Below are 120,402 nucleotides of genomic sequence, written 5' to 3'. Positions count from 1 at the left end.
TAAAAAGAGTGGAAGTTACGAGACAAAGGGGGGGGAAGGAGGTGGGGAAATTTCTCCGCTCTTTATTTTCCTGACGGAGCTGTGTTCATTCTACTCAGCTGCCAGGAGGGTTTTCCTCTCTTGCCTCTGGTGTCATGGCAGCGGAAATTCACGGAGTAGAGTGACGAAAAGGTCAAAGGGGAGAGAGCAGTGCTCTGAACACTGAATTCCCTTCCTGTTTTCATTTATTTTATCTTCCACCTCGCGGGGAACAACAACAACAACAACAACATAAATTAATAATAATTTTATTATTTATACTCTGCTGAGCAACCTTGGGAGCTTACAACACATAAATTGTAAAACATTAGACATTAAAAATTTCCCCACACAGGGTTGCCTTCTGATGTCTTCTGTAAGTGAAATAGGGGAGTAATAATAATAATACAAATAAAATTTTATTTATATCCCGGCTTCTCCAGCCGAAGCCGGGCTCAGAGCGGCTAACAACAGTAAAATAATACAACATTCTAAAATCATTTCATTACAAAATCCGTTCAAATCAAATTAATGGCAACTATTGGGCTAGAGTTCTGTGAGGATTGCCAAAGGCTGTGCCCTGGCCAAAGGCCTAGTGGAATAGCTCTGTCTTGTAGGCCCTGCGGAAAGATGTCAAGTCCCACAGGGCCCTAATCTCTTGTGATCTCTGATTTTTATATGTATATAATAGTTGTTGTAACTGTGACTGTTAACCCTGGGAATGCCTTTCCCACCTCCTGTCTGGGTTTGGGGGGGGGGGCTTTCTCCCCTTCCTTATTTAATTCCCACAACAACCCTGAGATGTAGATTAGGCTGAGGGGATGACTGGCCCAAAGTCGCCAAGTGAGCTTCATGCCAAGCGGGGATTTGAGTCCTGGTTTCCCCAAGTCCCTGTCCAACACACTGAGCGCCACACTATGCTGACTCCCTGTCTATTTACTTGGGGAAAATATTCCAAAACAAGGCTAGATTTAAGATGCTACAGCCACAGGGTGTCACTGTTGTATTTTTTCAGTGTCTATCCACTTGGCATTTGGGAAGACAGGCAAACTAATGTCAGTGTACTGGAAGAAGCAAAGATCAGTGTCAAAGCAATGATTCTTCAACATCAACTTCGTTGGACTGGTCATGTTGTGTGGATGCCTGGTTATCATCTTCCACAGCAACTACTCTATTGCGAACTTAAAAATGGAAAGTGTAATGCTGGTGGTCAACAAAAGAGGTTTAAAGACTCTCTCAAGGCAAATCTAAAAAAATGTAGTATAAACACTGACAGCTGAGAAACACTGGCCTGCGAGCGCTTCAGTTGGAGAACAGCCTTTATCAAAGGTGTTGTGGACTTTGAAAACGCTCAAACTCAGGATGAAAGGGAGAAATGCGCTAAGAGGAAGGCGCGCTTGGCAAATCCTCACCGTGATCAACTCCCGCCCAGAAACCTATGTCCCCACTGTGGAAGGATATGTGGATCCAGAATTGGCCTCCACAGTCACTTACAGACTCGTTGTTATGTTCATGGAAGATGATCTTACTCAGCTACGAGTGATCGCCAAAGAATCCACTCAGAGCCAGTTCGTCTTGGGGGAATCTCTATGACTTCTTCTGGTGCCACTCCAATATAAGATTTGGAGCCACAGGGAACAACACCCTGTTGCATATGTCTTGCATATGTCTTGTCAGGAGGCAGTTGGAGGATGGATGGCGGCGAACAAATTAAGGTTGAATCCTGACAAGACAGAAGTACTTTTCTTGGGGGACAGGGTGTGGGTGGGTGTGGGGAACTCCCTGATCCTGAATGGGGTAACTGTGTCCCTGAAAGACCAGGTGTGCAGCCTGGGAGTCATTTTGGACTCACAGTTGTCCATGGAGGTGCAGGTCAATTCTGTGTCCAGGGTAGCTGTCTACCAGCTCCATCTGGTACGCAGGATGAGACCCTGCCTGCCCGCAGACTGTCTCGCAAGAGTGGTACATGCTTTGGTTATCTTCTGCTTGGATTACTGCAATGAGCTCTACGTGGGGCTACCTTTGAAGGTCACTTGGAAACTGCAACTAATCCAAAATGCGGCAGCTAGACTGGTGACTAGGACTGGCCACCGGGACCATATAACACCGGTCCTGAAAGATCTTCATTGGCTTCTAGTACAATCCCGAGCACAATTCAAAGTGTTGGTGCTGACCTTTAAAGCCTTAAATGGGCCTCGGCCCTGTATACCTGAAAAATCTGCAGGACTGAAAAAAAGGAATCTGAACAATCAGTTTGTTCAGAAGCACCCTCAGCCAAAGGCAAGCAGTACATGTAGGTTTTTGGGTTTTGTGGAATGAAAGCATGAAAATATGCTTAAATAGATATCGTCTCATTTCAAAGTTTTACTGAAATCCACATTGAAGAAGCTGAAATTCAGTGTTCTGTTGCAAGGTTTTATGGGATGCTATCTATTTGAAAAGATAAAGTGACGAGGAAATGGGACGGACAGGCTAAATATTAGAGTTTAGCAAAGGAAGAAAGGATTTGCTGAAGAGAGTTGGTGCACTTGAGAATTATCTCAGCTTATCTCATCCTCACTCACTGAGTCTGGGAATGGATTGTCTATGTCCAGCTCTGGCACATTCAGCAGATACTTGTTTTTATGGAAGGCTCCCACGTCTTTCTCTGCCATTCCTACTTCCCATATGGGAAAATCAGGAGCCGTCTTTAACCAGTAGTCTTCCATGGGACTTTTTCCAGTGAACCACCACTCCTAGGAGAAATAAGGAAACAGGAACTGCTCAGAATGTTACTTGAGAGAGTCTGTTTGGGATAGAGAGAGAGGAGCGGAGAGGAATCCATTCATCTTTTGCCTGGCACTATCTCTGCACCCTAGAATTGTGACACAGTTGTGAAAGAGCCACTTTCTGGCCAGCACACCACTCTGCTTGGTGGGAATTGACAAGGAACATAGCCGGTGCTATTTTTATAGGGAAAGAGGTGTCAGAACTCACCATGAACTCCTTCCTTGCTGGGACTGAGTTCTGGCTGAAAAAAAGGTTCCTAGCCATACCACATGGAAAAGAGCAGGCTGCGCAAGATATGAAGCCACTCTGATGTTTAATCGTGTGCAATTGAGGTTTTTCAAAGTTGTTGCCTTTTTATTAAGAAATACAAATCAGTCAAAATTCCGTGCCAGCCATGCCATTCAGGATTGTCCCATTTATATCTATATCTATATCCCCTATTTCATTTACTCCCAATCTGTTACATACCACCATGTTATTCTTGGGCATCACAAATAATAATAATAATAATAATAATAATAATAATAATAATAATAATAATAATTTTATTATTTATATCCCGCCCATCTGGCTGACTTTCCCGGCCACTTTGGGCGGCTTACAACATGTCTAAAAACATAATGAAAACATTCTTAAAAACGTCTCTAAACAGGCCTGCCTTCAGATGTCTTCTAAAAGTCAGATAGTTGTTTATTTCCTTGACATCTGAAGGAAGGGCATTCCACAGGGCGGGCGCCACTACCGAGAAGGCCCTCTGCCTGGTCCATTGTCCATTGTCCCTGGAGAAATATTTTTTACTGACTGGCGATCTCAAGACTTTACCTTGGTAATTTCCAGCCAGGATTGCTCCAAATGGTTTCCATACATCTCGCTGTCCTCGAATGCCTTCTCAAGGAAGCTTTGGCTGTTTTCGTCCTGCCCAAGCATGAGTTGGACGTAGGCCTTCATATGGTAAACCCTGGAATAGTAGACGGGGCTTGTGGAGCACTGCGTAATTGCTTGTTCCAAATTCTAATGGGAGCAATAGGAGAATCACGCCAGGCAGAGTCAGAAGGACGGCGAGGTTGAATAGGAGAAGAAAGTTGGGAAGCAAAGACAAAACACGACTTCTCCCTTTTTAGTTCGCACAAGACAGGGAGCCAAACTGCTGTCCAAACCGTGGCTTGCGATGAAGCCCTCACCTCACTAAAGACAAACTGTAGCCAAGGTTTGTTCTTGGATGCAGCTCAGGGTTAGCGAGGAGATAGCGTAACCGCAGGTCACAGCTCAGGCAATAAACCTCAGCTTTGCTCAGTATGGTGAGGAGCAAAAAGAGCCAAGGAGAAGCAACATAGCCCATCTCCGAATCAGCTGTTTGGTGGCCATTATTTTGTATTTAATGCCTTGCAAAAGTGTAGTCTCAAGAGGCTAAGGGAGACAATACATGCTGTGACTCCTATACTGTAAAGGTAAAGGGACCCCTGACCATTAGGTCCAGTCGTGACCGGCTCTGGGGTTGCGCCGCTCATCTCGCTTTATTGGCCGAGGGAGCCAGCGTTTGTCCGCAGACAGCTCATGTGTCCAGCATGACTGAGCCACTTCTTGCGAACCAGAGCAGCACACGGAAACGCTGTTTACCTTCCTGCTGGAGCGGTACCTATTTATCTATTTACACTTTGTGCTTTCAGACTGCTAGGTTGGCAGGAGCTGGGACCGAACAACGGGAGCTCACCCCATCGCAGGGATTCAAACCGCCGACCTTCTGATCGGCAAGTCCTAGGCTCTGTGGTTTAACCCACAGTGTCACCCGTGTCCCTTGGCGTACTGTAGGGGACTCTTAATTTCAGTACTTAAGACAGAGGAAATTTCCAGAGCCCACCTCCAAGCCCTTACCTTTGTGATCTTGTTGCGCATCTCACGAGCCTTCCCGGGCCTTTCCTCGATATATTTCCTCAGCAGCAGAGCCTCACACTCCACAAACTTGCAGAATCCATGGTTAGCATAAAGCGACGCGCTCGTTCTCCTCACCAACCTTCTCGCCTGTTCAAACAGCTCCATAAAGTCATCCCACTCTTGAAGTCTGCCACACCTGTAAGACGGAGCGATGTCGGTTACAGGTCAAGAGGAGAGTCCTCTTTCTAAAGCTGTAGACTCTAAGCTCCAATTTCCAGCACAAAAGGACAATACAGTGGTGCCTCGCAAGACGAAATTAATTCGTTCTGTGAGTTTTTTCGTCTTGCAAATTTTTTGTCTTGCGAAGCACGGTTTCCCATAGGAATGCATTGAAACAGTTTCCCATAGGAAAAAGGAAACAAACTTGCAAGACGTTTTCGTCTTGCGAAGCCCATAGGGAACTCTTTCGTCTTGCGAGTTTTTCGTCTTGCGAGGCATTCGTCTTGCGAGGTACCACTGTAGATCAAAAATACTGTCAGAGGCGAATTTAGGGCAACGCAACCAGATTCCCCACAAAGGGTTCAGAGGCCAAGTGGACGCCTTTCCGCCATATTCCCAAAGGTCAGTAAGCACTTGCTTTGGGAAGGGGGCTACAGCGCGAGGGTGCTGACGTGTCCTAGAATCCTCCCTTCTTCTTCCTAAAGTCCTGCATGTGCCTGCCCAGTTTAGGGAAGGAGCTGGGAGGGCTCTAAGACCTTCCTAGAGCTGCTGCTCCTCCTACCCAAAGCCCAGCGCCCTGCTTACTGTGCTTTAGGAAGGCAGTGGATAAGGGGCACGTCAGATTTTGGCCTTGCGGAGGGTGCCCTATTACCAAGGTCCACCCTTGATGCTGTGATATTTCTAAGGTTGCAAGCGCCTTGCATTATCTAACAACAACAACAACAACAACAACAACAACAACAACAACAACAACAACAATTTATTATATATACCCTGCCCATCTGGCTGGGTTTCCCCAGCCATTCTGGACGGCTTCCAATAAAACCCTAAAATACAACAACCTATTAAACATTAAAAGCTTCCCTAAACAGGGCTGCCTTCAGATGTCTTCTAAAAGTTTGGTAGTTATTTTTCTCTTTGACATCTGATGGGAGGGTGTTCCACAGGGCGGGCGCCACTACCAAGAAGGCCCTCTGCCTGGTTCCCTGTAACTTGGCTCTCACAGCGAGGGAACCGCCAGAAGGCCCTCGGTGCTTGAAATATACTCAGAGTCGCAAAGTGATTTCATGCTCTTTATTCAGCTCATAGTGGTGAGGAGGAATGAATAAAAGTCCCCTCACAGTATCTGCTTTATATACACTATTTACACAATGGGCTGCACATGATTGGCTAATTCCGGAATTCTACTGTAAGCCAATCAGGTTGTGGATTCACTTCTATCTGGAGCAGGATTGGGTGGTTCCTGCCAACCAATCATACTGCTGCATTGTTCTAGGACCAATCAGACTGCTGCATTCTGAATCCTATTGTTCTAGGACTAATCAGACTGCTGCAATTTGGATCCTATTGTTCTAGGACCAATCAGACTGCTTCAGTTTGGATCCTATTCAACTCAGTACATAACACCCCTCCCCTCTAAGTTCCAGTCCTGCCCGGGAGGTCGCATTCATAGTCCTCAAGGTATGCCGGCGGCCTACGTGTGCGTTGCGGCCTGGGGTGTTCCCTGGTCCGGGCTCCAGGTTCTGGCTCGTGTTCCAAGGATGCTGGCTGTGATGGGGTTGTTTGGTCTGGTGCAACCGGCTCGCTCAGTCGTGGTTCTGGTTTTGGTGTCCTTTCGGCCTCACGGGTCCTCTCTGTATTTACTGATTCTGCCTCTCCTGCTGGCCCCTCCTGCTCTATGGGCCTCACTGCCCCGCTGTTCCCTTGGGACTCCTCTGACCTGTCCTCCTCCTGGGTTTCTCCCGGGAATCGTCGCCGTATCTGGTCGCAGTGGCGGCGCCAGCATTGCCCCCCATCCGTTAGCACCTCGTATGACACTGGGCCAGTGACCCTGGTGACTGTGGCGGGTACCCATGCTGGGCCTGCCCCAAAATTCTTTGCGTACACTGGGTCCTGGGCCTCGAAGTTCCGGGGGTTCCTGCCTTCCCCCACCACTACCTCATCCTGAGCTCTATCGGGGTGAAGGCGGCCCAATCTGATTGCAAGGCGCCGACCCATTAGTAGTTCAGCGGGGCTCCGGCCAGTCGTTGAGCTGGGGGTGCTGTGCTGTGCTAGAAGGAATGTGGCAAGGCGGTACTCCCAGTCCCCTTGCGTCATGCGGCGAAGGGTGTCCTTGGTGGTCCGCACCATGCGTTCTGCTTGGCCATTGGTGGCAGGGTGGAACGGCGCCGAACGGATGTGGCGGATGGCGTTCTGTGCTGTGAAGGTTTGGAATTCTCCTGACGTAAATGCAGTCCCGTTGTCTGAGACGAGAGTGTCAGGGAGCCCGTGGGTTGCAAACAGCCTGCGTAATACCCGGATGGCTGCGGACGTGGAAGTGGACGGTACCAGTGCGACTTCCAGCCATTTGGTGTAGGAGTCCACCACTATGAAGAATGTTTTCCCCTGAAAGGGGCCAGCGAAATCCACATGCAGGCGTGACCATGGTGCTCGGGCGGACTCCCAGGACTGGACTGGGGCCCTTGGGGGATCTGGGCGGGATTCTTGGCAGGCCTGGCAGTGTTTGACCCAGGCCTCTATCTCTCCATCGATCCCCGGCCACCACACATAACTCCTGGCAAGGGCCTTCATTCTTACTACCCCTGGATGTGTCTCGTGTAGGGCTGTGAGGACCCTTTTGCGGAGGGGCTGGGGAACAACGACTCTGCTTCCCCATAACAGGCACCCCTTGTGGGCCGACAGTTCATGTTTGCGGGTTGTGTAGTCGGCGAATTCTGGCCCGGGGCTGCTGCTGGGCCATCCCCTCCACACCCAGTCCAGGACCCGGGAGATGACCCTATCTTTCTTGGAATGGTGTGCAACTTCTTATGCCTGAATGGGGCGGTCGGGAAGCAGCTCCAGGCTCATAACCTCTTGTGCAGGTGCTGGGTCAGGGCCTGTTTCCGGTAGTGGTAGCCTGCTGAGGGCGTCCGCATGGCCCATCGCCTTCCCAGGTCGGTGAATCAGTGCATACTGGTAGCTGGCAAGGAAAATTGACCACCTGAGGACGCGAGGAGACAGCACTTGGGGGGTCTGCTTTTCGGGGGCAAACAAGCCAAGCAACGGCTTGTGGTCAGTCACCACGGTGAAGGGCCGCCCGTACCAAGAAATCATGGAATTTTTTTACTCCCTTCACGATTGCCAGACCCTCCTTGTCAATTTGCGAGTAGTTCCGCTCGGTTGCGTTGAGTGTCTGGGAAAAGTACGCCACCGGTACCTCTCTTCCATCCAGGAGTTGGTGCCCCAGGACAGCGCCAATGCCATAGGGTGAGGCGTCGCATGCTAGCACCACCGGCAGCCTCTCGTCGAAGTGTGCCAAGACAGAGTTTGAGACAAGCAAGTCCTTGACTGCCTGGAATGCGGCCTCCTGGCGCTGGCCCCACACCCAAGGGGCCCGCTTGTCCAGGAGTCTGTGTAGGGGCTCTGCTACCGCCGCCTTGTGGGGAAGGAAGGAATGGTAAAAGTTCAATAGTCCCAAGAAGGCCTGAAGTTCAGTCTTGCTCTTGGGCGCTGGGGCATCACAAATGGCCCGTACCTTGTCCCCAGTCGGATGGACCCCTTCTGCGTCCACCATAAATCCCAGGAAGTCCACCTGAGGCACTCCTAGTAGACATTTTTCCCGCTTCACCTTGAGACCCGCCGTCTGGAAACGGTGCAGAACGGTGCGGAGGCGGTCCTCAAACTCCTCTGGTGTGGGCCCGGCAATCAACACATCATCGAAGAAGGGGGTGACACCAGGAATCCCTTTAAGTAGAGAGTCCATTAGATTCTGGAATATGCCTGGTGCCACGCTGACCCCGAATTGCAGCCGCTTTACCCTGAACGCTCCTCTGTGCGTCACAATCGTCTGTGCCTCTGCTGTGGCCTCATCTACTGGCAGCTGTTGATATGCTTGGGCCAAGTCCAGCTTGCCAAAAATTTTCGACCCAGCCAGGGTGGCAAGGACATGGCTGACCACTGGCACTGGGTATGCGTGGGCCGTGAGGGCCTTGTTTATGGTACATTTGTAGTCCGCGCAGATGCGGACCGAACCATTAGGCTTGACGGGTGTGACGATTGGAGTTTCCCAGGGGGCATTAGGCACCGGCTCCAGCACTCCTTGCTCCACGAGTCGGTCCAATTCCTCGTCTATACGGGGTTTCAAGGCGAACGGGACCCGGCGGGCCTTGAGCCTGACCGGTCGTACTGCGGGGTCAAGCTGTAGTGCAATGGGGGGGCCCGTATACTGTCCCAATTTCCCGTCGAAAACCCCTGGAAATTCCTTGCATATGGCGTCCACGTCCACTTGTAAGCTAGTGTGGTTCACCCCGGTGACAGCTAGCCCCAGTGGTCCAAACCGTGCCAACCCCAGTAAGCTAATGTAGGGGCCCTTGACCACAAGCAAGTCCAGTTGCCGCGTCCGCCCTCGGTATTGCACCCTGAAGGTCCCCACCCCCATTGTGGGGACCTTACGTTTCTGGAAGTCCCGGAGGGTGAATGGGGCCGGCCTGAGTTTGGGACCCCCAGTAGGACACAGTTTCCTTAAGGTCTTTGCCGAGATTATGGATAGAGTTGAACCCGTGTCAAGCTCCATGCGGCATGGGGCCCCCTCTATCTGTACCTCTACATAAATTTTCTCTACGTTGGGGTGGGGCAACTGGTATACCTGGAAGTCCGTGAGCTCCGTCGAGTTGCCTTGGTGCGTTGGGCCCCGGGACCTGGGGCTCTTGGATTGGTCATCTGATGCCTGGTGTCGGGTGGGCCGAGCCCGACACACCAGGGCGATGTGTCCCAATTTTCTGCACTGCCTGCACTCTGCGTTGCAGAAACGGCAGGTCCTCCTCTCGTGACTCTCCCCGCAGCTTGCGCAGTTTCCTCCTTCTCGTCGAGGCAGCTGTGGTCTGTGCGCTGCTTGAGTGCGCTGCTGTACTCGGTGCACCTCCTCCCTGTCGGATCCTGAGTCGTCGGTGAGGTCTTCGTGGTGGACCCTCGGTTGGGATGGCAGGCTCGGCCGTGCCTCTTGTGTTGACCTCTCGGCAGCTTCCGTTGCCAGGGCCTCCTCTAGAGCGACCTGGAACGTTAGGTCCTTCTTGGCGTAGAGGCGTCGTTGCAGCTTCTCATCCTTCAGGCCACCGACGAGGCGGTCACGAAGCATGTTCTCCAGCTCTGAGAAGTTGCAGAACCGGGCGGCTTGGCGGAGAGAGGTCACAAACCCAGTTATGGTTTCCCCAGGGGCTTGTCGCTTTGCGTAGAAGGCATTTCGACGAGCCACCACTGAGGGCTGCGGCGAAAAGTGCCCCTTCAGCTGTTCCATTATTGTTTTGTATGGAACAGTAGCGACGTCTTCAGGCGCAAGGAGAGCCCGGGCGATTTCAAACGTCTCCTCTCCGCAGACGCTGAAGAATATCGCCCTCTTCTTGGCGTCTTCTTCGTCGGTGACCCCTTTGGCTTCTAGGAGGAAGGTGAAACGGGAGACGTACGCTTCCCAGTCTCCAGATGCTGGGTTGAATGGCGAGAAGCTGCTGTCGGTTGCCATTCTGAGTTCCTTGTGTCCCGGAGCTGAAGCCTGGATACACGGTGCGAGGCAGCGGTGCGGCAGGTGGCGGTGCTGCGGTGCTGTGTGTGGCAGTCAGCTCAGCGGGATCCCATCCTCGTCGCCAGTGAAATATACTCAGAGTCGCAAAGTGATTTCATGCTCTTTATTCAGCTCATAGTGGTGAGGAGGAATGAATAAAAGTCCCCTCACAGTATCTGCTTTATATACACTATTTACACAATGGGCTGCACATGATTGGCTAATTCCGGAATTCTACTGTAAGCCAATCAGGTTGTGGATTCACTTCTATCTGGAGCAGGATTGGGTGGTTCCTGCCAACCAATCATACTGCTGCATTGTTCTAGGACCAATCAGACTGCTGCATTCTGAATCCTATTGTTCTAGGACTAATCAGACTGCTGCAATTTGGATCCTATTGTTCTAGGACCAATCAGACTGCTTCAGTTTGGATCCTATTCAACTCAGTACATAACAGTGCTGGACCTCAGTGTCTGGGTAGAATGATGGAGGTGGAGACGCTCCTTCAGGTATACTGGACCAAGGCCATTTAGGGTCAGCACCAACACTTTGAATTGTGCTCGGAAACATACTGGGAGCCAGTGTAGGTCTTTCAAGACCGGTGTTATATGATCTCGACGGCCGCTCCCAGTCACCAGTCTAGTTGCCGCATTCTGGATTAGTTGTAGTTTCTGGGTCACCTTCAAAGGTAGCCCCACATAGAGCGCATTGCAGTAGTTCAAGCGAGAGATAACTAGAGCATGCACCACTCTTGCCAGACAGTCTGCGGGCAGGTAGGGTCTCAGCCTGCATACCAGATGGAGCTGATAAACAGCTGCTCTGGACACAGAATTGACCTGTGCCTCCATGGACAGCTGTGAGTCCCGAATGACTCCCAGGCTGCGCACCTGGTCCTTCAGGGGCACAGTTACCCCTTTCAGGACCAGGGAGTCCTCTACACCCGCCCATCTCCTGTCCCCCAAAAACAGTACTTCTGTCTTGTCAAGATTCAACCTCAATCTGTTAGCCGCCATCCATCCTCTAACCGCCTCCAGACACTCACACCTTCACCACCTTCACTGGTTCCGATTTGAAAGAGAGGTAGAGCTGTTCGACAGTGGAATTTGCTGCCAAGGAGTGTGGTGTAGTCTCCTTCTTTGGAGGTCTTTAAGCAGAGGCTTGACAACCATATGTCAGGAGTGCTCTGATGGTGTTTCCTGCTTGGCAGGGGGTTGGACTCGATGGCCCTTGTGGTCTCTTCCAACTCTATGATTCTATGATTCTATGATTCTAGAGATGTGCAACCAAAAAGCGCAACCTCAAACACTGCCCCCTCCAAACAGAGTGGCAAATAAACATAGTACTGTATTGCCCCTAGAATAAATGGCTAAAACATGGAAATTAGTGTGTTGCTTAAATATTTTTTGGCCTTTATCGCCCACGACATTTTGTTTCTTTCTAAGAAACAAGGCAAGTATTGCAGGGACGCCATCTATGGGGCAGCCCCCCTCCCGCAATTCTTTCTCTCTCTCTAATTTTTATTAGATTTTCTGCTTTGCAATTTAAAAAACTCGTTTTACATCCTTAAAATATTGATGACTTCCCTTCTTCTCTTTCCATGGTATTTTGCATATCATAAATCAATGCATATTTTACATAAACTATACCATTCAGTATTTTGTTATTGCATCCATCAAAACTTATTTACACTGTTGAATTTTATCTTAATGCTGCCAACGTTTTCAAGTGTACACAGTTTCCTCCCATATATTCAATAAACCTTTTCCAATCTTCTCTAAACGTATGTTCTTCTTGTTCTCTTATTCTATATGTTAAGTCTGCAAGCTGCACATATTCCATCAATTTAAGCTGCCATTCTTCTTTGCTCATTTTCCATTTGGGGGCTAACAAAACATGGGCCACGGTAGTAGCATACATAAATAAGCTTTTCTGACACCTGGGAATTTCAGTCCGAATTATCCTCAACAAAAAGGACTCTAGGTTTTTTTTGAGGGGGGGCGTTGAAAAGTACTTTTAAACATTTTTTTTCAATTCATAGTGGATTATCTCCCAATACTCTTTTACCCTTTTACAAGTCCACCACATGCAGTCTTAGGATTGAGATGAATAACACCGAGTGCTAAACTTTACCAAATCGCCAGAGAAGAATACAGGCCAAGCATGATGCTGTTTTGAGACATAAGGATGCAGTTCATTTGCTGGTTCAAAACAAAGTCCAGGCAGAACTCAAAGGACTTAAATGAAAAACCTGCAAAAGGAAAGACACCTGTAAACAGGCAGCCTGCCTCTGATCTCACAGGGAATGAAATAAACGTATGCAGTGCTTTTTCTGGGGGTACGCATATCCCTAAACATTCTGTGAATTTAAGTTTGGCCTCATTGAGGGGCAGTATTTCAATATGAGTAGGAAAATGAGAGTACCCCCTAACAATTTTTTTATATAGAAAAAAAGCATTGAACGTATGGATTTCAATTCTGAAATGACATCCTCTGCATTTATGAAATTTCATCGTGAAATTCTGTTGGGACATTCCAAGTATTCCCCAATGCGGAGTCATGCACCCGCCTCAGGCAGCGGAAGTCCAAGAGGTGGCACTCTGTCTGCCGCACCGCTTTCGTAGTCTCGAGGGAGGTGTTGCCTCCAGAAAACACTTTTCCAACTTGAAAACATGCCCTTTGGTACAAACCTCATCCTTCTTTTCCTCCAACCAACTCCTTACCAGCCTTAACAGCTGTACATTTTGAGACCCATGCTTTCCAGTTACAGTGGTACCTCGGGTTACAGACGCTTCAGGTTACAAACGCTTCAGCTTAAAGACTCCGCTAACCCAGAAATAGTACCTTGGGTTAAGAATTTTGCTTCAGGGTGAGAACAGAAATTGTGCAGTGGCGGTGTGGGAGGCCCCACTAGCTAAAGTGGTACCTCAGGTTAAGAACAGTTTCAGGTTAAGAACGGATCTCCGGAACGAATTAAGTTCTTTAACCCGCGGTACCACTGTACTTGCTTCTTTTCTTTGGCATTCCTCTGTTTTCTTCTTCTCAAGATGCCTTGAGAATATTTTGCTACAAGGTGGGCTATTGATGCTTCAGATAGCGACTTGTTTCTCGGAAGTCACACGCAGTGCTATTTTTCTAGAAAAAGAGGTGCCGGAACTCACCACGAACACCTCCCTTGTTCTCTTGGAATGGCAATGGCGCTGTGGCGTTTGCCACCTAGGTGGGTCATAAGGAAAGGGTTAAATGAGTGTGAAGTGATTGGCCGGTGGGAACCCAAGGGGAGGAGTTAGAGTTGGAGTTGTGTGGAAGTCAGCTGGGAGTTGGAGAAGGAAGAGGGAGGATAAGTCTGTGGGTTGGTCTAGTTTTAATGTGAGAGAGTGAGAGGACCTGTTAGGTGGAGTCAGATAGATAGTTGGGATAATCAGTTTGAAGTTGTTAGGAACGTATAGGTCAGTAAAGAAACTAAGATTAAGAAACTGCCAAGAAAAATGAACTGAAACCATAAACTTGTTCATGCTTATAAAATAAATTGATGATTTGTTCATGTTAACAACTGTCTGGACTCGTGTGTACCCAAGAGAAACGGGTTGGTGGCAGCGAGGAGGCAATCACAGTGGTGGCACAGGGTCAATAGATCGTCAAACGTCCAGGGACCCTGTGCGCCCACCTGAGAGGTGTCGGAAATAAGTTCCAGCGAGTTCCAGCTGAAAAAAGCCAGCCACATAGTGATAAGTGCACAGTTCTTACCAGCATAAAGCATGAGATCGAGACAGCCGGTCACAAAGCAGGCCTGCCCAATGACATTATCATCTCGCATTGATAAGTCCTCCAGCCAGCTCAGCACATGCACAGAGTCCTGGTATCTAGAGAGAAGCACAAGGGTTGGGGGGAAAATCTCTCCAGGTAATTCTGGTAAGGTACTGCAGTTCTTCCTAAGGCTGGCTTGTTAGTTGCCAAAACTGTTAGAATTCCTGCTCCATGGTTGCAGTCGTGGGATTTTTGTATATCACATGATGGTACAGTGGTACCTCGGGTTACATACGCTTCAGGTTACAGACTCCACTAACCCAGAAATAGTACCTCGGGTTAAGAACGTTGCTTCAGGATGAGAACAGAAATCGTGTTCCTGCGGCGCGGCGGCAGCAGGAGGCCCCATTAGCTAAAGTGGTGCTTCAGGTTCAGAACAGTTTCAGGTTAAGAACGGACCTCCGGAACAAATTAAGTACTTAACCCGAGGTACCACTGTATATGTTTTGACTCCACAGTGGGAAGTGACAAAGACAGGATGTTTGTGTTACTGTGTTCCGTGAAGTGGGACTATTGTCCTTTGTTCTTTTTCTCTTTGCTGTCTGATGCTAGAGAGAGAGGGAGCCATGTTGCAGTGCTTTGTGTGTATTTAGATTTAAATAAAGTAGATTAGCCAAAATGCTGAGAGGCTGAGGTCTGTTACGCAAACTCTGTGGATCCCTAAGTGTACCGGTGTTGGTTGGCATCGGTCGCTGTGATGTTCGGGCTGAAGAAAACTTTTGAAGCTCCCGAACGATCGACCAGGAGGGAGGGAACATGCCAGTCGGACATGTGTCTCTGCCAGGGTCCTACTCAAGTGTAGGCTGACCTCTTGACAGCAACATGGTGGATGTGCATTTTTCTGACCATACTAGGCAGCCGCTAACTTATCATAGCTATGCACTTCATGTAGGTTTTCCAAACCGTTTGTTGCCCAAAGCGTTTTGTTTGTGAGAATGCAAAAGCTGTGTTGTCCTCCTTGCAATGCCATTCACAAGAAATAGCATGTGAGGGGCTTAAATGTGACTTGAACCCAGTGCCGGCTTTATGTATAAGCTAAACAAGCTATAGCTTAGGGCCCCATTCTCTTGGGGGCCCCAAAAAAATTTAAAGGGAAAAAACCCACTATATGTACATTTCCAAAATATAAGATAAAAAACAAACAAAATAAAACCTACATACAGCAACAGTGTTTTGCGTTGTGTAGGCTCCTATGATGTAAGTAATGGGGGCCCCCTGCTTGCCTGCTCCCTAAAATATCACTGGTTTGCTCATTTCTATATACAGTGGTACCTTGGTTCTCAAACTTAATCCTATTTGTTATGTGCAAATGGCTTTAGATACCTATTAGGTCCATAAATTACAGTGGTACCTCGTGTTACGGATGGGATCCGTTCCAGAGGCCCATCTGTAATGTGAAATGCCCACAACTCAAAGTGCTGCGTCTGCACAGGCACACAGTGTGATTTGGCGCTTCTGCACATGCGCAGAGCATGATTTAGTGCTTCTGCGCATGTGCGATCGGCGAAACCCAGAAGTAAACTGTTCCGCTACTTTCGGGTTGCTGTGGGACGTAACGCGAAAAGACGCAACATGAAGCGGAAGCGAGGTATGACTGTACCATATAGCATATATTCAACACAAAAAACAGTGACAATTTGTTGTCGACAAAGGACAGCTGGACATATAAAGGGCCCCATTACCTTCAGTAGCTTAGGGCCTCATCAAACCTACATCCGGCCCTGATAGAGACTCAAGGATGAAAGCACACTGAGTTGTATCTACACTACAAACTGGTGTCAACATGGAGCTTGAAAGATCTGTGCATAACATCCACCCGTAGTATTGTTGCTACAGGAAACATAGGTATCCCTCAACAGATAATGTCAGTGTATCCCACTGTAATTCATGTTTCTGCATAAAGTGTAGAGCTACTTTTTGTGGTTAAGAAAGTCAGGCAGCCTACTGGGCATTGCGAATGGGCTTGATTCCTTCTCATCTTAAGGGAGGAGGGTCGTTCTCTGCGACAGAAACTTTAAAACTGCCGTTTTAGTTTATGGGCAATCTATCTGGAAGATAAATTGTACTTTGAGGAGTTCGTGATCTTCCTGCCTCTGTTCCTTCAGTTCTTTGATGGCATGAAGAACAGCATTTAATGCCCTAATCGGTTGGAAGGAAGTAATAGTGCTGGGTACTGTTAAGTTGTGGGTGAACATATCAAACGACACAGCGATTCTTCAAACAGCTCTTGTTTATTCACAGGCCAGAACAGAACTGAACTGAAGGGTTCAGCCAGCCTGCTTATATAGAGCTCCACTAGAACGCAACAGTAACCATTTTCTGTAACTATCCAAACACTGAACGTCACTTTCAATCCCTTATTTGCATATGTGGACCTGAGTGAAAACTATCTACAGTATCCCCCTGCTGGCCCAGGGTGAGAACATCAGTACATAACAGGTACCTTCTTTGATGTTGGACATTGTTTTGAGAAAGTGGGGCATTGGGAGAGGGTAGCTAACGAATAATCTGCATGTAACCAGTAATGAATGATCTGTGCATAGCCAGTCGGGCAAGCCACACAAGCTAGCTAGCTATAAATCAGATGATTTTGGGCAGTCTTTAGAGAGAAGCTCATGAATGGCGGCCGTGTAAACTGAGGCTACCTGGGGGAGTCACTTCACCGCTTCTTGAGAGCTTCCAAGTGGCAGATTGAAGTGCTTGCTTGGTTTTCGAACAGCTTAGTTTTCGAACGTTTTGGCTCCCGGACGCCACAAACCTGGAAGTGAGTGCTCCAGTTTGCAAACCATTTTTAGAAGCTGAACATCCAACGGGGCTTCTGATTGGCTGCAGGAGCTTCAGATGCCACGCTTTGGTTTTCGAACATTTTGGAAGTCGAACGGACTTCCGGAACGGATTCCGTTCGACTTCCAAGGTACGACTGTATATTGCTTGCTGTTTAGAATAAAATCTTTAATCTTCTCACGCACTTGTGTTTTATATTACTTCTGAGTCTCATTTTAAAAGAACCACCTTCATTTGGCAAGACAACAATGGGAGATGCACGAGGCAAAGTACCTTGTCCTGAGAAAAAGAGCGTTGAAAAGGTCATTGAGAACAATGCAGTCGAGTTTGGGCTTCTTCAGTTGCACACACAGCTCGTGCGCCCGGTAACCTGAAAAGAAATCAATGCATAAAATTGCCTCTCTTTCAATCCCAAAAGTCATATTTGGGAGCCGGCCAGCTGACTTACCAAGCTGGACAGCTAAAGGCAAGTTCCCCAAGCAGAGCTTCATGTAGGCTAGTGACGTTGCCAGCTTAGCTATGATTAAGAGCTCTTCTCCAACAACTCGAAGGTGTGTGCTACGTTGGATAGCCATTAACTCATATTTCATCCATTCATGCTGGTAGCCCATCAGCTGACAGCAGAGTGAGAATTCCATGTAGGAGGAGATTATCTATGGCGATGCAAACAATAAGACAAGTGAACTTTGTCGACTATTGAGAGCTCTCGATCACAGAGCACTCAAAATGGATTTAAGGAAGCATCTTGAGAGATCAGAAGCCCTCTGAATTGATGCTGTTCTTCCCTTGATAACAATAACTATAACTGTAATTTTCAATAAGGCTATAATTTATGTTTGTCTGTTTTGTGTGTTCGTTTGTTTATAATATTGTGAAAACTAATAAAATTTTTGGGAAGATGCTATTCTTCCTTTGACCCTTTTCATTTTTTAAAATTTTTATTATTAAAATAATTCAACATTAATACATACATGTTACGAATATACAAACATACATTTCGTACAATCCTTAAGAACATCCATACATACCTACACTCAATCCCACAAATACTTCCTTTTCCCACCACCATCCCTCACCCCTCACCCCACCCTTGTGATAAACTTCCAGTCTACTCAATTGCAATTTCTTTCCACTTCTATTACTTTCTTTCACATACTTTTAAACCAGTTTTCTGCTTCTTTTTCTGTTACACATTGTTATCCATCTTATGTAGTATTTCAGTATTTATAATGGAACTTGTTTATTCTAATAGGAGTTCTGATTTTTCAATATAATTTTGCAAGTATCCTTTAAACACCTTCCAGTCCTTGTCTATCTTCTCTTTTGAGATCCTTCCAATTTCTCCCATTGTTTTGGATATATTGTTATACTCCAATAATTTGGCAAGCCACTCTGTTTTTGTTGGTAGAATAGAATAGAATAGAATCATAGAGTTGGAAGAGACCACAAGGGCCATCGAGTCCAACCCCCTGCCAAGCAGGAAACACCATCAGAGCACTCCTGACATATGGTTGTCAAGCCTCTGCTTAAAGACCTCCAAAGAAGGAGACTCTACCACACTCCTTGGCAGCAAATTCCACTGTCGAACAGCTCTTACTGTCAGGAAGTTCTTCCTAAAGTTTAGGTGGAATCTTCTTTCTTGTAGTTTGGATCCATTGCTCCTTGTCCGCTTCTCTGGAGCAGCAGAAAACAACCTTTCTCCCTCCTCTATGTGACATCCTTTTATATATTTGAACATGGCTATCATATCACCCCTTAACCTCCTCTTCTCCAGGCTAAACATGCCCAGCTCCCTTAGCCGTTCCTCATAAGGCATCGTTTCCAGGCCTTTGACCATTTTGGTTGCCCTCCTCTGGACACGTTCCAGTTTGTCAGTGTCCTTCTTGAACTGTGGTGCCCAGAACTGGACAGAGTACTCCAGGTGAGGTCTGACCAGAGCAGAATACAGTGGCACTATTACTTCCCTTGATCTAGATGCTATACTCCTATTGATGAGGCCCAGAATTGCATTGGCTTTTTTAGCTGCCGCATCACACTGTTGGCTCATGTCAAGTTTGTGGTATAATACCACTTTTCCAATTTTTCGCAATCAATAGCCTTGCAGCTACTGTTGCATATAAATATAATGTCTTGTCTTCTTCCTTTAGACTTCCTGGTACTAGGGGAATAGGACCCTTTTCATTCTGACTTCCACCCCAGTGAGAGGGCCAAGGGGGGAGTCAGTGACTCTGGTGGGTGGGTAACATTTCTCTGGAGATGACCCAAGTTTAGGGTCCTATGCACACTCAGCCCAGGAAGGACAAAGGGCCAGTGACAAACATGAACCTCAGGGAGCTCCTAAGGTGCACTAATGCAAACAAGGGAGCTGGCGTTTGTTCACAGCTTTCCAGGTCATATGGCCAGGAGGACTAAACCTTCTGACACAACAGGAGACCGTGACGGAAACCAGAGCACACAGAAACGCCATCTACCTTCCCACCACAGCGGTACCTATTTATCTACTTGCACTGGCGTGCTTTCGAACTGCTAGGTTGGCAGGAGCTGGGGCAGAGCAATGGGAGCTTACCCCATCGCGGGGATTCGAACCGCTGACCTTCTGATCGGCAAGCCCAAGAGGCTCAGTGGTTTAGCGCCAGCTGTGCCAGGACTGTTGGAGCAATGGATGGCAATGTCTACACCACAAAATCCAGTACCCTCGTCTGACGGTCTAGCACAGACCCCTCACCATCTTCCAACTCTGGCATAAAACCCCATAAATCTCTACCCCCTTCCCCTGCATCGGCCTCCTGCCCCCCAGCTAATCCTGCCACTCCTCAGAGCCCTGCTATTCCCTGACATTTAGAGGCGATAAGCCTACTTCTGAATGATGTGGTCGGTGTGACCATTTGCTTTGCTTTTGGAGAAATATAGAGCTAGGTGTGTCCTTTTTGGGGGTCTCTAATTGTCACTGTGGGTTAAACCACAGAGCCTAGGGCTTGTCGATCAGAAGGTCGGCGGTTCGAATCCCCACAACGGGGTGAGCTCCCGTTGCTCGGTCCCTGCTCCTGCCCACCTAGCAGTTCGAAAGCATGTCAGAGTGCAAGTAGTTAAACAGGTACCACTCCAGCGGGAAGGTAAACGGCATTTCCGTGCGCTGCTCTGGTTCGCCAGAAGCGGCTTAGTCATGCTGGCCACATGACCCGGAAGCTGAATGCCGGCTCCCTCGGCCAATAAAGCGAGATGAGCGCCGCAACCCCAGAGTCGGTCACGACTGGACCTAATGGTCAGGGGTCCATTTACCTTTACCTAATTGTCCAGGAAGCTTTCCCCTCTTTTAGACAGCTTAGATTTTACTATGCTGGTCCTTACTTCCATATCGACCAGGTTTGATCATTGCAATGCCATCTAAAGAGAGCTGCCAACGAATATGATTTGGAAGATGCAGTCGGTGCCAAGTGCTGCTGCACACCTCACGGGCAAATTTTCCCATGAAGGAGCAGCCGGCAAAAAGTCGGGAGCAAAAGCTTTCTGTACCTGGGACTCGTCTTGAGATTCTTCTGCACAGTTCACATTCATGAGAGCCGCTAAGCGGGAGAACTTTTTGCTGCTGCTGGCAAGATCCAGGCTGAAGAGCTGCCACAGCAGGGAAAGGCAGTGCCCTTGCTGGTACAGAAAAGCTAGTTTCTTCTCCCTGCTATAAAAGATACCATAGGAGTGCAGGGGGTCAGAAAGCCTCAGGCTACCCGCTCTCCTCACCAGTGGCGTAGCGTGGGTTGTCAGCACCCGGGGCAAGGCAAGTAATTTGCGCCCCCTAACCCGTGGATTTGCGCCCCCTAACCCGTGGATTTGCGCCCCCTAACCCTAACCCCCAGATGTTGCGCCCGGTGCGGCCGGCCCCCCTGCACCCCCCACGCTACGCCACTGCTCCTCACAACCCCTCTTCCTATCTTTGAGATAATCCAGGAAGTTCCAATTTACTGGTGCAATAAGTCCGTTTACCTGCTTTGGTCGCAGGGCGGCAGAGGCTCACCTGGGACCCCAACGAGAGAGGCATGGCCTCAGTGCCCCTTCTGGAAGGCCGTAAGGTTACCAGACGTCCCCGTTTCCTGGGGACAGTCCCCTGATTTACAAATCAGCCCCCATACAAAATCCATTGAAGTTGAAAAATGTCCCTGGATTCATTGGAAAAAATCTGGTAACCTTACTCCACCACCTATCAGGAGCCGGATCCTAGCCTGCACCCCACTTTGGCGAATGGGGATGCAGGCTCGGACATGGGCTGTGCCAGGGGGCAGAGCTGCAGAGCAGGAAGGCTTCCCTCAGGTCCGCCCCCTGGCCATTTAAATAGTCCTCACCCAGGGCCCTGCCGACTTTCCTTTGTTGGGTTCCCCTGTCCACCCGCCCTCGGTTTAAGCTGTTAGTCAAGGACTTTGCTGTGGCTACAGTGGTCACCGTTTTATGGGACCAGGTAGGAATTTGTCTGATCGCCGAAGAATTGATACTTTTGAATTGTGGTGCTGGAGGAGACTCTTGAGAGTCCCATGGACTGCAAGAAGATCAAACCTATCCATTCTGAAGGAAATCAGCCCTGAGTGCTCACTGGAAGGACAGATCCTGAAGCTGAGGCTCCAAGACTTTGGCCACCTCATGAGAAGAGAAGACTCCCTGGAAAAGACCCTGATGTTGGGAAAGACTGAGGGCACAAGGGGAAGGGGACAACAGAGGATGAGATGGTTGGACAGTGTTCTCGAAGCTACAGACATGAGTTTGACCAAACTGTGGGAGGCAGTGGAAGACAGGAGTGCTCTGGTCCATGGGGTCACGAAGAGTCGGACACGACTAAACAACAACAACAACAGGAATTTGTCCACCGGGCTAATTGGCTCTGACCCAGTGGTTTTGCCTACCTCATAGCAATCATCACAACTGATTGTGCATTGGGGCAATCCTTTGTTTTGGATGGAGGGGAGATTGTAGTCTCCGCCTGCCCCTCCAAATGCTGGGGTATCCCGTTAAAGAGATCCAGGGGGAGTGGACATGTCCACCTGCCCAGGCGGGGCCAGGGCCAAAGGCACTCCCCTAGACGTCGGTCCCTCTGGGGGTCACCCTATCTGATGTAAGTCTTAGGAACCCCCACCTGGATTGACCTATGCGTCATAGCTGATGGGACAGGTTGGAGTTACAAGGCTGCAAACTGACCTGTCTTGCACCAGGTGATGTGGGAGCACAAACATAGGTGCAGATGCAGAGAAAAATGTACAGTGGTACCTCTGGTTGCTGATGGGATCTATTCCGGAGCTCCCAGAGGGACCGATTCTGCACATGCATGCGGCATGGTAGAGCGCTTCTGCGCATGCGTGTGCGGTGAAACACTTCCAGGTTTGCTGCTTTTGCAACCCAAGGTTTATGTTACCCAGAAGAAGCGCCTCCACCCCCATCGTTCTGCCCAGACACTGAGGTCCAGCACCGAGGGCCTTCTGGCGGTTCCCTCACTGCAAGAAGCCAAGTTACAGGGAACCAGGCAGAGGGCCTTCTCGGTAGTGGCGCCCTCCCTGTGGAACACCCTCCCACGAGATGTCAAAGAGGACAACAACTACCAGACTTTTAGAAGACATCTGAAGGCAGCCCTGTTTAGGGAAGCTTTTAATGTTTGATATATTACAGTATTTTAATATATATTTTTGGAAGCCGCCCAGCGTGGCTGGGGAAGCCCAGCCAGATGGGCAGGGTATAAATAAATTATTATTATTATTATTATTATTATTATTATTATTATTATTATTATTATTATTATTACCCGAGGGTAGCATAATCCGAGGAGGTACTGTATTTCTCATCTTCTCGAAGAAGATGAGAAACTATTGTGCATCCTATGCATAGTGACTGGGATAAAATCCAATCCAAGCCTTACTCTAAGGTAGGTCCCAGCTAAGTATATTATAATAAAAGTTTATGGCCCAAGCAGCAGTTGAACAGAACAATATGCTGCCTAGAGGGGGACAGAGTTGGAACAATTCCGCAACTTGAGAAGCTTTCCTACTAGAGGCTTGACAGGCACCCAACTCTAATAATAATAATAATAATAAATTTTATTTATATCCCGCCCTCCCCAGCCGAAGCCGGGCTCAGGGCGGCTAACAACAATAAAGCAGTACAAAAGTACAGCACAAACAACACACCAAAAACATTCATTATAAAATTAATTAATTCAAGCCACTGGCAACCATTGGGCCAGAGCTCCGCGAAGATTGCCGAGGGAGGGAGTCAGGCTGTGCCCTGGCCAAAGGCCTGGTGGAACAGCTCTGTCTTGCAGGCCCTGCGGAAAGATGTCAAGTCCCGCAGGGCCCTAGTCTCCTGTGACAGAGTGTTCCACCAGATTGGAGCCACAGCCGAAAAAGCCCTGGCTCTAGTTGAGGTCAGCCTAACCTCTCTGTGGCCTGGGACCTTCAAGATGTTTTTATTTGAAGACTGTAAGTTTCTCTGTGGGGCATACCAGGAGAGGCGGTCCCGTAGGTACGAGGGTCCTAGGCCGTATAGGGCTTTAAAGGTTACAACCAGCACCTTAAACCTGATCCTGTACTCCACCGGGAGCCAGTGCAACTGGTATAGCACCGGGTGAATGAGGTCTCGCAGCGAAGACCCCGTAAGGAGTCTCGCTGCAGCATTCTGCACCCGCTGGAGTTTCTGGGTCAGTCTCAAGGGCAGCCCCACGTAGAGCGAGTTACAATAATCCAGTCTGGAGGTGACCGTCACGTGGATCACCGTGGCTAGGTGAGGGCGAGAGAGGTAAGGAGCCAACTGCTTAGCTTGGCGGAGATGGAAAAATGCCGCCTTCTAGGTTACTTGAGAACTTGGCAGTGGACCTGTTGATCCACAATACTCCTTTCAGTTCTATAACTCAGCAGCACATCCACTCCACCTTCTAAAAACAATTTGCCAGAATCACCATACCCACTGGACATTTGCCAAGGAACCTGCTTCTTCTGATGAGACAAGTGTTTGGAAGTTTCCACCATGGACTTGAAAAAGACTCCTATAATGGTCATTGGGAAGCTTCTCTTCAATAAACGCAAAGCCTTCTTCACCAGTTTTTTTGCCAAATTGATTTGACCCATGTTGTAAGAGACCTACAGAGACGTGTGGGAGACAACAATGCAATGGTTATTGGCGAGTTCTTTAGTATCACCTGATAACTTCGCTTCTCGCAGTGAGGAAACCACCAGAAGGCCCTCAGAGCTAGACCTCAGTGTCCGGGCTAAACAATGTGGATGGGGATGCTTCTTCCGGTATACTGGGCCGAGGCCATTTAGGGCTTTAAAGGTCAGCACCAACACTTTGAACTGTGCTCAGAAACGTACTGGGAGCCAATGTAGGTCTTTCAGGACCAGTGTTATATAGTCCTGGTGGTTGCTCCCAGTCATTTGTCTAGCTGCCACATTCTGGATTAGTTGTAGTTTCCGGATCACCTTCAAAGGTAGCCCCACGTAGAGCGCATTGCAATAGTCCAAGTGGGAGATAACCAGAGCATGCGCCACTTTGGCCAGGCAGTCCGCGGGCAGGTAGGGTCTCAGCCAGCGTACCAGATGGAACTGGTAGACAGCTGCCCTGGACAGCTGTGAGTCCAAAATGACTCCCAGGCTGCGCACCTGGTCTTTCCTGGGCATAGTTACCCTGTTCTGAACCAGGGAGTCCCCCACACCCACCTGCCCCCTATCTCCCCAAAACAGAACTTCTATCTTGTCAGTATTCAACCTCAATCTGATAGCTGCCATCCATCCTCCAGCCGCCTCCAGACACTCACACAGGACCTTGACCGCCTTCACTGGCCTCCCCCTGAATCCCAGACACCTTGTTTAACGCATGAACCTGCAAGAGAGCCTCTTGGGCACATCTTTTCATGGGGGTGGGTTGATATGGGGCAAGGAATATTGCATTTGTGCAGCAAGACTCCAATGGAGAAAATGTTTGCCCATGATCATCCATGTTGCCTACGCAGCGATTGGGAGTATGTGATTACAAGAGGGGTTGCTGCAAGAAGCAGAGTGAAGTTGCTCATAAAAGTGAACACCACTATTTAATGTTTGCAAAGAAAATCGTGGGGTGTGCACCAGCTCTGCTCACCACACAGCAGCAACGACTTCTGTAGGAACTATTGTAGCCAGTTTTCCCAGAGGGGGTAAGAAAAAGAAGGAGCTTACTCAAGGGGTGGGAGCTGAAGGTTATCCCAGTGTGGAATGCCCAAGAGATGGGTTCATAGAATCATAGAATCATAGAATCATAGAATCATAGAGCTGGAAGAGACCACAAGGGCCATCGAGTCCAACTCCCTGCCAAGCAGGAAACACCATCAGAGGGCTGGTTACCCTGAACCACACCACAAGGGACAGATCAGTTGGTGGAGCACAAGACTCTTAATTTCTGGGTCGTGGGTTTGAGCCCTGCATTGGACGAAATATACCTGCTTTGCAGAAAGTTGGACTAGATGATCCTCACGGCCCCAGAGCCATCTTTCCCATAGGGCTTAGTGGTTCATTGCGCCAGGGCGCCGGCCTCTCAGGGGCGCCCCAGCGAGTGGGGGAGCTGCGCGGCTTTGCTGGCGGCCTCCCCTTTCCCTGCACGCCTGCCAGCTGCGCCTCGCCAACTATACGGCTGGTGGGCACGCAGCTTGCCTCCCAAGCCTCCACGGGAGGAGAGCGATATCTGCAGAGGATTAGGATGGAAGCTGCACCCCGCCAACTATATGGCTGGTGGGCTGGTGTGCAGCTTCCTTCCCAAGCCTCCCTCCCTCCCTCACCCCACACCCCCAGTCTTCCCTCCGTGAAAGTAGCAAGATGAACATTTGGGGGCGCTGGGCAGATCTTTGCACCCCGGCACCACATATGCTAAAGACGGCCCTGCATGGCCCCCTGCAATTCTACAATTCTATGATTCTATTATCTGATTTTGCCTTTGCATGGTCTTTTTCCTGCCTCCATGTGAATTAGTGGCTCCATTAGTTCCTATGGGGGGGTGGAGAAACAGCTTGTGGAGGAGCAAAAAGGTTAAGACACCCTCACCGGTCATCTACAGGGCAGTGGCTTTCTGCCCATACTGTCCAGTATTAACCAATTTGATTTTTAAGAATTGAGAAGGTTGCTATTTTTAAAACCCTTCACGGCTTAATGAATAGTAATTTCAATTTTAACAAATAACTTGAGTGGAATTTGCATCTCGGCCTGCACAAGACTTCTGACAGAGCAACTGGGTAGGAAATGATGGATGGATTTAAAAATAGAAATGTAGGGAAAGGGGTCATACTTAAGAAGAAAGGGAAGCCCCATAGCTCTAGCCCTCAGGCCACCTCTATGGGCATGTGTGCACCAGGTGATAAGGTGCACATTGTTAGTTCTGATTGCAGACCAACCATTAAAAGCTAATAGAATAGAATTAAGGGTGTGTTTGTGTGTGTGTGTGTGTAAGATCTATTAAAGCCATAGAAATAAATGCAATTTAGAAAGCACAGCGTCAGCCCCCTCATTAAAAGCAGTCAGCTCCCAAAAGACTGTTGGAAGAAGGAGGTCTTCGCCGACTGATTATGCGACAACAAGGAAGGAACAAGTCGGGCATCTCTAGGGAGGGAGTTCAAGAGTCTGGGAGTAGCCACCGAGAGGGCCCCCGCCCCAGGGTGCTTGTGAGGGTGGCAGGACCAAGAGACAGGTCTCCCCTGAAGATCTCAGAGCACAGGGAGGATCCTATGAAGGAATACAGTCTTCAAGAAAGCCTGGACCCAATCCATGTAGGGCTTCGTACTTTGAAATCTCCACCCTCCCCGTATCAACCAAATCCAGCAGGTCCTCTTACCTCTCCCTTGAGGCTGTGCAATACTGACTCCTCAAACAAGCTAATGTTTCTTTGCTTGGGACTCACAGATTTCAGCATGAGCTCTGCTGTGTTCAGATACGTAAAAGCCTGAAAGAAGAACAACACAGAATAGAATATTTACTTCATTGGTCCCTGTTTACTCCCATCCCTTGCCCATATTCCGGTGCATCTGGGGTTGAGCTCAGCGTGCACACACTCCATTCATCAGAGGAATGCGGGGAAACGGGCGAGGGGACAAGATTTCCTCTTTGCCTTTCTGACAAGTCCGCTCACTCCTCTTAGTGCCACAGCATTGCGGGACGGCAGAGGCTTCACTGGAGCCCCAAAGAGGGAACTGGAACTTCAGGGCCCTTCCTGATAGGCGGTGGGAGCATAAGCCCCCGTCACCTATCAGAAACCAGATCCTAGCCTGCATCCTGCTTTGGCAAATGGGGCTGCAGGCTGAGATTTGGGCTGTGCCAGGGGGCAGAGCCAATGGAGCGAGTGGGCTTCCCTCGGGTCTGCCCCAGGCCCATTTAAGCAGCCTACACCCGGGGCACTACCTGTTTGTTCCTTCACCAGGTTCCCCACCCACCCTAGATTTAAGGTGATAGTCAATGATTTTGCTGTCGTTACAGTCATCACTACTTTATAGGGCCGGGTAGGAATTTGCCCACTGAGCTAATTGGCACTGTGACCCGGTGGTTTTTCCTACCTCATAGCAATTGTCACAACTGATTGGGCATTGGGGCAATCCTTTGTTTTGGATGGAGGGGTGGTTGTAGTCTCTGCCTGCCCCTCCAAACGCTGGGGTATCCCGTTACAGGGATCTGGGGGGAGTGGCCATGTCCACGTGCCCTGGGGGGGGCAGGGCCAAAGGCACTCCCCCAGACAGCAGTCCCTGCAGGGGTCACCCTATTGGATGTAAGTCTTAGGAACCCCTGCCTGGATTGACCACGGTGAGCGGGCCAGAAGTACTGTATTTTTCACTCCATAAGACGCACCTGACCATAAGACCCACCTAGTTTTTAGAGGAGGAAAACAAGAAAAAAAATATTCTGAACGAAACAGTGGATGTATGATTTTTGTGGTTCATGCTATGGCCACAGACATGATATGTGATTTGACGGTGAGTTTCTCTCCTCATTGCTTGCTTTAGTATTCCTGTTTTCCCCCTTTGCAAGTTCGCTGTCTTTACCTCCCCCCTCCCGGGCAACCTCCTTTATCGCCAGAGTCCTTTATCTCCCTCCCGATCGCTTGCTGCTCAGCGGCTTTGTTTCAACACCCCCTCCCCTCTTTCTGGAAAAAAAAAGCACAATCTGCTTTTTGCCCCTGGGCAATTTGGCTCCAGGGACCACACATTCGCTCCATAAGATGCACAGACATTTCCTCCTCCTTTTTAGGAGGAAAAAAGTGTGTCTTATGGAGTGAAAAATACGGTATTTAGATTGCCCCATGCCCATGCCAAACCTCTTTCATCTGCATCCAATAATGTTGTGGCCTGTTTTGACCCAAAACCAGTCTCATTGGACTCTTATTTATATGGGTTGGGGTATGGGGAGCCCAGTGCCTGGTCCTACAAAGCTTGAATAGCTGCCCAAGCCCAAGCCATTTTTGTCCATTGACAAAACTGACCCTCTCACCCACTCAGCCAACAGAAGAGAGGGAGCAAACTCACCGAGCAGGGGAAACTGCCCTGCAGTAGGGTAAAATAAAACGAGCAACGGTTCTGTTCCCCACGTGGAACTACAAATAAGAGTACAAACTTCTACCATACACAGTTTTGCCCTACCACTATCCTGCAGCTTGGACTTTCACAAAACTTGACACATGTAATGTTGTGCGTTTAGGGTAGCCTCTGACTGTGGAGAAGGAGAGAGGGATGAAGAACATGGGCAGCTGGAGTGGGGAAGATTGAGTAGGTCTTACTCACCATATAATTGTTGGAAAGGTGGACATAACCACATGCAGACTCCAACAAGTAATAAAGGGCCCGAGGGGTATCTTCCACAGCCACACAGTGTTGAGACAAAGGTATGATGATGTACTCCACAATCTTTTCACATTCACAGGAGCTCAGGTTCTTGATTCTTTTCTTGCCCTTCTCAGTAAGCATGATGATTTCATCCATCCTCTCTAAAAACTTCATTTCTATATCTTCCGCTCTGACCAAATGGGGACAGTGGGGGGGGGGGGGAATCTCAGCAACTTCTAACGTATGCTTGGCTCCTCAACCCAGCACAGAAAGACTTAAGGCTTGTCCACCCTTACCTTTGCTCCGCATTTCTGATACAGCGGTACCTCGGCTTAAGTACTTTATTCGTTCCGGAGGTCTGTTCTTAACCTGAAACTGTTCTTGACCTGAAGCACCACCACTTTAGCTAATGGGACCTCCTGCTGCTGCCGCTGGAGCACGATTTCTGTTCTCATCCTGAAGCAACGTTATTAACCCGAGGTACTATTTCTGGGTTAGTGGAGTTGGTAACCTGAAGCGTATGTAACCTGAGGTACCACTGTATTTAGAATATACTGGAGCCCATTACGTTTGTTTAAAAAAGGACTACCTAAAGCAGGCATGTCCAGAGTCTGTTTTGGGGGCCTAATCCGGCCCGCTGGTCGGTTTAATCTGGCCCCTTTGGCAGTTTATTTCCTGGGGTAAAATCCTTTAAAAAACCACCTCCATAACTTCAATCCTAAAACAAAAACCCCCACAACTTCAACCCTAAAAGAAGCTCAACAACCCCGATCTTAAAAAAAAGTTCGAAAACTTTGCGGTAAAATCTTAAAACAGCTCAACAACTTCAATCCTTAAAAAGAGGTCCACAACCTTGGCTGGCCCTTCGGTCGGCCCTCACAGCCCTTCACTTCATCAAATCTGGCCCTCTTTGAAAAAAGTTTGGACACCACTGATCTAAGGTATCTAACTGCTGGAGATGCAATAGGGATAATGCTTCTCTAAAATGTATGTCTTTTGATTGTCCTATATGGAAAGATTTTTGGCAGAAGGTAACTGAAACCATCAACGGAAGTGTACGGAACAACCTTACCTTTACAGAGCAAAATATCCTTTTGAATTATATGCACATGGAAGCTTACAAAAGGACAATGTGTGTGGACTCTCTGTGCCCTTACCACAGGCAAAAAGACTGATACTGGTGGGTTGGAAAAATAAAAGCGCAGCTCCCCTTCTACGATTGGATTGAAGACTTATGCAAACCCTCAACATATGAACAACTTGCATATAAAGGCAGACTTGCCAAGGACAAATTCAATATTTGGAATCTACTTGTCATGGACACGACAGAAAATCGTGAAGAGTAGCCGGAGCTAGAAAGCAGGCAGGCAGAGGAAGGACAGGAGACTGACAGATTTCTCAGGCAGCAAGAGACAGGGGGTGAATGCCTCCCCTTTCTGAAGCTGTTAGGAATGTTGCTTATCAGCAGAGCGAAAGCGGGCTGGATGAGAGCCAGCTCTCTGAACCTGTCAGTCCCAAAACTAGGTGAATGGAAAGGGTCAAAGACAGAAGGAAAACCAATAAACGTAAGGGGAGAAAGTTCAGGATATTCTGCAGTAGCCGGAAGTATTCTTCAGAAGACTCAACTTGATTGTGATTTATGGACGCTCTGAGAGAGAGAGCGGCCAGAGGCTAATTGCTTGTATGCAATAAATCTTCTGTAAATTACCGCTTGCATGTTGTTTTCTCAAGCCGGCAGCTGGCCAGCTCCTGACACCACTCTTACAAATACTGTAATAGGTTGAAATCTGGTGCAGTACAATAACAACTTTGTAAAGTATACAGTTTTTTTGGGGGGGCGGTTTCCCCTGCCCCTTTTATTTTCCCTTCTACACAGGTGCTCTTCACCCCCTCTTTTATTTATGTCTCATGATGTTTAGTTGTACTTTTTGAACTTTTTGAAAATTAAATAAATAAATAAACCTTTGCTCCTCATTTCTAGGCACAAGTCCAAGTTTTTCAGGTCCAGGTCCGAGAATCCTTTTTATTTTTATTTTTTTGCCCCAATGCTTTCCCCATGAAAATCAGCTCTTTACGACTGAATTGGAGCAAATAGCAATCGGTGGAAAATCCGAGTTGCTGTTTCCTCCAGTTAAAAGAATCTCGTGAAAATTCATCAGCCTTCATGCGCAAATTTCTCCTAATCAACATTCTTATTTGCGCTTTTGCCTAATATATATACATTTCTGTATGATATTTGCACTAATATAGCCAGCTCCTTCAACTGTTCCTCATAAGGCTTAGTTTCCAGACCCGTGATCATCTTAACAGCCCTCCTCTGTAGACATCCCAGCCTGTCAACATCCTTCTTAAACTGTGATGCCCAGAATTGGACACAGGACTCCCAAGTGTGGTCAGACCAAGGCAGAAGAGCACTATTACTTCCCTTGACCTGGGCACTAGACTTCTGTTGATGCAGCCTAGAATAGCATTAGCTTTTTTGCGGCTGCATCACACTGTTGACTCATTTTAAGCTTGTGGTCCACCAAGACCCCTAGATCCTTTTCGCATGTACTACTAGTAAGCCAGATGTCCCCCATCCTATATTTGTGCATCTGGTTCTTCCTGTCTTAAGTTCAGAGTCTGACATTTGTCCCTACTGAAATTCGTTGTGGCTCAGTTCTCTAGTCCAAGGGTAGGCAATCTAAGGCCCGAGGGCCAGATCCGGCCCAATTGCCTTCTCAATCCGGCCCGCAGACGGTCCGGAAATCAGTGTGTTTTTACATGGGTCGAATGTGTCCTTTTATTTAAAATGCATCTCTGGGTTATTTGTGGGGCCTGCCTGGTGTTTTTACATGAGTACAATGTGTTCTTTTATTTAAAATGCATCTCTGGGTTATTTGTGGGGCATATGAATCCGTTCATATTCCCCCACCCCCCCGAAATATAGTCCGGCCCACCACCACTGTCTGAGGGACAGTGGCTGAAAAAGGTTGCTGACCCCTGCTCTAGTCTGTTAAAGTCCTTTTGAATCCCGATTCTGTCTTCTGTGCCATTAGCTACCCCTCCCAGTTGGGCGTCATCTGCAAATTCGATGACCGTCCCCACAATTCCTTCATCCAAGTCATTTATAAAGGCGTTGAAAAAACAACGGGCCCAGGACAAAACCCTGTGACACCCCAATCCAGACAACTGCTTTGGAGCAGAGCAGGAAGTTAATTAACTGTCACAGATAGAGAGAAAAAGAGGGAGTGCCTGAAAAATGGGGCTTCAGGGAAACCATGAAGAAACGGGGTGAGGTGGGGGGGGGGAGATGAGGAGATGAAAAAGTGAAAAAGTACAGAACTAGCAGGGAAGCTAAAGCATTCTAGGGAAGGGAGAGAGGGAAGGAAAGGGGGCAGTGGGGTTCAAAAGAAACCTGTGGAGAGGGAAGTATATTTTGGGGTTATGAAGAATAAAGATGATTAATAGAGAATGGCTTTAAAAGAAAACTTGGGATTGAAAAATCAACAAAATATTTTACTATATTGTGACTGAACCATCTTTTGAGTCAAAATATAAAACTGGTAAAGGGACCCCTGACCATTAGGTCCAGACGTGGCTGACTCTGGGGTTGCGGTGCTCATCTCGCTTTATTGGCCGAGGGATCCAGCTTCTGAGTCATGTGGCCAGCATGACTAAGCCGCTTCTGGAGAAACCAGAGTAGCACATGGAAATGCCATTTACCTACCCACTAGAGCAGTACCTATTTATCTACTTGCACTTTGATGTGCTTTCGAACTGTTAGGTTGGCAGGAGCAAGGACCGAGCAATGGGAGCTCACCCTGTCGCAGGGATTCGAACCGCCGACCTTCTGATCGGCAAGCCCTAGGCTCTGTGGTTTAGACCACAGCGCCACCTGCGTCCCTATAAAACTGGACCTCAGAGCAATTTCAGTTGAAAAGAGCTGAGTCCCCAATTCTAACCTCTAAGGAAGCTCACTGTGCCATATTTATCATGACATAATCATATCATGAGTTTCCCCATTTCTGCTGCACGTAATTACAACTTGGGGGAAAAACAGGGAGTAGCAGTGTCACATCAAGTGATGAGTTGCACCAACTTATGGAGAGCAGACTGCCCTGTGTCTCCCAGATCTTTAGTTCTGCCCTAAGCTACAGCCCTACACTGGTGGCACTGTGGGTTAAACCACAGAGCCTAGGTCTTGCCGATCAGAAGGTTGGCGGTTCGAATCCCCACAATGGAGTGAGCTCCCGTTGCTCGGTCCCAGCTCCTGCCCACCTAGCAGTTCGAAAGCACGTCAAAGTGCAAGTAGATAAATAGGTACCACTCCGGCGGGAAGGTAAACGGCGTTTCCGTGCGCTGCTCTGGTTCGCCAGAAGCAGCTTAGTCATACTGACCACATGGCCCGGAAGCTGTACGCCGGCTCCCTCGGCCAATAAAGCGAGATGAGCGCCACAACCCCAGAGTCGGTCACGACTGGACCTAACGGTCAGGGATACCTTTACACCTTAAGGTACTTTGCACTCTTTGGAGAAAGGGTGGTGAAATGCAGTCAAGAAAAATGAACACGGAATCTGCCATGATATCGGATATGGATTCCCGGATGGCAAAAAGCCCTGCCTGTAAACTCTCTATTTTCTGACTCTTAGTAGACAACCTCTGGTAGTCTTCTGATCGTGACAACTATCAGTGGGCTTCTTATTTAATCCCCTGCATTATCTCTAAGCTAAGGGCTCTCAGGTGAACAGAGCTGAAAAAGACCCCCAGTTGATCAACCAGATATAATAACAAATACCAGCCAACGTTTTTAGTACCAGGTAAGATGAACTATTACTCTGATTCCATATAAGAGAGATTCTTAGACCCTTAAAGTACCCCAGTCATAGCAGAATGCCAAAGAATATAGAAGTTCTTTTCATCAAACCTAAAGGACTCTTGCAAGCTGGGTCTCCCCTGAAGCTCTTCTAGAAAAGGAAGGGAAGAATGATAAATGCATTGCTGCAGACATTATGGTTTCTTGTTAAGTAAGAAAAGGAATGGAACCCATAGGTATAAATGAGACTAAACCAAGCACTCATTTGTGTGTGTGTGTGTGTGTGTGTGTGTGTGTGTGTGTGTGTGTAAACATGGAAGCATCATATGGAGATTTTTCAGTCGTGAGCTGTTAAATACGGTTGAGCCTACCTTTGCTTAGATTGCGTCTTGTGATTCTATTTTCCATCCCGGTGTCAGAAACAAGAATTTCTGAGGGAGGAAAAGAAAGCAAAGGAAGATGCAGCTGATACGATTCCATCATTCAAGAAAGCGGTTAATTGTGTACCTCTGGGGTTTCGGTGAAATCCATTTACCGTTACTTAATCCTAGAAAACGCTCTGAAGGACACGGTTTAATCCTGGATAGGTATGCTGTAAAGCAAACAAAATTTAAGAATAAGTCCAGTGATAAGCCTACTAGCATCTCTCAGTACCTGCATTAACACCACTGTTTCTTGGTTATGGGTTTCTTGGTTTTCAATCAGTTTATTGTGCATAACCAAAGGCCGCTACAATGCATAGCAGATGGCAAGGCAAGGCTTTCCTCTGAAATCGCATGATAGATATACCCTATAAAAATTTTACAGCATAAAACTTTAAAATTAACATATCCAGAACAGAGCTTCTTAGGTGTCAGAGCAAATTTGGCTACCAGGTGCATAATCTGTAGGTCTTTATCAGCTAGGAGCTCAAGCATCCACTCCTGGGGTATAAGGCTGCCGCTATGTACACAGAATTATTTGACAATTAAAAGAAAATATACTGAACTGATACGAAAGACTTAAGACATTTATATTATCAAAACATTACGTACTCTAAACAGAGCTTTAAAAGTACCCCAATGTACAAATCAAGACATTAAACAATAAAATTCATAAGCTAAAATCATCGCATGGCCACTAATGTTAAAAACAATGTCAATTAATACAGTGTGCAATTTATACTCAGAGTTTGGTGACAAAGATAGAGCATAGCCTGAAGTAGATAGATAGGATCAAATAAATTCATCTCCTTTACAGTTAATGGCTACCTTGGCTATATACCATATTTTTCGCTCTATAACACACACACGGCCATAACACACACATAGTTTTTAGAGGAGGAAAATCCGTAGGCATGCCACCCATAGGCATTCCCTCCATAACACGCACAGACATTTCCCCTTACTTTTTAGGAGGAAAAAAGTGAGTGTTATGGTGCAAAAAATACGGTAATTTGCTCTAATTTTCCTAGCAGCAGTTGCAAAAAGTGCTACATGCCAAGTCACATACTTATCTGTGTCTGCGAGGAGATATAAAATCATGCCAAAGGGGTTCTGGCCAGGGGACCTTGTCATTATAGGTACTAAAAATCTTTTTCTTGCATCATTATATAAGGGACAGTGCAAGATATAATGCATAAGGTCCTCTACTTCAGAACATCCCCTAATGCAAACACGTTCTTTTTTTGGTATGCCTCTGTGTCCCCCATCTCTATAAGCAGAGTTTATTGTATTTAGTCGTAACTCTGTAAAAGCTTTCCGAAGTTGTGCAAAAGTCAAGAGAGACGGTCAAGAACAGGGGATAAAAAAAATTCTCTGGGGATTGAATATAAGGGGCAAAGCAGCAGGTAATGCATGACACTCTTAACCTGATTGCATCCATAAATGCGTTTGCGTTCCATATGGGCAATTCCGAGGTATTTCCCCTCTAAATACACTGAGGGCATCTGTTGGAACCTTAGTTCAACAAACGCCCCATGCAGCTGCAGTAAGTCAGTGTCTCAAGGTAATGAGGCTTTAAGTGGTTAATCTTGATTTGGGGGTACCAAACAGAATAACGGGCAGCCATAATGAATGCCCTATCTTGGTGGGCATCCTGATCAAAGATCCAGTTTCGCATGGACTGAGGGCTAACTCAGGGCTAAGCCAGGTTACAGGGAACCAGGCAGAGGGCCTTCTCGGTAGGGACACCTGCCCTGTGGAACGCCCTCCCACCAGATGTCAAAGAGAACAACAACTACCAGACTTTTAGAAGACATCTGAAAGCAGCTCTGTTTAGGGAAGCTTTTAATGTTTGATGGATTACTGTATTTTAATATTTTGTTGGAAGCCACCCAGAGTGGCTGGGGAAGCCCAGCCAGATGGGCAGGATATAAATAATAAATTCTTATTCTTATTCTTATCATCATCATCATCATCATCATCATCATCATCATCATCATCATCATTACTATTCCTTCATTTAGAGATTATAAACCCTAAGCTTATCATGACACTTTTGTGCCCAGCCACCTGTCCTTAGTCGCTCTGTCCAGCAGAGCTTAGTAAGAACATGGTCATCTGAGACATTTAGTCTGTGCCAGTATCAGGGATGCTGGTTGGGGCGGCTGACATGCTCTGAGCTGTTGAAAACTCTCAAGTTGCTCAGCAGAGGGACCAAGAATCTTGGACTCTTCTCCGTAAGGGAGAGATTCAAAATAGTGACATTACTATACTCGATAGGTTGTGTGAGCCCACTGTTTAAGATCAGTTATATTTTATGTTCCCATCACCCTGCATTCCATCTGCTGTTGCAATAATTTTAAGGTCTCAAATATAGAATAAATATTCATAGAAGCACACATATCTAAATATATGAACCATGTGCCTGAAATAGTGTGGGAGAGCAGTCCTGAAGCCATTTTGTCTCTCCGATAGACCTCAAATATTCCTCTGCAGTAAGGGAGGCAAATGGGGAAAGCCTTCTCATTGTCTTTTCGCTTACAAATCCTGTCTTAAGGGCGTATTTGTGTATGAATAAGGTGAGCCTGTGACCTGGATTTAGGAGCTAAAGTATGAACCATCACCAAAGAATGGCCAGGCTGCCCAGGTAATGCAACCAGCCCCCTTTATCAGGTATCTTGGCAGACAGGATTTCTGCTGTAGAGTGCCTCCTATGCTGTATGTATGATGACTTTGGGGTGGTCTTTGGCTAAGGGGGTTGGGCAATGTCCAAAGTCTTTAAAGGTCCCTGCACACTTTTGCTCAGGGTCTCTCTCTCCTTGCAAGGAGGGGAGGGAACTCTGTTGCAACAGAGCCATAGCTGTCAACCTTCCCTTTTTTTTTTTGCGGGAAATTCCCTATTCCAGTGCCGTTTCCCGCTGCTTCCCGCTGCTATCCCAGATTGTTAGATATCCTGTAGACTGTCCCTGGGACAGGTGAGGCTGCTGACCCCTTATTTTCGTGGCTGATGATCCCTTATTTTCAAATCTGAAAGTTGACAGCTATGAACAGAACAACTTTCCACTGGGTCCTGCCTCTATCCATTCTTCTCTGACCGATCATGGACTTAGGGGAGCCCCATGGGGAGTTGGGAAGCAAACCCCAAACCCCAAATTTCTACATCATGCAATCCCATTCATCCTCCAATCAATATAAAGCTTCCAGAAGGAGTTTTACCTGTTTCTGATGTTGGAGAAGATCCTGCAGTGCTGCCTGAAGATTGGAACGGAACAAACATTGAGGCATCTTCATTCAGACCTGCAGTTAAAGGGAGACAGAAGCTGATGTGAACACTTCTTGCATTTGTATTTAGCATCAGTACAAACTCTGGGCTGCACTACAGAGGGGTGGAGAACCTTTTGCTCCTTGGGCGACCATGTCCCCATGAGGGGGCTGCATACCGGTGGTAGGTGAAGTAGGGCCACAGCACAAGCTGGTGGACCCAAAGCACAGATAATAGGCATATATCTCACACAGCACACAGATAATGTTTAACATATTAAAGGTAAAGGGACCCCTGACCATTAGGTCCAGTCGTGGCCGACTCTGGGGTTGTGGCGCTCATCTCGCTTTACTGGCCGAGGGAGCTGGCGTACAGCTTCCGGGTCATGTAGCCAGCATGACTAAGCCGCTTCTGGCGAACCAGAGCAGCGCACGGAAACACCGTTTACCTTCCCGCCGGAGCGGTACCTATTTATCTACTTGCACTTTGACGTGCTTTTGAAATGCTAGGTTGGCAGGAGCAGGGACCGAGCAATGGGAGCTCACCCCATTGCGGGGATTCGACCCACCAACCTTCTGATCGGCAAGTCCTAGGCTCTGTGGTTTAACCCACAGCGCCACCTGCTTCCCTTATGTGTATATATAGCTCACAATAAATATACTGCACCGAAGAACCTGGAACTCTGAGCGTTTCTGCTAAAGCGCTGCGGAGAATTCATGACAGAGTTTCCGTCTGTTACAGATTACTTCCTGCCCTCTGGGCTCTCTGCAAAGTGACAGCGCTCGCACCCAAACACTCCCGTCCTTCAAGCATCACCAGAGTTTGGCACCTGCTAAGGCCATGGCTTTTACCTTCTTGATCTGTTTGCTCCAGTTTTTTCAGCGTTACGGAAACGATGATGGAGGCAGCCTCGTTCAGGATGCTTTCCTTGCTTCGGGTCGCTTTCGTTCCCTGCGGGTCTATGTTCTGCAGCATGCCGTCCACGGCATAGCGGTGGAAGGGAATGAAGTCTCCTCCTCCACAGCACAGGCATCGGTGAGCCTGGCTTTCCAGGTAGCTGGCGCATTTGAGATGCAGGGCTCTCTTCTGGCTCTTAAGCCACAGCTCGTAGGCTGCTTCTTGCAGCAGGGGCGTGCAAAATCCCATCACCTTACACTGCATCACAGACTCTTCTTGCTTCAGCCTGTTGGCAACGACCATTCCAAGATCTGAAAGCCAAGGCAGGGTTTGCTCTCAGCTTTATTATTATTATTATTATTATTATTATTATTATTATTATTATTATTATTATTTTGACTATTTTATTAGTTGAATATAAGAACAACATATAATCAAATACAGTGGTACCTCAGGTTACATACGCTTCAGGTTACAGACTCCGCTAACCCAGAAATAGTACCTTGGGTTAAGAACTTTGCTTCGGGATAAGAACAGAAATCGTGCTCTGGCGGCGCGGCGGCAGCAGGAGGCCCCATTAGCTAAAGTGGTGCTTCAAGATAAGAACAGACCCAAGGTACCACTGTACAGTCATACCTCATGTTACGTCCACTTCATGTTACGTTCTTTCAGGTTACGTTTCGTGGTGACCCAGAAGTACTGGAAAGGGTTACTTCCAGGTTTTGCCACTTGCGCATGCGCAGACGCGCAAAATGATGTCACGTGCATGCACAGACGTGGCGAATTGCGACCCACGCACGTGCAGACACGGGTTGCGTTCTGCTCATGTTGCGAAAGGGACTCCGGAACGGATCCCATTCGCAACCAGAGGTACCACTGTATTATTATTATTATTATTATTATTATTATTATTATTATTATTATTATTATTATTTATTATTATTATTATTAATATTTCATTAGTTGAATAGAAGAACAACATATAATCAAATACAAGCAATCAAATACAGTTTTCCCCCTAACTACCCCCTCCCAAAACAGCCCCAACTACAACCAGGTAATTACATTAGTAATATAATCAGAGAAAAAAATATTTCTACAGTTGCTGGTTTAAAAAATATCATTCCACATGCTCCCATGTGTCTTAGGTGGTTTAAATGCATGCTCTTTCTTTGATGCATATGCAATAAAGGAGGACCACGTTATGTAAAAGTTATGTAGTTTCTCACGTTGCTTTCTTTCACGTACCCTTTCTGTTAACTTTTCCATCAAAATTAATTTTATTACAATTGAAAGTTCAAAAGTACATAATTATATGTGCACTAAACATTGTGAGACGTAAATAAAAGACAGGAAAAGAGAAACAGAACCCATGTAGAAGAGGAAATAAAGGCGGGAGTTGAAAAAAACCCAAAACTGTATATTTTACAAGGTTATTATTGTACTTCACAAGACCTTAACCTATTACAGTTTTTGTAAGAATGGGTTCCAAATATCATTGAATTTGTCCATGGCAAGTCTGCCTTTATATGCAAGTTGTTCATATGTTGAGAGTTTGTTTAAGTCTTTAATCCAATCGTAGAAGGGAGTCACACTTTTATTTTCCCCATTCATCAGTATCAGTCTTTTTGCCCATGGTAAGAGTATGGGAAGTCCACTTATATTGTCCTTTTGTAAGGTTCCATGTGCTCTTAGCTCTTATCAAAGCACAGAATCCCTCCCACACAAAACTGCCACAGCTAGAATTTCAACAGTTCTTAAACAGTAAAAGGTAAAGGGACCCCTGACTGTTAGGTCCAGTCGTGGCCGACTCTGGGGTTGCGGCGCTCATCTCACATTAGTGGCCGAGGGAGCCGGCGTACAGTTTCTGGGTCATGTGGCCAGCATGACTAAGCCGCTTCTGGCGAACCAGAGCAGCGCACGCAAACGCCGTTTACCTTCCCGCCGGAGTGGTACCTATTTACCGTATTTTTCGCTCTATAGGACGCACTTTTTCCCCTCCAAAAATTAAGGGGAAATGTGTGTGCGTCCTATGGAGCGAATACAGGCTCCTTGGCTTCATCAATAGCAACGGGAAGCCTCTGAAGCGCAGAGGGAGCGCTCCCTCCGCACTCCGGAGGCTTCGCGTTGCTTTCGCTGAAGCCTGGAGAGCGAGAGGGGTCGGTGCGCACTGACCCCTCTCACTCTCTAGGCTTCAGGGATAGCCGCCTGAAGCCTTTGGAGCGCAGCGGAACCTCGCGCTGCACTCCGGAGGCTTCGGGTTCCTTTTGCTGAAGCCAGGAGAGCAGGACTCTCCTGGCTTCAGCAGAGAGGGAGAGCTGCGCAGCGCCCCTTCAGCGAAGCGGGAGGAGAAATGGAAGGGGCTCCGTTTCTCCTGTCGCTTCGCTGAAGGGGTGCTGAGCAGAGAGGGGGAGATATTTTTTTTCCTGTTCTCTCCCTCCTATAGTCCAGTGCGTCCTATGGTCCGGTGCGTCCTATAGAGCAAAAAATACAGTATCTACTTGCACTTTGACGTGCTTTCAAACAGCTAGATTGGCAGGAGCTGTGACCGAGCAACGGGAGCTCAACTTGTCACAGGGATTCGAACCGCCGACCTTCTGATCGGCAAGCCCTAGGCTCTGTGGTTTTTAGACCACAGCATCACCCATGTCCCTTCTTAAGCAGTAAGGTAAAGGTAAAGGTACCCCTGCCTGTACGGGCCAGTCTTGCCAGACTCTAGGGTTGTGCGCTCATCTCACTCTATAGGCCGGGAGCCAGCGCTGTCCGCAGACACTTCCGGGTCATGTGGCCAGCGTGACAAAGCTGTATCTGGCGAGCCAGCGCAGCACACGGAACGCCGTTTACCTTCCCATTGGTAAGCGGTCCCTATTTATCTACTTGCACCCGGAGGTGCTTTCGAACTGCTAGGTTGGCAGGCGCTGGGACCGAACGACAGGAGCGCACCCCGCCGCGGGGATTCAAACCACCAACCATGCGATCAACAAGTCCTAGGCGCCGAGGTTTTACCCACAGCGCCACCCGCGTCTTAAGCAGTAGGACCAGCTAAACTCATGATTGATTAAGATAATTAAAAGCTGGTATCTAACACCGAGGAAATTGGCAAAAAAATAATAATGTATAAATCTAAATCAAATAAGCATACGGCAGGTCCACAGAATAGGAATTGTCCGTGTGAGTATGTGTTTCAGGCTCAGAGAATCGGGTATTGCGAAGACATCCCTGCTCTCATTTCTGCTCCCTCTCTGGTGTGTTCTGCAACAGGAAAATGCATCCTGAAACTCAGCAAGGGAAAGCAGCCTCACTGTGTTTTAAGCCACTAATACATACAGAGCTTAGGACTCCTTAAATACCGTATTTTTTGCTCTATAGGATGCACCCGACCATAGGACGCACCTTGTTTTAGAGGGGGAGAACAAGAAAAAAAATTCTCCCCCTCTCTGCTCAGCGCACCTTCAGCGAAGCGGCAGGAGAAATGGAGCCCCTTCCATTTCTCCTCCCGCTTGGCTAAAGAGGCACTGCACAGCTCTCCTCTCTGCTGAAGCCAGGAGAACCTGAAGCCTTCGGAGTGCAGTGCGAGTTCCCGCTGCGCTCCAGAGGCTTCAGGTTCCTTTTGCTGAAGCCAGGAGAGTCTATCCCTGAAGCCTGGAGACCGACCCCTCTCGTTCTCCAGGCTTCAGTGAAAGCAACGCGAAGCCTCCGGAGCACGGAGGGAGCGCTCCCTCTGCGCTTTGGAGGTTTCGCGTTGCTATCGCTGAAGCCAAGGAGCCTGCATTCGCTCCATAGGATGCACACACATTTCCCCTTATTTTTTGGAGGGGGAAAGTGCGTCCTATAGAGCGAAAAATACAGTACATATACATTGCCAGTTCGACATGAAATGCACATATAGAAACACCCAAGATCTTGTGAAATCACCCTTTTCCTTTTGAGTAACCAACTTGGAATATTCTGGAAAGCATCAGTTTCCTAGGAATGTGCTTACCGGACTCTTGTCCCATTGATTTCACAGTTTTGGGGGAGAAGCAGAGCTCATTAGAAAGTTCATCCTGAATTTGGTTGGTGTTCATTTCTTTCCTTTCCCCAAAACACTTGAAGATGTGAGATTCCACCAGGGCTGCCAAGGTCTGGTTCATCTTCATTTTGGTCCATTCAGGGAGGATGTGAAACAGCAACTCTGTAGAGAAGGTCACACCAATAATAGCTGCACATTTCACCACCATCTGCTCAGAAGGGTTCATGTTGTCCAACTCAGCCAGAGCAATCCCTAGACAGGGGGGGAAATTAAGTCATGAAGTGAGAAAACAGGCCAACATTAAAAATGCCGCCGAAGGATGAATAGCACAATCAAATGTCAGCTTTATCAGAGAGGAAAGCTGGATATTCTGTCTAAAATCCTTGACTTCTATAATTTGTACAAAGATACTCAGCTGGCTAAAAACCCCTCTCAGGGAATTTCCTCCATATGTGGTGGACCTGTTCTAAAGTGAAAGCCTTCTGGGACACAATATATAACAAACTGAAAAAGGTTTTAAAATATAACTTTAATAAAAAGCCAAACGTCCCATGCTGTACATACTTCAGGAGGAAGGATTTCACAGAGACAGGCCCAATGCCTCACCTTTTAATGTCGGAGGGAGCATTATGTTGTGCATCTTCACGTTCTGTGTGATGGTGCAAATGTATGAATCCGACTCACTGGAGGTCCTGGAGGTTTGAGTCTTGAGAGCAGTAATAGCTGCACGGAGAAAGAACAACGAGATAACAGGGTTTAAATACCGTGTTTTCAAGGGTTTGGGGAACAAATATCACAACTCGAGAGAGACCTGTTGGAATGTAATGTAAAAGTGCTGTCTAAAATGTGCAAAATATTATTGGAACGGGGGACGAAGGATGAGCTAGTAAAATCCTCAATGAAACATTGGGCAATAGATATTGGTCATAATATAGACATGGAAGCGTGGGAACAATTGTGGAATAGGGATATAAAATTTACAGCATATTATAATCAGAGAGAAAATGATATGAAAATGATATACCGATGGTATCTAACACCAAGTAAATTGTCAAAAATGTATAAATCTCAATCAAATAAGTGTTGGAAGTGTAAAGAGAAAGAAGGTTCTTTTTATCATATGGGGTGGTCTTGTAGTAAGGTTAAAGCTTACAAGGAAATGATATATAATGAATTGAAAAGGATGTTTAAAATAACGTTTGTAAAAAAAACCCAGAAGCTTTTCTATTGGGAATTATAGGGACAGAACGACAGTACCTAAACTGTATAGAAACTTATTCATGTATGAGACTACAGCAGCAAGAATGTTACTCTCCCAGAAAGAAAGAAGCAGAAGTCCCAGCAAAGGAAGAATGGATATAAAAGCTTAGTCATGACTAAGCAGTGTAATAAAATAATAACAATAACAATAACAATAATTTTATTATTTATAGCCGCCCATCTGGCTGGGTTTCCCCAGCCACTCTGGGCGGCTCCCAACAGAATATTAAAAACACGATATAACATCAAATGTTTAAAACTTCCCTAAAATGGGAAGTTAGACCGGACTTCTGGTTGGCCGCGCGATTAATGGCGGATGGGAGTTCTTTCAGTTGAAAGAACCCCAGGGCTTTGAAGATTGGGGTGACCGCGAGAGTATCGTGGAACCCCGAAAAAACCTCAGATTGAGCATTCTGAGGACCTGGTGTTCCTGCGGGTACCCCTTGTGACTCCCCTGCTCCCCGGTAAGCAGTGACTCCTCTTGGATTTCCCTGCAAAATCTGCTGGTCTGCGTCTTGTTGCACGGCCGGCTCCTGCTGCCATTGCAGGCCAGCTGTGTGTCATTGAGCCTTTCCTAAAGGAGATGTTAGGATGCTGCCAAAATGGGAGAGTCATCACTAGCACTGAGCGCCGGCCATTCTACAGGAGAACTGGCACAGAAATCCACGCCAGTTAATAAGCGGCCGCTTACTGAAAAGGTTGTCCCATTCGTCTTCTCTCTCTTCGTCTTCCTCTAGCATGTGGAACTGAAGGACATTGTTTAAGTGGAGATTCCGCAGGAGTTCTTCGCAGTACAATGGGTTCCCATGGCTTCTTTGTATTAAGAACCTGGGGGCAGAGAGTCACAAGTGAGTTCTAGGATAAGGTTACCAGATTTTTTTGAATGAATCCGGGGACACTTTAATTATTATTTTTTTAATTTGCATTTTATTTATTTGTTAACTTTCTTATATTAAATCAGTAAATGTTGTCACATTACATTACAGGACTTACTATAATATAATTTCCAACATGCATACAAAAATTATATACAAATTTTATATACCTAGAAAGAAAATGAAACAAAAAAGAAAGAACAAAGAGAAAAAACAAAAACAATTCCCCCCAAAAAATCATATACATACCAACACACTAGACTTCCTGTCTTTCCTGTTGTATATTCCTTTTTTTACAAATGAATGCACTCTTATTACAGTATTGTATATTTCTTTACATATTATCTAATACATACCTATATCAATATGTGCTCTTAGTCTCAGGTTACATATGCTTCAGGTTACATACGCTTCAGGTTACAGACTCCGCTAACCCAGAAATAGTGCTTCAGGTTAAGAACTTTGTTTCAGGATGAGAACAGAAATCGTGCTTTAGCGGCGTGGCGGCAGCAGGAGGCCCCATTAGCTAAAGTGGTGCTTCAGGTTAAGAACAGTTTTAGGTTAAGAACGGACCTCCGGAACGAATTAAGTACTTAACCCGAAGTACCACTGTAGTGATGTATGGAAGTGAGAACTGGACCATAAAGAAGGCTGATTGCCAAAGAATTGATGTTTTTGAATTATGGTGCTGGAGGAGACTCTTGAGAGTCCCATTGACTGCAAGGTCAAACCTATCCATTCTTAAGGAAATCAGCCCTGAGTGCTCACTGGAAGGACAGATCCTGAAGCTGAGGCTCCAATACTTTGGCCACCTCATGAGAAGAGAAGACTCCCTGGAAAAGACCCTGATGTTGGGAAAGATGGAGGGCACAAGGAGAAGGATGAGATGGTTGGACAGTGTTCTCGAGGCTACCAGCATAAGTTTGACCAAACTGCGGGAGGCAGTGGAAGACAGGAGTGCCTGGCGTGCTCTGGTCCTTGGGGTCACGAAGAGTCGGACACGACTAAACGACTAAACAACAACAACAAAATGGTTCAAGAGAAAATTTTAAAAGATCCACTGGACAAGCACTTCCCACTTACGTCTCAAGCTCCCTGGCAATGCTGACCACCCCAAGATCTTGGCAGGCCTTCTGAACGATGACTGAAGGGGTCAACTCCCTTAGCTGAACGTAGGTGGTGTGTTCGCTGCTCATGAGCCGCGCTGCAGCAGCGCAAGGCAGTCTCCCCTTGCGGGGTGATGGAGACAACGACATGACCACAAAGATGCCGATATCGCTTAGCAAGTTCTCCAGGAAGTACCACGAGGCCGGGTCCATGAACTGAGCTTCATCAATGACAAAAATGAGAACTTCTTTCATCACTGCCTAAAATGACAACAAACCCCACAAAAAATGAAGTGATAACTCCTGCAGGGAGCTGTACTTTTTAACTCTTCCCTGCATCACCAGGAGTTTTTATCTTAGATGGTTTGTGTCTGGTACGCATTTTAAATTGTTTCATTTTTTCTTTACATTGCCTGGAAGGCATTCTAATAAATAAACTTACTGTTTAGCCTTTGATTTAGTCACAACATATATTTGTTGTTGTTGTTCTTATTTTATTACTTATCGAATTTATAGCCCACTCTTCCAAAGAATGTACCTAGAGGCAGAAAGCTGAATTTCCTTAATCCAGTCTGCATGATGCTGCTGGTGGTTTTTTAAAAAGCAACTGCAATATTTTCAAAACCACCCTGCAACCTGATGGTCCCCTCTCTTTCCTGTAGTTACTACTATTTTTCCTAATACTGTACTAGTCATTGTAAAACTAAAAAAAAAAAAAAACTTTCCCCCCTCCTTACGGCTGAAACCATGACCAAAGCAGTTTCCACACCATGATTAAAATGTGTGTGGCTGTTAAGAGAGAATTACATGAAAATGATGTATAGATGGTATATTACACCAGTGAAAATGGCTAAGATGTTTAGGAAAGAAAATAATAGATGTTGGAGATGTAAGGAAAAGGAAGGAACTTTTTATCATATGTGGTGGGAGTGTAAATGTATTAAAAACATTGGGAAATGATATATAATGAATTGGAAAAAATGTTTAAAATGAATTTTGTTAAACATCCTGAAGCCTTCTTGTTGGGTATTTCAAATCAAGAGCTGCCAAAAGAAAAATGGACACTGTTTATGTATGCCACAACAGCGGCTAGAATCTTAATTGCACAACATTGGAAGACAGAAGAGATACCATCAAAGGAACAATGGCAAGAAAAACTGATGAACGATGCAGAATTGGCTAAGCTAACAGATAAACTACAAGAGAAGGACAAAATGGACTTTAAAAGAGTCTGGGAACCATTTACAGTCTATTTGCAGAAACAACAAAACAGACTGGATTCATTGGCAGGTTTTGAATAAACGTTCACAACTTTATTACAGTAACATATACAGTGGTACCTCAGGTTACATATGCTTCAGGTTACATACGCTTCAGCTTACAGACTCCGCTAACCCAGAAATATTACCTCAGGTTAAGAACTTTGCTTCAGAATGAGATCAGAAATCGTGCAACGGCGGCACAGCGGCAGCAGGAGGCCCCATTAGCTAATGTAATGTGTATGGGTTGCTCGTGCGTAAGTTGCCGCCTCTCCAGGCTTTGTTGCCTTGCTAAACCTTTCAGTCTGGGCAGCCCTTCACTTCGTGGCTGCCTCAGTCGCTAGCAGAATCCGTCAGTGGGCGTTTCTTAAATCTTTTCCAACATAAAAGTTGTTTGACACCCAGTCTCCTCCTACTCTCTCTGCACGGAAGTCTTCTGCGCAGGGTGGGCATGGGTAGCGGAGGACCCATGCTCTCCCCACTGGTGTCCGGTGAAGAGTCCTGGAGCCCTCTCACCGATTCCCCCATCAGCCCCTCTATATCCCCGGTGTTGCACTGATTTGCTTCCCTATCTGCGGAGCTGTCTCTCTCCCTGCTGGGCCCTTCTCCAGCATCATTTGAGAGCCTTCCCTCCGCCTCTAGCTCCGATGTCAGTTCCCTGACATCCACCTCCCCCCAGGACCCCCTCCACCCCCGGCCTGACCTGTTGACCCAACTTCGTCCCTTTCTTCGGCCGACGATGCAGGGAACCCCCGGAAGGAGTTGTCACCATCCTCTGAGGATTCAAAACCCTCTTCCCACCTGCTCTGATCCCTTCCCGTGGGATGGGCCTCCCAGTCTGATTCTTCTTCCTCAGAAGCCTCTTCTCCCTCCCCTTCGGAGGCAGAAAACCCCACAAAATCCTCCTCATCGTCTGTGGTTCCAAATTGCTCCTCCCAGAATCTCGCTAGTGGTTTGGGTTTGTCCGGGAACAGGCGGTGGAATTCCTCCACCAGATACCCGTCAGTGATTGCCTCCGCAGGAACCCACGTGTTCTCCGACCCGGGTTCTCCCTCCCAAGCCACCAAGTACTCCACCTGGCGCCCTCGCCACCTTGAATCGAGTATTTCCGTGGCCAAGTGGTGGTGCTCCCTCTCTTCTACCTGCGGGTGTGTGGTGACTTCTCCCTCTCGCCCCGGGAATCCCCTTCCTTCCCTGTACGGCGAGAGTAGGGACCTATGGAACACCGGGTGTATCTTCATGCTGTCTGGCAATTTGAGCTTGAATGCCACGGGGCTCACCTGCTGTGTTACCTCAAACGGTCCCAACCACCTGGGTTGCAACTTCTTGCACCCCCCCTTAAAAGGTAACCCTTGGGTTGACAACCACACCCGATCTCCCACCCGTATGGTCTCCCCTTCCCTACGGCGCTTGTCTGCCTGCCTCTTGTAAATTTCCTTGGCCCGCTCCAAGTTCATCTTAAGTTGCTGGTGCAGGGCTTCCATTTCTTCCACAAACTGCTCTGCTGCCGGTACACTCCAACCTTCCTCTCCACTCCCCGGGAAGGCCCTGGGGTGACACCCATAATTGGCCATGAACGGGCTCATTCCCGTTGACACATGTTCAGCGTTATTGTACGCAAATTCAGCCAGTGCTAGTTTTTCTACCCAATCGTTCTGCCTCTCGCTGACGTAGCAGCGTAGGTATTGCTGGAGAATACTGTTTGCTCTTTCTGCTTGCCTGTTGGTTTCTGGGTGTCTCGCCGTTGAGAAGCCCACTTCGACCTGCAGCAAGCTCATGAGCTTCCTCCAGAAACGGGAAGTAAATTGTTTCCCGTGGTCAGAGATGACCCTCGAAGGAGCCCCATGCAACCGAAAGATGTGATCTACAAACAACCTGGCTGTTTCCTCTGCCGTGACCGCATGTGAGCAAGCTATAAAATGGCACATTTTTGTTAGTAGATCGACCACTACCATGACCGCTGTCTTCCCCTGGGACTTGGGCGAATCGGTCATGAAATCAATGGATACCACCTCCCAAGGTTTCCCCGGCGTGGGTAAGGGTTCCAGTAATCCTGCTGGGGCGGTCCGTTCTCCCTTTGCCCTTTGGCAGCGGTCGCAACCCCATACATATTCCCGTACATCTTCCCTCACCCTGGGCCACCAGAACTGCCTGGTGACGAGCATCATGGTTTTGTGCTGTCCAAAGTGCCCCGCTGTGGGGTTGTCGTGGAGTTGTTTGAGTACCTTCCCCCGTAGGGTCTCCCCCAGTACATACAGCGCCCCCTTATAGTACAGCACCCCTTCCTTCTCCTCAAACCCTCCTTGGGTTTCTCTTCCGTCTCGGAGTTCCCGGATTTTAGTTTGTGCAAACACGTCGTTTCTAGTAAGTCCAGCCAGTTCTCGTTGCCCCACCAAGGTTCCCCCACACACCCATCGGTCCTCGGGGATCACGTGTCACATCTCCGGTGGCCCCTTTCCTTCCAAGTACTCCGGTTTCCAGGAGAGAGCATCTGCTCTCACGTTTTCCTCTCCTGGCATGTATCGGATTTCGAAGGAAAACTTGGAGACCTCCTTTGCCCATCGAATCTGTCTCTGGTTGAGCACTCGTGCGGTCCTCCAGTATTCCAAGTTCTTGTGATCTGTAGAAACCTGGATCTTGTGCTGTGCCCCTATTAGTAGATGTCGCCATCGCCGAAACGCCGCATAGATCGCAAGCAGCTCGCGGTCATACACCATATAGTTTTGCTCCGACTTGTTCAGCTTTCTTGAGAAGAAGGCACACGGTCTCCATTCCTGCTTGCTCCTCCCTGGCTGCAAAAGAACCGCCCCAATGGCTCTGTCGGACGCGTCGGTCTCTAGCCTCATGGGTTTCCCCAGATCCACGTGCAGGAGCTGCTCTTCCGATGCGAACGCCTTCTTCAGTTTTTCAAAGGATTGTTGGGCCTCCTCTGTCCAGGCGAACTTCCTTTTGCTACTGAGACAGTCTGTGATGGGTGCTGTCAAGTGGGCGAAGTTCTTGATGAACTTCCTGTAGAAGTTGCTGAACCCTAGGAACCTCTGCATGTCCTTCTGGGTTTTGGGAGTCTTCCACTCCAGCACTGCCTGCACCTTGCTTGGGTCCATCGCTAAGCCTTTGTCTGACAACTTGTACCCCAAAAACTCGACTTCTCTGGCGTGAAACTGACATTTCTCCAGCTTGACCCACAACTGATGCTTCTGCAGTCTCTTCAGCACTTCCCTGACATCTCTGACATGTTGCTTCTCATTGTCCGAATAGATTAAGACGTCGTCCAAGAAGGCTACGCAGTTCTTGTACAGCAGGGACCCCAACACGTGGTGCATGAAAGCTTGAAAACAGGCGGAGCCTGACTGTAATCCAAATGGCATAACTAAGTACTCAAAGGCTCCCAGGGGGGGTGAACATTGTGGTCTTCCATTCGTCCCCCTCCCTCATCCTAATCAAATTGTAGGCTCCCCTGAGGTCCAGCTTGGTAAAAATCTTCCCCTGCTTCACCCGTGTTAAAATGTCGTCAATCCTGGGCATTGGGAAGGTCACGGGTTCTGATACCAAATTTAACGCCCTAAAATCTACGACCAATCTGGGCTAATTAGTCCCTTTTTTGTCCACAAAGAACACCGGGCTGCCCCCCACCGCCTTTGATTCCCTTATGAACCCCCTCTTCAGGTTCTTATCAATAAACTCCCGCAACTCCTTCATTTCCCTGTCCGACATGGCATACAGTTTACCCACCGGTAGCTGCGCCCCAGGGAGCAAGTTGATTCGGCAGTCAAAGGGCCTATGTGGGGGTAGTCTATCTGCCTCCTTCTCGCTGAAGACCTCCTGCAGGTCAGCATATTGTGGTGGCACCTCCCCTTTTGGCTCCACAGCTATCCCAGCCACCCTGGCCACTGTCATCCTTGGGGTTTCTCCCCCTAGACAGTGTTCCAAGCAGTAAGCGGACCCAAAGGTGACCGTTCTCTGATGCCATGCCACCACTGGATCATGTTGTGCTAGCCAGCTCATCCCTAATATTATTGGGGGCCCTGCCAGTGAGGCTACGTGAAAGGCGATAGTCTCCGTGTGCCTGGAAACCCTCATTCTCATTGGTGGGGTCTGGTGCGTCACTTCCCCTCCCAGAAGCTCCCTGCCATCAATGGTGGTTACTTGCAAGGGGAAATCCAGGGGCAGCAGGTGGAGCTGGTGCTCTAGTGAAAAGTCCTTGCTGAAGAAATTGCAGGAACTGCCTGAATCCAACAGCCCTTTCACCTTGACTGGGTGCCCATTTGGGAGTTCTAGCACCACTTCTATGGCTATAGCTGCCCTGGGGGGGGGGTCTGGTTTGGGCACTTTTATTGGTTGCTGGCCTGGCTGCTGTGTCCGCTGAGTGGCAGCCAAGCTTTGGCGTTTCCCTGCTCCTTTACCATCTCCTCCTCACCCCCTGCAGCTCCCACCATCCCTTGCCAGGCCTTTCCTTGCGGGCAGACCCTGGCAAAATGTCCTGGCCGCTGGCAGGAAAACACTTCTTGGTGGTTTTCCCATCCTTTCCCTCTCTCTTGTGACCTTCACTCGAGTTTGAAATCTCCCGCGCGCGCGCCCCATCTATTTCCATGGGCTCCGCCGGCGGGGAAGGCTGCCTTGGTATTTCAGGAATGCGGTAGTCATGGTAACGTTGCTCTCTCCCTTCCCGCTTCTCCTGGGCCCGCGCTTCCTGCCTTACACCAATCGCAAGCACAGCCTTGGTCAGCTGATCCATCGACTGCGGGCGGGGTGCGCGGGAAAGCTCGTCCTTCACCATTGGGGACAACCCCTCCTCGAACAGCATTTGGATAGGTTCCGAGTCCAAATCCCACCCGAGCCGGTGGACTAACATGGCAAAGCGTGACCAGTAGTCTCTAACTGACTGGTTCCCCTGTTTGCAACTCATCAGTTCCCGCCGAGTCACACTTTGCTGTACATCACTGGAATACATCGCATCCATCGCTTGGAAGAATTTCCTCAGGTCTTTCAAGGCGGCATTCTGCGTTGCCATCAGGGGCCTGATCCAATCTCTGGCGCCATCCTGCAGATGTCCAACAATATAGGCAACCCTCTCCCCATCATCTGCAAAATCATTCTGTTGCAGTTCCAAAGCGTACTCTATTTCCGTTCGGAACACACTGTAGTCCTGGGGTTTCCTTCCAAACTTGTGTACCAGTCCTGGTACCTTCCTTGCTACGGGGGTGGGTCTGACCTGAGCATCCTGAGACCGCCTTTCGCCCAGCCACACCGTCAGCAGAGCCACATGCTGTTCCAAATCTCGGTTCCTCTCCACCAGATTTTGCCCTCCTGCTGCTCCCTCCGTGGCGCCAGCTTCTCCGGTTTTGCTCATGATGCTGCCTGCCTGTCGCTGTGCACGAGCGATGTCAGGGACTGACGGATTGCTGTAATGTGTATGGGTAGCTCGTGCGTAAGTTGCCGCCTCTCCAGGCTTTGTTGCCTTGCTAAACCTTTCAGTCTGGGCAGCCCTTCACTTCGTGGCCGCCTCAGTCGCTAGCAGAATCCGTCAGTGGGCGTTTCTTAAATCTTTTCCAACATAAAAGTTGTTTGACACCCAGTCTCCTCCTACTCTCTCTGTGCGGAAGTCTTCTGCGCAGGGTGGGCGTGGGTAGCAGAGGACCCGTGTTCTCCCCGCTGGTGTTTGGTGAAGAGTCCTGGAGCCCTCTCGCCGATTCCCCCATCAGCCCCTCTATATCCCTGGTGTTGCGCTGATTTGCTTCCCCATCTGCGGAGCTGTCTCTCTCCCTGCTGGGCCCTTCTCCAGCATCATTTGAGAGCCTTCCCTCCGCCTTTAGCTCCAATGTCAGTTCCCTGACAGCTAAAGTGGTGCTTCAGGTTAAGAACAGTTTCAGGTTAAGAACAGACCTCCAGAACGAATTAAGTTCTTAACCCTAGGTACCACTGTAATTTAGAGAAATGATAAGGGAAGTTACTTTTATATAAAAAATGCATGAGACAATAAATAAAACCAGACAGAAGAGGGGAGTTGAGGGAAGTACAGGGGGAAGGGAGGGAGAATAAATGTATATAATATGACTGAGATTTGTATTTTTATTTGTTATAAAATTCAATAAATATTCTTGTTTTAAAAAAATGTGTGGCTGTCAGGGGTGAGATAAAGATTGTATTGAGAATGGATCCATGTCATAGGGACCCAGTTGATCAGCCATGTTTCAGGGGTTAGGATCTATGGGTTTGCCTAGAGATAGATTCCCATATACCATGGTCTGGTTCTACAAAATCAACTTCAAACCAGAAAGATTATGGCATCAACTGACTGCAGATGGTTCTGGCGTTGTCGTGGGGTAGTAAATGTGATAGAGATCAGTGGGTCAGTCTTTCCTTTTTATATATAATTTTATATATAATTTTTATTAAATTTTCTATTTTACAATTTCAAATACTCGTTTTACATCCTTAAGATGTCAGTGACTTCCCTTCTTCTCTTTCCATGGTTCATTTCACATATCATAGAATCCCTGCATATTTTACAAAAACTAAACCATTCAGTATTCCATTATTACAGCCATCAAAACTTGTTCACACTGTTGAATTTATCTTAATGCTGCCAGCGTTTTCAGCTGTACACAGTTATTTCCCATATATTCAATAAACGTTTTCCAATCTTCTCTAAGTGTATGTTCTTCTTGCTCTCTTATTCTATATGTTGTCTGCAAGTTGTGCATAGTCTGTCAACTTAAGTTGCCCCTCTTCTTTGGTTGGGACCTCAGTCTCTCCTGAACTTGGGTCACTAGGGGTTTTGGGACTACAGCTCCCATCATCCCTAGCTAGCAGGACCAGTGGTCAGGGATGATGGGAATTGTAGTCCAAAAACAGCTGGAGACCCAAATTTGGGAAACCCTGCAATGGGTGTTAGCCATGCTTGGAGCACACCCAATGAAATCAATGGACATACTTAGGTCCATTGATTTCATTGAGCCTACTCTGAGTAGGACCTAGTTGTATATCACCAAGCCAGTTTATTGGGAGCTGCCAAGAACATAATAACTGCTGCCCACCGTGCATGAAAAGTATCACTTACATTCTTTAGAATATTGACGAGAATGTTCTCCAGCTTTTCATTCTTTGCTTCATTACTCATTTTGGAAACCTCTTCTGATGTGGGGAACTGACCAGAGAAACCAAACAGAGAAATCACACGTGGTTTTGTTAGCGACAGAATGCTCTACATTCCTTGTCAGAAGTGCATATGGTAAGAAGCAACCTCAAATCCATTTGAAGCCTCAAGGTATTGGTTTCTCACCCTGTGAACTTGGGACTCAGCCAGACAGATAAGGAAAAAAATTGTTTTATATGTGTTGTATATGCATTATAAAGGTAAAGGCACCGCTGACCGTTAGGTCCAGTCGTGGACGACTCTGGGGTTGTGGCGCTCATCTCGCTTTATTGGCCGAGAGAGCCGGGTACAGCTTCCGGGTCATGTGGCCAGCATGACTAAGCCGCTTCTGGCAAACCAGAGCAGCGCACAGAAACGCTGTTTACCTTCCCGCCGGAGCGGTACCTATTTATCTACCTGCACTTTGACGTGCTTTCAAACTGCTAGGTTGGCAGGAGCAGGGACCGAGCAACAGGAGCTCACCCCGTCATGGGCATTCGAACTGCCGACCTTCTGATCGGCAAGCCCTAGGCTCTGTGGTTTAGACCACAGCACCACCCGCGTCCCTCTATATGCATTATAGGCAAAGGTAAAAGACCCCTAGAAGGTTAAGTCCAGTCAAAGGTGACTATGGGGTTGTGGCGCTCATCTCACTTTCATGCTGAGGGACTCAGCATTTGTCCACAGACAGCTTTCTGGGTCATGTGGCCAGCATGACTAAACTGCTTCTGGCGCAAAGGAACACCATAACAGAAACTAGAGCACATGGAAACGCCATTTACCATGTGCTGGCGGCACTGTGGTCTAAACAGCTGAGCCTCTTGGGCTTGCCGATTGGAAGGTCGGCGGTTCGAATCCATGCAACAGGGTGAGCTCCCGTTGCTCTGTCCCAGCTCCTGCCAACCTACCAGTTCAAAAGCACACCGGTGCAAGTAGATAAATAGGTACCGCTGCGGCGGGAAGGTAAATGGCCTAGGATCTTTGTTTCAATGTTTGCCTTAGCTAAGAGGCCTGAAATACTGGGAGCTGGACTATTCAGGGCTCTTTTATTTTGCGTAACTGCAGTCAGCAACAAGGAAGAAAACATTGGTGGGAGTGTCAAATTCATTTAGCCGCCACAATAGGAGTGTCTTTCACTTCTTCATTGGCTTCTGTAGTGTATTAGTGCTACTGGTTTGCCACCCCAGAAACTGCCTGAGGTGCCACCTGCCCTCTCCATTTAAAACAACACCATACAATTTTAATCAGTCATGGCTTTCCCCAGAGTATCCTGTAAAATGTAGTTTAAGGGTTCTTATGAGAGATGTTAGGAGACATCTCCCATTCCCCTCAATGAGATATAATTTCCAGAGTTTCCTGAGAAGAACAGAGAATCTTCTGCAAACCAACACGGTTGCAGCTTTTTTTTATACTATGTCAATGTATTTTATATTAGTTTGTGCTATCGGAATACGTAAAACAAACAAACAAACAAACAAACTGTTAGGAACTAACCTTGGATCCTAGAACAATAGGCAAGTAGGATCCTAGAATGCAACAACTGATTGGCTTGCAGGAGAAGACCAATCAGGCTCCAGGAAGAAGTTAATCAGCCTATTAGGCTGGTAGGCTCGTAGAATGCAACAGCTGATTGGCCTGCAGGAAAAGACCAATCAGGCTCCAGGAGCGAAGCAGAATCAGCCAATCAGACGGGACTCATTGTGTAAATAATGTGTATAAAAGCCTGAGGTTTGGGGGGCAATTCAATCACTGTTTTACAAGCAAAGAGCATGAAATCACTACAGAACTCCGAGTATATTTCACAAACAAATCACCAAGCACCAGGAAAATGAATTCAGAAGAGATAAAGGTCTTGCCTGCTTGCATCTTTACCTTAACATGATAGAGATTGTTGAGAAGGCAGAAATACTCTTCCTTAACTACCCCTCGGATTCTGGTCACAAGGATATACTGTCTTGCATCGTAGGTCTTGCAAGTATCAATCCCCAGAAACATAGCCATGAGGGTCCGGATGACAAAGAAGTTCTGCCATACATTGATCTTTGTGAGCTCCATCGCCACCACCCTGCATGATGACAAGAACTATTGGTGAAAAGGTTTCACTGCCTCTTCCACGACCAATGGAGAAACATTTGCTGCTGGGTGGGGGAAGATCAGACCCTTGAACTGGGTGGTTAGCCTCCTCTGCCCGAACGTACAAGGGCACAGGTGGCTGTTGCCCACCAGAAAGTAACAGCTGGGAAGGGCTTCTGGAACGGATCCTGTTGGGAAACTGTGTACGTGCAGCTACTCACACAGAGTCAATTAAGGTTTGGCAGGCAGCCAGAAGGCAATCTGAAGGAGTAAGTCTGCCTGGTGATAACAGAGGCATGGAGACAGCTCCCTGATTGGTCAAGCTCTTTCAAGGGAGTGATAATTAGAAGAGTTTGGATTTGATATCCCACTTTATCACTACCCGAAGGAGTCTCAAAGCGGCTAACATTCTCCTTTCCCTTCCTCCCCCACCACAAACACTCTGTGAGGTGAGTGGGGCTGAGAGACCTCAGAGAAGTGTGACTGGCCCAAGGTCACCCAGCAGCTGCATGTGGAGGAGCGGAGACGCGAACCCGGTTCACCAGATTACGAGTCCACCGCTCTTAACCACTACATCATACTGGCTCTCAATTAATTTATGGCCTACTAACTGGAATGTGTTAGTTCAGAGGTTTAGAGTTCTGTGTGTCAGTGTAGGAGTTGTGAGTCGTGTCAGAGAGAGCTAGCAAAAGATCTGTGTTCTGTTCCTGTAAATAGTCCACTGTATAGTGGTGCCTCGCAAGACGAAAAGAATTCGTTCCCCGAGTCTTTCCGTCTTGCGATGTTTTTCATCTTGCGAAGCACGGTCCGTCGCAACTGCGCCTCTTCAAGCGGCTTTAAAAAAAAAGCACAAGACATTTTCGTCTTGTGAAGCAAGCCCATAGGGAAATTCGTCTAGCGAAGCAACACAAAACCAAAAAACCCTTTCGTCTAGCGAGTTTTTCGTCTTGCGAGGCATTCGTCTTGCGGGGCACTACTGTATATAATAAACACCTAACTACAAGTTCCTGGTTCCTGCTTCGTCTATCCTGTCTGAAGCCAAGTTGCCAATTGCTTCTGTGGATTCTGCGTTTACTCTGCTAGGTCTGGCTAAGGTCCTGCAACTAGTCAGAAAGTTGCGAAACACCAAATAGGTTTTACCAATAGATCCTGCTTACATGGGGGACAGGGAAATGTTTCTGGAGTTAAAGACTCTTGCTGCCCAGCCCTGAGTCAAGAGAGTTTGGAATACACAGCAAAGTACAGTGGTGCCTCGCAAGACGAAATTAATTCGTTCCGCGAGTTTTGTCGCCTTGCAATTTTTTTCGTCTTGCAAAGTACGGTGTCGGAAAAGTTTTGGAAAAGCTTCAAAAATCACCAAAGTCTTCAAAAACCTCAAAAAAGGCTACCACACCGCGTGCTATGAGTTGCTCCTCGAAGTCAAGTCGCAACTGTATTAACGGTGTTAAGAAAAATGAAACAAACTTGCAAGACGTTTCCGTCTTGCGAAGCAAGCCCATAGGGAAAATCGGCTTGCGAAGCAGCTCAAAAAACAAAAAACCCTTTCGTTTTGCGAGTTTTCCGTCTTGCGAGGCATTCGTCTTGCGAGGTACCACTGTACGGTTAAAAGCATTAACCTGTGTCCTGTGTCTTGTCCTAAGAAGGCAATCTCAGCCAACAGCTGGCTTTTACCATATCCCATGAGGCCTTCGTAGATGATAATGCGGCTTTTTCTGTCGGCTTTGAAATCACTCAGCAAGTTTTCAAAGAGGTCCGTCTCCTTCTTGCGGCCTAGGGGAAGCAAATAAAGCCAGTGGGACATCTTCAAAAGAGGAAGCCTCGCACGACTCAAACAAATATTCATGAAACTGTTCATATTTTGAATTCAAAATTTAAATTTGCGTTCTGAATGCAAAAAACTTCCACCGGTGCTAACATTTCAGTGTTATCCTACACCAGTGTTTTTGAGTGCTTATTTGTTTTTGTTTGTTTGTTTGTTTAACCCATAACTTACTTCTTACGTGCTGTTAGCTGCAAGTCTACGCTTTAAGAAGCTTGTGTTGGGAAGGACCCAGGAGTCGAGAAAGGAGGTGGGAGGATGGAGAACAAAGAGGCAGAGAAAAATATTCTGAGGATGTGGCAGGATATTATGAAGTGTGTTCTTTATGGACCATTTCCTGGTTTTTGCTGATGCCGCACTATTTCTACATGCTATCCCCAGAACGAAAGCCTCGCGTAAGATGCGAACATAATGTATATAAATAAATGCTGCCAGATTTTAAAAATAAGCCGTTTTACATGAAAGACATAATCAAGTCTAGGCTTAAGCATGCGGCAGCCCCATTGCTCTCAGTAGGAGAGTTAAGCCTAGTGGGGTTTCAAAATCTTTTAACTCTCACTTGATTAAGATGTCACGGGACCGCCTCTCCTGGTATGTCCCACAGAGAAATTTACGGTCTGCAAATAAAAACACCCTAAAGATCCCAGGCCACAGAGAGGTTAGATTGGCCTCAACTAGAGCCAGGGCTTTCTCGGCCGCGGCTCCAATCTGGTGGAACGCTCTGTCACAAGAGACTAGGGCCCTGCAGGACCTGACATCCTTCCGCAGGGCCTGCAAGACAGAGTTGTTCCACCAGGCCTTTGGTCAGGGCACAGCCTGACCCCCTCCTCTGGCAATCTGCACAAAATTTTGCTTGATGGTTGCCATTAATTTGATTTTAATTTGGTTGCCATTAATTTGATTTTAATTTGATTTAATTAATTTTATAATGAATGTTTTAGAATGTTGGACTATTTTGATTGTTGTTAGCCGCCCTGAGCCCAGCTTCGGCTGGGGAGGGCGGGATATAAATAAAATTTATTATTATTATTTATTATTATTATTATGTCACTGGTCTGGTCTGGTTTTGTTTTGTTTTGTTTCTATGGGTTAGCATGGCTCCCTCTCTGAAATCTGGCTGGACTGTATTCTTGGTACTTAATGATATCATTTGATCTTCTAGGGCAGTGATGGCCAAACTTGGCCCTCCAGCTGTTTTGGGACTACAATTCCCATCATCCCTGACCACTGGTCCTGTTAGCTAGGGATGATGGGAGTTGTAGTCCCAAAACAGCTGGAGGGCCAAGTTTGGCCATCACTGCCCTAGGGCATTGCAGCTTTTGAAAGTTCCCCTCTTAAGATTCCTTTTGGAGAGGAGGGAGGGTGGGGGTTATGTCTGCAAACCTTGCCCCCCCTTATTGGTACCTCTTTCTGCATGGGTGGTGCTGTTTGGGCTACAAAGGCAACAGCAATTGCACCTGAACATCAATAACAGAGCTGATTATAATACGTAACCATTTGAATATCACAGATCCATAGCCTTTTCTCTCTCTTGCTCCAATAAATGATCATCATCAATGTCGCTGAATGAAGAATATGTCACCTACCCAGCAAAGGGTAATATTCGCATCTCTCTCTGCTCAGATATGCTTTGTAAATCATTCTAAAGGAATGAGGACAAGAAAAGGAAACCTCGTAAGTTCTTCAACTCAAACTGGGGCTGCTTTCGTTCCCTGAGCCCATTCTTCATTCAAAAGTGTCCCACGCCAGGGTTTTAGTAACCCATCATGACAAACAAACAAAAAAAAAACACCCTTTTATTGCCCGGCTGTACACAAAGGTAATACTTACGTTTTCTCCGTGACCCCAAGGAATTTATAGACTGTCCCAGGGTTCAGAACACCTTTCATCTCAATTAACGGGAGCTCTTCAAAGAAATAGGATGGCAACTTGGATTTGACACAAGTGACAGCATCGCAGGTCACCAGCCCAGGATAATACATCATCATCCGGGCCGCAAGGTTCACTTTCCGGCCGATGACTGTGTCACGGGAGAAACAATAAGGACAAAACATACTTTGTCTTTCTTCTAGCAGGTCTCGTAACACAGAGAAACAGGAGTGGCATTACGTCTGGGTCACCTCAAGCACTGCCTTGCGCTGGACAACATTTCTACCAGACCAAGATGGAACGTCCTGTGGCACAGCAGCAGTGGGAAAATAAATGACAGAAGTCCCGCAGGCCCATCTCAGGGAAACCTGCTTGATTCTCTCCGTTCACAGCACCAGGTCTCAACAAGACGTGATGGGGGACTCTCTCTGGGAGGGAGCGCCCATAGTGCCAAACAATCTGTGTAGAAGTGGCAGCAGGGCAATTTAGAGGTGTGGTCTGGCTGTTAGGGCACCGAGTCTCTTTCCTTGTGGCCGCTTACTCGGGATGTCTCAGGGCTCACCCAGACTTCTGTGTGTCCCTTGCTTAGAAAGCACAGGGGCCAAGTGGTTTTCTGCTTTTCCAGTACAGTGGTACCTCAGGTTAAGTACTTAATTCGTTCCGGAGGTCCGTTCTTAACCTGAAACTGTTCTTAACCTGAAGCACCACTTTAACTAATGGGGCCTCCCGCTGCTGCCACGCCACCAGAGCCCGATTTCTGTTCTCATCCTGAAGCAAAGTCCTTAACCTGAAGCACTATTTCTGGGTTAGCGGGGTCTGTAACCTGAAGTGTATGTAACCTGAAGCGTATGTAACCTGAAGCGTATGTAACCCCGAGGTACCACTGTAGTGGTTTTACCTTTGCTGCACAGCTTCCCCACAGAAAACCCACCGCTCTTTAGCACTAAATCAGAGCAAATGGTAATTTGTGTTAATAATAATATTATTAATAATAATAATTTATTATTTATACCCCACCCATCTGGCTGAGTTTCCCCAGCCACTCTGGGTGGCTCCCAATCAAGTGTTAAAAACAACACAGCATTAAATATTAAAAACTTCCCTAAACAGGGCTGCCTTCAGATGTCTTTTAAAGATAGGATAGCTGCTTATTTCCTTGACATCCTATGGGAGGGTGTTCAACAGGGTGGGCGCCACTACCGAGAAGGCCCTCTGTCTGGTTCCCTGTAACCTCACTTCTCGCAATGAGGGAACCGCCAGAAGGCCCTCGACACTGGATCTCAGTGTCCAGGCTGAAAGATGGGGGTGGAGACGCTCCTTCAGGTATACTGGGCTGAGGCTGTTTGCTAAACCATGGGATTTTCCCAGGAGAAAGCAGGAGGGTGAACAGAAGGGTGGGTGAGCACTGCATCTTGTTGTTTCTTTAATGTTGCTGTGCATTCTAACGCTTTATTTGGTTTTTTTTTATTATTGAACTATTTTGTTGCTACAATATGTTTCTTTTAATGTAAGCTACTTTGGAGGCTTAAACATTTGCATAAATAGAGGACATGGGAAAATGAATAAATAGAGGACACGGGGAAATAAATAAATAGAGGACACGGGAAAAGCCAATGCTATAAGCCAAAAGGATTTCAGCAGCAAGATTCCTCCCTTTTTTTTGGTATATAAATTTTGCTTTTTAATTATTATTATTTTTAATTTATTATATTGTTTTGACAAAGTAATATCCATACCTAAATAAGAATCAGATGTGCACCCTGCCCCCGAGACCATTCCATTGTAACTAATCAACCTCCCAAAATTTCAACACCTCTTACGATGGTTTGACCCCTTTCCATTTTAACAGTACAAATTCTACAAATACTCTTCAAAATCATTTCTCCTGCATAATCACCGTTTTACCTTAGTGGCAGATGTTAATTTATCATTCATAACTATATCCCACACATCTTTATACCATTTTTGCATTTTATATTCTGCTTGCACCTTCCACTTCCTAGCTATCATAATTCATGCAACTGTCAATAAATTTGTGAGCAATGCAAACTTTCCACCCCATTGTAAGCAGCAAGATTTCTGCCCAGTTGTGCGGTACGGGAGAATCCTTAGAAGCAACAACCTAGAGAAGGCAACCCACCAAGAGATGATGATGAAGAAGAGTTTGGATTTGATATCCCGCTTTATCACTACCCGAAGGAGTCTCAAAGCGGCTTAAAATCTCCTTTCCCTTCCTCCCCCACAACAAACACTCTGTGAGGTGAGTGAGGCTGAGAGGGTTCAATGAAGTGTGACTGGCCCAAGGTCACCCAGCAGCTGCATGTGGAGGAGCGGGGAAGTGAACCCGGTTCACCAGATTATGAGTCCACTGCTCTTAACCACTACACCACACTGATGAAACACTAGTTGGGTTGAGCAGCAAGGCAAAAGCTCCAGGCAGCGGTAACAGGAGCAGGAGTCTGCAGGTGAAGGAAGCCGGTGCTGGGAGTTTGCCAAAGCACAGGCCATGAGGGGGCGAACAAGGAAGCACTGCTGGGAAGCACTGAGGTGGGAGCAAATCTTTCACTTACGGCACCAACATCCATAAAACTGGCCTTGAACACAGGGAAGGTACAAGAGGCTACAGTCACGATACCTGTGTATTCATGTCTCAAACGATGGCCAACTACTCCACAGAAAACTGGCCCACTGGTGACTCCAATGGAGACAAGTCTGAAAGCACAAGAGAGAGAAAAGATAAAGGTAAAAGACCCTTGAACGGTTAAGTCCAGTCAAAGGCGACTATGGGGTTGCAGCGCTCATCTCGCTTTCAGGCCGAGGGAGCCAGCGTTTGTCCGCAGACAGCTTTCCGGGTCATGTGGCCAGAGGACTAAACAGCTTCTGGTGCAACAGGACCCCGTGACAGAAACCAGAGCGCACGGAAATGCTGTTTACCTTCCCGCCACAGTGGTACCTATTTATCTACTTGCACTGGTGTGCTTTCGAACTGCTAGGTTGGCAGGAGCTGGGACAGAGCAGTGGGAGTTCAGCCCATCATGGGGATTCGAACCGCCAGCCTTCCGATTGGCAAGCCCAAGAGGCTCAGTGGTTTAGACCACAGCACCACCCGCGTCCACCCGTGTCGATATGCTCCCCAGCGCAGTTCTGTAGCATCGTGTGAACCTTTTGTCTCTGGAGAGTGCTCTTCATTCCCGCGGTATTCAATATTGCACCTACAGCTTATGCGAGGGTTCAGTTCTGGGGAGTCCACACAGAAATGCAAAACTGCGTAAAGCCAGGAACCCCAAGAACTTCCCCTAATAAAACCACATCTACCTGTCCAGAGCAGTTCTCACCCTCTGCCTTGCTTTCTGGGCAAATGAATACAATTACGTAGATGAAACATTCGTAACAGTGTGATGTTGACTCCCGCCTTTAGCTTCTTTCAAATTCTAGGGACAGGATTAGAGTTGACCCTGCGGGCCAAGGAGTCAGATAGCCAACACCTTTCCTGGACCTCTGAGGCCCACCTTTTCTTAAACCATAACGGAAACTCAGTTTGGAACTGGTTCAGCAATTACAAGCATCACTGGGGTGGGAAGGGGGAATTAGCAAAAATCGGTTTCAAGATTCCTGGATCAACTGGCGATTTTGGCTGCATGCCTTATTGTTATGTACTGAGCTGAATCCTAGAACAATAGGATCCAGAATGCAGCAGCCTGATTGGTCCGCAGGAGTCACTCAATCCAGCTCCAGGTGGAAGTGAATCAGCGACCTGATTGACCTGCAGGAGCAGCCAATCAGGCTCCTGGATGAAGTGAATCAGCAACCTAATTGGCCTACAGGAGTAGCCCAGAATTAGCCAATCACATGGGGCCCATTGTGTAAATAATGTATATATAGCTAGACGTTTTGGGAAACTTTCATTCATTGCTACTATGAGCTGAATAAAGAGCATGAAATTCACACTCGACTCTATTTCACTAAGGGTCCCCTGACCATTAGGTCCAGTCGTGGCCGACTCTGGGGTTGCAGCGCTCATCTCGCTTTATTGGCCGAGGGAGCCAGCATACAGCTTCCGTGTCATGTGGCCAGCATGACTAAGCCACTTCTGGTGAACCAGAGCAGCGCACGGAAACGCCATTTACCTTCCCGCCGGAGTGGTACCTATTTATCTACTTGCATTTTGACGTGCTTTCGAACTGCTAGGTTGGCAGGAGCAGGGACTGAGCAACGGGAGCTCACCCCGTCACAGGGATTTGAACCGCCAACCTTCTGATCGGCAAGTCCTAGGCTCTGTGGTTTAACCCACAGTGCCACCCGTGTCCCTTCATTTATTATACTGGCTTCCTATTATATCCAACTAAGCTTGCACCAGGATCCAGCAATGCTGCCGTGTTCCTTGTTGGAATGCCTGTTAGAAAACATAAAACAGACAGTCTCCTCCCCTTTGGAGCAGAAAGAGACCAGCCAACCACACCCAACCGCCGAAACTCCTCAGGGTTGCTCAGCCATTCTGGTTTGCTTTCCTTCCCCTAGCACAGTCCTTTCCCTTCAGCACTGAGTGACATGTCTGGGCGGAGGGCTGGAGCCTCTACTCCTCACCCACGTCTACACTTCCACCCCTTTCCACTCGAAGCAAATAGTACTGCGATAGAGGAGTGGGAGACAACGGCCAACCACTGCCTGCTGCAATCTAGGGCATGGTAGAAGGTGGGCATGCCAGACACCTCTACAAAACTGGGTGGGCCCTAGTTTCCCAGTACCTTGCTCTGTTGCATTGAACCCACATCCCAGCACAAGCGTCGCCAGGAAGGAGTAAGAGGGTGGAGTTGTCGACAGTCCCGTTGGGTGGCAAACTGGGGGTGGTGATTCTGGTGTGAGCGGCACCCGTAACCCTGCCAAAGACATATCCCCGGCCCAATCAGTCACTTACCTTACTTTCATGAGAGCCGTGGAACAGAAAGCATGGATTTTATTGGCACTGTCCAGAGCATTTGCACCTTCATCAGACTGTTTATCCCCAGGGAGGCCAAAGATGCACAGCAACGTGCAACCCTTATGGGGGCAGGGGCAAGAACATCGGAGAAGCTGTTATAAGAGCAGCTTATTGCCATTTGCAAAATGCAGGTATTTAGGCATGTAGGGTTTCTGTGTGCAGATTTTCAGGCTATGGTCTCCCGAAGCCGCCATATAAAATTCTAAAATAATTGTCCCATAAAAATAACACATGAAACAAAGCTAAGTACAGTGATACCTCGGGTTACAGACGCTTCAGGTTACAGACTCCGCTAACCCAGAAATAGTACCTCAGGTTAAGAACTTTGCTTCAGGATGAAAACAGAAATCACGCAGCGGCAGCACAGCGGCAGCAGGAGGCCACATTAGCTAAAGTGGTGCTTCAGGTTAAGAACAGTTTCAGGTTAAGAACGGACATCCAGAACAAATTAAGTTCTTAACCCGAGGTAGGTAAAGGTAAAGGGACCCCTGACCATTAGGTCTAGTCGTGACCGACTCTGGGGTTGCGGCGCTCATCTCACTTTATTGGCCGAGGGAGCCAGCGTACAGCTTCTGGGTCATGTGGCCAGCATGACTAAGCCTCTTCTGGCGAACCAGAGCAGCACACACAAACGCCATTTACCTTCCCACCAGAGCGGTACCTATTTATCTACTTGCACTTTGACGTGCTTTCGAACTGCTAGGTTGGCAGGAGCAGGGACCGAGCAACAGGAGCTCACCCCGTCACAGGGATTTGAACCGCCGACCTTCTGATCGGCAAGTCCTAGGCTCTGTGGTTTAACCCACAGCGTCACCCGCGTCTCACCACTGTAGTAAGGAAACCTAATGTCAAGTAAACCATACAATAAAATAGAAGAACACTATGTTTTCAGCACTGGCGGTTAGTTCTGACAGAGAGCGTTTGCAGTGAGGATGTCTTAACGCCAACTGGCCATCGACCAGCTCTGTGGGTGATGTTGCCATGATTCAAATCCTGGCTCATTCGTGGCGCTGACTGGGTGATGTTGGCCAATCACTGCCTCTCAGCCTACCTTGTAGACTTTTGCGGAGGATAAACTGAAAGGGAGGAAGAAAGGTGATTCTTCTTTTCTTGGAAGAAAGGTGGGTTAGTGAACGTGTTAATTAATACTGCACTGTATTAATTCCTTTTTGGGAATTATAGGGACAGAACTACCCAAACTGTATAGAAATTTATTCACGTATATGACTACAGTGGCAAGAATGTGACTTGCCCAAAAATGGAAAGAAGAAGAAGTTCCAGCAAAGGAAGAACAGATGCAAAAACGTATGGAATATGCAGAAATGGCGAAACTTACCAGAAAAATAAGAAATCAAGATAGCAAACTTTTTATTAAAAAAATGATAATGGTTTATTGAATGTTTACAAACAAACTGTAAATAGATAAGAGCATTGGCGGGATTATTGTAATAACCTGCAGTTTTATAAAACTAACTTAATTTGCTCATTTATTCATCTACTTTAAAAACATACTCTTATAATATATATTTAAAGTAGATGAATAAATGAGCAAGTTAAGAAGATATTAAAAATAAATTTAAGGAACCGCAGAAAGAGGGGGAAGGAAATCGAGTTTTGAAATGTTAAAATGATTGTAAAATTATTGAAATGTATACAACTGAAAATCATAAATAAAATAAATAATAATAATAATAATAATAATAATAATAATAATAATAATAATACTGCACTGTTAACAGTTGCAGAATGTGGAGCAGGGAGGGAATCTGAGGCATGTTTGGTTGGCATTGCCACTGACACCTCTGCCAACCCCAGAAGCAGGGTTGGTACATCCTGTTTTACTGCTTGGGCGATACAGGAAGTACCACTTCCCCCTGCCGCTGCCACCGTATCTGTTGCCACAAGCCCCACTTCTCCTCCTGCTCTGCCGCCTTTGCCGCTGGCAGAGGAGTGCTGCCAATATTGCCGCATGCCCAAATTACACACGATCTCGTGCGCTTGCGAGATCTCTCATAATTCTGGGTGTAATTTAGCCGAAAACTGTGCCCCTACCAGCGATGTTACTGTGTCCGCGTTGGGGGCAAGAGGTGCACCCACCGGGCTGCCGCCTCGGGAGCTTTCATCATGTGCTACTCACATCACACGACTGCAACAAAATTTCTCAAAGACCTACATTGGCGCTCAGTACGTTTCCGAGCACAATTCAAAGTGTTGGTGTTGACCTTTAAAGCCCTAAACTGCCTCGGCCCAGTATACCTGAAGGAGCGTCACCACCCCCATCATTCAGCCCAGACACTGAGGTCCAGCGCCAAGGGCTCCTGGCAGTTCCCTCACCATAGCTGTCAACTTTTCCCTTTTCTTGAGAGGAATCCTATTCGGAATAAGGGAATTTTCCTTTTAAAAAAGGAAACAGTTGACAGCTATGTCCTCACTGCGAGAAGTGAGGTTACAGGGAACCAGGCAAATGGCCTTCTCAATAGTGGCGCCCGCCCTGTGGAACATCATCCCATCAGATGTCAAGGAAATAAACAACTATCAGACTTTTAGAAGACATCTGAAGGCAGCCCTGTTTCAAGAAGTTGTTAATGTTTGATGTTTTATCGTGTTTTTAATATTCTACTGGGAGCCGCCCAGAGTGGCTAGGGAAACCCAGCCAGATGGGCGGGGAATAAATAATAATAATAATAATAATAATAATAATAATAATAATAATAATTATTATTATTATTATTATTATTATTATTATTATTATTATTATTATCTGAGGGCACAGCTCAAAAGTGCCCACAGATACCCTGATGACATGAGTACATCATATAAAGAATGTCTGTAGGACCTTCCATCCTACAATGATCTGTGCCAACCCCAACTCTTGCCATGCTTTGCTGATAAGGACCATGCCTGCAGGAGACTCACTTTGTCAAACATGAAGACCTTGTTAATCTTGCCACTGAGCGGGTATATGATCGCCGCAATCTTCGTGTTGGCATCCTGGATGGCCTTACAGAGATGGTGAGTGTTAGCACTTTCGTCAAACTGCAAATTCACAAAGACGATCGTCACAGGTCGAAGCTCTGATAAATATTCCAGGGGCTGGTTGTCATCGATCTGAAAAACAGGACAGGAGAACGTACAAGATGAGTAGTAAGACATGTTGGAAATGCAAGGATAATAATCCTGCCAATGTTCTCATTCTTGATTTTTTATTCTTCTGGTAAGCTTCGCCATTTCTGCATATTCCATAAGTTTTTGCAGTTTTACGAGTATATATTTAAAGAAGATGAATAAATGAGCAAATTCAGTTAATTTGGATATGCAAAAGAAGAGATTAAAAAGAAATTTAAGGAACCGCAGAAAGAGGGGGAAGGAAGTCAAGTTATGAAATGTCAAAATGACTGTAAAATCAGTGAAATGTGTAAAATTAGTGAAATGTATAAACTTGAAAAGTATAAATATTTAAATAAAATATCAGAAGACACCCCCCCAAAAAAAGAAGTGGCTCTGTGCCGGATGACAAATGAGTGGGGGCCCAACCCTCAACTGCCTGTTAGTAAGACAAAAAGGCAGAGTTGAGACTAGAAGTTAGAAGCTGGGCAGCTGAGTGACAGAGCGGTGCTTGATTTCTTTTGGAATCCAAGGCTGTGGCTATGAGATAAGCAAGACCCTCTTGCGGTGCTGATGCTGTAAACCCTCAATCGTAGGCTCAGGTAGTTGTTGTTGTTTAGTCGTTTAGTCGTGTCCGACTCTTCATGACCCCATGGACCAGAGCACGCCAGGCACTCCTGTCTTCCACTGCCTCCCGCAGTTTGGTCAAACTCATGCTTGTAGCTTCGAGAACACTGTCCAACCATCTTGTCCTCTGCCGTCCCCTTCTCCTTGTGCCCTCCATCTTTCCCAACATCAGGGTCTTTTCCAGGGAGTCTTCTCTTCTCATGAGGTGGCCAAAGTATTAAAGTCTCAGCTTCAGGATCTGTCCTTCCAGTGAGCACTCAGGGCTGATTTCCTTCAGAATGGATCGGTTTGATCTTCTTGCAGTCCATGGGACTCTCAAGAGTCTCCTCCAGCATCATAATTCAAAAGCATCAATTCTTTGGCGATCAGCCTTCTTTATGGTCCAGCTCTCACTTCCATACATCACTACTGGGAAAACCATGGCTTTTACTATACGGACCTTTGTTGGCAAGGTGATGTCTCTGCTTTTTAAGATGCTGTCTGGGTTTGTCATTGCTTTTCTCCCAAGAAGCAGGCATATTTTTATTTCGTGACTGCTGTCACCATCTGCAGTGATCATGGAGCCCAAGAAAGTAAAATCTCTCACTGCCTCCATTTCTTCCCCTTCTATTTGCCAGGAGGTGATGGGACCAGTGGCCATGATCTTCGTTTTTTTGATGTTGAGCTTCAGACCATATTTTGCACTCTCCTCTTTCACTCTCATTAAAAGGATCAGATTGTGTATATGTGTAAATAAACCATGTATTCTGGAGACACCAAAGTGTGCCTCAGTCTGAGGAAACCCAACCCTCGGGAAGCACAAAAAAAACCCTGGAATCTCACACGGCTCAGAGATCAGGGTGTTGTGGAACAATATATAAAATTGCCACAGTGATCATTCACTAACCAGGCTGATGGTAACACAAACAACACAGAATTGATAAGCTGATGATAGACATTATCTCAATTCAGACCATTGGGATAGAACTGGACTTATTGATGAGGTGCAGTTTAGCGGTTTTATGTCGGAGACTCCTTTTGAAGTTCCTTTGTTCAAGAAAGATAACTTTCAGGTCTGTGACTTAGGAGGCTTCATACGTGGAAGAAATACGCACATTACCTTAATTTTAATAATAATAATAATAAGACACAGAGAATGACAATAGCGCTGCCTGTTTGCAACACACCACGTAATAGTAAGAAAGCAACTGTCAAGCACTGAAGTACCTTTTTTAGGATATTCCTCATCACGTATTTTCTCAAACACTTCTCAAGTTTGTCATTTGGAGGCAACACAGAGGCATTTCTCAAAATCTCTAGGGAGGAAAGGTGAGAGCATTTTCACAGAGGAAAGAAAGACGTGATTAGGAAAGTTTAGAACAGGATGGAAGCTTCTCCTGATATGCGCAGCAGCCATGCACCCACTTGCGTATTTGTGCAGGGCTGTGCAAAATGTATGGGGGCCAGTTACAGCCCCATGAATTGCCAGTTGATTATCCCTGTGCTAAATAATTTTGGGGTGATGGAGGGTCTGGTGCCATTTCCTCGAGCCACTATGATGTATATGTCACTTGACATCACACGTATTTATGTTAGGCAACTATTACACCTTCTGCCCGGACACTGCGGTCCAGTGCTGAGGGCCTTCTGGCGGTTTCCTTGCTGTGAGAAGCCAAGTTACAGGGAACCAGGCAGAGGGCCTTCTCAGTAGTGGCACCCACCCTGTGGAACGCCCTCCCACCAGATGTCAAAGAGAGAAACAGCTACCTGACTTTTAGAAGACGTTTGAAGGCAGCCCTGTTTAGGGAAGCTTTTAATGTTTAATAGATTGTTGTATTTTAATATTCTGTTGGAAGCCGCTCAGAGTGGCTGGGGAAACCCAGCCAGATGGGCAGGGTATAAATAATATTATATTATTATTATTATTACTATTATTATTATTATTATTATTATTATTATTATTATTATTATTATCAACTAACGAAATGCCCAACCAATGTTTAAAATGTAAAAAGATCTCAGGCGTTTTTGCTGCAACAGGCACTAACCCTCTGCAATATCTTGGACTAAATGAGTTGTTCTGTGAACACAGGGAATAAGTGAATGAGTAAGAGTTTCTTGGTCTGTCTGAGTGTGTTTGAGGAGGAGATTTAATTTTTTAAGATAACGCCTTAGAGCTTCCTTATGGCGAGAGGCCCTTTCCTTTCCTTGACAAGGGCAAAAAATGATTGCATAAGCTCTGTCTGTGCACATGAAAGAAACAGTCGCTCTGTGTTGCCATCTTTCAAGCACTGGTGCTTTGTGCCCCATCTCAAAACTGGGCATATGTTTCCTAGGAAATCTTCTACATTTGCAATTTATTGCATGAGGCATTTGATGTGCGGTATGACTTGAACCTGTGGCTTGGCTCCTTTCTTGATAGTTCTGCTCTTTACAAAGGCCATTTGCTGCCTTTGATATTGGTAGTGCAGGCGCAGTGGGTTAAACCACAGAGCCTAGGACTTGCCAATCAGAAGGTCAGTGGTTCGAATCCCCGTGACGGGGTGAGCTCCCATTGCTCGGTCCCTGCTCCTGCCAACCTAGCACTTCGAAAGCACGTCAAAGTGCAAGTAGATAAATAGGTACCGCTCTGGCGGGAAGGTAAACGGCGTTTCCGTGCGCTGCTCTGGTTCCCCAGAAGCGGCTTAGTCCTGCTGGCCACGTGACTCGGAAGCTGTACGCGGCTCCCTCGGCCAATAAAGCGAGATGAGCGCCGCAACCCCAGAGTCGGCCACGACTGGACCTAATGGTCAGGGGTCCCTTTACCCTTTACCCCTTTAAATAGCCCGGTCAGAGTTTTACCATGTGTGAATAGTACTGTTTGGTACTGCAGAGCATTTATGAACACATAGATAAGGAAGGCCTTACCCAGATCTGTGTAATAGGCAAGAAAAATTTGTGTTGTCTTAAGGCTTGTCTACACTTCCGCTTCTGTTCCCATGCCTAGAAAGCATAGTTTCAAGCAGTTTTCAACTTGACTTGCACTTTCTAGGCATGAGTCCAAGCAGTTTTCCCCTTGCCCCTGGGAAAGCCCCACTCTGTAGCTTTAAATCAGAACAAACCTCAATCTGCAGAAAACCTGACTGCTATTTGCTTCGATTGAGCACTAAAAGAGCTGTTTTCCCTGGGGGAAAGAGGTGTGGATAATCCCGAAGGGTGGGTAAACCCGGGTATAATGCAATCCCAAATATCCTAATGTGTTTTTTGTGATGTATGCAGATTTTAAAAGTACTTAAGAATGATATGACATGTGCTTTGTATGCATATAGTTTCAGGTTCACTCCATAGCACAGTGGTACCTCGCAAGACGAATGCCTCGCAAGACAAAAAACTCGCTAGACGAAAGGTTTTTCCATTTTCGATTTGCCTCGCAAGACGAATTTCCCTATGGGCTTGCTTCGCAAGACGAAAACGTCTCGCGACTTTGTTTCCTTTGTCTAAAAACAAAGACATGTTTTGTTTATAAAGTTAATTTATTTTCCCTTCAATTTTTGAACTGCTCTTTACAGTATGTGTGACTTTAAAGAGCAGTTAATAAACTGTTGTTGTACCAAATTTGGCTTTGTTTGGACTTTTTTTGACCATAGGAACGCATTAATTGATTTTCAATGCATTCCTATGGGATTTCGTGATTCGCAAGACGAAAAATTCGCTAGACGACAAAACTTGCGGAACGAATTAATTTCGTCTTGCGGGGAACCACTGCACTTATTTAAAGTATTTTAGGGCTCTTCCCTATTATTAGTGCCTTTGCCTTCTGGTTCACATTGGGAGGCAGATTTCGCCTGCAGAAAATGAGAAGGGGAGCCCCCACCATACGACTTGCCCCAGCCCAGCACCCCTTCAAGGGACATCTATGGACCTCTTTCTAGACATCTTACAATAGCCAAAGAACTCACCAAAATTGTCACAGATGCGATTTTGGTACAGGTACTGTGTGCATCTATCAAAGAACTCCTCAGTGTCAAAATCCAGGGTATTTCTAATGTATCGAACCTGGCAAACAGAATTACAGCTGTTTAACCATCTTCACCCCTGTTTCTGCCAGATATGACCTTTGTCAGTCAACTTCCCAACATTAATCTCTCGCCGCACCACGAGACCCCAAGCACATTTCCTTGGATGCAAATTACCATCACATTCCCCCCTTATCTGTCTCCTCATGTCCCAACCCTGTTCAGCACCAGTATGATTTAAAGAGTGGGCTTTTGCAGGGAAAGCTCAGGGCAAACAGCAGCAGCAGCAACAACAACGACAACAAATGCTTGTTCACAGAGTATTAAAGTGTGGACCTCTACCTGGAAAGAATGGAGCCAAAAGTAAGTGTGAATAAACCCTAAGATCACAGAGAGTATCTGCCTTTTCTAACAAACAGTACTAACCTGGGAGGGCTAAGGATCTTGAACTCAGCCATGCCAGTCACACTTCTTTGAAGTCTCTCAGCCCCACTCACCTCACAGAGTGTTTGTTGTGGGGGAGGAAGGGAAAGGAGAATGTTAGCCGCTTTGAGACTCCTTAAAGGGAGTGAAAGGCGGGATATCAAATCCAAACTCTTCTTCTTCTTCTTCTGTTTCCTCCACCAGACGTTTAAACTTTGTCTTTCTTTGTTTTCCCAAAAAATTATTGATTTTCCAAATTTATAAACAAACAAACAAACATAAATCCTAACTGTAATAATTCTACTTTTGTTGACATTAAATGACTTCGAGTCCCCGTGGCTGAGTTTCAATGTACCGTATTTTCCGCTCTATAAGACGCACCAGACCACAAGACGCACCTAGTTTTTGGAGGAGGAAAACAAGATAAAAAATATTCTGAGTCTCAGAAGCCAGAACATCAAGAGGGATCAGTGTGCAGTGAAAGCAGCAATCCCTCTTGCTGTTCTGGCTTCTGGGATAGCTGCGCAGCCTGCATTCGCTCCATAAGATGCACACACATTTCCCCTTACTTTTTAGGAGGGAAAAAGTGAGTCTTGTAGAGCAAAAAATATGGTATATCATTGTGATGGTTTTCCAAAACTAATTTCTCATAAAATTTACTTAATCAAATAACATCTTTCTTTCTTTTCATAATAAGTTTAAACATATTATTCTATAACATCACATATTTAAATCCTAAGCCAATCTGGTACTTGCAATTATTTCTAATTAAGTTATTAGAAGTTTAAACTTTGGGTAGAGAGAAAGGATGCCACAACAGGCAGCGGCAAGCGTGTTGTCCACCGCCGCCACCCACCCACCTTAACAGCTCGCTCATCTTTGATTTTTTCCACCTCAATTAGTTTTCGGTCGCAGAGCTCCCAGCAATTTGGCGACAGGATAATTTCACTTGCTTTCGCCAAGTTCTGGGCCAACCGCACTTCATCCACTGCTCGGCCAATTACCAGGAAATACTGGTGCCTGTTGTCTCCTACCACAACTTTTGAGATGTGACCTGCAGATAGTCCTGGAGAAAGGTACAACATCGTAATCCATTTGAACACCTCACAGAAATGGCTAGATTAACAATGGAGAGAATGCATGGATGAAAACATATAAATAAAACAAAATCTAAAGGGACAGCATACAACACGGACAAAAATCAGGCAAGATTGCTAATCAGTTGTCCAAGAGCATTTGTTTAGTAGTTGGGGATTGAAATAATATTTGCTGCAGCAAAAGACGTTTGTTAAGCATCCCAGGTATAACATGAAATCATACATGGCAATGGAAATGAATTCAATAGTTCTCATTTTGCATTCCCACCATATCCAGGGCCATAGCATATCCTCTAGTCAGTGGTGCAGCTGGGACTTAATGGTCTTATTTAAAAATAATCTTTATTAGTTTTAATTAGAAAAAGAGAAGTCTATATATATAACAATATTCAATACAAAAGCTGGAACAAAGAAGAAAAAAGAAAAAGAAGATAAGGAGAAACAAGTACATAATTTTATACAATTGTTCTGCACGAATATAATAACAAATTGTCCTTTATGTTCATAGAAATACAATTTCGTAAAAAGAAAGCAAAAAGAAAAAAGATTTCTATAAATAAACTTTTAAAAGGCTTCCCAAAATTATCGTTTACTATGTCTATTCTTTCCTTTATAATATGCAGCCTCATATTACATTCAGTTATCTTCATATGTCCTAACACAATATTATTTACACTTTTTGTTTTGCAAGAATCAGTCTAGCTCTGCCAAGAGAATTTCATTCTTATAATGATTTTTTTAAGTATTCTTTAAATATTCTCCATTCCTTATAGACTCTCTGTTTCGTGTCGTTTCTTACTCTTCCTGATAACTTTGCCAACTGAAGGTGTTCTGTCATTAGTGCTTGCCACTCTACTATTGTGGGAACAGTTTCGCCCTTCCAATTTCTCCCTTAATGGTCTTAAGGGTGAGGGGGATTTAGGTCTATTAAACTATTGTCTGCTTTTCTGACTTGGCCCTTCCCTTAGGGTTGCCATATTTCAAAAAGTGAAAATCCGGAAACAAAAGTTGTTGAGCTATTTTAAAGGCATTCACCACAGAATCTACAGTCCTGACATGGGAGTTTCCTAGACATTTCAGCGATTACTGCCCGGACACTGTTTCTGACGGCCAATTCCCAGGTATGTCTGGGAAATTCCAAATGAATGACAGTCCGACGTTTCCTCCTTATGGCTCCTTACAGTCTGGAGAGCAAGGAGCTACTCTGTCTCAAGGCAAATCTTAAAAAATGTAGCATAAATACTGACAACTGGGAAACACTGGCCTGTGAGCGCTCCAGTTGGAGAACAGCCTTTACCAAAGGTGTCATGGGCTTTGAAGACACTCGAACTCAGGGCGCAAGGGAGAAACGTGCTAAGAGGAAGGCACGCTTGACAAATCCACACCGTGATTAACTCCCGCCCGGAAACCAATGTCCCCACTGTGGAAGGACGTCTGGATCCAGAATTGGCCTCCACAGTCACTTACGGACTCATTGTTAAAACCATGTTTATGGAAAACAATCTTACTTGGCTACGAGTGATCGCCAAAGAAAGTGTTATGTACTGACGCTCTCACCCTGGGCCAGCAGGGGGATACTGTAGATAGATTTCACTCAGGTCCACATATGCAAATAAGGGATTGAAAGTGACGTTCAGTTATTGGATAGTTACAGAAAATGGTTACTGTTGCGTTCTAGTGGAGCTCTATATAAGCAGGCTTGCTGAACCCTTCAGTTCAGTTCTTTTCTGGCCTGTGATCAAACAAGAGCTGTTTGAAGAATCGCTGTGTCGTCTGATATGTTCACCCACAACTTAACAGAAAGAAAGAAGACTCTGTGAAATGAACAGTTAAGTAAAGGCTCGTCGACACCTTGCAGGGGTCCATGAGGTTTTCCACATGCCCCATGCTTTCTAGCGGTTTTGACTTTAACCTGCCTCTTTCCCCGGGGAAAGCCGCTCCTTATCACTGAATTGGAGCCCACGCCAATGTGTGGGAAACCTAACGGATGTTTGCTCTGATTCCGCAGTAAAGAGCTGGTTTTCCTGGGGGCAAGCATCAGGACAAGCGGGACTGTGAATGAGCCCTGGCAGACCATGGGAGGAATAGAAGAGATTTAGGCAACTTCTGTGTAATGCATGGCTGTTAAGTGAGAGGGGTTGCCTGCTGGCTAGAACCAGGGGTTGATTCCATCAACATGTCTCCAAAAAAAATTACCCATCACTTGGGAAGACAGGCACACTAATGCCAATGTACTGGAAGAAGCAAAGACCACCAGTGTCAAAGCAATGATTCTTCAACATCAACTCGGTTGGACTGGTCATGTTGTGTGGATGCCTGGTTATCGTCTTCCAAAGCAGCTACTCTATTCCGAACTTTAAAATGGAAAGCGTAATGCTGGTGGTCCACAAGAGAAGTTTAAAAAAATGTAGTATAAACACCGACAACTGGGAAATACTGGCCTGCGAGCGCTCCAATTGGAGAAATCATGTCCTCCCTAAAAGAGGGCACGTGTTGCGGTGAAACCTGGAGACTGACCACCTCTGTTGTGGGTGGGTAAGATTGGTCAGTCACAACACCCACTTGGTAGGTCCCTCAATGTTGGGTTCAATCTGGCCAATGGGACGCACTCCAAACAGATTGAGGGACCTATATGTGCCCATGCACGTGACCCAGAGCTTCCTCTTTCGGCTCATGCAATTGGAACACCCGCCCACCTCTCCCTACTTTTAGGGCATTTTGCGCTTGACCTTGCTATGCCGTCGTGTGTCGTCTGTCGTTGGGACAGGGGCATGGCAGGAATTTCCCCCACTTGGCTGATTGGCTGTTGCCATTTGGGTTTAACCTGCCACACAGCAAATTGTCGCAACTTGTAAGGTTGCGGATAGGCTCTGGTTCAGGTGGTAGGGATGGGAGAACACTCTCACCATCCCTATGTGAAGGGTATTCCATTAAAGGAATCCAGGGACTCAACTTGGTTTGGTCAACCCCTGAGAGGGGGTTGTGCCCATGTCTGAGTCCAGGGGGGCATCTGGGTGGTGAACGTAGTCTGTTCCCGGCTTTTCGCCTACCCAGGTGTTCACCCTTGGCTGACCTATGCTGGTGCCCTGGGTCAGTGCTGTCTTCAAGGGTGCAGGGAGCTAGTCGAACCAGAGCCTATGCAACCACTCGCCTTCTGTAATCAATAAAGTTGTGGCCTAAATTCTGCCCAAAACCAAAACTAACATTTGAGTCAAGTGTGAATTTATTTAGGGGGGAGGTCTCTGGGTCTGAACACGCAACAGCCTTTACCAAAAGTGTCATGGGCTTTGAAGACGCTCGAACTCAGGTCGAAAGAGAGAAACGTGCTAAGAGGAAGGCGCGCTTGACAAATCCACACCGTGATTAACTCCCGCCCGGAAACCAATGTCCCCACTGTGGAAGGACATGTGGATCCAGAATTGGCCTCCACAGTCACTTGCGGACTCACTGTTAAAACTGTGTTCATGGAAGGCAATCTTACTCGGCTACGAGTGATCGCTAAAGAAGAAGAAGAACCCAGGGGAAATTATAGCAAGGACCCCTGAGAGCTCCTGCCTTGCTGTGCCAGTCTCTGCTCCTGTCTCTCTCAGGCAGAGGCACACATTTCGACTTTCCAAGCATCACAGGCTCTGAGCTCCTTGTAGGGGAGGATGCATTACCTATCTTAACGCGCAGTTCCAGTCCCACCTCCGTATCGCGAACCCCGTATTCTTGCTGGATGCTGAAGCTACATTTCAGTGCCAGAGTGATGATATCATTTATATGGCATCGCTCCACCTTCCAGAGTGCCAGCAGTGCATCCCCTACAGAAGCCAGAGAGAATAACAATAATAATTATAATAATAATTTATTTATACCGCACCCATCTGGCTGGGTTTCCTCAGCCAGTCTGGGCGGCTCCCAACAAATCATTAATAATAATAATAATAATAATAATAATAATAATAATAATAATAATAATAATGTGATGAAACATCAAACATTAAAAACTTTCTTAAACAGTGCTGCCTTCAGATGTCTCCTAAAAGTCAGATAGTTGTTTATTTCCTTGACATCTGATGGGAGGGCGTTCCACAGGGTAGATGCCAATATTGAGAAGGCCCTCTGCCTGGTTCCCTGTAACCTCACTTCTAGCAGTGAGGGAACCACCAGAAGGCCCTCAGCATTGGATTTCAGTGTCTGGACTGAACGATGAAGGTGGAGACGCTCCTTCAGAAAGACTTGGATTTGTGACTGAAATTCCCAGGGGTCAGGAAAGGTTATTTATGCATGTCACTAGTGCAGCCCATGTTTCATTAGCTCAAAAGTGGAAAAATGATTGAGGTCCCAACCAACGAAGAAAGGCAACTTAAGTTGACAGAATATGTGCAGCTTGCAGACTTAACATATAGAATAAGAGAACAAGAAGAACATACGCTTAGAGAAGACTGGAAAACATTTGTTGAATATATTGAATTGTGTACAGTTGAAAACGCTGCAGCACTAAGATGAATTCAACAGTGTAAATAAGTTTTGGTGGATGCAGTAATGGAATACTGAATGGTTTAGTTTTTGTAAAATATGCAGGGATTTATGATATGCCAAACGAACCATGGAAAAAGAAGAAAGGAAGTCATTGATATCTTAAGGATATATAAATGAGTACTTTAAATTGTAAAACAGAAAATTTAATAAAAATTATATACGAAAGAAGAAGAAAGACTTGGATTTGTGGAACATACAATTGAAAGCACACACACACACACAGGTGTGACACCCACCCACAGAAGGGTCCTACCTGCAAATTTCAAGACATCGCCTCCAAACACCAAGACCTCTGCAAGGGAAAAAGAAAGGGAGAAGGGTTACAGAAGTAGCTTCCATTGCTTCCGCAGTTCTTCTAACTCTCTCTGTGCTCTAAATACCTTAAGAAGACAGACAAGGGTATAAAGTTTTAAACTGGGGTTGTTTACTTCACCACCTCAGCCCCTAAGGTAAAGGTAAAGGGACCCCTGACCATTAGGTCCAGTCGTGACCGACTCTGGGGTTGCGGCACTCATCTCGCTTTATTGGCCGAGGGAGCCAGCGTACAGCTTCCGGGTCATGTGGCCAGCATGACTAAACCGCTTCTGGCGAACCAGAGCAGCGCAGGGAAACACCGTTTACCTTCCCGCCAGAGTGGTACCTATTTATCTACTTGCACTTTGATGTGCTTTCGAACTGATAGGTTGGCAGGAGCAGGGACCGAGCAACGGGAGCTCACCCCGTCATGGGGATTCGAACCACTGACTTTCTAATCGGCAAGCCCTAGGCTCTGTGGTTTAACCCACAGTGCCACCCGCATCCCACCTCAGCCCCTACCAGGAGGAAAAAAGAAAGACAACTAAAGTTACAACCCAGAAAGGGCACTGCCACTTTCTGCTGCTTTTCCTCCCTGTGGGCATTAATTAGAGGCTGTTATTAGTCCACCAGTATCGATCGCCCTTATAACAACTGTGGGTGCCGGTGGGCCACAATTCCCAGTTTAAAATCCAGGCTCGAGCCCTCAGGAGAGTTCAATGATCCCAAGATGATCTGAGATTTGAATCTTGATCCAATCAAGAGAGTTTTCTGAACTTGGGCTCAGCCACGGGACAGTGCCAAAAGGGGGTGCCCTCCACTTGCTCCCCCATTTCTGGACTCCTGGAGTCCAGCTTTTGGTCCATCTGGCCCTCGACTGCCTGTCATGACTGGCAGTGGCAACAACGCCCAAACCTTTTCGGCCGGAGTCTCTCCTAGCCCTGCCGTTGGAAAACCTTTGAACAAAGGTGGCAGCGACTGAAGCCCATTCCAACCTGTGATCTTTCATTTTTGACTTAGGACTTTAAAAAAAGGTAAAGGGACCCCTGACCATTAGGTCCAGTTGTGACTGACTCATCTCGCTTTATTGACCGAGGGAGCCGGTGTACAGTTTCCGGGTCATGTAGCCAGCATGACTAAGCTGCTTCTGGCAAACCAGAGCAGTGCACGGAAACGCCGTTTACCTTCCCGCTGGAGCGATACCTATTTATCTATTTATCTACTTGCACTTTGATGTGCTTTCGAACTGCTAGGTTGGCAGGAGCAACGGGAGCTCACCCTGTCGTGGGGATTCGAGCCGCCGACCTTCTGATTGGCAAGTCCTAGGCTCTGTGGTTTAACCCACAGCGCCACCCGCGTCCCTTACTTAGGACTTAGGTCAGCTCAGAATTGGTCCTGGCCATATTTTAGCCCTTGTAGGATGGCGTGGCACTTCCCAGCACTGTCTGAGTGCTGGGACGATAGAATATCTCTGGAACCAAAGTGAGGGTTGCGAGGGGAGGTTGTAGCCTCCGCCTGCCCCTCTGTGATGGCTTGTGAATGCTCTTCGCAAGCAGTACCTCTGCTCACTCAGAGATACATACAGTTCTTTATTTTACATATGTACAAGCAGTGTATTACACTCATGCATCTGAATCCTCCAGTTCAGATTCTGGGAGTGGCCTACGCCGGCTTCTTCTCCAACAGAAAAAGTGGGGAAGTTTCATGTAATGCCTCTCCCCCCTCCTCTTTAACGCTCTCCTCTCCTTGGCAGACGGAATAGGCATTGTCTCACTATCGGTGCTAGAACTTCCTACGCGGTGCTGGGGCTCTGCTTCAACATCTTAGGGCCTTCCCGCCTCCTGGCGTTCCCCTCTTTCCTCCATCACCACTTCCTGCCCACCTTCCTCTGCCTGTTCCTGCTCCTGCTCGGCATTCTCTGGCAGTACCATGATACCCTCCTCATCAAGGGTATACTGTTCAAGGGATCTGGGGGTGTGGATCCTGTCCAGTGCCTGGACATGGGCTTGGGACATCCCTATGATGTAAATCATGGGGCTCTATTGGTGGTTTACCCTTAGTTGGACACCCTGCAGATGGGCAGGAGTCAAGATATAGCCTGGCTTCACCCCAATGCGTAAGCCAAACCGCTTACATCTGTAACCAATAAAGTTGTGGCCTATTTGAACCCATAAACCAAAATGTGGAGTGATGGGAATGTACAGTCATATGTGGTGGGATTGTCTGTTAGTTGATGAATTTTGGAAACAGATTGGTATAGAAATATCGGGAATTGTGGGAAGGAACGTGGAAATAAATTAATGGTTCTTATTACACTGAGTAGTACCGAGTTAAAAACAAAAGAGGAATGCAAATGGGTAAAATTGATGGTAATTGCAGCCAGACAGGTTATAGCGAGTAATTGGAAAAATGCAGAAGAGCTAGGGGTGAACCAATGGAGGAAAAAACTGAATAATATTATAATTTTAGAATACCTGACTGTGAAATACATAGAATGAAAGGGTTTGAGGTCAGTGAGAAAGAGGAGGATTGGTTTGAGAAGATATTGAATTATTTGAGTAGGTTTGACCAATTTGGGGCTTATTAAAATGTTAAAAGTTAAATAAACCTTGTGGAGGGAGGAGTGTTAAGGTATATGGAAGTGTACATATGGTTAATTTGAATATGTTATTATTGAACATTATTGAACATGTATATTACTGAATATGTATATTACTGAATATTGTATACCCAATGTATCAGCCACCTTGGGGGGGGGGCGGTTTCACTGTTTGTGTTTTGGTGGTTGGTAAAAATAAAAAATATATATAAAAACCAAAATACTTGTGTACGTGTGCTCATTATCTACTAGAGAACTGTGGGGTCGCGGGGTCTTGGCATTCAGGTTGATCTACTTACCTTCCACGATGTCTCCCACATAGTTATTAAGGGCCAGCGTTAGCTCATCAGCACCGCGGTCGAGGTTGGTGGTCATGCTGAACTTTTCGGTCAGTGCCGTGAAACCTTTAAGATATGTAAGCACTTGCTATTAGTGAAATACAGCTTGAGTTACAGACAAGAGGATGGAAGTGGGAAAGGCAGGCGGAAGGTTTCACATCACTTTGGGAGATGGTTTCTTTTCTTCCCTTCCCCCCCCCACCCCCCAATATTTTATTATTGGGGGCTGACTGCTTTTATGCATGGCTGGCTTCTGGTTTGGATCCAAGCCTATGAGAGAAGCGAGAGAGCCTCTTGGGGTGCAATGCTTTGAACTCCTCCCCATCAGGCTCAGGTTGTATATCTGTGTAAATAACCCATATGTCATAAAGACACCACAGTCTCCGCTTTGCTGCATTTCCAAACTCTGCGTAAGCACTGGGACCCCTGGATTCTCGCCCGGCTGAGGAGTTTGGGGGGGCATGAAGCAATATGAACGCCTGAGAAGCTGGGTTTATTTTCAGTATGGAGGGAGTTGCACATCCTTTACCCATCAGGACAACAATTTGAAGTCCCTCAACTCTCTTCCTTTCTTTCTTTGAGGTGCCTCCTAAATCTGCTCCCGTCCCTCCCTCCCAGTGCTGATCTCCCTTTGCCTACCTGAAATGTCCACAAAAAGCAACACGCCATCGAAGCTCTCAATGAAAGGCACATCCTGGGAGAAATCACCATAAACTATGAGGTCGGGGACATGAGCGGCTACTTTGCCGAGGTTAGAGATCTCAAACTGCTTCTTGTCCTCACTCGTCATTCCTGCTGAGCGTTTATTGGGACACTGTCTCAGAGCTGCCGGAGAGAGGCATTGGGACTTCTTACCTGGTGCCTAGGGACCGGGAGGGGAGGGCTCCTTCCCGCACCTGTGTCGGCAGCATCTCTTTTGTCAGCCACATGTCACAATGAAGTGACAGAGGGCTCTTCTCCAATAGCAGTTACTTAAAGTTGTCTCCTTCCTAACAACGGTTGCTAGGCTAAACGTTCTCATTTTGCCAAAGAACCTACTGGGAAGCAGGTGGCGCTGTGGGTTAAACCACAGAGCCTAGGACTTGCTGATCAGAACATTGGCGGTTTGAATCCCTGCAACAGGGTGAGCTCCCGTTGCTCGGTCCCTGCTCCTGCCAACCTAGCAGTTCGAAAGCATGTCAAAGTGCAAGTAGATAAATAGGTACCACTCCAGCGGGAACGTAAACGGTGTTTCCGTGCGCTGCTCTGGTTTGCCAGAAGTGGCTTAGTCCTGCTGGCCACATGACCCGGAAGCTGTATGCCGGCTCCCTCGGCCAATAAAGCGAGATGAGCGCCACAACTCCAGAGTCGGCCACAACGGAACATAATGGTCAGGGGTCCCTTTACCTTTTCAAAGCTGTTTCCTTCCTAACAACGGTTGCTAGGTTAAACGTACTCGTTTTGCCAAAGAACCTACTGGGCCAAGGGCCACTGCAGGCCCCCACCCAAAGGGCAAGCTAAACTCCAGCAAAAAAATTTAGACACAGGCCTGTCCACTGTCCCTCAGACCTTGTGGTGGGCCAGGGAAGCGGCAATGGGGGGCGGAGCTGCAAGAAGAGGCGAAGGGGGCAAGTAGTACTCTCCACGCCCACCCCCCAGCCCCTGCTTAAAATGGCACTCAGCCAGCTCAGCCCAGCCCCCTTCCTCCTCTAGGCAGGGCGGGGAAAAGCCATTTTGCACCCTTAAGATATCAGTGACTTCCCTTCTTCTCTTTCCATGGTTCATTTTACATATCATAAATCCCTGCATATTTTACAGAAACTATACCCCTACAGTATTCCATCATTGTTGTTGTTGTTTTGTCATTTAGTCGTGTCCGACTCTCTGTGACCCCATGGACCAGAGCACGCCAGGCACTCCTGTCTTCCACTGCCTCCCGCAGTTTGGTCAAACTCATGCTGGTAGCTTCGAGAACACTGTCCAGCCATCTCGTCCTCTGTTGTCCCCTTCTCCTTGTGCCCTCCATCTTTCCCAACATCAGGGTCTTTTCCAGGGAGTCTTCTCTTCTTACGAGGTGGCCAAAGTATTGGAGCCTCAGCTTCAGGATCTGTCCTTCCAGTGAACACTCAGGGCTGATTTCCTTCAGAATGGATAGGTTTGATCTTCTTGCAGTCCATGGGACTCTCAAGAGTCTCCTCCAGCACCATAATTCAAAAGCATCAATTCTTCAGTGATCAGCCTTCTTTGTGGTCCAGCTCTCACTTCCATACATCATTACATCCATCAGAACTGTTGAATTTATCTCAATGCTGACAGCGTTTTCAGCTGTACACAATTATTTCCCATCTATTCAATAAACATTTTTCCAATCTTCTCTAAACATATGTTCTCCTTGTTCTCTTATTCTGTATATTAAGTCTGCAAGCTGTGCACATTCTGTCAACTTAAGTTGTCAATCTTCTTTAGTTGGGACATCGCTCGTTTTCCATTTTGGGGCTAACAGAACACGGGCCGCAGTAGTGGCATGCATAAATAACCTTTTTTTGACACCTGGGAATTTCAGTCTGAATTATCCCCAAGAGAAAGGACGCTGGGGGTATTGGGGGGGGGTATTTTAAACATTTTTTTCAATTCATTATAGATCATTTCCCAATACTTTTCTACCCTTTTACCCTTCCGAGGGCAAATCTATAGCACAGACTTAAAGTAGCTTTACTGTCCTTCCCTTGCCCTAGGGAACTTTGGGAACCGGCGCTCTGAAGGGATGCCTCATGCCCCCCCCCCCCCAGTTATAATTCCTGGGATATTTGGTGGGAAGCCTTGTTAGGTAAACTTACATAAGACCAATATTGCCTTATGGTGTAGACATGTCCAAAGAGAAATAAAGCCAGTTTTACCTGTAGCCTAGAGAGCCTTATTGGCACGAAGGTGAAGAACAAGTCTAGTACACACCAAGGAAGAATGGCAGTGTAAAATGTTCAAATATGCTGAACCAGCTGGTCTGGCGAATAGGATAAGAGAAAACGAAGATGAGGAATATGAGGAGGAATGAATAATATTTATTGAATATTTTAAGAACCAGTATAGACAAATACATAGCTTAGCAGGTCTCAAGTAAATCCAGCAGATAGAATATATTAAAAATATTTTAAAAATTGTCCAGTAGCACCTTAGAGAACAGCTAAGTTGGTTCTGGGTATATAAGCTTTTGTGTGCATGCACACACACACAAAAGTCAACAGACCCTTATATATAGTGGGAGGGTGGGGTGGGGTTTTTCTCAGAAGGGTAGTAGGAGATGGGTGATTGACTCAATGGGTATGGTAAACCTGTTGACAACTGTTAATGACTTCAATAGTCCTATAGGAAAAAACAAGGGATGGTATGCAGATGATTAACATATGTAATAAGGCGGGAATCCAATATCTCTATTAAGACCAGGTCTCTCCATAGTTTTCAGTTTAGTGATAAACTGCAGTCATTAACAGTCGTCAACAGGTCTACCATACCCATTGAGTCAATCACCCATCTCCTACTACCCTCCTGAGAAAGAAGCGTGCATGCACATGAAAGCTTATACCCTGTGATGACCTGGGATTTGGACTCAGAGGCTGAACCTGAGGAATCCCAGCCTGCACAGGAGTCCCCACCTCCAGAACCAGCTGAGCCGGGCTGGGGCATGAGCCTGAAGGGTCCTCACCTGTGCTGGATCCTCAGGTGCAGGCATCAGCTGAGTCTGCTCTGGCTCCCGAGGGGATGGAGGACCCATTGCCTGCAGGTGCTCCACTCTCAGCCCCATCAGAGGAAGCTGAGGTTGCCTCTGGGTCTGGTAACCCTCCAGCCTCTCCTGAGCTGCAGAGGCTCAGGGCAGAGAGGCGGAGGGAACTAAGTTCCCGCAGGAGGAGTGCTCGCCTCCAGGCCAGGCCAGGAGAGGTGAGTCACCTGTGGACCGGGGCCGCCCTATGCCTCGGGGCAGATAAAAGCCAGCCAGCCCCAGTCCCAGGTTGTGGGAGCAATGTTGTTGGTAGCCTGTTCCTGCCTGCACCCTGTCCTGTTCTTCTGCCAGAGTTCCTGACCTCACCCGACTCCCTACCTTGGACCCCACTTCAGCTTTGATGGACAGCCTCCATACTGTACCATCGACCTCGGACTGGACTCGGACCTCGCCTCTCGGTTAGCCCCTGGGACTAGCACATACCCAGAAAAAAACTTAGTTGGTCTCTAAGGTGCTACTGGACAATTTTTTTTTAATTTTTTTATATCTTTCGACTGCGTCAGACCAACATGGCTACCTGCCTGAATCTAGCAGATAGAGTTTTTAATAGATAACAGATTGGAGGATTAAAAAGATGTGGATTACGTGAAGCAGTAGAAAAGCAAAATGAACTAGGAAAAGGATGGAAGGGAAGTCATATGGTATATGTATACAGGCTGTATTTGGTATGAAGTTGTAAGTGGGACAGGGGGAGGGGAGGGGGTTAAATATGCTCTTTGTTCCTGTTTTTGAAAATGCAATTTTTTTTAATTTTAAAAAAATCCCAGAATATATGACCTAGGCAGTAACTCCTTGATACATCATCACTCCAGATTTGTGGGCCAAACTGGTGATGTCATAAAGGCAACTGGTACCAACTGGGATGACATGGGAGCTACTGCAGCAGCAGGAAACACTTTTCCTTTAGTGCTGAAGGGAAACCCTTCATCTTCTGTTTAAGGTGTATAGGATGGGACATCTTCTGCCCTCTTTCCGTACTTCCACACCCTTGTGGATAGCCGTTCTCATCGTAATAAGATGGACAGGAAAGGGCCTTAGCTGTCCATCAAAGTGCAGCTGTGAACAAAAGGCAGTGAATTGCAGCATGAAGGCTTTAGACAAAGTTCCGGGCTCAATTCCGCTGACCACCAGGGAGTTGATTCTGTCCTACAACAAACTTGTCACGTTGCCGGTATTAGAGATGAGCTATCTGAACGAACTGGTCTATCTGGACTGCAGCCACAACCTGTTAGAAATGGGCCTGGATTTCACCTTTCCCGGTATAGTCAAGTTGACGTACCTAGACCTCAGTTTCAATAAGCTTTCCTTTGTAACGCCTTACACTTTCTCACAACTCAACAAGCTGCTGCTACTGAATCTCTCAAGCAACCCGATGTTGGTGGAAGTGAAGGACAAAGCCTTTGACAGAAACCCCCTTCTGAGATTTGTGGATATAAGCGACTGTGGCTTGACGTACGTTGGCGGCGAATTATTCAAAGATCTGCACAACCTTCATAGTTTGAGACTGAAGGGGAACCCCTGGAATTGTGACTGCAGTTTCTTGGAGTTTTGCAACTGGGTGAAGAAAGCTGATGTTGTGTATCAAGGTGAGACCTTTTCCCAGGTGTGAATTCCATGGGGCGCCTTCTCCTGTTCGCAGGCACCAAGGACGCGGGATGAGGCATCCTGAGAAGTGGTACCAAGGAGGAAGAGGAAGATAAGCATGAGGAAATGGGAGACAAAGGATGAGCAACTAAAATCCTCAATGATACATTGGATATTGCTCATAATATAGACACGGAAACATGGGAACGATTGTGGAATAGGGATATAAAATTTACAGCATGTTATAATCTAAGAGAAAAATGATATGAAAATGATATATCGATGGTATCTAACACCGAGTAAATTGGCCAAAATGTATAAATCTAAATCAAATAAGTGTTGGAAATGTAAAGAGAAAGAAGGTTCTTTTTATCATATGGGGTGGTCTTGTAGAAAGGCTAAAGCTTACCAGGAAATGATATATAATGAATTGAAAAGGATGTTTAAAATAACGCTTGTAAAAAAAACACAACAACCTGGAAGCTTTTCTTTTGGGAATTATAGGGACAGAACTACTTAAACTGTACAGAAGTTTATTAATGTATGCTACTACAGCGGCAAGAATGTTTTTCTCCCCAAAATGGAATGAAGCAGAAGTCCCAGCAAAGGAAGAATGGAGGCAAAACCTTATGGAATATGCAGAAATGGCAAAATTTACTGGAACAATAAGAAATCAAGATAACAAACTTTTTATAAAAGAATGGAAATGGCTTATTGAATATTTACAAATAAATTGTAAACAGATAGGAATATTGGCAGGATTATTGTAATAACCTGCCATTTCATAAGAGTATATATTTAAAGCAGATGAATAAATGAGCAAATTAAATTATTTTGGATATGCACAAAATATTCAAAATAAATTTAAGGAACCGCATTATACATTTCACTGATTTTACAGTCTTTTTGACATTTTAAAACTTGAATTCCTTCCCCCTCTTTCTGCAGTTTCATAAGTTTTTGTATCCTTCTTCCTTTGCTGGGACTACTTATTTCCATTTTGGGGCAAGTAACATCCTTGCTGCAAATATTGCTCTATTTCCTTCACCGCCCCCTTTTGACACTTGAAGTGTAGATTTTTAAGTATTGTGTTTTAATGTTGTAACTCATCTTGGGACCTTAGGGTGAAGGGCAGGTTAGTAACGATGAAGATATGCTGATGAAGATGATGAAGAAGATGAAGAATACAGTGGTACCTTGGTTCTCAAACTTAAACCGTTCTGGAAGTCCGTTCCAAAACCAAAGCATTCCAAAACCAAGGCACGCTTTCCCATAGAAAGTAATGCAAAATGGATTAATCCGTTCCAGACTTTTAAAAACAACCCCTAAAACAGCAATTTAATATGAATTTTACTATCTAATGAGACCATTGATCCATAAAATGAAAACAATAAACAATGTACTGCAGTCACACAATCAATCAGTAGCTGAACTGGGTTCTACAGTCACACACAAAAAGGAGCCGCAAAAACAAAAATGCAAAATAAATAGCAAAAACAGACAGACCTCAGAGTAACACTCAAAACGGAAGTGTGGCACTCAAATTGGAAGCGTAACACTCAAAACGGAGCACGTTCAGATTCTGAAAAAAGTTCTCATACCAGAACACTTACTTCCGGGTTTGCAGTGTTTGGATTCCAAGTTGTTTGAGTACCAAGACATTTGAGATCCAAGGTACCACTTTATATTAAACTTTAAATCTAGCTTATGCGGAGGAAGGTCAGAGAAGGTGGAGATTGTTCATAATATAATGGTGGTGGTGGAAGAGGTCTGCTCTAGAGCATGAATGTCTGACCCAACTAAAGATGCCCTGGACTTCTGTGAGCCAGAGAAGTTTCCTCCCTTCTATGATCTCTCCAGGGTTCTTCATTCGTTTTTTGCTTGTCCTTGGTCTGTTAAGGCAAATCCTATTATAGATTTACCAGCCACGATTTTAAATGCCGACTGTAACTCCTCTTAAATTTGTTTGTTTTTCCCCCTCCCCCAGACTCTGAGGAAATGACTTGCAACAAACCAGAACTTCTCAAGGGTCTGACAGTCAATGTGGCCGAAACGAAGCTCCACTACCTCTGCCTTGTCCATTTAGACTTCAAAGATTTTGTCTTCTTGGGTCTGATGGCCATCTGCATCTTTTTTGGAGGAACTCTGGTGGCCTGGCTGGTTGGGCTAGCCACAGTGATCTATTATCACCCCATAATGAAGGTGGACGAGGAATTGGACGAGGAGGAATACAGAATGATTTAGACCTGCTGTTTTGGAGCTCTGAGAAGTGTCAATGGCTTGTAGCCCTTCTGTTTCATTGCAAAATCCATTTGCTGGCGTTTCCCCACCTTTTGAGGATGGTCTCACTTTGCCCCTCCTGTGTGTATAACCTTGCAGTATAGAACAGGGCCTGACTCTGCCAGGTGTCAGCACCAGGGTAGAGGACATGGGAGACTGGGTGCTTCCAGGTGTGCTGGGCCCATGGGTTAACCTGAAGGAGCGTCTCCACCCCCATCGTTCAGCCCAGACACTGAGGTCCAGTGCCGAGGGCCTTCTGGCGGTTCCCTCATTGCGAGAAGTGAGGTTACAGGGAACCAGACAGAGGGCCTTCTCGGTAGTGGCGCCCACCCTTCAGATGTGAAGGAAATAAGCAGCTATCTTCTTTTTAAAAGACATCTGAAGGCAGCCCTGATTAGAGAAGTTTTTAATATTTAATGCTGTATTGTTTTTAACACTTGATTGGAAGCCGCCCAGAGTGGCTGGGGAAACTCAGCCAGATGGGCGGGGTATAAATAATAATAATAATAATAATAATAATAATAATAATAATAATAATAATAATAATAATAATAATAATAATTATTATTATTATTATTATTATTATTATTATTATTATTATTATTATTATAATATAACCCAAGCAACGTGGTCCAGGTCCGGTCCCGAATCCAAGGGTTCCACGAGGAGTCAGTCCGACAGGGCCAAGGCAGGACACGAGGCAGGAAACCAGGCAAGGTCAGGCACAGGGTCTCAGGCAGGTTCTAGCATACAACAATGTTGCTCCCACAACCTGGGGCAGGGTCCAACAGCCTTTAATCTTTGTCGGGGTAGCGGCCGGTCCTGATCCCCCAGTGACTCACCTCCCTGTCTCGCCTGAAAGTGAGCACTCCTCCTGCGAGTACTCAGGTCTCTCCATCTCTCAGACCTCAGTCTCTGCAGCTCGGGAGATGTCGGTGGGTTACTAGACCCAGAGGCCGCCTCAGCCTCTCCTGACCCAACTGGTAGTGGAGCAGCTGTAAGTGATGGCCCAGCTGAAGGCAACGTAATCCCCGTAACTGGAGCCAGGGCAGGCTCAGGCCCCTGACTCAGCCCAGCTGATGCTTGTTGCAGGGGAACCTGTGCAGACTGGGGCTCTTCAGGATCAGGCCCCAGACTTGGTTCAGCTGTCGCCTGAGGCAAAGGATCCGGTGCGGACTGAGACTTCTCTGGTTCTGAGTCTGAGCCCAAGTCCCAGGTCATCACACCGAGGTGCAAGTCCAAGTCTCGGTCCCTGAGGCGTCAAGGGAGTCAAGTGGGAAGGAGGTTCCTGGGGGGCGACTGTGATAGCCAATAACTGGTGGCCCACCTGCTCCGTAAGAGCTGAGGACATTTCTGAAAGGGCCCCCAAGCAAAGGACAACTGCGGCCATTGATTTAGAGAAGTGGGGTCAGATGTTGCATTAGTCTCCGGGAGTCTGTGCGCTTCACACATGACCTTCAAACATGCTTGCACGAAGGGAATCTTTTATGTGGGCTAGCTGCCCACCATGCTGGGAAAAAATGTCAAAAAGAGCTCCAAAGTCAGAAATTCTTATCCATGACATGAGCACAAATTTAAATGGTGTTCCTTACAGGAGATTTAGAGGGGAGAATTCTTTTAATCAATGGGGTGCAGCATTGAAACCAAATCAATTAGCCTTTCCCCTGATACCTGCTACAGTCACACTCCTAAACTAAACAATAAATTCCTAAAAGAGACAGAGAGAGTACTCATACTAACAATAGCGGTGGAAAAGGGGTGGGAGCCTGTCCATTCAACAAGAAAACTCCCCAAAATAGAGAAAGATTGAAAGTTACCTATTCGGTGCTTAGAAGAGCTCTTGCAGATGTAAACAGGTTGCAAAGCCATGTGTGTGTGTGTGTGTGTTTTATTACATATTATTTTATTTTGATAAAGTCATAATCAGAATAAAAATCTGCTCCCCCCCACCGAGACCATTCCATTGTACGCTACTGGCCAAAATTGTGGAAACCTTTTGGGTAAAATGTATTTCCGAGGTTTGATGGCTCACAACACCACTTTCTGGGGGAGTAACACCATAAAATTATATATCAATGGAAAGATAATTTAATGAAGAACGTACAGTAATTGAAATAATTTATTGTCACTTGTACAACTTGTATACAGTGAGATTACATGAGCACCCCCCACTCAGCTCTCTTAGTCTTAATTCCCCTCGTTTACTGACGCACACCCACCAAACCCAAAAGTCAGTTGCCCTGTTGTTATCTTTTCATTCAGCAGCCTAACAGCCCACTGACAGAAGCTGTTCTTTACCCTGTTGGTGCTTCTATATCTTCTGCCTGAGGGCAGGAGATCAAGAAAGTGCCAGCCAGGGTGTGAATCATCCCTGAGAATTTTCCTCACTCTCCTGAGGCAACGTTCTTCCGCTATTTCATCCAGCGGATTCACGGGACAGCCCATAATACCTTGTGCTGTATTCACCACCCTCTGTAGGCACTTCCTGTCAGATGATGTCAAACCAGCGTACCACACCGTGATGCAGTATGAAAGGACACTTTCTATTGTGGACCGGTAGAAGGAGATCATCAAATGTTGATTGACATCGTTCTTCCACAATACTCTGAGGAGGTGGAGTCTCTGTTGGGCTTTCTTAACCACCTGGGCATAGCTGTCAACTTTTCCCTTTTCTTGCGAGGAATCCTATTCGGAATAAGGGAATTTCCCTTTTAAAAAGGGGAAAGTTGACAGCTATTCACCTTGGTTGTATTTATTTATGTAATGCACTCTAAAAGATGGGGGGGGGGGGTTAGAAGTCTTAATTAAGTTCCATCACACAAGCCCTGCCTGCCTTCTCAGCCTTGGACTCTCTAAAATTTTCTTGGTGATTGTCAGGCACCCTAGTCTGCCTCAGGTACAGAAGACGAACACTTTCTTTCTTTTTTTCCAAAATTTTTTTATTGGTTTTCACAATATTATAAACAAACAAACAAACACATAAGATAAACAAACATAAATCATAGCCTTATTGAAAATTACACGTATTAACTTTGTTAAGTGACTTCCTTGCTTCCCCTTGGTTGAATTTCACTGTATATACTTTTAACGGTTTTCCATATCACAATTCTTATAAAATTTAACTTTAACATCCTTAAATCTTCACATTATGAAATTAAACATATTAATTCATCACTTAACATAAATAAAATCCTAAGCCAATTAAGTATCTGCAAGCTGTTTTCAGTTAATTTAACTTAACATATTTAACTAAATAATCATTAAATTTAATCCACTTTTGCTGATACTCCTCCTCCTTCCAGTCGCGGACTCTTCCGGTTAGGTCGGCTAGCTCCAAAAAATCCATCATCTTCATCTGCCAATGGCAGAAGACGTAAACTTTCTCTTGTGCATACACACAAAGCATGCCCAAAACCTGTGTAGGGATGAACCTTGGATGACATAAAGGTGTCAACTGGCAGTCAACACGATACAGAGCAGCAAGTGGCCGTTTTGCACATTCAAGAAAGTGAGCTCTCTGCCCCAGGTGCTTCAGTTGGCAGTTTGCCCGAGATGTTGACGAGCGAAGAGTTTGCAGAAAGCAGAGCACCTTGAGCTCTCCACAGGATCTGTGCGGAGAAGAAATGGCTCCCCACCCAGAATGGAGTCGAGAACATAGGGGTACAAAGGGAGCCGGGTGCTGCTTGTGGTGGGTTGTGCTGCTCCTAGGAATTGGCGGGATGGCAGAAGGTGTGTCGTGTCCCCAGGGGTGCACTTGCGAGTATCTGGCCGTGAACTGCACAGGGAAGGGGCTTGCAGAGTTCCCGGCGACCATCCCTCTGGACACCCGGCAGCTGATCCTGGCTCAGAACCAGCTCAGCTACTTGCCATCCGTGGAGCTGAACTTCCTCAGCGACTTGATCTATCTAGACTGCAGTGGCAATGCTTTGGGCCAGGACCTGGACTTCACCTTTGTGAGCATCATCAGGCTTGTCTACTTGGACCTCAGTTTCAACAACCTCACCCTGATCACGTTTGGGACCTTTTCCCAGCTCGGCAGCCTGGTTGTGCTCAAGCTCTCCGACAACCCCGGTCTGGTGGAGATTGAGAAGGACTCCTTTGCCAACAATACCTGGCTGAGGCACCTGGATGTGAGCCGCTGCAGCCTGACGTTCCTTGATGCAATTACCCTCAGGGACCTGCCCAACCTGAGAAGCCTGGGCTTAAGCGGGAATCCCTGGTTCTGCAACTGCTCCTTCATGGAACTGTGCAGCTTCATAAAAGAGAATGGCATAACTATCCCAGGTGAGTGGGAAATGCTGAGCATCTAAGGAATGGAGTCCCATCTCCAGGTGAGCTGTAGGGCACTTACGCAGCTGCTGGGCTGAGAGGGTGAGCAGTCTGTGGACTCAGGACAAGAATGCCCCTCTGGCGTTTGGCCTTTAAAAATAAGTCCTCTGCATTCCTATGCTTAGAGCAAAGGCATGTATGTACCACTACTTTGCTCCTCTGCCTCAGAAGAGTCAAAGCCAAGGACGGACAGCAATAATTTACTTTTCAATGAAGTGGCAGTACAGAGGTACCTCAGGTTACAGACGCTTCAGGTTACATACGCATCAGGTTACATACTCCGCTAACCCAGAAATAGTACCTCGGGTTAAGAACTTTGCTTCAGGATGAGAACAGAAATCGCACAGCAGCGGCAGCGGGAGGCCCCATTAGCTAAAGTGTCACCTCAGGTTAAGAACAGTTTCAGGTTAAGAACAGACCTCCAGAACGAATTAAGTTCTTAACCCGACGTACCACTGTATAACTATTGCACCAGGAAGGTACTTTCTTGTCGAAGTTAATGGGAGCTCTTTGAAAATGTCAAGCAAACACACACAAATATTTCGTCTTGCCCCCTTCTCCCCTCGTCAGCCATCAAGGCAACAGAGAGCCCTGCTGCTGTTTATCCTGAATTTCTTGTGATTCCCGAGTCAAAATGTTGTGTGCAAGCTTCTCCACTATTCTGAGTGGAGTGTTTCTTGCTTTATTATCTGTAGTTTTGCTGATGCCATTCTTTTCAGCTGTTGTCACTTCTTATTGTTGAGGAACCACCTAAAAGGCTTGCCGTATTATCATGGTAGTTTTTGGGGGGAGGGTGGGGCAACCCATGCAATTCACAAAGTTGTTTTTTTTAACGTTACAATATTTCTTTTATTATTATCAATTCTTTATTGATTAAAAGGTTTGCATGTCTATACAAACATTATGTACTATCTCTTAACAGGTAAATATATATATATATAAAATAGAAAATTTATAAAGGAAAAAAGGAAATAAAGAAGTAACAAAGAAATCAAACTAAAAAAAGAAAAAAGAGACAAAGTTATTTACATAGTAAAAGTACTCATAAGCACAATCCTTCTCATCATACTGTTTGATATAACGTTCTTTTCTACACAGGTTTACATTGTATAATATCATTTCTTTCTCCTTTGTATACATTCCTTTGATCTTTTTCTTTACAAATATCACTCAATTTCTGCTACTACAGAGTTTGAATCCTTTCCTCATGCATTTACCAAAGCGGAGGCCGTTTCCCATTAATTCCGATACACAACTCCTTTTCTGGATCCTTCCCTCCCTTCCCATATTCCAAACAGAGACAAAGCTATGCTACCAGAAGAAAATTTCTATTCCTGCGTCGTAACTCTCAGAGAAGGGGAAGGGGGAAGAAGGAGGCTGCTTATGTGTCAGGGAAGGCAGTTCTGTTTCCCACTTATGTCACACAACTCACCTTATAGCCTTGCCACGGCTGTTTCAAATAGCCAGCAATACTGTTTGTGTGTGAAACAGACACGTCCCTTTGCATTCCTCTGCGCCTTGTTTGAGAGCAGTGGTTAAACTTTAATGCTGGCTGCAAGCTTATCTGGCAACGAGAGCTCCTCTTTCCTTCTGGAAACGAAATAAGACACACCATGCTCTATGCCAGCTGGTGGCAAAAGATGGCACATCATGATAACTTTGTGGCTCCACTTGACCGCTGTCTTCTACAGTATGAGAGCCAGCCCAGGGCAGGCAACCTGTCTGCACTAGGCGAAGGGTAGACGTCCAATAAAATTAGGTGGTTCTAGTGCCAGAGTTGGGTGGTCCAACACTGCATGAGTTCTGCCAATGGCATCCACACCGTTTGGGGAAGTTGGGAAACAGCTGGCACTGTGCTCTAAACCACTGAGCCTCTTGGACTTGCCAGTCAGAAGGTTGGCGGTTCGAATCCCCGCGACAGGGTGAGTTCCCGTTATTCTGTCCCAGCTCCTGCCAAAGATCTCTCCAAACTAGGAGATGGGTAGCAAAATGGGCAAATGAGGTTCTGTGTAAGGAAGCACAGAGGGACCACACCGTCACAAAGATGGCGTTGGGCTACGTCATCTAGCCCAACTCCCAGCCAACCCAATGCTACAGCATCCTTGGCACATGGGGGATACGGGTGGCACTGTGGTCTAAACCACTGAGCCTCTTGGGCTTGCCAATCAGAAGGCTAGAGGTTTGTATCCCCGTGACGGAGTGAGCTCCCGTTGCTCTGTCCCAGCTCCTGCCAACCTAGCAGTTCAAAAGTACGCCAGTGCAAGTAGATAAATAGGTACTGCTGCAGCAGGAAGGTAAACGGCGTTTCTGTGCGCTGTGGTTTCTGTCACGGTGTCCCGTTGCACCAGAAGTGGTTTAGTCCTGCTGGCCACATGACCCAGAGAGCTGTCTGTGGACAAACGCCTGCTCCCTCGGCCTGAAAGTGAGATGAGCGCCGCAACCCCATAGTCGCCTTTGACTGGACTTTACCGGACTTTACTAGGCCCAAAACCAGGTGAATGTGACCCATCTGCAGGGCTGGCCCAAGACATTTTGGCACCCGAGGCAAACCACAAAATGGCGGGCTTGCCGCTGCCAGGGGAGAAGGAAATAATGCTTGTGCATGCGCACAAGCTATTTCCAGTGCTGCCCCGACCCGGAAGTGGGCAGCCGCGCAGCGCCAGTAAGAGCAGGCAGCGACAGCGGGCAGCGGGGGTCGCCACGGGCCAGATAAACAAGTCCCTTGGGCCTTATCCGGCCCGTGGGCCTTAGTTTGGGGACCTCTGTCAAAGCCAGATCACCCTTGTGTTCACCCACTAACATGGACTAATAATAGCTTTTCATTCAGTATTCACCAAGACAATTATTTTGGAAGGATTACCAAAAAAACCCCAAACCTCAGCTGCAGAAATCTTTCCCCCCAAAGTGATGGAGAATTCTGCCTCCCCCTCCAAGAATATTTGGCCCCTGGGAATGGGTCCAGTAATCAGTCTACTGGGTGGTAAGCCATTTTAGATGCTTAGTAGAAAGATAACAAACAAAAATGCTGATTTATTTTGTTTCCTGAAATATATACACCACTTGACTGGAACAAACATGAAAGCAAGTTAGGTCTGAGTTTGAAGGGGAGGGTGTCTTACTGGGTCTGGAGAAGATCAAGGCCACAGGCCTGTAGACATGTCCTTAATTGACTTTTTTATGCACAAGTCGAGACTTGTTGTCCCTCTTGCGTTTCCTCTGCAGACTCTGACAACGTCACCTGCTACAGCCCAGCTTTTGTTCATGACTTGAAGATGCTGGAAGAGGCACAGGAGCAACTGAATTATAAATGCTTCATCCATTTTGATGACCAAGACTATCTTTTCCTGGGTCTGGTTGGGTTCTGCATCTTCTCTGCCGGCACAGTGTTTGCCTGGCTCTTGGGAGTTTGCGCGGTTGTATATAAATTCTTAACTGCGACAGGAGACGATGAAGACGAAGAGGACTGGGACGAATGAGCCTAGTAGATTCTGAAAACGGACTTGGTGATATATTGAGAGCGTCATTCTATGTATCTTTACTTGGAAGTAAGCCCCGCTGATCACAATGTGACCAGGACTGCAGTCCACCACGCATGTCCTAGGAAGTGATCCTTTTTGAAGACAGTGGGGCATACTTCAGAGTAAATAAGCGTAAAATGCCTGAAAGTAAAGACATCCTCAGAATAATATTTGAAACTCTGTGACAGCAAGTGCCAGCAAATTACCTTACTGGAATAGTTTGGCTTTGGAGAGTGATATTATTCTGTTAAGATGTTGCTGCTATGCCTGGCGCTAGATTGGAGTGCAGCTTTCCTCATTTTTGGTAATGGCTCAGAATAACTCTTTACTTGCAATAGAAATATTATTAGCGAGATGCAATGCGATAGCAACCCTTTCAGATGCTTACTGAAAACATGAGATGTGAAGCACATAAAATAAGCTCCTTTCCAGCACGAACACTGCTGACTGCCAAGGAAAGACCCCCCCCCCCATTAATTGAGTCTAACTACTGTATATCTCAGGTTGAAACAATTTTTCACTGGCTCGCCTCCTCAGCCTGATATGGCTGACCTTTAAAGCCCTAAACGGCTTTGGCCCAGTATACCTGAAGGAGCATCTCCACCCCCATCGTTCAGCCCGGACACTGAGGCCCAGCTCTGAGGGCCTTCTGGTGGTTCCCTCACTGCGAGAAGCGAGGTTACAAGGAACCAGGCAGAGGGCCTTCTCGGTAGTGGCGCCCGCCCTGTAGAACGCCCTCCCGTCAGATGTCAAGGAAATAAACAACTACTTGACTTTCAGAAGACACCTGAAGGCAATCCTGTTTAAGGAAGTTTTTAATGTTTGATGTTTTATTGTGTTTTTAATATTCTGTTGGGAGCCGCCCAAAGTGGCTGGGGAAACCCAGCCAGATGGGTGGGGTATAAACAATATATTATTATTATTATTATTATTATTATTATTATTATTATTCACAAATTGACGAAGTGAAAGTTACTTTGGCATGCAATAAATCAGAGGTAGCTGTGAGTAGAGAAATTTCACAAATCAATGAATATTAACCTCTCTTACTTACCCTCTCTGAAACCCACTGCCATTCAGCTTTCTCCCTTTTTGAGGAGTTGCACAAACTTGATGTACCAATAAAGACTTGTGCTTGTATATAGCCTTGGTTGATGTATCGCCTTTTTCTTCAGGAATCGCGTGTCATAAAAGAATTGCCAAGTCTTTTGTGTTTTCGCCTCCCTAATCTGATATGTGAGTGTATGATATAACCTCCCACATTTTTTGCCATCTAGTCCACATGGCTGGGAGAAGATGGAAGACGCCACTTGCTCAGCAGAGCTGTCGGAGGTACCAGGAACAAGCAAGACAGTGACTTCCTTCACAGGTACAACAGATAGTCACTGTCGATATTGCACAATAGCATAAGCTTCATTTCCTTATCAGCTGTGTACTTCAAAACTTCCCCACATTTTGGGCACTCCCACCAGATGTGGAAGAATGTGCCCACACTGCTTCGCGAGCTTATTCTTCATATATATATAATTCCCAAGGCTGTTCAATGTGTGCTTTTATCTGTCAGTATATAGTACAAATTCACCAAGGACACAGCCGCATTAATACAAGAAACTTTCATTATATTTTCAAGTTTTTATTGTTATATTAGTTGTCCAGGGAAATGTGTTATTGGGCAGCATAAAATGGTTGTAAATAACTAAATATTTTTTATTAAAAAAAAGAAGATAACATAAACAAACAAACAAACAAGGCAGAACCTCCATACAGATGCAAAGAAGAGAAATATAAGTGGTAATATAAGTGGAAGTCCCAGCAAAGGAAGAATGGATACAAAAACATAAGGAATATGCAGAAATGGCGAAAATTACCAGAAGAATAGGAACCCCTGAAAGGTTTTTCGGTGGAAACAGAAGGCTTTTTATCACAGGACAAGGAATAAGCCCTCGACAACTTAACCGGCAGAAAAAGATATTTTTGAGAAAATCCATAAGCCCCGGGGTCACAATTTCATCAAAAATTTGACTTTCGGCAATTCACTCAAAAATGGCGCCAATCGGTTGCAAATGCTCCCCTGAGAAGGTTTAGCTGTCTAAACATAAGGCTTTTTATCACAGGACAAGAAATGAGCCCTCGACAACATAACCGGCAGAAAAAGATTTTTTTGAAAAAATCCCTAAGCCCCAGGGTCACAATTTCATCAAAAATCTGACTTTCGGGAATTCACTCTAACATGGTGCCAAACGGTTGCAAATGCTCCGTTGAAAGGTTTCTCGGTGGAAACAGAAGGCTTTTTATCAGAGGAAAAGAAATCAGCCCTCAAAAACTTAACCGGAAAAATAAGATATTTTTGAGAAAATCCCTAACCCCCGGGGTCACAATTTCATCTAAAATCTGACTTTCAGCAATTCACTCAAAAATGGTGCCAAACGGTTGCAAATGCTTCCCTGAGAGTTTTGCCAGTCGAAACAGAAGGCTTTTTATCACAGGACAGGTAATCAGCCGTCGACAACTTCACCGGCAGAAAATGATTTTTTTGAAAAAATCCCTAAGCCCCGGGGTCACAATTTCATCAAAAATTTGACTTTCGGCAATTCACTAAAAAATGGTGCCAATCGGTTGCAAATGCTCCCCTGAGAAGGTTTAGCGGTCGAAACATAAGGCTTTTTATCGCAGGACAAGAAATCAGCCCTTGACAACTTCGGCGGCAGAAAATGATTTTTTTGAAAAAATCCCTAAGCCCCGGGGTCACAATTTCATCTAAAATCTGACTTTCGGCAATTCACTCAAAAATGGTGCCAAACGGTTGCAAATGCTCCGTTGAAAGGTTTTTCAGTGGAAACAGAAGGCTTTTTATCACAGGACAAGAAATCAGCCCTCGACAACATAACCGGCAGAAAAAGATTTTTTTGAAAAAATCCCTAAGCCCCTGGGTCACAATTTCATCAAAAATCTGAGTTTCGGGAATTCACTCTAACATGGTGCCAAACGGTTGCATATGCTCCCCTGAAAGGTTAGGCGGTCGAAAAAGAAGTCTTTTTATCAAAGAAAAAGAAATCAGCCCGCGACAACTTAATCGGCAGAAAAAGATTTTTCTGAAAAAATCCCTAAGCCCCGGGGTCACAATTTCATCAAAAATCTGACTTTGGGCAATTCACTCAAAAATGGTGCCAAACGGTTGCCAATGCTCCGTTGAAAGGTTTTTCGGTGGAAACAGAAGGCTTTTTATCACAGGAAAAGAAATCAGCCCTAAACAACTTACCGGAAAAATAAGATATTTTTGAGAAAATCCCTAACCCCCGGGGTCACAATTTCATCTAAAATCTGACTTTCGGCAATTCACTCAAAAATGGTGCCAAACGGTTGCAAATGCTCCGTTGAAAGGTTTTTCGGTGGAAACAGAAGGCTTTTTATCACAGGAAAAGAAATCAGCCCTCAACAACTTAACCGGAAAAATAAGATATTTTTGAGAAAATCCCTAACCCACAATTTCATCTAAAATCTGACTTTCGGCAATTTACTCAAAAATGGCGCCAAACGGTTGCAAATGCTCCCCTGAGAGTTTTGCCAGTCGAAACAGAAGGCTTTTTATCACAGGACAGGTAATCAGCCGTCGACAACTTCACCGGCAGAAAATGATTTTTTTGAAAAAATCCCTAAGCCCCGGGGTCACAATTTCATCAAAAATTTGACCTTTGGCAATTCACTCAAAAATGGTGCCAAACGGTTGCAAATGCTCCCCTGAGAAGGTTTAGCGGTCGAAACATAAGGCTTTTTATCGCAGGACAAGAAATCAGCCCTTGACAACTTCGGCGGCAGAAAATGATTTTTTTGAAAAAATCCCTAAGCCCCGGGGTCACAATTTCATAAAAAATCCGACTTTCGGCAATTCACTCTAAAGTGGTGCCAAACGGTTGCAAATGCTCCCCTGAAAGGTTTTTCGGGGGAAACAGAAGTCTTTTTATCACAGGACAGGAAATAAGAACTCGACAACTTTAGCGGCCGAAAAAGATTTTTTTTGAGAAAATCCTTAAGCCTCGGGGTCACAATCTCATCAAAAATCTGACTTTCGGCAACTCACTCAGAAATGTGGCCAAACGGTTGCAAATCCTTCCCTGAGAGTTTTGCTGTTCCAAACAGAAGGCTTTTTATCACAGGACAGGAAATCAGCCCTCAACAAGTTAACCGGCAGAAAAAGATTTTTTTGAAAAAATCCCTAAGCCCCGGGGTCACAATTTAATCAAAAATCTGACTTTCGGCAACTCACTCAGAAATGTGGCCAAACGGTTGCAAATCCTTCCCTGAGAGTTTTGCTGGTCCAAACAGAAGGCTTTTTATCACAGGACAGGAAATCAGCCCTCGACAACTTCACTGGCAGAAAAAGATTTTTTTAAAAAAATCCCTAAGCCCCGGGGTCACAATTTCATCAAAAATCTGACTTTCGGCAATTCACTCACAAATGGTGCCAAACGGTTGCAAATACTTCCCTGAGAGTTTTCCCGGTACAAACAGAAGGCTTTTTATCACAGGACAGGAAATCAGCCATCGACAACTTCACCGGCAGAAAAAGATTTTTTTGAAAAAATCCCTAAGCCCCGGGGTCACAATTTCATCAAAAATCTGACTTTCGGCAATTCACTCACAAATGGTTCCAAACGGTTGCAAATACTTCCCTGAGAGTTTTCCCGGTCCAAACAGAAGGCTTTTTATCACAGGACAGGAAATCAGCCATCGACAACTTCACCGGCAGAAAAAGATTTTTTTGAAAAAATCCCTAAGCCCGGGGTCACAATTTCATCAAAAATCTGACGTTCTCCAATTCACTCAAAAATGGTGTCAAACCGTTGCAAATGCTCCCCTGAAAGGTTTGGCGGTTGAAACAGAAGGCTTTTTATCACAGGAAAAGAAATCAGCCCTCGACAACTTAACCGGCAGAAAAAGGTTTTTTTTAAAAAAATCCCTAAGCCCCGGGGTCACAATTTCATCAAAAATCTGACTTTCGGCAATTCACTCACAAATGGTGCCAAACGGTTGCAAATACTTCCCTGAGAGTTTTCCCGGTCCGAACAGAAGGCTTTTTATCACAGGACAGGAAATCAGCCATCGACAACTTCACCGGCAGAAAAAGATTTTTTTGAAAAAATCCCTAAGCCCGGGGTCACAATTTCATCAAAAATCTGACGTTCTCCAATTCACTCAAAAATGGTGTCAAACCGTTGCAAATGCTCCCCTGAAAGGTTTGGCGGTTGAAACAGAAGGCTTTTTATCACAGGAAAAGAAATCAGCCCTCGACAACTTAACCGGCAGAAAAAGGTTTTTTTGAAAAAATCCCTAAGCCCCGGGGTCACAATTTCATCAAAAATTTGACTTTCGGCAATTCACTAAAAAATGGTGCCAAACAGTTGCAAATGCTCCCCTGAAAGGTTTGGCGGTCGAAACAGAAGGCTTTTTATCATCATCATCATCATCATCATCATCATCATCATCAAACCTTTATTGCATTAGCATACAGCCATAGCAAAATAAGACAATACAAAAATGCTAGAGACAAGCAACCAAGCAAAAATTCAAGGCGATATTGCTGGCGTAATGACATTTAAATTACCCTAAGACAATAATGCAATGATTTAGTTGCCAGCGCCAGAAATCTAATATGCGGATATATATAAAGCAAAAAATGGCCCCAGAATAAGCTCGGCACATTGAGTTAAGAAAAAAAAAAAAGAATGTAATAAAAGAATTAAAACAGGACCAGGTCTAGGACACACTACCCTGTCAGAGTAGCCCTGAGTTTCAGAGCCTGCACTATGAAGATTGCCACCCCACGTGAAATTTGGGGATTTGCGTCCACAAGAAGCGATTTCAAACAGTCTTCCTTAGACGTAATGGTGGACGGGATTAAGAGGAGGAGCTTAGATCTTATTGGCTCATAAATAGGGCAGTAGAAAAAGAAATGTATGAAGTCCTCTACTTCATTCATTGTGCATGGACATAGACGCTGAGTAATAGGGGTCTTAGAGTAAATCCCCTGGAGGAAGGCCGTGGGTATAGAATGGAAACGGGCCATAGTAAACGCTCTTCTCAAATTGGGCTCCGTCAGTTCTATCAAGTAGTTGGCAAGTGATCTTACCACTTTCACTTTAGGGAGCCACATGGAGAGGCGGGCTGTGGTGGACTGTGCCCGGTCCATGGCCTCGTCTCTTGTAAGAATCCAGGCCCGGATTTCATGTTGGTGCCAAGATGACAGCGTGTCTAGATCTGGGAGGGAGTAGCGTGCAGTAATAGTCTCCATGGCCTTGGACCATTTGTTGCTATGAGAACAAGTTAAAAAGGCTTGCCTGGCTAGTAGGGAACCTGGGGCATTGATTAATTTACAATAAAAACTAATAATTCTAATGTGGGCTCTCGCAACAATGGAGGGGAGGCCCAGTTCTGTTCTTAACTGTGCAGCAACTGAGCCCTTGGGGAGACCCAGTATCTTTCGTGCAAAAGAGTTTTGCAGAATCTCCAGCCGTTATAGTGTTTTTAAATTCCACCCCCAGATTTCAACCCCATACAGTAACATCGGGAGGACTTTACTGATAAATGCTTTTTCTGATTGGTGGAATCAACTGGCCGCCTTTTGCATAGAAGAATTTCTCCAAGGCTTTGATGGTTCTGCGGGCAGCCAGGATGGTCATATTTAGGTGAGCTGACCAGCTAAGCCCATGCTGAAAAGTGATTCCCAAATACTTGAATGCTGAACAATATTCAATATTGTGCCGCTCACAATTCCAGAATGACTTCCGAGTTTTCGTACCAAAAGTAAGAATTTTGGTTTTGGCGAAATTGATTTTGAGGGAGTTGGTATCACAATATGTCATGAGCCCTCTGAGCGTGTTGTTTAAGCCCTGCTTGGTTAATGACAATATCACCATGTCGTCCGCATAGAGTAATATGGGGATCTTGAGCTGTTGTAAGGAGGGGGCAGATTGATTTAGGGCCTTCATAGTTGTAACGATGTCATTGATGTAGAAATTGAATAGAAAAGGGGCCAAGAGGCAGCCCTGTTTGACCCCTTTATTCAGAGGGAAAGGATCAGATAGAGCACCCAGAGGGCCGAATTTTATTCTGGCCGATATGTCATTATGAATTTCCATAAGAAGGTGGAGGAGTCTCTTATCTATGTTAGTGTAACTAAGCTTCTGCCACAGCCTATCTCTGGGGATGGAGTCAAAAGCGGAGGTCAGGTCCACAAAAGCCGCGTGTAGTTTGCAGTTGAACCTGTTTAGGTATTTATCAATCAGGGTAAATAGAACAAGACATTGGCCAGATGTGCTGTGACCTTTATGGAAACCAGCCTGTTCCGGGTGGAATAGCTTTGTTTCTTCTGCCCACTCGATTAATTTCTCTAGCAAGAATCTAGAGTAAACCCTGTATGATATGTCCAGCAGGCTGATAGGTCGATAATTACGCGGATCTTGTGGGTCCCCCTTTTTATGTATTGGGATGACAGCCCTCGACAACTTCACTGGCAGAAAAAGATTTTTTTGAAAAAATCCGTAAGCCCCGGGGTCACAATTACATCAGAAATCTAACTTTCGGCAATTCACTCAAAATTGGTGCCAAACAGTTGCAAATGCTCCACTGAAAGTTTTGGCCGTGAAAACAGAAGGCTTTTTATCACAGGAAAAGAAATCAGGCCTCAACAAGTTAACCAGAAGAAAAAGATTTTTTGGGGAAAAAATCCCTAAGCCCCGGGGTCACAATTTCATCAAAAATCTGACGTTCTCCAACTCACTCAAAAATGGTATCAAACTTTTCCAAATGCTCCCCTGAATGGTTTGGCGGTCGAAACAGAAGGCTTTTTATCACAGGAAAAGAAATCAGGCCTCGACAACTTCACCGGCAGAAAAAGGTTTTTTTGAAAAAATCCCTAAACCCCGGGGTCACAATTTCATCAAAAATGTGACTTTCGGCAATTCACTGAAAAATGGTGCCAAACAGTTGCAAATGCACGCCTGAAAGGTTTGGCGGTTGAAACAGAAGGCTTCTTATCACAGGACAAGAAATCAGCCCTTGACAACTTAACCGGCAGAAAAAGATTTTTTTGAAAAAATCCCTAAGCCCCGGGGTCACAATTTCATCAAAAATCTGACTTTCGGCAACTCACTGAAAAATGGTGCCAAATGGTTGCAAATCCTACCCTGAGAGTTTTCCTGGTCCAAACAGAAGGCTTTATATCACAGGACAGGAAATCAGCCCTTGACAACTTCACCGGCAGAAAAAAGATTTTTTTTAAAAAAAAATCCCTAAACCCCGGGGTCACAATTTCATCAAAAATCTGACTTTCGGCAATTCACTGAAAAATGGTGCCAAACAGTTGCAAATGTAAACACTGGAAGACACAAGATTTACCCACGCTGGAAGAGTGGCAGATGCAATTGATGGACTATATGGAACTGGCTGAAATGACTGGCAGAATCCGAGACTTGGGAGAAGAAACAATGGAGGAGGACTGGGGAAAATTTAAGAACTATTTACAAAAACATCATAAGCTATATGAATGTTAAGAATTTGCATGGCTTGGAAAGTCTAGCTTCAGCAACTAAAATTTGATGACTCTGGAAATTAAGTTATAATCAGGAAAGAACCAAAGTTTAAAGCAATTTTTATGTCTATTTTAGGATAAAGGTAATTTGATAACAAGTATTTTAAACTTAAAGTATAATTATCTGAAAGTACAAAAAACGTATGAAACAAGGTAACAATTTGCTGATATCTTTATTGTTAAGAATGCAGGGAGAGGGAGATGTGGGGAAGTCCAGTTGGTTATGAAAAAATGTTATGGAAAAATGAATTTTTCTGTTTTACTGTCTTTCTTCTTCTTCTTTCTTCTCTTTTTCTCTCTCTTTTCTGTTTTGTTGTTTCTGTTATGTATTTGATTTTACATTTATATCTGGAAAAAAGCAATAAAATATTATTTTAAAAAAACAACAAACAGTTGCAAATGTACGCCTGAAAGGTTTGGCGGTCGAAACAGAAGGCTTTTTATCACAGGAAAAGAAATCAGGCCTCGACAACTTCACCGGCAGAAAAAGGTTTTTTTGAAAAAATCCCTAAGTCATAATTTCATCAAAAATCTGACTTTTGGCAATTCACTCAAGAATGGTGCCAAACAGTTGAAAATGTACGCCTGAAAGGTTTGGCGGTCGAAACAGAAGGCTTTTTATCACAGGACAAGAAATCAGCCGTCGACAACTTCACCGGCAGAAAAAGATTTTTTTTAAAAAAATCCCTAAACCCCGGGGTCACAATTTCATCAAAAATCTGACTTTCGGCAACTCACTGAAAAATGGTGACAAACGGTTGCAAATCCTACCCTGAGAGTTTTCCTGGTCCAAACAGAAGGCTTTTTATCACAGGACAGGAAATCAGCCCTTGACAACTTCACCGGCAGAAAAAGATTTTTTTTTAAAAAATCCCTAAGCCCCGGGGTCACAATTTCATCAAAAATCTGACTTTCGGCAATTCACTCAAAATTGGTGCCAAACAGTTGCAAATGCTCCGCTGAAAGTTTTGGCTGTGAAAACAGAAGGCTTTTTATCACAGGAAAAGAAATCAGCCCTCAACAAGTTAACCAGAAGAAAAAGATTTTTTTTGAAAAAAAATCCCTAAGCCCTGGGGTCACAATTTCATCAAAAATCTGACGTTCTCCAACCCACTCAAAAATGGTGTCAAACTTTTGCAAATCCTTTTTTTTTTTTATAAAATTTTTATTGGGTTTTCACATTTTAATAGACATACAAACATAGAAAGACAGAATAAAACACGTATAATTTCATAAATTTACTTTCATTCCCTTCTTTCCTTGACTTCCCCACACCCCCCTTTCCACCTTCCAATTTCCTTAATTGTCTCAGCAAATTATTTTCTCCCGTCTCTTAAATGTTATTCTTGTCTTTTCTTAAAATTTATTACTTTTTCTTGGCCCAATTTTGCTTATCCAGCTTTATACATTAAGTACTTTCTCTAGAGTCGGCCTAAATTCTCTCCCACAAATTCCCTCCTTAAAATGTTAAACCAAAAATCATATATTCCCATTCTAAATTTCAGATTTTCACTACTCTCCTCTCCCCTCCCCCCTTCCCCGGTTTCCGTCCCTTCCCAAACCAATGTCCTTAAAAAAAAAAAGAAACCATTTTAGCCCGGATTTCTCACATCCGAGGCCCTTAAGCCCCAGTTGGTCTCTCTCCACCAGTTTTGTTGGCAGTCCATTTTGTTGACCTTCTCTTCTCGAGGGGGTTCTACCATCCACCCCTCATATTTCCCTCTTTCCAGGTCAACCAAGAGCAATTTCTGGCCAGGATCAATCAATCTCCCAAACTCCAACCTAAAGAAGAAGTCCCGATCATAAATGTCTGTTTTTTTATAATCCAATATTCGAATTATTCCAGGGGCTTCTTCCTTTATCTTTCTCTCCTTCTGCAGATTTGTAATCCACTGGTCATCTTCTTTACTTCCCTTGTTTCCAAAGATTGCCGGCTCTTGGTTGGTTTTTTCCACTTGCTTTTCCTCTCCTCTCTCTTCTTCTTTTTCCCCCAGCTCCAAGGTTATCTTTTCTTCTGCAGCTGCAGAGTTTTTTTCCATCCCCTTTGTGTCATCGACAGAGTTGTTTAGTTCAAGATTGAAGGTCATCAATTGTTCACTCATAAGAGTACTGTGCTCTTGTAGAATTCCCACAAGACAAAGCATTCTTTCTATCTCCGCCCATACTTTTCCTTCTGCAGCCATTGCAATGTCTTTAGTTCCCTCCAGGGGGATTTCCATCAATTCCTTTCCAACAGTCCGTTACTTTGTTGTTCACAGTCACCTTGTTTCCAATCAGTTCACTTTTAATGTAGCACTTTTAATCCAAAAAGATATTGTTAACACAGTTCCAATCTTTAGTCTCCCGTTTGATAGCTCTTTTGACAGCTGTCAAACTCCTTGTTCTTTTTCTCGGGCTCACACACAGGGCACTTCCCGGGTCTAGGGGGGGGGGTCGACCCAAAAAAAAGACCTCTGAAATTCCTCTCTCTTCCTCTCCAGCGCAAATACTTCTTAGTCCAATTTATGAAAGTTATCTAATTAAACACCAGCGTCTTTTCCGACCTAGTGATCTCTCTTTGCTTTAGATCTTTTAGTGGGGGGGGGGGAGTGTGGACTTCCTTTTTAACACGTCCCCCCGATCGTACTTAAATTCAAAAATAAAGTCTTTTAGTGCCGAAATTTCCTTCTACTCACGGGTTTCATTTTCCAGTCCAATTTCAGGAAGAAAGATAGCGCTCTTCGGTCCTGGCTCGCGGCTTCGCTCCGCTGAGGTAGCGATGGACTCTCAGCACCACGCCACCCCCCAGTCCACTCCGCAGCCTTTAAAAAGGCTCTTCGCGGGTCGGGGAGGGCGCTTAAGGTGCCCACCGAGTCACGAAGTCCGCAGGCTTCCGCGCCTGCGGTTTTTAAGGGTCCCCGTGTCGCCGGCACGGCAAGACCCGTCCTCGACGGAGCCGATTCCCTCCGGAGCTCGGAGGAAATCCGCCATTACCCGTTCGCGCTATCCCGGAAGTCCTCAAACTTTTGCAAATCCTTCCCTGAAAATTTTGGCGGTCGAAACAGAAGGCTTTTTATCACAGGAAAAGAAATCAGGCCTCGACAACTTCACCGGCAGAAAAAGGTTTTTTTGAAAAAATGCCTAAGTTATAATTTCATCAAAAATCTGACTTTTGGCAATTCACTCAAGAATGGTGCCAAACAGTTGAAAATGTACGCCTGAAAGGTTTGGCGGTCGAAACAGAAGGCTTTTTATCACAGGACAAGAAATCAGCCGTCGACAACTTCACCGGCAGAAAAAGATTTTTTTTAAAAAAATCCCTAAACCCCGGGGTCACAATTTCATCAAAAATCTGACTTTCGGCAACTCACTGAAAAATGGTGACAAACGGTTGCAAATCCTACCCTGAGAGTTTTCCTGGTCCAAACAGAAGGCTTTTTATCACAGGACAGGAAATCAGCCCTTGACAACTTCACCGGCAGAAAAAGATTTTTTTAAAAAAAATCCCTAAGCCCCGGGGTCACAATTTCATCAAAAATCTGACTTTCGGCAATTCACTCAAAATTGGTGCCAAACAGTTGCAAATGCTCCGCTGAAAGTTTTGGCTGTGAAAACAGAAGGCTTTTTATCACAGGAAAAGAAATCAGCCCTCAACAAGTTAACCAGAAGAAAAAGATTTTTTTTGAAAAAAAATCCCTAAGCCCTGGGGTCACAATTTCATCAAAAATCTGACGTTCTCCAACCCACTCAAAAATGGTGTCAAACTTTTGCAAATCCTTCCCTGAAAATTTTGGCGGTCGAAACAGAAGGCTTTTTATCACAGGAAAAGAAATCAGGCCTCGACAACTTCACCGGCAGAAAAAGGTTTTTTTGAAAAAATCCCTAAGCCCCGGGGTCACAATTTCATCAAAAATCTGACTTTTGGCAATTCACTCAAGAATGGTGCCAAACAGTTGAAAATGTACGCCTGAAAGGTTTGGCGGTCGAAACAGAAGGCTTTTTATCACAGGACAAGAAATCAGCCCTCGACAACTTCACCGGCAGAAAAAGATTTTTTTAAAAAAAAATCCCTAAACCCCGGGGTCACAATTTCATCAAAAATCTGACTTTCGGCAACTCACTCAGAAATGTGGCCAAACGGTTGAAAATGTACGCCTGAAAGGTTTGGCGGTCGAAACAGAAGGCTTTTTATCACAGGACAGGAAATCAGCCCTTGACAACTTAACCGGCAGAAAAAGATTTTTTTTAAAAAAAATCCCTAAGCCCCGGGGTCACAATTTCATCAAAAATCTGACTTTCGGCAATTCACTCAAAATTGGTGCCAAACAGTTGCAAATGCTCCGCTGAAAGTTTTGGCTGTGAAAACGGAAGGCTTTTTATCACAGGAAAAGAAATCTGCCCTCAACAAGTTAACCGGAAGAAAAAGATTTTTTTTGAAAAAATCCCTAAGCCCCGGGGTCACAATTTCATCAAAAATCTGACTTTTGGCAATTCACTCAAGAATGGTGCCAAACAGTTGAAAATGTACGCCTGAAAGGTTTGGCGGTCGAAACAGAAGGCTTTTTATCACAGGACAAGAAATCAGCCCTCGACAACTTCACCGGCAGAAAAAGATTTTTTTAAAAAAAAAAATCCCTAAACCCCGGGGTCACAATTTCATCAAAAATCTGACTTTCGGCAACTCACTGAAAAATGGTGCCAAACGGTTGCAAATCCTACCCTGAGAGTTTTCCCGGTCCAAACAGAAGGCTTTTTATCACAGGACAGGAAATGAGCCCTTGACAACTTCACCGGCAGAAAAAAGATTTTTTTAAAAAAATCCCTAAGCCCCGTGGTCACAATTTCATCAAAAATCTGACTTTCGGCAATTCACTGAAAAATGGTGCCAAACAGTTGCAAATGCACGCCTGAAAGGTTTGGCGGTTAAACAGAAGGCTTTTTATCACAGGACAAGAAATCAGCCCTTGACAACTTAACCGGCAGAAAAAGATTTTTTTTACACTATACTTATCAAACCTTTATTAGGCATTGTGCAAATAAAACCATAAAAGAGGAAATAACATATAAAAGCTTTGAAATATATATAAAAGGCAGCAGTTGGCTACATACATATATATATATATACATATAAAATCAGTGGTTTTCGTTGTTAACCTGCTCCTTGGAGGACTGCTGCCAAAAACTCGGCTACCCCCGCCGTTACCCTTTGGTCGACGTCGGATAGGCAGAATCCCACACATTCACCTTGCTGGGGTTCCAGACCACCCAAAAGAGGGGACAGCACGCGTTGACGTGGGATACTGTACAATGGGCAATGAAAGAGAATATGCTCTACAGTGTCCGGGACATTCATAGAACATCTGCAGAATCTCTTGTTTCTAGGAATGTTTTGATACCTTCCCCTGACAAATGCTGAGGGAAAAACATTCAAACGGGCCAGCATAAAAGCCCTACGTTGGGCTGGGATTATTAATTTAGTGACGTAATTGGCTCTGCTGTCTAGGATATTTAAATCATAGAATATGGGGGAGCAAATTTTGTTTACAGCTGCCATAATATTTTGTCTCTCGACATCCTTTAGTCTAGTTAGGATATTATGGAAAATGTATTGCTCATTAGAATTGTACAGGGGCTCCAGCTCGATGCCTAAAGATTCAATCTTTTTTTCGAGGTACTGATACCATCTTGATTTATAGGAGTCTTTGAGCAAATCAGCGAGCAGACTTGATGGAGGGCAGCGAAAATGGCAGCGTAACCAGTACTTTATTGAGGTGGACCATGCCCAATATTCCATTGTGTGTATGCCTATTTCTGCACACATTGTTTCATATTTGATCACAGCTGGGAGTCCAAGAATACGTCTCAGAAAGCTGGAGTGAATCTTTTTTAAATCACTGTTATATGCTTGGACCCATAGCGGGATTCCATAGAATATCTGGGATTGCACTTTTGTTTGAAATATCTGATTGGCCGCAGGAATAAATTGATTACCTTTCTGATAATAAAAACGGGCAACTGCTGATGAGGTACACTTTGCCTGTTTTATGGCATTTGTGCGATGATTTGCCCACCCTAAATTGCTCTGGAATAAGATTCCCAGATACCTATAGATTTTCACTTGTTGGATTTCTTGCCCTCTTATTTTCCATTTCTCTAATTTCCAACCATTCGAGAAGACCAAAATTTTTGTCTTCTCATAATTTATAGAGAGTTTGTTACATTCGCAGTAAAGGATCAGAGAAGATATAAGACGTTTCAGACCCAAGGTCGTTAATGATAGTAGGACAGCATCGTCTGCGTATAATAAGAGAGGAACTGGTTTCTGATTAAGTTTAGGGGCATGTGATTCTATTTTTTGGAGGTGATCTGGCAAGTCTGATAAAAATAAATTAAATAGAAAGGGAGCGAGAGTACACCCTTGTTTTACCCCTTTCGAGTTTGGGATGTCTGATGAAAGGTGACCTTTGGTGTTAAGTTTGACTTGACAGGTATTGGAAGAGTATAGATTTTGTATTAGAATCAATAAGCGTTGATCAATTTTTAATTCTGCGAGTTTCCTCCACAGCTTTGGGCGGTCAATTGAGTCGAATGCACCACGAAAGTCTACAAAAGCAGCATATATCTTAGATTGCCTTTGGGATCTATATTTTTCAACCAAATGCATAAGTATAAGGCAGTGGTCTAATGTAGAGCAACCTTTGGAGAAACCTATTTGTTCTTTCCCTGGTAAATTTAGATTTTTCATCCAGGTAAGAAGTTTAGATAAAAGGTGCTTGGCGTAGATTTTCCCTATCACTGACAATAGGCTTATCGGTCTGTAATTCCTTGGTTCTTTTGGGTCACCGTTTTTAAAGATTGGGATAATTATTGATCTTAACCATATCTCAGGTATGATCCCATAATTATCTATGAGAGTAAACAATTGAGCTAAGGGTTCTGCCCACCAATCTATATAGGTCTTGAATAATTCTATTGGTAGACCATCTGGCCCAGGAGATTTCCCCGATTTGAAATTTTTAACTATCTCTCTAATTTCCTCTTCTTCTACCCTTGGCCACTCCTGGAGTTTATTGATTTTATTTTTAGTGGTCTCATTTCCTTTGAGTTCACTGTGTAGATTGTTGAATACAGATGTGAAGTATTGGGACCATTTGGATTCTGCAATTGGTGGTAGAGTTAGTTGGTTTTCGGCTTTCAATCCTCCGTACACCAGGTTCCAGAACGCTTTGTTGTTTTTACTCTGAATTGAGTCGAGTAATTGTAGCCATTTTTGGGTTGCATATTTCTGTTTCTTTTCGGCCAGAATGTAATGGTATTGTCTTTTTTCATCAAGATAAGAGGGCTCTAGTTTAGCGCGATTATTTTTAAATGTTTGGCGCAGCTTTCTTTTTAGCTGGAAACATTCATCATCAAACCAAGGGCTAGCGCTATGTTTAAGTACCCAAACTTTAGGTGGAGTACTAAGCTCTACAAACATTTGGAAGATTTCATTATAAATTTTTGGAATATCACTGTAGGGATTAGTGGTCTTTAAGTTGGATAATACTTGTTTTCTCAGGTTGGCTGTAAGTTTTTGCCCCACTGCTGCATTCATTTCCTGGGACCATTTTAATTGGGTCATTTGTTTGTATTGAGAAGGTTCTATGATATTGTACTTGGTTATTTTGGTTTCGTCCTTTAAGTTAATAGACAGCAATAATGGCTGATGGTCGCTTTCGGTACGCGTTCCAATTTTGAGGTCCATGATTGAATTTATAATATTATAAGGGACAAGAATATAGTCGATGACACTGCATCCTCGGGGGGAGAAGTATGTAAACTCCCCGCTTCTATCGCCTTTTGTTGAACCGTTCACAATCTGCAAATTAAAGTTGTTACATAATTCAAGTAGGCGTAAGCCTTCGTTGTTTACAACCCTATCTCTGGAGAATCGTCCTATTTTCAGGGCATGTGCGATATCATTATCAGTATTCCAATTTAGTTTGCTACATAGTTGTTCATTGTTGGTTCCCACTCTGGCATTAAAATCACCTGCTATTATCAGTGAGGCATTTGGGTATTTATCGATCAAATTTTCTATATAAAAGGTTAGTTGTGACCAATTTTCACTGCTGCTGTTGTTTTTGGTTGGGGGGATATAGACATTTACAAGTAGCAAAGTATCGTCTTTTTGGGTTAAAAGTAGAGCTTGTGCAAGTGGTAAGCATTTTTCTAGCTGCTTGATTTCAAACCCTAAGTTGTCTTTGATCATGCAACAGAACCCTGCTTTCGGCCGGCCCTTCGTGTTTGTTTTCACTGCGGGTTTCGTATAGGAGGTGAATCCATTGATTTTAATATCTCTAGTTGACCATGTTTCTTGTAGAAGTATTAATTCAAAATCTTTAAGGAAGTTCATTAGGTCTGGGTCTCCGTCTTTGTTTCCCCACCCTGCAATATTCCAGGACAGCAAGCGTAGGATCCGTTTTTGAGTTGATGGCTGGTTGACAGTATTTAGTCATTCTAGTTCTGTTATTGAGTCCAGCGAGGGATTTTGTCTTGTACAGATACAGCCATTTGTCGCTGCTTTCGGCGGGGAACATAATGGTGGGTCTTTTAGATTCTTTTTTAAAGTGCGGGAATTTAAGATTTCCTCCCTTTCTTGGTTTTCTTCCTTAACTATTCCTTGTTCCTGAGAAATTTCTGTGGTTGGTAGACTGTTGTGGACAGTAGGACTGTTTTCAGTCTCTAGTTCCATTTCTTTGGCCTCATTTGATGTTGGGCTCAGTGAATCAGGTCTGTTGGAGGTCATCTTTTGTTCGGCAATGTTAGAGTCCTTTGTAGTACTTAAATAAGGGGTACCTATTTCGTTTAGAGCTAGTATTTGATATCTCAGCCAGGAATTTGTAGTCTCATTGCTGGAGTTTTTCCTTGCCATTTCATATTCTAAAGGAGGCTGGATTTGAAGGTCTGCATCTATGCATTTGAAAGTTCCATTGGTGGCTTTCTTTTTGACTATGCATTTAGGGGAGAGGGCTGGTAAGTGTAAAGTTTGATTGTGTATTGTTTCTACTGCATTTTGTTGCCCTTGTTGGTGAATTTCGGTCAATCTGGCCTGTAGTTTCGTCAATTTACTGAGTATGTTTATTTGTTCTTTGTCTGGTAGCTTGGTAAAGTTACTCAGCAGATCTACTTCTTCTGGGACTGTCCAGTCTATTGTATCAAGGGCGAGGCTGTTATTTGATGCTACAGTCGCTTGGTTTGAGAGCTTGGATTTTTCTTGTGTGATTTCCCGGGTAGCTGGCTGCGGTTTCTCCCATCTACTGGGTTCTTCCACGGGAGTAGGGCAGATGTCGGCTTCTGGTAGAATGGCCTTATTCATCTTGTTCTGTCTTTTAGATGCAATCAATGGTCTGAGTGATATATCTTCAAAGTGTCGACGCGGAATAATTCCTTTCTGGGCTAAATAAGCCTTTACCCTTAGGATTTTGGTTGGAATTCTATGACTACCAAATTTTAGTAGTACTTTTTTGGAATGTCCATCGTTAGTGAGCCTCTTGACTGCTTTTAGGTCGATGCTTCCACCCTCAAGGCCTAGGAGCAGATTTAGATGGTGTCTGGCCCAGAAGGATGACTCCCAGTAAGGTAGGGGCCCTCTATATGGAAAAATGTGGAGAACAATCTCGCATGGCCTCAGTATCAGGTTGACTGAGTGAGGGGGGCTTCCTCTGGTTTTTGGTTGGTTTAGAGGTATAAATTTGTATTTGTTCTGTTTGTCTCCAGGGCTTATTAAGGATGGCAAAAAGGGAGTAAGTTGCCTCCTTTCATCTGGGTTATCCAGCTTCTTGGAGATGTTTTGTAATTGTTCAAAGATTTTTTGAACTGTTTGAGCAGTCATTAGGCAGCATTCCTCCAGCAGCTCCACCTTTCTATCAATTAGCACTTGTGCCTCGATTATGGGAGTAGTAGCCTTGTCCTCATTTATTCCTAGGGATATCTCTTCAACTGTCTTTCCATGTAAAGAGTTGAGGAAGGTTTTGGGAGGAGATATGTGCTGTTTTTGAGGTAGCAGGTAATTATCTAGATTACTCTGTTTAAAACCGGAGAGCTCTGCGTCAGTTTCTGTATCAGAACATCTGAGTCTTTTGGCTCTTCTCATTGCTAGATTCTTCTTAAATCAATGAGATCAGACTTCTAAACGGAGTGATAGAGTGTTAAAGTTCTCAGGTCGCAATCTCATTCAGTTCTCATTCAGTCCTGGCTGGGCTGCTGCGAGGAGTTTAAGACTGGGTCCAATTAGAGCACTCCTTTGAAGTATCCCCCCCACTTCTTCTCAGTTTGTTAAAACAGCTGAGATGTTTGGGGGTCCACGAAATTAGAGGTGGTGGGAGAAATTTGTGGTTTTATAAATTTATAGTTTTTAGGGTTAAAAGCCCATTAGAGGTCCTTAAAGATCCTTGGGATAAGTTTGTCACGAGGAGTCAACGAGAAACTGGGAGGGAGTGCCTTAATGCCCGGGAGGGAATGTCTGAGAGCCTTCGTTAAAACTTCATTAACTTCACTAAGTCCCGGCACCGAGGAGGATAAGATAAGGTGTTCAAAAGCCCAGCGAAGTAGCGAAAGGAAATAAAATCCAAAAGAAGGAGGAGAGCCGGCAACAAAGGCATTTAGTTAAGAAATTCTTTGAGCTCCGATAAGAGCGTCTTACCTCGGCGCCATCTTGGGGAAAAAATCCCTAAGCCCCGGGGTCACAATTTCATCAAAAATCTGACTTTCGGCAATTCACTCAAAATTGGTGCCAAACAGTTGCAAATGCTCCGCTGAAAGTTTTGGCTGTGAAAACAGAAGGCTTTTTATCACAGGAAAAGAAATCAGCCCTCAACAAGTTAACCAGAAGAAAAAGATTTTTTTTGAAAAAAATCCCTAAGCCCTGGGGTCACAATTTCATCAAAAATCTGACGTTCTCCAACCCACTCAAAAATGGTGTCAAACTTTTGCAAATCCTTCCCTGAAAGGTTTGGCGGTCGAAACAGAAGGCTTTTTATCACAGGAAAAGAAATCAGGCCTCGACAACTTCACCGGCAGAAAAAGGTTTTTTTTGAAAAAATCCCTAAGCCCCGGGGTCACAATTTCATCAAAAATCTGACTTTTGGCAATTCACTCAAGAATGGTGCCAAACAGTTGAAAATGTACGCCTGAAAGGTTTGGCGGTCGAAACAGAAGGCTTTTTATCACAGGACAAGAAATCAGCCCTCGACAACTTCACCGGCAGAAAAAGATTTTTTTAAAAAAAAATCCCTAAACCCCGGGGTCACAATTTCATCAAAAATCTGACTTTCGGCAACTCACTCAAGAATGGTGCCAAACAGTTGAAAATGTACGCCTGAAAGGTTTGGGGGTCGAAACAGAAGGCTTTTTATCACAGGACAAGAAATCAGCCCTCGACAACTTCACCGGCAGAAAAAGATTTTTTTTAAAAAAAATCCCTAAACCCCGGGGTCACAATTTCATCAAAAATCTGACTTTCGGCAACTCACTGAAAAATGGTGCCAAACGGTTGCAAATCCTACCCTGAGAGTTTTCCTGGTCCAAACAGAAGGCTTTTTATCACAGGACAGGAAATCAGCCCTTGACAACTTAACCGGCAGAAAAAGATTTTTTTTAAAAAAAATCCCTAAGCCCCGGGGTCACAATTTCATCAAAAATCTGACGTTCTCCAACCCACTCAAAAATGGTGTCAAACTTTTGCAAATCCTTCCCTGAAAGGTTTGGCGGTCGAAACAGAAGGCTTTTTATCACAGGAAAAGAAATCAGGCCTCGACAACTTCACCGGCAGAAAAAGGTTTTTTTTGAAAAAATCCCTAAGCCCCGGGGTCACAATTTCATCAAAAATCTGACGTTCTCCAACCCACTCAAAAATGGTGTCAAACTTTTGCAAATCCTTCCCTGAAAGCTTTGGCGGTCGAAACAGAAGGCTTTTTATCACAGGAAAAGAAATCAGGCCTCGACAACTTCACCGGCAGAAAAAGGTTTTTTTGAAAAAATCCCTAAGCCCCGGGGTCACAATTTCATCGAAAATCTGACTTTCGGCAATTCACTCAAAATTGGTGCCAAACAGTTGCAAATGCTCCGCTGAAAGTTTTGGCTGTGAAAACAGAAGGCTTTTTATCACAGGAAAAGAAATCAGCCCTCAACAAGTTAACCGGAAGAAAAAGTTTTTTTTAAAAAAAATCCCTAAGCCCTGGAGTCACAATTTCATCAAAAATCTGACGTTCTCCAACCCACTCAAAAATGGTGTCAAACTTTTGCAAATCCATCCCTGAAAGGTTTGGCGGTGGAAACAGAAGGCTTTTTATCACAGGAAAAGAAATCAGGCCTCGACAACTTCACCGGCAGAAAAAGGTTTTTTTGAAAAAATCCCTAAGCCCCGGGGTCACAATTTCATCAAAAATCTGACTTTCGGCAATTCACTCAAAATTGGTGCCAAACAGTTGCAAATGCTCTGCCCAAAGTTTTGGCCGTGAAAACAGAAGGCTTTTTATCACAGGAAAAGAAATCAGCCCTCAACAAGTTAACCGGAAGAAAAAGATTTTTTTTGAAAAAAATCCCTAAGCCCTGGGGTCACAATTTCATCAAAAATCTGACGTTCTCCAACCCACTCAAAAATGGTGTCAAACTTTTGCAAATCCTTCCCTGAAAGGTTTGGCGGTCGAAACAGAAGGCTTTTTATCACAGGAAAAGAAATCAGGCCTCGACAACTTCACCGGCAGAAAAAGGTTTTTTTGAAAAAATCCCTAAGCCCCGGGGTCACAATTTCATCAAAAATCTGACTTTTGGCAATTCACTCAAGAATGGTGCCAAACAGTTGAAAATGTACGCCTGAAAGGTTTGGCGGTTGAAACAGAAGGCTTTTTATCACAGGACAAGAAATCAGCCCTTGACAACTTCACCGGCAGAAAAAAGATTTTTTTAAAAAAATCCCTAAGCCCCGGGGTCACAATTTCATCAAAAATCTGACTTTCGGCAATTCACTGAAAAATGGTGCCAAACAGTTGCAAATGCACGCCTGAAAGGTTTGGCGGTTGAAACAGAAGGCTTTTTATCACAGGACAAGAAATCAGCCCTTGACAACTTCACCGGCAGAAAAAGATTTTTTTAAAAAAAAATCCCTAAGCCCCGGGGTCACAATTTCATCAAAAATCTGACTTTCGGCAATTCACTCAAAAATGGTGCCAAACAGTTGCAAATGTACATCTGAAAGGTTTGGCGGTCGAAACAGAAGGCTTTTTATCACAGGAAAAGAAATCAGGCCTCGACAACTTCACCGGCAGAAAAAGGTTTTTTTTAAAAAAAACCCTAAACCCCGGGGTCACAATTTCATCAAAAATCTGACTTTCGGCAATTGACTCAAAAATTGTTCCAAACGGTTGCAAATGCTCCCCTGACAGTTTTGGCCGTTGAAACAGAATGCTTTTTATCACAGGAAAAGAAATCAGCCCTCAACAAGTTAAACGGCAGGAAAAGATTTTTTTAAAAAAATCCCTAAGCCCCGGGGTCACAATTTCATCAAAAATCTGACTTTCGGCAATTCACTGAAAAATGGTGCCAAACAGTTGCAAATGCTCCGCTGAAATTTTTGGCTGTCAAAACAGAAGGCTTTTTATCACAGGAAAAGAAATCAGCCCTTGACAACTTCAGCGGCATAAAAATATTTTTTTGAAAAAATCCCTAAGCCCCGGGGTCACAATTTCTTAGAAAATCTGACTTTCGGCAATTGACTCAAAAATTGTTCCAAACGGTTGCAAATGCTCCCCTGACAGTTTTGGCCGTTGAAACAGAATGCTTTTTATCACAGGAAAAGAAATCAGCCCTCAACAAGTTAACCGGAAGAAAAAGATTTTTTTTGAAAAAAATCCCTAAGCCCTGGGGTCACAATTTCATCAAAAATCTGACGTTCTCCAACCCACTCAAAAATGGTGTCAAACTTTTGCAAATCCTTCCCTGAAAGGTTTGGCGGTCGAAACAGAAGGCTTTTTATCACAGGAAAAGAAATCAGGCCTCGACAACTTCACCGGCAGAAAAAGGTTTTTTTGAAAAAATCCCTAAGCCCCGGGGTCACAATTTCATCAAAAATCTGAATTTCGGCAACTCACTCAAAAATGGTGCCAAACGGTTGGAAATCCTTCCCTGAGAGTTTTGCCGGTCCAAACAGAAGGCTTTTTATCACAGGACAGGAAATCAGCCCTTGACAACTTCAGCGGCAGAAAAAGATTTTTTTGAAAAAATCCCTAAGCCCCGGGGTCACAATTTCATCAAAAATCTGACTTTCGGCAATTCACTCAAAATTGGTGCCAAACAGTTGCAAATGCTCTGCCCAAAGTTTTGGCCGTGAAAACAGAAGGCTTTTTATCACAGGAAAAGAAATCAGCCCTCAACAAGTTAACCGGAAGAAAAAGATTTTTTTTTGAAAAAAATCCCTAAGCCCTGGGGTCACAATTTCATCAAAAATCTGACGTTCTCCAACCCACTCAAAAATGGTGTCAAATTTTTGCAAATCCTTCCCTGAAAGGTTTGGCGGTCGAAACAGAAGGCTTTTTATCACAGGAAAAGAAATCAGGCCTCGACAACTTCACCGGCAGAAAAAGGTTTTTTTGAAAAAATCCCTAAGCCCCGGGGTCACAATTTCATCAAAAATCTGACTTTTGGCAATTCACTCAAGAATGGTGCCAAACAGTTGAAAATGTACGCCTGAAAGGTTTGGCGGTTGAAACAGAAGGCTTTTTATCACAGGACAAGAAATCAGCCCTTGACAACTTCACCGGCAGAAAAAGATTTTTTTTAAAAAAAATCCCTAAGCCC

At 45.5% G+C, this 120,402-nt stretch overlaps 3 protein-coding genes and 1 long non-coding RNA gene across 6 annotated transcripts; 3 read left to right on the top strand and 1 right to left on the bottom strand.

Annotated features, from left to right (window-relative positions):
• Window positions 1-2,412: 2,412 nt before the first annotated feature.
• Window positions 2,413-82,454, bottom strand: ADCY10 (adenylate cyclase 10). Of its 3 annotated transcripts, none has more exons than XM_081194258.1 (35): window positions 82,392-82,454; window positions 81,498-81,602; window positions 78,559-78,597; window positions 77,441-77,584; window positions 73,545-73,750; window positions 72,205-72,301; window positions 69,494-69,582; window positions 67,472-67,663; window positions 64,493-64,614; window positions 62,213-62,289; window positions 59,539-59,728; window positions 59,295-59,350; window positions 57,506-57,659; window positions 55,689-55,881; window positions 53,742-53,828; window positions 45,400-45,683; window positions 44,133-44,269; window positions 42,788-42,904; window positions 42,152-42,433; window positions 38,124-38,480; window positions 37,227-37,307; window positions 34,124-34,180; window positions 33,960-34,019; window positions 33,700-33,739; window positions 28,752-28,983; window positions 26,819-26,926; window positions 23,930-24,105; window positions 20,513-20,672; window positions 17,448-17,652; window positions 17,273-17,369; window positions 14,156-14,271; window positions 12,542-12,659; window positions 4,660-4,855; window positions 3,610-3,798; window positions 2,413-2,753 (listed from the first exon to the last, which is right to left on the bottom strand). In XM_081194258.1, exons 2-35 carry the CDS (start codon window positions 81,571-81,573, stop codon window positions 2,559-2,561), a joined length of 4,929 nt encoding a protein of 1,642 aa, XP_081050384.1. In that variant the 5' UTR covers window positions 81,574-81,602; window positions 82,392-82,454; the 3' UTR covers window positions 2,413-2,558. The 3 variants fall into 3 exon arrangements, with proteins under 3 accessions (XP_081050384.1, XP_081050383.1, XP_081050385.1); XM_081194257.1 differs by having other exon boundaries at window positions 82,176-82,448; XM_081194259.1 differs by lacking the exon at window positions 38,124-38,480 and having other exon boundaries at window positions 82,176-82,448.
• On the top strand, window positions 27,411-30,500 carry LOC308587167. The gene is made up of 2 exons (XR_014008253.1): window positions 27,411-27,777; window positions 29,822-30,500. It is a non-coding gene; the product is annotated as an uncharacterized lncRNA (long non-coding RNA).
• Window positions 82,455-86,146: 3,692 nt separating the features above from the next.
• Window positions 86,147-89,124, top strand: LOC308587096 (leucine-rich repeat-containing protein 52-like). Its single transcript, XM_081194515.1, has 2 exons — window positions 86,147-86,876; window positions 88,862-89,124. Exons 1-2 carry the CDS (start codon window positions 86,240-86,242, stop codon window positions 89,116-89,118), a joined length of 894 nt encoding a protein of 297 aa, XP_081050641.1. The 5' UTR covers window positions 86,147-86,239; the 3' UTR covers window positions 89,119-89,124.
• A 3,749-nt stretch (window positions 89,125-92,873) lies between these two features.
• On the top strand, window positions 92,874-97,138 carry LOC308587769 (leucine-rich repeat-containing protein 52-like; the record flags this gene model as incomplete). The annotated part of the gene is made up of 2 exons (XM_081195532.1): window positions 92,874-93,438; window positions 96,670-97,138. The coding sequence occupies 2 exons, from the start codon at window positions 92,874-92,876 to the stop codon at window positions 96,957-96,959; spliced, it is 855 nt and encodes a 284-aa protein (XP_081051658.1). The 3' UTR covers window positions 96,960-97,138.
• Window positions 97,139-120,402: the final 23,264 nt, after the last annotated feature.

Source organism: Podarcis bocagei (genome assembly GCF_964188305.1).
Source record: "Podarcis bocagei genome assembly, chromosome: 5".
Classification (NCBI taxonomy): domain Eukaryota; kingdom Metazoa; phylum Chordata; class Lepidosauria; order Squamata; family Lacertidae; genus Podarcis; species Podarcis bocagei.
Note: the sequence above shows the minus strand (reverse complement) of the source record. Positions and strands in the feature narration are given on the sequence as shown.

Bases quoted from the DNA above. Each gene is read 5' to 3' on its own strand.
- ADCY10 (XM_081194257.1), bottom strand. From the start codon at position 82,326: ATGACGAGTGAGGACAAGAAGCAGTTTGAGATCTCTAACCTCGGCAAA. The intron at 77,585-78,558 runs GTAGGACCCTTC...TGGCTTCTGTAG, and splicing joins CGATGTCTTGAAATTTGCAG to GGGATGCACTGCTGGCACTC. The intron at 69,583-72,204 runs GTGAGTTCTTTG...TTTCCTCCCTAG, and splicing joins TCGCATCTGTGACAATTTTG to AGATTTTGAGAAATGCCTCT.
- LOC308587096 (XM_081194515.1), top strand. From the start codon at position 86,240: ATGGGACATCTTCTGCCCTCTTTCCGTACTTCCACACCCTTGTGGATA. The intron at 86,877-88,861 runs GTGAGACCTTTT...CCCCTCCCCCAG, and splicing joins AGCTGATGTTGTGTATCAAG to ACTCTGAGGAAATGACTTGC.